The sequence below is a fragment of the Mustela lutreola genome, chromosome 14 (genome assembly GCF_030435805.1).
Source record: "Mustela lutreola isolate mMusLut2 chromosome 14, mMusLut2.pri, whole genome shotgun sequence".
In the NCBI taxonomy this organism is placed as follows: domain Eukaryota; kingdom Metazoa; phylum Chordata; class Mammalia; order Carnivora; family Mustelidae; genus Mustela; species Mustela lutreola.
Genome location: NC_081303.1, coordinates 63,392,451 through 63,536,629, shown reverse-complemented (window position 1 = coordinate 63,536,629; position 144,179 = coordinate 63,392,451). Strand labels below are relative to the sequence as shown.

Here is a 144,179-nt window from a genome sequence, read left to right as displayed (position 1 = left end):
TTCAAACTCTCACTTCTGGCGGTGTAATAGTGATGCATCTCCTTAACTAGGAGTCAGATCAAATTTATTTAAGCCATTTATCCTTTTTAAAGTCTGTAGGTAGTAAGTATCTACCATGGCTAACTTCTGAGTGAAGGAGGCCAATGGGAAAATTAAAACAGGGTTGATGCCCAGAGTCAAAGGACCTTTTTATATAGCACGAAAGTCAAATGCGTCAACACTAACAGAGATTGGGACTAATATGGTGGGAACAGCAGAAATGGTGACATTGTGCTGAATTTGGGATGTACCAGACTCCTGTTTTCCAGCCAGAATGTTGGAGCCACTGATACATGTTATTCTGGAACAGTAGATTGTTGGTCCCTCATGGATCTACAGATTCTAGTACCAAACAGTTTATGTGTGTTCACATTTGACTATTTTTTTTCAGGTGGTAATGCTACCTCTCACAATTTTTCAAATTTAGAGAATATATTACTGTTTCCACTCCCTCTCTTCCCTTCTCTGACTGACAGAGAAAGATTATGGTTAAGCATGAAAGCCTTGATAACTACACCACGCCCAGGACTAGGGAGGAAGAAACAACTCCTAGATCAGAAAACTAAGAAGGAGCTTTCTCTGCAATAATTTGATCTGACAAATAAGACTGCATAAGACTGTATAAGCCAAAATGATATACAGGTCAAAAGGATCAGAGCTAATGTTGAATCCCTCTCATTGTGTGCCAGGGATTGTGTTAAGTGCTTTATCTTCATCAATGCTTTTCTTATTTCTCAGCGATCTTTAGACATAAGAACTATTATTTTTCCTTTAATGCTAAGAGGTAAGTAACACAGAGAATAGGTGGCAGGACTGAGAGGCTGACTCAGCATTTTCTGACTTCAAAATCCACTCACTTTCCTATGTTGTCCTTATGTTTCCCAATGAGGGCAAGGAATGGCCACTCACGGAAATACAAAAATCATGAAGATGAGTTTTATTTTAGTTCACTTTTTTTTTCAAGATTTTGCCATCGTTTTATTTTTTTCCCTCCACTCCATAATTCATAATTTGGCCTTTGCTTTTAGTCATTTAGTGGATGTGAGTCACAAAATGTGCTTTGAAGTCCAAGCTTGGACGAAGCAAGATAAGCGCAGGCTCCATCACCCTCAAAGCGTTCCTGTTGTGTTTACTTTATTCAGAGGCCTTGGTCTTTTAGTCTCTTTGTTCCTGTTTCCAGGACACATGAGTGCTTGCTTGGGACAAGTCTTCCAGCTCAAATCAGCTATCAGATTCTCAAACAGATTCACAGCCTCTTGGAAATGCTGAGACCACAGGTAGGGAGCAGGAAATGAGTGAGTGAAAACTACTGGATTTACTGTTCAGCACCCCCCAAAAGGAGTTGTATTTGTGTTACCTTGAAAACAGACAAAAATAATTACTCCCTTCCAAAGTGTAGCACTTTGATCTTCTCAACAATTCACCAAGGGGTATCACTATCCCATTTTGACTTACAGATGAGAAAATAGACTTGGAGACTTTACTCTACCAGCAAATGGTAAAGCAAGAACTCAAATTCTGCTGTTTTGACCCCAAATAGTATTTTTCCCATGGAGCACACTTTACTATTTAAAAAAATCAATTTTATTTGAATTAAACTGGCAATGTAATTAATTGGTTTAGTGTTAGCAGGGCAACTTAAGTAGACTGAATCTAAGATTAAGTTTTCATACCAAATTATTTATTACTATTACTATTACTATCATTATTATTATTATTATTATTTGTTGTTGTTGTTTGGCTTCTAATTATTTACTACATGGCACACCACAAATGGAAGTAACTAGATTCTAATAAGCTACAGTACAATTCCTATATTTTGAGAGGGATATTTTTTAAGTTTATTTATTTATTTGAGAGACAGAGAACACTTGAGAGTGGGGGAAAAGACAGAGGGAGAGAATCTTCAAGCAGACTCTTTGCTGAGTGTGGAACCCCACATGGGGCTTGATCTCATGACCTTGAGATCATGATCAAAGCCATAACCGAGAATTGGATGCTCGACCAACTGAGCCAAGTGTTTATCTTAGTGTCTCAAGATGTATATCTTAAACACATACACCAGAAGTTGTAAGTTCACAGACTCTTGTCCTTCAACATTATCATCTCCACCTTATTCCCCAGTGGTGCTGTGTATTATTTACATTATACCAGACACTAGCCAACATTAAAGAACAGCCGTAGTCCTCATAGTCCTGTTGGATCATTATATGGTACACCTGAAACTAATATAATGCTATATATTAACTGTACTGGAATTAATTAAAAAAAAAAAACCCAAACCCTAAGCAAACAAACAAAAACCAGCCACATAAACAAAATAGAAGTTTATTTTTCATTTGTGTAAAATCAAAACCAGATATTCTTGATCAAGTAGGATCCTCCAGTTGGAAGGAGGGACTCAGGTTCCTTCCGTCTCATATTCCACCTTCTTCAATCCATGACCAAAGTCATCACTGAATGGAAAAGAGCATGAGAAATTTAGGAGGGGGCTCTTTATGGACCATACTAGAAGTAGTATCCATTGGAACTCAGTCACAAAGAAAAAGTAGTCACATTGTATGGATTTGGTGGTCGGGTAGTGGTCTCTGCTGCATACTTCCAGTGTTCAAGACCTACTTAGAACTCCTACTTTAAAATTACTTTCAAAGTCACTTTTTGAGCCTATAAGAAAAATAAAAGACCTTGTTATACATATATACACATATATATGTATATATATATTTTTGTTTATATATATAAAACAAAGGCCTTTGTTTCATATATATAAATACATGTATATACATATGTATATACATATATTACATATGTGTCACATATCATATATATATCACATACATATCACACATATAAAACATATATATATGTATGACTAAAATTTCATTCCTAACATATCAACTAGCATATTCCTCCAGCTTGGCTCTATATTAATAGGGGTTCTCTGGAGAAACAGAACCAATAAGACCTATCTATCTCTCTCCTCTATTCCACACATATGAAGAGAAATTATTACATATTTATATCTATAGAAAGACAGAGAGGAAGATTTATTACAAGGAATTGTCTCATACAATTAAGGAGGCTGATAGTTCTTAAGATCTGCATTTGGCAGCTGGAGACCCAGCAGAGTTGATGGTGTAGCTTCAGTCCCAGTCCCAGCCCAGAGGTCAAAGAACTAGAAGAGCCAATGAGCCAATGTTGTAGTTCCAATCCAAGTGCAACAGAGTCAAGATCCAGGAAGAGCTGATGTTTCTATTCAAGTGCAAAGAAATTAAAAAAAAAAACCAAATAAACAAACAAAAACAAAAACAAAAAGAAGCCTTAGCTTGAAGGCAGCCAGGCAAAAGGAATTCTCTTTTGCCCAGATTCCTCGTTCTATTCAGGCCTTCCACTGATTGGATGAAGCCCACCCACATTAGGGAAGGTCATGAAAGAGGTAAAGAAGATGGTCATCTTCTTTACTCAGTCAAATGACTCAAATGTTAATCTCATCCAGAAACACCCTCACTAGCATACACAGAATAATATTTGACCAATAGGTACCTTGTGGCCTAGTCAGGTGGACACATAGAATTATCAATTGCACTCCCTCAAAATTTTATAAGGTTAATTTTTTTTTGGTAAGATAACTATTTTCCAGAGCTAAAGAACCCACAGAATGCAATGCATTTGCTGAAATCAATTTCTAAAGAGATTTTCCAAGAAGTTTTTGGATTTTGGACTCTCAAGATCTACACTGAAGATGGTAACATCATGTGTACGCATCTATGTGTGGGTACTACTGCTATGAATTCAGGTCTGTGTGTAAAGCTCATTGTCTTCTAGAAAGTACCAGTAATAGCTGGGACTGTCCAAAGATTAAGGTATGCTTCCTGTATGAAGACAACCTGACCCAACACAGCATCTCTAATCTGGAAATGGGAGGAAGATACCACCAATAACCTTGGTTTAAGTCAGAAAATAGTATGTAAACAAAGTGGAATTATGATAGTGCAGTAATGGTAGTGGTAGTGGAGTTGAAAGTAAGAGCTTATTACTACCAAGAACATAGAGCAGTTCTCATTTCCACCCCCAATACAGGTTATTCTCAGCTGAGGAACCAGACTATGTTTCTTCTATATTCTGACAGCATCTGTTGCAAAGCCCCACGTAGTGTAAGTGGTCAATGAACTCCTATGTGTAAACTTCAGGTTTTTCAACAACTGTCTAATGAACTGAACACCACATTCTGCATTGTGTCACCGAGCTGTGTGTATCAGTTGAGACAGGCACAGTTATTTTACTGTTTCACAGCAGCAATTATGACCTGCACAATAATTTTGGGAAGTCTCTGCAGGTGCCACCCAATTTCATAGCCAAACATCTTTTCAAGATGAATGGAAGGCGTGGGGGAAGTGTTGTCTTTAACTGTCCTGTTTCATCCATGTGTCTCTTTTCTAACCTCCACATAACTCCCTGCCTCAGGCTAAAGGTTCATGAGAACAGCACTTTATATGGTTTTTTTTATCCCAGTTAGAAATCACCACCCACCTCAAGAGAGAAATCACCACCCACCTCAAGAGAGAGGGACCATATTTGTGTCTAGAGCTCCTGACTGCTTGTTTCATTACCTGTGACACATGTCAAGTGCTATCACTCAGCATTCCTGGTCCTCAAACATTTTTTCTTTTATAATCTCTCCTTACAAGGCATGAGTCTCGCATCTCTACATCAGAAATCCTGCTCCTTCCCCATTCCAAATTTCCTGAGCCAGAGACCGTGTAAGAACAAACTGCGGTCCCCTCGGTGACATGGCACAAGTCAGCCTTGTAGGTTGTGGGATATGCCGAACCAGTGAGTAATGTCTGGGAACTCTTTGGCTGACTTCCTCCTGTTCAAGGACAATTTTGCATTCTTACAAGTGCTCAGAATGTTTCTCCTTTAGGAACAACATCTGACGCTGGAATTTCTGAAATCTGAGGTACTGTGTCAAGCCAAGGCTCTTCCCAATAGGAAAAATGAAAGTCAGTTTTGCTCTTCATTCTTCTGACTGGTTCACTGTGCTGTGAGCTTGTGTGGACTAGCCTTTACTTCCCCCTAGAGGTCTGTGCAGGTGATTTGGCACCTCAGTGCCATGCCTGGTGCATTCATGGCAATCCAGGCGCTGGTCTCTTCCCTATACTCCACAGTCACTGCTGAGTGATGGCGGCTTTGATTCCTGCCTCACTTACTTTCACTACACAATTTGGAATTTAATTATATATGACTTTACATTTTTGGACTCTTGCTTCCCAATCTAAACTGCTAATTTGCTAAAGATATGGGCTGTGTTTTGTGCTTCTTCTAAATTCCATTCAAAGCACCTACTATCCTGTTTGAATAACTTCACAGTCACTCACGAAATTGGTGCCATGATGATGAAGTCACACTAATTGCCTTTGATGATGTACCAGATCTTACACATTCAAATGAATGCTTTCCTTGGCAAGTCTGTCACCTGGGAAGGCTATCCACACATGTCCATGATGTGATCAATTCTCAAAATAATATTTCAATACCTCCCTCTACTTGACTGTGTGTCAGAGTCTGACAATTAGTGTTTGATATTTAGCACCTACTCTAATGCAAGACACAGTTTTCAGTGGGTACCGCAAAGATTAAAACACAATTTCTGCTCACAGAGAGTGTACAGACTTATGTAGAAGAGAAGCTATAAACACTGGTGATACAAGGCAAAATGGGCCAAGGACTATAAGAGAAGGTACAAAGTATTCCTGAGGATCAGAAAAGCAGAGGAGGTAATTTAGAGCTGAGACTATAGGGTCTTGTACAATCCCAATGGCTATGTATCTTTCATCTATTATTGGTTCACTCTTTGAAAAAACTACTTGGAATTAAGTGTGGAGAATAAACTGAGTGAATACACTGGACAATACCATTTTCAAAAACTGAAGCAGGGCAATAAATCCTGTGCATGAGAAATGGTGATAAAGACCACTTTCTTGAGAAGAAAATGATGGCCACATGAGCCAAACAGGTATCAAAAGATGTACACCTTCCTGTTACCTCACTCTTGACCATTTGTCTTTATGCCTCATTGGTACTTCTATTGCCTCATTTGTAAAAGTATATAGCATAGACCAGATCCAAGGTTTCTAATGAATCTATGAAAATATCTTAAGGTTATGGACCTTCCTGTGAGATTTCACTTGAATGAATGCATGACAATTAAATGATATTTGAAGGATGCCTGGGTGGCTCAGTTGCTTAAGCCTGCTTTCAGCTCAGGTCATGATTCTTGCATCCTGAGGTCGGTCCCATATTGGGCTCCTTGCTTAGTGGGGACCCTGCTTTTTTCACTGCTTGCCACTCCGCCTGCTTGTGCTCTCTCTCTGACAAATAAATAAATAGAATCTTTAAAAATTTTTAAAAAATAAGTAAAATGATATTAAAGAATTCCTAGACTTTACAACTTCTGAGTCCCCTTTTGAGCACATGCATTCTATATTCTGCACATGGATGAGGAGAAGCCACCAATGCCACTGGGTGACAGAAGACAACCAGTTGTCAGGTGTGGATCATCTGCCCCCTGACCAAAAAGTCCTGGGGTTTCCAAGAGCCCAGGCAGAGCCCTGTTTCTCTGTCACCGTCTCTCCTGTCACCTTATTTTATTTCCTTCAGAGTATTCGTGACTCTTAAATTATTTATTTGCTTACTTTTGAATTATGTGTTTTTCCCACTAGAATAGAAAAGGTCCATGTAAACAAAGAATTTGTCTTTCTCGTTTATTGCTCTATCTGGGGTAGTAACTAAATCAGTGTCAGGTATGTAGTAAACGTTTAGTATGTATTTGTGGAAAAAAAGGAGTGAGAGAATGAATCAATTGATTAATTAATTCTTTTTATGGATAGGATTTAGGGGACAGGCTTAGGGAAGATGATATAATATAAATTCAGCAAAGATATTGCTGAGTACCTTTGAAGCTTTGGCATTGTGTGAAACAGTGAGACTAGAGAGCAAAAAGACCTATCTTGGGTGAACTTATAGTCTGTTTAGGGACACAAAGCAGGAATGCATGGACACTATGTACAGAAGAAAGAGAATAAAACAGGACAGCATGCCAAAGAAGATCTCAGAGATCTCAACAACAGATGGCGAGTTGTTAAGCAGGAAACCACAAAATGCGCTAGACTGTCAGAGGAAGGGGAGAAATTCTTCTGAGCTAAAGTGACCTAGGAGATCTTCAGAGGAGAAAAACAACAGGTGAGAATACAAGGATGTGAATCAAGGGGAATCCCAGGCCAAGGTTCCTGGTGGGAAAAAGCAAGGGGCAATCTCACTGGAGAGCAGGGGAAACTAACACTTTTTCAAAGATCTTACTCATTTATCTGCCGGCACATGGCTGGAGGAATACTATGTCTATTCTATGGATATAGCAACTTGTCCAGATTCCCAGATGTTCATGATGGAGCCAGGATTTGTACCCAGATCAGTCTTGTTCCTAGGACCATGTTCCTCCTGCCCCTCACCACGGACGGGGAGAAGCCTCTGATCTGGGGAAAGTAGAGCTGTATATAGGGGAACAATAAAAAGTAAAGATGAAGTTAATTTGTTGTTAGAATATACTGAGGATTTCAGATAGTATTCTGTATTATACTATAAGACAAGTGAAGATATTAAAAATTCTTACCCAGGGCAGTCACTCTTTGAAAGTATTTGTTAGAAAAGCTAATCTGAATGGATTGAAAAGAGAGTTAGAAACAAGGAGATTGTGTAACAATTATTGTAATATCTCTGAGCTGAGGTAAATGAAAATGAAGTAAGTAGGAGCAGAAATAGTGGTAACTTTGAGTTTAAAAATGGGAGAATTACTGCATTGTCACAGGGAGGAGTCAGGAGGAAGGCACAGCCCTAATACTGCTAGCCATTGTCCTCTGGTGTGCCCAGGTCCTTTTGTCATGAACAAAAAAATGAAAGAGTTAAACTGCGTACCTAAGAGAGAGATTCTATCAGATAAAAAGGAAAGGGTACAAGAAAACTTTTTGAAGAGTTCTAAAACTTTGAGGAATTCTACTAAACAGGGTTCTGTTCTCTCGCCTGGGAAGTAACTGAAGTTATGATAGACATTCATGTAGGAATTAGAAAGAATATAAGTACCTGCCTTTTTCCACATTCTTGAAATACTCCAAGGTTAAGAGACATAATGCATATAAAACTGTTTGAGATTTTTTTTAAAAGAAATATTTATTGAAGCACCTTTTAAAGGAAAGGAGCTTGGTCCAAATGGAACAAAACCAAACTTGTATTTTTTTCTCACACTCTGTCTTCACAACTTTCCTGCGTATTGTGACATAATCTTCACTCCATATATTTCTCATTTCTGGATAACTGGGGATTTAGAAAGGTCAGCTGTCCTCACTCATGTGTTTATCTACCAGATATAACCCTCACCATTCTGGACCATAATTATGTGTTTTTATACCTGTTTCACAAAGTACTGTGAGTATTGGAGAAAAGGATGTCTTTGTGTCCCAGATGACTTGCATAAATAAGAGGTTCAATCAATGAGGTTAATGAATGGGTTTATGTAATGTAAATTGTGCTGTGAGATTTCATTGTTTAAGAATTAGTAACATTTAATTACTCTTGCAAAGACAATTCATTTTGACTTCTTGTATAACAACTGGTGAAATGTGAATGTTCTTGACAGAAAGAATAAAACATTTACATATCTAAAAGATAATTTCCACCACCAGCTTATTCTCAGGGAAATTAGAACATTTTAGGATAAAGAATCTCATAGGTTCACAAAATTCCTTATTTTCTTTCTTATTTTATAAATCCCTTTCTATCTATTCATGGGCAACAAGTTACCACTTTGTTCTAAAAATGTTAAAACAGGAAAGGGGAATTTTATATTAATAATAACCATTATATTTGTAGGATAATCATACTCCTTCATGTTAAGTGCCCAGAAGGATAAAAGATAATTCTCATTTCCCCTAGGATTATATTCATATATCTACTAAAGGATAAAGGTATATATGTATATAAAATTTTATCTATGTGTTCAGTATTGCATATCTATTTATAGTTTCATATGTATATATTTTTTACTAGATGCTGATTTATCTTGACTCTATATAACAACATTATATGCTATAATAATGATACTTTAAATTGAAGTAAATGAACAATTTCCAGGGAAATTGTGGGTAGGGACATCTTTTTCCCTTTGGCCACTTTGGATCTTTGATAGATTTTGTACATGTGGCTCTGGTCTTCATGTTTTCCCATCCACATTTAGTCCAGCTCAAGAAAGAGCAACACCCTGCTGTGGTAAGGGAGCCAACCTTGCAGTCAGATGTTCCTGGGCTTGGGTAACTCCTGCTCCACTGTTTAGAGGTCATGAGTCCTTGGACAAATCACTTCACCGTTCTGATTCACAGTCTCGCCGTAGGTCCAACGTGGATGATACCCTGCCCATACCTTCACCCAATCTCTTCTTAGGACAGTAGTAAATACCAGTGTGCATACTCTTACTTCTTCACACCTAAACCTCTTTCAACAATATACAGAAGTCTCTTTGAATGCATTACTTCATATTATGCTTTAAAAACAAAAAAATAAACAAACAAACAAACAAAAAATGACCAACCAACCGAACAAAAAAATCCTTCCCTTATAAGTTTCCAAAACTGTAGGTATGCGATAAGGCATAATGCATATTACTGATATGTAATGACCGATCACAGTGTTTGCTCATTCTGGTAGGTTGAATCTCAAGTTGGCTGCCTCCAACTGGCTATCTGTTGAAACACTTTATGCTTTTATAAGGGTGAATCCAGAGTGCACTGAGTAATCCATAATAAAATTAGTTTTGGGAGAAAGGAACCAAGTTTAAAAGAAAAAAAAAAAAAAGAGGGGACAGATAAGCACAGTAAAATAATCTCCAATGACTTCATTGTGAAGTAATGACTTTTACCAAATAACTGCATTGTAGTTTTATCTTTCCAACCAAGATTGTGTTAATGCTCTAAAATTAAATCTCTTGTGAAAGTTATCTGGAATTTCTCAACAAGTTTTTAAAGGGGTTTTATTTTTTCATTGGAGGTCATGCCTCAAGAATTTGTAGGAATTCCGCCTGGAAAGTAATAATCAGTGGAAACTGGCAGTCAAAGCTAATTTATATTACTCTTCCAGATAAAAATTCCTTCCGTCTTAGACCTGCATTTCAAAAAAGATTATTATCACTCTGGAGAGAATACATCAGTGTAGAAAAAAGAAAGAATGACCTCAAAGATGTCTTTGCTGCCTCTGTGCAACTCCAGGTCTGCTTCTTTTTAAAACTCCCTTTTTAATCCTCTCTTTTGAAATGTTTTGAGTCTATTCAATGCAAGAGTATGTCAGAGGCATGCCTGAGGAGAGCTCTAGAAATGATGTTCCCTAATTTGCCTGCCGTGGGAGTTCATGACACATCTTGGGTGGTGGGAAAAAGGAGGACAGAAGCAGGAAATGAGGGGGAGAGAGCCCTTCAGCAACGGGACCAAGAGGAGGAAAGTGCTTTTTATATGGCAGTATATTCTCCTTCCCTTAGTAGCTAAAGGGATTGGTTTTTCCCAAATCAGACTCTTTGCCCTTCCTGTAGTTGTGTTTGTGTATTCATATACATGACACATTCACGAGGGAGCAGCTTAATGGAAAAGCCTTGGCTATTTGTAATGACAGACTTAAATTTAAACCTCGGGCCCTTCCCTTACTACCTTCCCCATGTACAAGTTACTTAAACTCTCTGAGCTTCAGTCTCCATACCTATAAAACTCATAGAATATTTAGGGGTCAACTAGATGTCATATGTAAATCATTCAGCTTGGCATTTGGTCAGTACCAAATAAAAATTTGTTGGAAAAACAATGAGTTAATGTTAGTTCCTTTACTCGTTCTACCTCATCCAAAGAATTTGGGATATTAATCCAATGTGGATAACCTGGAGTCTAGTCAAAGATCTGATCAATGAAGTACAAAAACACTACCACTCTCTTTGGTGATTCTGAAAATTGAAGCCACCAGATATTTTTGAATCAATGCCAACTAAAATCCACAAAAGAGATATGCCAAATCATGATTTATATGGCCAGAGTAAGTATTCAGAAGCCCTAACCATTTCCCAAGATGAGGAGCCTATACCTAGGAGGCTAAAAATAACTTAAAGGTTATTTTTTTTTTTTAATTCATAGGATTTCAATTTGAGATACTGCCAAAAACATAACGTGGTATCAAAACCAAAAGGCCTGCCTTTGCTATCACCCCAGATATGCGTAATGCATGGGTCAGACCCACCAACCTTCCAGCATTCAACAGACCAAAACTGAACAGAGGAAGCATTCCATTTACTAAGAATTCAATCACTCTTATTGAAATATTTCAGCAGTGGAACTGAAATCTGCTAGCATCATAAATACAATTTGTACAATTCCAAAAAGCATATATTTGGGACAAGGCCATTGTTAATCCTATGTGGTTTTTCAGTGGGTAGGTAATTCTTTAACAGTAGAAACAGAAGACAGATTTGCTTCCAATTGTGAGCTCATTCCTAAGGTCACAACTGAAAGCTGAAAGAGAAACGGAGTCCAAAATAAACATCAGTTTGGACTATAAAGCATTTCTCTCTGAGGGTGCCCAGGTTTATATGAAGGAATTCCACCTCAAACAAGGAGAAATTTAACTCATTTTTCCCAGTTATTAGTGGGCACGTCTAGTGTCTGCCTGTTCACCCTGATCCACTCCCCAACCTCAAATCCATTTTCCTAAGATCCTGGCTTAAGAACCACATGAACCCAGAGTTCTTCTAACTCCTTACACTTTAGTTGCTCTAGAGTGGTAAAAAAATAGAGTTATAAACTATCTGTAGGAGCAGTCACTAACATGGCTGGCCAGAAAATCTCAGTAAGAGGCCAAAAAGTTTAATTTGTTGTAACCTATGATTTCTTAGTAAATATTAACTAATGTTAGAAGTATGCATGGATTTACTTCCCTAGGCTGTTTAAACCTTTTAAATCATTATTTTTAAAACAAAAAAATTAAGTAAGACCTTCAAAAGTGACTCATAAAGGAAGGGTGTTTGGTTTGCTTCCCTCACCTCCTCCAAGCTACCCGTCTTCAAAATGATGTTTTTCTTTCATGAGGTTGTCCCCTTCACTTATGTGCCTGGTTGATGGTTAGTTCCCTCTGCAGGTGTCTCTAAGATCCTGGGGACTTAACTCTTTGGTTAAGTAACCAACTACTGTGCACAAAGGCACTTACCTTGCCTACTCTTTACCTAAGTCTTGACTGCCAACTGGGTGCCCAGTCATGGCAAGACTGAAGACTTAACCCACGTACAGACTCCCAAAGGTTCTTCACAGAATCATGACTGGGACATGAGCCAGAAACCTACATGTCCCCTCCCCACAAAAGGCATCTTCTTGGCCCACGTTACAGAAGAAGCTCAGCTGATCTAGAAACAGCTCCTTGTGTGGACTGCATTCTTAGAAGTTATTATTTCTTACTAATTGACTTATTTACTTATTCCTATATTTTCAGAATGCCAGATGCCACTTTCCTTACATCTCAAGCACACAGAACTACTTTAGAATTTAGGAAATGTTCACCATGTATGCATTAATAGGTATTATTTATCAAATATTGACTTCACCAACTCTACACCAATTGGAGAAATGAGGGAAAGGGCACCCTAAAAAAGAGGTGAAAGCAATTTCAAAGGCGAGAAAGGCTACCTGATAGAGTGCAGAAAATGAATAGATCAGTGTGGCTGGGAGTCAGCATCCATTCACTGGGGACTGGAAAACCGGGAAATTGTGGGCGCAGTCCTGAGAAGACCCATTACAAAGATCTTCCAAATGCCACGGGTTTTGGGTTTGATTCTGTAAACTAAAAGAGACCTAAAAGAAGTGCAGGATGAGATTTGTGATGTGAAATGATAGTGTTAGGTGCAATCTTGAGAATAACTAGAGATGAGGGGTAGACTAAGGGCAATGAAGCTAGTAGAATGGCTCTGGCTATGGGGAGGTCCTCAATTCAGGCAGTGAAGATAAGGTGAAGAGAATGGAACTTACAGGAGATAAAATCAACATGACCACATGAGATATCTCTTTGAGGACAGCCATATTTTCTGATAATGAATGTTAATTAAAACAGAAGTTCTCAGAGCTGGGAGCTTGTGAATCTCTTTTAAATCCCAAATTTAGAACTACGGTAGGGGATTTGTATTGTATCTCTCCTTACTAACGCATGACTTCAAAGTTGAATTCAAATGACATCAAATCAAACAAATCAAATCAAACAAAGAACAATGATGTTTTTCTGTGAGAGACGGTGGGTGGTGTAAAGATGAATAGTTACAATCTCTGTTCTTAGAGATTTCAAAAACTAGTTGAATGATTCTCAGTGCTGCGAACAACTGTGAAGTGAGCCATAATTAAAAATTTTTAAAGGACGATGTGAGGCAGTGTATGTAAGTTTTTAGTAGTAGTGATGATAAAGGTTATGATGATAGTTAACATTTTTTGAACTTTCTTTAAGAAAACTTACTATTTTCTTCACTCTTCTGAAATAAGCTATGGGGGGCATGAGTAAGTTAAGAAATTTACCTGTAGTCACACAGCTGTAAGTGTAAGGATGGCTGTGAACTCATAGGTCTGTGGTGGACACTATGGTGTGCTGCCCAGATCTTCTTTTCAGGATCAAGGAAAGCACCCATTCCTCGCCCGCTCCCCACCCCCCCCGCCAAAAAAAAAGCAGGGAAGAAATGTCAACTGCTTGTGATTGCTTGTCTCTCCAGCTGAAAAATCTGCCTCATCTAAGATGTAGCCTGGTTGGGAGGGGGTAATTCACAATTGCCTCAATTGGAAAACTCTGAAAATATCATCCCAGCTTCAGAGCTTCCAAAAAGATTGACTGAAGCCTCAGTAACAATTCAACATCTCCCTTGTACAGTATCATTTTCTCCCTCCTTTAAAGATCTTGATCTGATGAGCAGTCTTCAATAAACCTTTTTGTGCCCTGAGAACCTGAACCATGATAATGTGTCATTGACTCCGATGCCTGTGTGCTTAAGTACCAAGCTATATAGTAGAAGAGACATAACAAAAAATTTCTACCAGATGTGAAGGAAGGGTAGATTTTGAAAGACAAGGATTAGGTGCTTTAGGCCCAAGGAATAATGGGGAAAAAACTATACTTGAGGAACAATGACTAGATGAGTCTGACAAGAGTAGGGGCTTCGTGTAGTTATTAGAAGTAAGTAATGGAGGGTTATGCTCAGGCTGCTTCTCAGATCCCATAGTTGGGAACTCCTGTCTTGTTCTCCTGTTGATGAAGAGCAGGAGACTGATATGATGTAAACACTATTTTAAGGAAATAAGTCAACGATCTGTGGCCAGATGGAATAGAATGGTAGAACCAGATACAAATGACATTTTATGTTAAAAATCCATAAGAGTTCTTGGTTAACTGATATGTGAAGTCAGGGAAAAGTCATGAAGACTTGGAAGATTCAACTCTGGGTGAAAGGGACAAAGGCCAGGTGTCCTTCTAGAGAAATTTTACATGTTTGCCCTCTCTGGGACATCTTCATGGTAGAGGTAATATGGAACTAAGTGGCTGAGTTTGAGAACATCTTCCTCCTATCAAATGGTTCATCAAAATTATTCTCTTTCATGAAATGTTACTTCATTAAACTTCTCCAGTAAATTCTCCATTTAGTGGTGGCCAAGAAAAGAAGACATTGTGAAAATAGCTGAGCTGCTTAGGGGATAATCGACAGTCTGGATACTTTCCCAAGAATCAGTGCCACAGTGCACACTGCTCCATGTCAGGCATGGGATAGATGAAGACTGAATAAGCTCGGAAGACAAGGTAGAAAAGTCATGACTTCTGGAATTGCAAAGCAAGTTTTTATCCTTTTGTTCAAGGGCATCTTTTCTCTGCTTTAAACCTTAGGTTATTATTAACCAGAGATGCCAATTAGGACATGAATGTTCTTCAATAGGTACTAATTTTATTCTGATACGTGGTATATTAAGACACCCAAGCTCCTAGTTTCTATATATGCACACGTCTTATGGCTCAGTCATGAGCAGTTACTAATCACTTGGTGAAATCAAGTAGGACAGATATTATACAAAAACACTGTTTTGTGTTTTGTAATCAGGCTTCCAAAGACAAGTTCTTTCTGGCTGCCAGCCATAGGACACAAGATGTTTTATTTCAATGTGAATTCCTGATTCCATATTTAAATAAAATAACTAAACATGTGACAGATGAGGAAAACAATGACTCCAATGCTGTGATCACAGTAAATTGCAGAATTGGGGGAAGGGAGAGAGATGGGGAGAAAGAGACTCTATTTTCAACTGTGAGCCAGGGTGTAATAATTAAAATTGTTAAGCTTGGATAACAGGATTGTTTTATTACCACCTCTTGTATGTAATATCATAATCAAACTATTGTTTGATGAATCCTATACTTCCTGTTTTTGCTCTCTTCTACCTCCTCTGTATTTTTCTTTTCAACTTTCGTGTGGTTTTCTGAGACCAGAAATGTCAAAACTCTTTGGAGAACAGCTGTTCTCATTTCTGGCTTCTCTACTGAGTAAATGCAAGCTTCTAAAAGCACTGTCTCCTATGAGCTGTTCCACCCCAGATGTAAACTGGGAGACTAATTTTTTTTTTTTAATAGTCTGAGTAAGAAAAGGTCAGAGGCGATAGGCCTAAATACCCCCATCACTGAATTTATGATATAGAATTTGTTTGGATCGAGATCTCCAAAGTGGCAGAGCTCTCAGGACGTCCCTGTGCACTGAGCTCCTGGGATATTAACAAAATATTGACAGCTCAGGCCTTTTGGGTAGAGTCAGAGAAAACTGAGTGACTCTTACTTACCCCAGGGAGCCCCTCTGAAACCCCATTTGCTGCTCTCGATCAAAGGGTGGGTGCCCAGGAAACTTCACTTCTTTCTCTCAGCATGCAACTGAAAAATACATATTTTTATAATAACTTCCTTATGGAATCTCAACCCCCAAGTAGATGAAGAGAGAGGATGTACCTTATTCAGCATTGTAGGCCCTGTGTATAGCACACTTAAAGTGCTCAGTGGGTATCCTGAACGCAGCTTTTAAAGCAAAGCTGGATGCAGCAAGAAGAAAGTTTGATGGCATGAAAGACAAGCTATGCTGGGGACATGAAGAGGGCAGAGGGGCCTAATCTGAATTTCAGGTTTGGGGATATGAGAGAAGAGCACCCTACAGGCTCCCGGGGCACCCGCGGAGGAAGATAGTGTCCAAAGTGGCTGTTTCTCAGACAGGCAGAGAGACTGCTCCCGTTTGGCGCTTCTTAAACTTTACTTTAGTAAAGTTTAAAAGTAAACTTTAAAACTTAACTTTTACTTAAAGCCACTTTACCGGCTTTCTAGCAGTGTGGTGGGACTCAGCGATTCCTACTTGCTCCCAATGGGACACGCGCCATTGTTGAGAGCCGCGGACCGCCAGAAGGGAATACCATGGTTAGTGGAAAAGTATTCAATGGTGGAAGACTTTAAGGCAGACTAGCCGGACTGGGGACCAAAATGAAGAGACCCCAAGACCTCAGGGGGTCAGCAAGGAGGACACTGGACCCTAATTAGCTCAGATTTGGGGATCAAAGAGCTGCAGCTTAAGGTGGTGTCAGGAGAGTCAAGGGCATGGTTATAGTACCAAAGGAGGAGGGGGCCAGCTGGTTCCTGAGTCCATGCAGGCTTTCAGCATACACCCACACACCTGATGCAGAACAAGGAGAATGGAAAGAAATGTGTTCATAAGAATCTGGGATATATAAACTATTTCAGTCATTGCATTAAACTATAACCAGTCCTGGAAAACAAAACAAAACAAAACAAAAAACCAAATTTGTTTTGAGGGAAGACTTTATTCTCCAACACTGCTACCAGCTGATGGAGCCTTTTGATGACAATTAGAGCATTTTGCAAGTAAAGAAAGAAGCTGTATTTTCCCTACACATATAGAAGGAATGTGAGGAAATTTGTAATTGTGCAACAGGTGTGTTTAACTTATAGTTACATAAAAGAAAAAGACTTGGATTAAGTTGGAACCTAAATCGAGAGCTAAGGGGCTAGGGGAGAGTTCTTATCTTTGAGTGGAGGTCCAGTGATAACTTAATATCATCACCTTCAGTCCACCAAGGGTCAGGAGACCTGGGGAAGCCTGAATATTAGGGAATAAGTGGGTTAATGCTTAACCTATGAAACATAATAAGCATTACTATTATTCTCAGAGAAGAATCATTAGGAAGGTCAAATGATAAATGTTCCTGACAGTATGATGTAGAGAAGATGGAGAGCTGGTACTCATTTTCACATATTTGTATGCTGTTTGCTTCTTGCACCTCCAAATAATCCAAACAAATAAACAAAAATAAGCATTTTCCTCCACATTTAATAGAACCCAGGAGACTGAAAGACAAAATGGCAATATCTGGATTGAGATCATTTTGTCTTGTATTATATAAGGTACTGAGAATTTATTAAATATGTAAAGATTATTTGAGTATTTTCCTTTTTCTTATGTTTTTTATGACAGCATACATCATTATATTAAATAACATATTAAGTACAATTATATAGAACTTATTATATGCCAGGACCATTTTGAGCATTTTATACAAGTTTACTTAGTTGGCCTATAACTCTATCAAGTAGGTGCTATTAATTCCCCCAGATAAGATAACAAAGAAAAAGATATTAAGCAGCTTAATTCTATAGCCAGTAAGTATTGTATGTGGAATTTGATGTCATGTTTTCTACCATAGACTATAGGCTTAACTCTTATGCCACACTGCCCCGTGAACAGAGAAAATGCAACAAAACTTTGTTGGTATCTACTATGTGCAAGATGCTTTGGAGAATACAAAAATAACTCGCACAGTTATGGTCACAGGTAAGATGCAAGCTCTAGAAGCAAAGAGTCTAGAAAGAAAAGTACAATACTATGTACAAGTGACATGGTACTACAGAGCCACAGACCTGCTCAATTTCTCTCTTTTCCTCCTCTCCTTCTCCTCCTTCTTCTCATTCTTTTTCTCTCTCTTCTCTTCCCCCCCCCCTCCTGCTTTTCCTCTTCTTCCTTCTTCTTTATTTTTCATTCCATTAAAGAAGAGTTGATGAGTAGACGTATTCCTCTAAAGTAAAGTGGGATGGCCGAGTCACTTTAGTATCAGAGAAACTTGGTTGGCTTTGAACCCAAGTTTGGTCACTTAATTGTGTCATCTTGGGAATGTTTATTTTCTGAACCACAGTGTTTCATTCGGGAAGTGAATATGACACGAGTTAATGTGGGAAGTAAGGAAAACAATGCACTTGAAAGCTTTTGACAACAACTAAGAACTTGAGAGAAAGAGAAACAGTGAAGACAGAATGTGAATGAGACTGAGAGTGCTTCTTCAGTTGAACTGAAGACTCTCCACTCAACACAATACTTCTTGCCAATTATTCCTACATTCTACAGCCTATTGGCTTATAGTTGTTTTTTGTTTGTTTTTTGGATTTTTTTTTTTGCATGTGATACATTATTTTTTGGAACTAGCCTCTTTGCCATATTTTCTCTGCTATTAATATCCAACATTCTTAAGCAGGACTGTACACTCAATTTCTTACATTTTCTCTCACCATCATACCTCATAAAATTGCTCCCCAGAGAGCCTGCATTCTGCGATAAGAATGCAAATACATGGCACCGGTCAATTCACAGCACTAAACTCTGAGATTTACAATTTACAGAATAATTTCACGTGCATCACCATATTTGATCTCACCACATCTCTTGTGGGCTTTCTTGCTTCTCGGATCATTGTGACTGGGCAGGCGGTAGACAGACTAAGTTGGGATCAGGTTTCAGCATTAAGCATGGACTCTGATACTTTCTGATTTTTCTTTGCCACCTCCTTCTTGTCTCTAACCTTGTGCCCTCAGAAATGGATCTCAATTTCACACCCTTGGGTCCTGCACCTCCAAAAGAGGATTCATAAAGCCAAAGAAAATGAAGGGATAGCACACTCCAGCAGTTCTGCTCTCCTTTCCTGGAAGGAAAGCAGCCTAAGTTTATCACCCAGAGCCTTTAAGGCATTAACATTTTCTAACCAACGGAAGCAAAATGATATAAATGAGGCTGTGCTTGATGACATTTTAGGATGAGTGCAATATTTTAAAAGCATACATTGATTTTAAAGCTTAATTCTACTAAAGTTTTCACAAATTAAAGTTATCTGATTTTAAAAATCTTATCTGGGAACCAATTGCACTGGCATCTGCTTACCATGGGGTAGAAATGGAAATAATTCTGAAAAACTATTCTGTACACTGGTTAGCTCAGTTCAAACAGTTAAGTTATTTACATATAGGGGAGACTGGAAGGTCTGGGAAGCAGATGCTTATTATTCTTCCTCATCAAGAGAGGATTACTAGTGTTCTCAGGTACAATAGCCCGTCTATAGAAGTTCCGAAGTCAGACATCCTCGCCTCACGCATCAGAGAGCAAAATGATGAGGGAGCCTCGTCGAGCAAACTCGTGGTATGGGTTTTGCTGTTGCATCCAGCCATTCAACTACAAAGATGAGAAGGTGTGTTTCTGTCCTGTTTTGTGTTCTCCTCCCTTACCTTCTCCTAACATCAATTCTTTTGCTAATTTATTCAGTGAAGCATGTTTTCAAAGCAGGTGAATGGGGACAAGATGGAAGGAAACCCCTACAGAGAAGTGTCCAAGAGCAAAGAGGGGGGTGGGTCATGAAGATCTAGATGAAGAGCCAGAGCTGCTGTCACACAGACGATAGGCAAAGCTTTACGGAGTGAAAGATAATTAGCTGTTTCCTGGAGCTGAATGTTGCCAGGGCAAAGAAGCAACATTAAGCTTTTCTGAAGTCCTGATGGAGTTCTAACTTCCAGAGTGGACGGATGTCACATGGCTTGTTCTGACCATAGCATGCACCAGAGGTGACTGTCCCAGTCTGTGGTATGAAGGACTCACATCTTTGTTTTCACTCCGGGCAGAGAAGAAACTCTTCAGTTAGGTTCAGTACATCTTGCAACAGGAAGCTACAAAGTTCAGAGAGAAGCCATTTGAAGCAAAAACACTTTGGATTTTTTTTTTTTCTAACCACGTTGAGGGACCCTAGCAAGCCAGGGCGATGAAATGGATTGTTTACACATCATTTGAACAAAAAGAGTATGTCCTTGGTTTAAAAGTTTACACTGAGAGATTGGTTGTAATCAGAGCTGAAATTCAGCTGGTGTTAGCTTGTTAAGATATTAAAATATATCCTTGCTAATTGGTATATAGATCCCATCCCTAGCTCCTCCAATGACTTCCAGGCCTGGGATCCCCAGATTGTCACTTCAAGTGAGGCCATTAGCTACAGCTCTCATACACCAGCAGCTCTCCTTCCCTGCTCCCTAGTGCAGGAGACAGCCCCTCTGGCAGCAGTATAGACACCCTAGTGGGCAAATCCCCAGCGGACATCTGGCTCCTTCAGCTTCTGCTACCTGCCTATTTCTGAGAACTTTTGACTTCCACATGCATGCTGGTGGTTGGTTTGTATATGTGTGTATCTATCTTTATCTGTTACCGACTTGTCTATTTTATCCATCTATAACCTACTTATCTACTGCTTATCAAGAGAACGAGATGAAATTCATTCACCATAAAACTGGCCATTTTATTTTTATTTATCTTTTTAAGAGAAGGAGAGAGAGAGAGAGAATCTTTAACAGGCTCCACGCCCAGCATAGAGCTTGACACGGGTCTGGATCATAAGACCCTGAGATCATAACGGGAGCCAAAATCTAGAGTTGGATGCCTAATCAACAGAGAAAATGGCCCCCCAAAATGGCCATTTTCATGTGTATAATTCAGTGATACTTAGTATATTCACTCAATGTTATGCAACCAGCACATCTAACTGCGAAGTATTTCACCCAAGAAAACCTGTATCCAGTAAGTAGACTCTGCCCATTTCACTATCTCACCATTACCACCAATCCATTTTCTGTCCATGTGGACTTGCCTGTTCTAGGTATTTCATATAAATGGAATTATACAATCTGCAGGCTTTTTTATCTGACTCCTTTCACTTAGCATGTTTTCAAGGCTCATCCATGTTGTAGGGTTTAATGAGTATTATAATGGGTATGAATACTTCATCCGTTTCTGTTGCTGAACAAACCAGCAACCAAGCTATCTGGTTTCCAGTCCAGACCAAAGTGTCTGGATTCTAACATCCAGTCCCTTATGTACTAAGTCTGTGCCAAGGTAAGGTCTTTGTTATTTCTTTGATTATCATTTCTCATCTGTAAAATGGAGACAGGAGCAATCCCTACCTTATGGGAATGTTGTGAAACTAAATCAGTTAAAATACAAAAAGCATTAAGAACAGTGCTGAACCGGTATTTAGTACATGCATCATTATTTGTTCTTGTTATTCATTCTTGGGAATAAGATGAAAGAGGCAGCATGGTCCTTTGGCATTGTCTACTTGCCAGTGGCTCTGATAACAAGGCCTCCTGCTCATTAAGCCACAAGAACAACTTTATTCTATGTCTCCATTACCTGACTAGCGCCCAGGCACAGAGCATGTATGTTACCCACTGTATTGTCATTCTTCTGATATTGAGTGAGATACTACATTCTGATAAGATATCTTCTCATATTATGAATGAGATAAAATTGATCTTGATCTTGACTCCTGGTACTCACTGAGTAAGTCACTACCCCCAATTCACAAATGCAGCAATATAAACTTTTAATTGAAAATATACAGGGATGTATGTACAAGGTAATTTGACAGTTGAACTACCCCAACATTCCCAATAAACATTTTCGCCTTTCTTCTTCCCAGAGGCAATAAAAGCAGTTGTCAATCACTACAAAAACCCTTCTTAAAATGTTGTGTTTTGATTTTGAACTAACATATCATTAATTTTATTTATTTTTATTTTTTTGATGATTTTTTAATTATGTTTTTTTCTTTTTTTTAATTAAATTCATTTATTTTCAGCATAACCGTATTCATTATTTTTTCACCACACCCAGTGCTCCATGCAATCCATGCCCTCTATAATACCCACCACCTGGTACTCCAACCTCCCACCCCCCACCACTTCAAACCCCTCAGATTGTTTTGACCAGAGTAATCAGTATAGAATTTAAAATTTAAATAGCACCAGACAGCTAATAATGAAAAATGGATGTTTCCATTATCTCATCCTTTTCTATACCCGAGTTCTGCTCCTAGAGGCAAATACCCTCAACTGCTATGTTTCTTCTTTGCCTTTAACTCCATGTTTTAAAATCCTGTGCACGCTTTGCTGTTTTTCCATTGATAATTTTAGGTATGGATCATGAGGGTTTAGATCTCACTTTTAGCTTTCCTCAACACTGTGTGTGTGTGTGCATGTTTACATTTCCTGCAAGATAAAATTATTTTCAATAGCAAATATTTTATCCTTATGATAGATAGGTCGTTTAGAAGGAAATAAAATTCCAAGTTGAAAAACATTGTCACTCCGAACTTTGCAGGCTTTGTTCCAGTGTCTTCTAAGATTCAGTTGCTGTTACAAGACTAAGATCATTCTTGTGTATTTGACTGTTTTCCTCCTCTCTTGTGGAAGCTTCTAGAATCTCTTCTGGATTTCAGATATCGTGTTTCACAATGACCTTCCTGAGGTTTTGTCTTTTATCACTCATTGCACTAGCTACTTTCTTTTTTTTTTTTTAATTTTTTATTTTTTATAAACATTTATTTTTATCCCCAGGGGTACAGGTCTGTGAATCACCAGGTTTACTAGCTACTTTCATGTACATTTCCAATAGGGAGACACATAAGTTTCAGTTCTGGAAATTTAAAAAGAATTGCTTCTTTGATAATAGCTTCCTTTGATTTTCTCTTTTCTCTTTATGTAACTCTTAATTATTAGCTGTTAAACTCTAACTCTAGTCTTTATTTTTTCCTATCTTTTCTCTCCACCTTTCCTTTTTTTTTTTTTTAAATATTTTTGCTCTACTTGGAGACTATCTTAACCCTTACAACCTTCTATTTAATTTTTTAATTTCAGGTTTTTTTATGTAATAGATAAGAATTCTTTCTTGTTCTTTAATCCTGTTTCATAGTGACTTGTATCTATATTATAGACTGAATTTTTTTGTATTTTTCCAAGGATATATTACACATTCCTTAAAGTTTACTTTGACTTTCTGGATTGACTCTGATCCATCTAGGTCCTCTTTTTCTATTTGAGTTTTATTTGTTTATTTTGTTGGATTTGGTCTCTACGTCTATGGTGCATGTTTTCCCCAAATGTCTCTGATTCTTGTCTGTTCATTTGTACCTAAGAGTGAACTACTCAAACAATGCCGGTACTGAATGCATGAGCAGAGGTGGTGACTGACAGGGACCACGGTAGGTCCTTGGTGGGCGGTTGACCTACCCTTTCCATTGAGGAAACTAGAATGTTTATATAGAGACTTTTTTCCTGTGGCCATCCAGAAAAATACCAACTTCTGCCAGAAATGAAGTGACAGGGTAAGTGTAGAGGGAATAACATGAGTTTGACAACTGAGAAACCCATAAACCCTAGAACTGGGTGGGGAAAGGTGGGGGGGAGGGGCCATTCTCAGGCCTCTGTTTTTCTTTGTGTCCTCCTTCTCCTCCATTCAAAGCCTCTCATGTTTGGTTTCTCAAAAGTAAAATTCTCTGGTCCCATTCATCCATCCATCCATCTCTGTGTGTGTATGTGCGTGCACGTTGTAGGGAGGGCAGTTTAATAGTAGCTGCATCTTGGGGTATGGGCAGAAACTGGGATCCAAACCTTCCCCTGAACTCCATCCATTGCCAAAAGTAGATCCTTTAAGTTCCTGCGCCTTTCTGGAGTTTTGCAGGGTGAATTGGCTCACTTCTTGTCATTTCCCTGGACAAACCGTGCTCAGATTTTTCCGTTATCCTACACTGTTTTCAACTCTCATTTTCCAATTTTTAAAAATGCACCAAAAATTTTAATCTATTGCTGTCTTCTCCCCTCATTCTCTTTATCTTTATAAGCTAATAATTTCTTCTTCTTCCTCCTTCCCTTCTTCTCCTCCTCTTCCTCCTCTTCCTGACACTGGGGACCCATATGGGGAGGAAGGATGGTGTTAAGTGCATGTGTCTATATGCTACATGACAAATAGAAAAGATGCTGGATGTGATTTTCATCCTAAGGAGTCAAACTGCCAGGCCCAACCTGATGAGGGGATCCAGTGGATTATCACCTCAACCACTCTGGGTAGTTCTTGCAAAATTGTGTAATAAACTTCCATTTACTTTGTAACAATTGGACTTTTTTAAACATTGGAGTCGCTCTGCAGAGGGTCTTCAAAATGTGAACTGAGATTTTTGTCAAGTTGGCAAGAAATTGATGGATATGAGAGTAGATTCTGTTCAGCCATTATTTGTGGTTTGATGCTATGGAAACTAACCTATGTGCTGAGATTAAACATATCCACCGTTCAGTATGTGTAATGTAGTAATCAACAATCTCTTAACATGATTCCAATAACTATAAAAAACTAGCCCTTTTCCTTTCACTTCCTTCTGTATACATCTCAGGAAAATAGGCAAAATTATAGTTTCATAGGAAGAATAAAAAGCAGCTTCAAACCTTGGGAAAAAAGATGTCCACTTGTCTAAACAAGCTGTCATAAAGATATTTAGGTATAGTAATATTATGAGAATAGCTTCTGTTTAGAATGACTGGTTCAAGTATTTTGCTGTTTCAAAAATATCTAGTTTAGGCATCGAAAAGCCTTATGTAATAGATATTATCTACATGTTTACATGTGGAAATGAGGCTCACAAAAATTATGAGGCTCGGTGAAGATCCAAAAGGGATTTGGAAGACAGTCGGAACTTCCTGAAATCCTATGTACTCCATATTGCAGTAGGAAGTGATGAAAGGGACATTCATTCATCAACTTTTAAAAAAATTGTTGGTGACTTCGCTTCAGAATCCTCTGTCTCCATAGTATTCATGCTATTCTGCCACCTCACCTCAGGGAGCAAAGGTAAGATATTTGGTGTATTTGTATTAGATTTTCAAATAGCTTGAGCTCTCTTTAAGGTGCAAATTTATCTGCAATTTCTTCTTTTACATTTTTTTTTTTTCTGGTACGATTTTTAGAAATGTCTAGCGAGATTTTGAGTCCTTTCCTACATCTCTGATGAAATTCTGATTTAGAAAGTCTCCATTTGAAGGAGGTATAAATCTCACTGTGAAAAATCCTCTCGACTTCGGTTTTCTCCACAAAGTTGAAAATACTGCTCATGACAGGATGACTATGTTACAAGTCAACCAACATCCTATAAAGAAATTCAACTTGTCAAAACTGGCCTGTTAAATAAGCTTGGAACCGCTATCTGAATAACAAACTAGATCCGAACTTGGATAGCAAACTTCAGTTTTATGGGTCTTTCAATGACCTCATTGTTATAACAAATGAGTACATCAGGTTTCCTTATCCATCAGGAAAGTCCTCCACTCTGTGTGTCAGATGACTCAGAAAACACACAAATGTCTCCCATGCTGAAAGATAAGCAGGTTCTGGATTTTCTCCATCAAGCGTCCCTTACAGCTCTATGTCAAAGTAGTATCATCTCCAAATGAGGTCCTGATGCCCCAGCGTATATCTCTCAGTTCATCTGGGCATCAGACCCCTTACTTCCCAGTGAGCCTCATTCCTTTCTTTTCTTTTCAGAAATAGGCTGCATGTGCCAGCGTGTACTCATATAGGAGCATCAATAACACTATGCAATCCTGTCCCATCAGGGATCCCCGTCTCCCATCACTATCCTCTCCTGACAACATTTGGAATATTGCCCAGGTTCAAGGATGTTATCTCAATGAGCAGTATCTCCCAGCTGCCATGAGGGGAGGCAGAGGCACACAAGGCCTTCATTCCCTTCCCAAGACTATATGGGGGGGTGGGGCAGGGAAAGCAGTCAAGTGAGAACCCTCTTGACATGGGATTTCTGGAAAAGCCCTACCAGCCATACCCCTTTTCAAGACTATATCTCCTTCTCATGCTCCTTCTTTTGGTTCAAACTGACGACTTCCAGTCCCCACAACTTCTTCAGACATTTGGCAATATCTGGAGACACATTCAATAATCATAACTCGGGCAGTGGTCGGGAGAGATACTCCTGGTATTTAGTGGGTAGAGGCTAGGGAGTTTGCTCAACGTCCTATGAACAGTTTCCGCCACAACGAATTATTTGGCCCCAAGCATCAGTAGTTCAGTGGTTGAAAAGCTGTGCTGAAGGTCCAGAGGCAAGAAGACAAAATGTCAATCCACAAATCAATTATTAAGTGCTTTTTATGTGGTAAAGATTGTACTCCAGATCAAAGGAGATAAAAAGGAACTTCACAAGTTAGAGAGGGAATAAAGAATGTGAGGCAAGAGCCCTGACTCAGGTACCAGTCTCTCTGAGTTCAAACCCCAGCTCTGTCACTTAGGAGCTGTGTGGAATTTGGTGAATTCCTCTTCGAGCATCATTTTCTTATCTGTATAATGCCCCAAATAATAGTGCATACATTGTCATCTTGCAGGGATTAAATGAATTATATATAGAAGTACTTTGAATAGGCCTGCCACATAGTAAACTTTCTCTCCTCCTCCACACCTCAACCCTCTTCCTATCACTTAAGCTGTCTGGGACATAGGATGAGTCTCTCGAAGCAAGAGACCTGGTTTCCCTGGTTTCAGCAGCTATGGGGTTAATGGAGAAGACCCTAGGATACTAGGGTTATGTTATGTTCCAGTTCTGACCTTGTCAGGAGCCTTGGAAAAATGACATATACAGTCCTGGTCTCTATTTCCTTATATGCAGAATGGGGATACTGGCACCTGCAAAACCACAAAATTGCCAGAAGGATAAAGTGATATTATAAATGTGAAAACTATTCAAAGATTTATTATCACAGATTTGAACTTTGAGGATAATATTTATTGTTACATATTTTACATCTTCCTGCATTCCCACATCCTTTCCAAAACTTAAAAAAAATTTTTCCCTCTCCCTGAAAACAGTAGACCTGGAGAAGTCTAGCTTATTTGAAGTCCTCAAATTTATTTCTGGACAGAAGCCAATGAACTGAATTAATTTTCAAAGCTTTGCTAGGCTATTTTGAAAAATCATGATGATCATTCTCTGGTTTTAAGAGATGGGGTTAGATATACTGTATCAATTATTTAAGCCAATTAGTTAAATGCCTTCAGGTGAGCAGTCATCTGAACATGAGTCATGGCGTGAGGGACAGTCAAACCAAGTAAAGGATTGCATCAGGCACAGCAGGTGTTTGAAGCCTTAGGCGGGCTCTGTTTTGTTTTCCAGTTTTTGAGCCTATAAAATGGTACTTCCCTAAGTTGCTTAGTTCTAAATGCCACTGGCTGATCTTCATGTGACATCCTGACTTGAACCTGCTCTGCTTCTCATCTCACTTCCTGTTTGTGTCATCTGTATGGAACAAAGCCCAGGTTTAGACAAGCAAAATGATTTCTAAATCTACAGCCTCGTTCTCCCTTTCTCTCTCCCTCTCCAAGCACATGCTGTTTTCTGTGATCTGTGATCAAGGGAACATTTCAGCCAGACTCCATTTACAGCACAAAAATGCACCGACCACAATCAAGGAATATTCTCAACTCCACGTAAAAGGAGCCATCAAAATGCATCGTAATGGACACATGTCCACCTTGTAAAGTTCCCAATAGAAATACCAAAGGAAGAGAGCATGACCCCTTGTGAAATTAGGTGTTCTGACTGGGGATTACAGAGGATTAGGTGGGAGTAAGCTATACTCTGCTGTGCTGTCACTGCTCTGTCAGGACAGAAAGAGCCCCATTTTCAAGCACCAGTGCCCTTCCCACGTGTTAGATTTATTTTCACCAACTGCTTATATCTACTGTTGAAGTCCTCCAGTTTGCTTCTTTGGTCATGAAAGTTCATTTTCCCTTGGATCTGGACAGATACAATTATGGTAGTCATTGGGGTGATTACGCAAATTCTTGGTGCAACTTGGTATTGCCGTGATAAAGGCCATTTGCCCCCAACCACACTGTCCCCATTGGCACAGTACCTGGGGTAAGACCCTTCTATTCCTATCCCTGAACTCCTGCAATTCATAGTGAAGACTGGTGCATCCTGTATGTGTCCTTGGGAGATTTCCTCCTATCCCCCCCTCTTAACTTCTTTTGCAAATTGATGTCCAGGTGTTATGTAGAAGTGAGACTGATTTTTCCCATCCAATATGCAACATGATCTCCCACTCAAAGCAAAATCAATCTTTACTTGTCATTTTCCCCAGAGGCCTTTAAGACCATATTATTACATGTGTGCAAATACAGTAATTTACACATAGTCCCATCCCGAGAGGCAAGACAGGGCTCCATCCCACGGGCAAGAAGCTATGCCACGTGATCTAAGTCCACAGACCACTCAGAGTTTCCATTAGGATATCAGAAGGACTTTGGCTCAATTTACCCTATGGCTGACTCAGGTCTATGTTTTAGACAATGGATGCTTTTTTAAAGAATATGTTATTGCCTTTTTTTTTTCTTTTAGTCCACGGCAAATGTAAAAATTGATTTCCTTCACTGCTTTTTCTTAATTCCAAATAATGTTGTGTGTACTGTTGCTGCCTCAAGAAGCAGGAAGACCATAATTTACCAGATGTGAGGCTATTAGGCCTTCATTTCCTGAAGCAATGAATTAGCAACTCTTTTTCCCTGTCACAGAAAATTGTCACCAAAAATAGTCCAAGACACAATGGCAAGTCCAATTTATGTTTTGTTTCTTCAAGAGGACCCAGCTGAAAAATGAATTGACCAAATGAGAGGAAAATTGGATAGGAAATCACTCAGGTCCAAAGGGAGGGGGGCTGCAGTAGACATTATTTAATTTTATGTATTCTATATCATAAATGTTCCAAACAATTACATAAGGATTATCCTTTTCTACTAGTCAAGATGAAAAATCACAGATGATATCTCCCATATTGCTTGCTCCAATTCTCTGGAAAACAAAACAAAACAACACTTAAATTTCTCTTTTGAGAAAGCAGCAGCAGAAAGATAAAGTTCAAGTGTTCAAATGTCTTTTTTTGTTGGAGTTGTGTTTTGGGAACAAAGAGTAAACCTAGAGTCTGGAAACTTGAGCTTTAAGATGAGTTTAATACTTTTAATTTATATTTCATTTTCTAATGCATTTCATATTATATTTAATTTTCTATGAATAACTTAGTGTTTATGATGGTTAATAACTGGAGAAAAACACACATTTTGTTCATCGAGAGCTCCCTTAATAGGTAGTATTTTCTTGACTTACTCTATGGAAATATCCTTAAGATTTATGTAGGTTTATAATTTGCTTTTAGAAGATAGTGTTCTTTGAAATAGACACTGATATTTTCATTTAATGAAATAATGGAGAATGGACAATGGAAAAATCTACTCAAAATTTAATGACAATAATATGGATTAGAATTAGTGACATGTGACCCATATTTCCAAATACATAGAGTTATGGATTTATATCCCTTGTTTGTGCACTTAGCTGATAATCATTTCTAAATTATCCAAGATCACATTAGAGATGCTTAGGAAGTGAAGTCACCACCTTTGCCCTTGAGAAACTTGGGACACCAGTGGGGAAACTGGATGGGTATTCCCGAAGCTTGTGGAAAAGAATTACCAGGCAGCACACAGGAGAGCAGGGTCAGTACGGTCGAGTTACAGACATTGAAATCAAAGACATCTGAAATGAGAAATTTGCTGTGGGCTAAGAAAAGTTAGGAAAGACTTGAATTTCTTTCCTTAAGGAATTTCCCAAAGTAAGCAAGAGAAGAGTGGGTGGAGGCAGGAAGGGAGAGGAAAATTGAGAATATATGCTGACTGCCATCTTTGAAAATCTCAATATCTTCTTTTCAGTATATGTAACGGTTTTCATGAGATTAAAGGGGTCATGAAAATACTTAGAAGAAATAATTCTTATTGATGAAACAATACAGAAGAAAAAAAGAGTTACCCTTTGAAGAGTAGTATATACAACTCATAGTAATAAAACCATTTCTCAAGCCTGATATAAGAGGAAGGCATGTGAACGTTTTGAGAGTCTTTATGGATCATCTTACATGGTAATGTCAGGAAAACACATCCTTTTGCTGCCTCTTGAAGACTAGGAACCCTTGAAATGAAATATAGGTGATAGAACCCACTTCCTAAAACATGGGGATAAATTCTACTTAGATCCTAAAAGATACAAAACCAAGTCTTCAGTCTTCTATGCTTCCAGTTTCTTCAGGTGAATGGCCAGGGCCACATTTTCTATTTTATAATTTCTGAGTCTCCTCCTGTGTCCCAATCTCACCCCTGGATGAATTAGTCAGGCCGTTGCTCCTCTTTGTAGGCAGTGAGCTTTTTTTAATGTATTCAGGCATGCTGTGTTCAGTACATGAGGTAATGGACTCTACCGCCCAGTTCATTGTATTTTTGTTCAAAGTCCTTCCATTTTCAGGATCTGGCTCAAATTCTATATCCAAGTTCTTCTGGATCACTTTTCAGCCAGTTAGTCAGCAATACTTATAAAACACGTTCAAAAAGCCCCATAAGAGGTAAAGAAGGGGGGGGGAGGGGAAAGTAAAGCTCTTGCTTACAAAGAAACCATTTTGTTTGAAATGAAAAAACTCACAAAGGGAAGAATACTTAGGAACATATGTTCAGTGGTACATCATGAGCCCAGAGGAAAAGCGTAAATACTGAAGGAATTAGCTTACTCGTTTGGAATTGGAAATGTCCCACCTCCTCAGTCATTAGCCACTTAATTCTATCAATCACACCAGCCAATTGAATCTTCTTAAGCTGTTGTCGTCATCAGGTACCTAAGGAAAACACAAATAAATCAAAGTCAACACACTTTTATTTATTTATTCAGAGTTTAGGGAAAAAATGATATCACAATGTAGGTTCTGATTATGAATGAAGTATATTGAAATCAGGTCTTACATCAAAAACTGTGTGTTGGCAGTTTCACATGACATCATATGATAGATAAAAGGATTTTATGTTGACACAAACTACTATTTTATTGCAGTCGTATCAAATAAGTTAAGGCTCCTCTTAAGGACTTTAACAGATGTTTACCTTTTCTCGGCAATTACTTAACTTTCCAATTATCCAGAAAATGAGCTCATATGGACGCCAAAACACACTAAATGATCTGAACACATGGTATTAAGAATCAGAGAACTTTTTTTTGTTTATTTGTTTGCTTGTTAATATTGAATAAGAAGGTATAGAACTGACCTTGAGCATTTTGTTAATTACAAAGCTTCTTCTTTTATTTGAAGCTGTACACCTTGCTCTCAAACTCCAACTACCCATTTAAATGAAGGTTTTCAAATGCCATGGCCATTCAACTCCAGTAACCTGGGAAAAAGCATGGCTAACCTGTTTTCACATATTTAGATTATCCAGAATCGATTTTGTCTGTCTGTTTTCATTCCTGAGAGAATGGGCTCCCTGTGGTCACTGAGGCATTATCCCTAGGATTCTATCATTGCTTTTGGTAGAGTTTCCATTCCTTAGAACATTACTAAAATAATCAGTACTGCTGTTAATGGTCAGATTACTTGATTAAGTTCAAGTTGTATAGACTCATTTATGGATCTTCTTTATTAATCTCTTTTCCAAAAATAATAGAAACTCCTATTCAAAGATATGTGTTGGAGTATCATGCAGGATGAAAAAGGGCTCCAGATCCTCTTTTGTATTTACCCGAAGATCTAGAAATCTGGGTTCATGGAGTGAGATCCATTTCAACCTCCTTGTTCATTACTGCATCTGCTAGGCTCTAAGTTCCTGTTACTAGAGTTTCCTCTTGAATCTTTCAACATATTCTCTTTTCCTTTGGATTTCAATAGTTCAGCTATAGGGCGGGTGGGGGGAATGCCTGGGTGGCTCAGTTTGTTAAGCATCTGACTCTTGGTTTTGGCTCAGATCATGATCTCAGGGTCATGAAGTCAAAACCCGTGTGGGCTCTGAGCTCAGCAGGGAATCAACTTGAGATTCTCTCCTTCTCCCTCTGACACACCCCATCTCTCTCTCTCTCTCTCTCTCTCTCTCTCAAAAAATAAAGAAATAAAATGTTTTAAAAAAGTAATTGAACTATGGTGTGTCTGAATGAGAATCTCTTAGGGATTCATTTAGCTTTTCCAGTCCACTGATAAATGCTTTTCATAAACTTTGGGTTATTTTCAGCCAATTGTTTCTTCAGATATTTGTTCAGTCCCTTTCTTTCTCTCCTCTCCCACTGGGATTCCCCATTACACACAGGACTGATATGATTGGTGGTGACACACAGGTCTCCGAGGATTTGTTTAATGTGTCTGCAATTGTTTTTCTGTTTTTCAGATTGGATAAATTCTATTGATCCATTTTCTAGTTCACTAACTCTTTCTTCATTCATGTTGAATCTGATGTGGAGCACATCTCATGAATAATTCATTTTGGTGGTTATATTTATCAACTCTAGAGTTTTCATTTGGTTTTTTTTTAATCAAATAGATTTGATTTCCTTATCAGTATTCCCTCTGTGCTGGATCATTGTTAGCATATTCTCTAGTGCTAGTTTAAAATGTGCCTTGAGCATTAACCGATAGATGCTTTGAAGTCTTCACTTGCTAAATCCAACTTACAGGACCTCCCAGAGGGTATTTTCATTGATGGCTTCTTTTTCTCCCTGAGTATGGGTCATATTTTTCTGTTTTTTGGTTTCGTTATTTTTTCTTGAGAATTGGACATTTTAGATAATATAACAACTCTTGCTTTCATTTTATTTTTATCCTGAGAGTTTTTTATGCTGCTAGGGTTTTTTTTTTTTTTTTTTTTTTTTTTGGTTGTTGTTTACTTTCTCTCTCACTTTATTTTTAAAAATTAACTAGCTTAGGCTTAATCTGCGGGAAATAAATCACCCCTGTAGTGTATGGCTACTGATGTCTCTGCTCAGAGTTTGAAAAAAAAATCTTATTTTCCTTTTTCAGCTTGCCTTCCCAGAGGTAACCCCCGTGTCTGCACAGTTTAGTGATCTATCGATGATCGGCACACAGTATACTCAAACACCTCATGTCTATCAGCTCCCACTCTCTACTAGTGGATCTGTGTTTGGTTTGGGGAGTACATTCCAGGTCTGGGCACTTTTCAAGTCTGTTTTCATTCTTATTTTTTGCTGGGCCCTCTGAGGTCTCCGCCTCATGAGTACAGGCTTCCAGACAGTCAAGGATGCATGGAATGCTTATCAAGGCCCTCAATGCCTATCTCATTTCCAGAATCTCCCTGTCTAGCCCTCTGGTATTCCACTACATCCCACCAGAAGCTGCAGCCTCAAGCTAGGAGGGCTGAGGCTTTTCTCCCTTGCTTCTGGGTGTGGTTCTCCTGCTTTTCAGTCCAGATAAAGCTGGTCCCCTTCAACAGCAAAGCTGCTGTTTTCAGAAACTGCTTTGGTATCTCTCCAGTTCCCTAGGATGACCATTTTTGTTAGATTTGTCTAGCTTTAAAGTTGTTTTAACAAGACAGAATTTGCTGATCTCCTCATTCCCCTATCTGTGAAGTGCTACATCATTCTTATCCTAGAATCATGTTCTTTTCAAGGGATTTTAAAGGTTTACCTATGGCACTGGGCAGGTGGTCACCTGTACTGCACTGGGAGAAAGAGTCAGCTATCCAGACAGTATGATCTTAATAAGAGTCTAGCAAGGAAATAGATTAGCATTACAGTTTTACAAAATATTAAACACAAACATTAGCTCACCAATTTCATATTCCTAAATTACCTTTATGGTCTTTTAACTGATAATATTTTTCAAATTCTTTTCAGTGCACCACCAGAAAGTCCAAAAGAAAAAGATACAAGTTTTCGCTCTAATGAAGTGAAATTCCACTCCATATATTTCTATATTCCTAGTCAGGAATATAGAAAATGCCTAAAGAAAAATGTCTTTAGAAGAGAAACACTTTAACAAACATGAACTAGTGAATATACATTTAATTCCATTCATGTTGTGAGGATTAGGATAGGTTAGCCTGTACGACAAAACTCCCCTAGTCCCACCATTTTTTGAAAAGGCAACAGAATCTTTATAAAATGTTTAAAAGATTTAAGTGAATAAGTGAAACAGACTGCTTCCGGTATATGCAAGACAGGGTAAGCTTTTCTTTTCTTTTTTGTTTTCCTTGATCACAGTATCACTCAGCTTCTCCAGCAGAGTGAAGCATAAGCTTTCATTTTGCACTTCTCCCCTTCCACCCGGACTCTGCTAGTCACTTGGGAGAGGTCTGAATTTAGCCTTATGTCCCATTTTCCATCAGTAATATCTAAGCTTGAGATTTATGCTCTATCAGACTTGAACTATCAACCTAGCATTATATCTCATGCAAGTAATTTAAAACATTGTGTATACTTTTGCCACTTCAGGGAGATAATAGGTGCCTTTATGATTTCTACTTGCATCTGTATTTTTCTTTACTTTTGAAATTAAAATGGTGAAAACAGATTTAGAAAATGATGTCTTCTGTATCAGAGAGATTTTCTGTTTCTTCATAGCATGATGTGTTTATAATCATGATTTATTATATATTTATAATCAAGATGCCCTGCCAGAAAGTAAAAATTCAGATTATCAGTTTAAATCTTTAGGAATAAAAAATTGGATGGAGAAGGTAGGATGTGGTCTAATCATTTCTTAACTTGATATATTTATGAAACAAAATCATTATGCCATAAAGTTAGCATAGATTTATTGTCCTCAAGGTAAAGCACAAAGAAAAATCTTTTAAATGTGGCCACTAAAATGTCCTTGTATTAAAGCATAATCAAGATATTAATCACGGTTTAGGTCCTTGACTATTTATCCTTGGAGTAAGAAAACTGAGGTGACTGTTATTCTGTTATGTTTTGCATTACTACACTATTTCCACTACCTGTAAAGTCTGCAAATTGAATCATCTTAAAAGAATTAGTCACTGTGTTAAGTTTTTTTTTTTCTTGGCCCAGCTCCATTCCGTGTTTTGCTATTGCTCTGAAGCATTTCCCTATTCAATGGCAATAAAATAAGCTCAAAATATATAAGTAAAAGCAACTAGTTTGACTCATACTTCTCTCTTATTCCCCAAAAAGCAGTAAGCAGCACCTTTTCCCTTTTCTCTGCGCTCAACCCCAGGACACAAGAGAACTTTCCCACTTTCTAGTACCCGCCATTCTAGCACTCCTTCTCTGCCAATAATTTCCAATATTCCTGTTCAGATTAACCTATGCATACAACACCTTTCCCCCCCAATAAACCTTGAGAAGAGACTGCCAGCCATAGCTTGTCACAGACATAAACCTGGTGACCACATGGATGGACTACATCACCTATTGACAATCAGCCAAAGGAAAGGGGTTTTAATTACAATGGAAGTAATTAGATTGGGGATAAACAATTACTTCACAGGGAACCTGGACCATATATACTGCTGCTGAACACTTTAGGGGCTAAGTCATAAATCTTATAAAACCCTCTGCACTTAGCATTGCACCTAACAGAGAGTAGGTTATGGATTTAATAAATATTTGGTTAATGAATAGTTGAATGAAGTAAATGGGTGACTAAAGGATAATTAAGCCCCCTCTCATGTGAGATACCATTTCCCTGGAATAATCTAGAAAAACACCTGCCTTTTCGTAGAAGTCTGGATTAGAACTCTTTCAAAATCTTCTGGCCTTCTTTGTATTTCATATATGAGCTCATCATAACTTTTCAAATCAAAGCCTGACGATAGTTTCTCATTTCATTTGGAGCAAAAGTAAGAGTACTTGCAATAAGCCATAAGACCCCAAATGGGCTCACCTTGTTCTTCTTTCCTTACCTTTCCTATCAACATTGTCTGTTCTCTTCCTCCACCCACATTGGCCCTTTGATATTTCTTGGGTTCATGAAGCACATGCTTGCTTTAGGGCCTCTGTGCTAGCTGTTCCATATGCCTGGTTACTCTTCCCAGAGATGCACATTCCCCACTCCCTTCAAATGTCGCTTTTGCAGGGAAGGCAACAGTGACCACCTGTTTAATATCTACCCTCATGGATCCCCTTACACATCTCTATTTTTTTTCTTAACCCTTAACCCTTTCCTACCGTAACAGATAACTTGCTTGTCTTTCATGTTTTTTTCTGTCTCTTCTGTCCCACCTTCTGTCCCAAAGCTCGAAAGAGGGCAGGAATTTTTGCTCACTGCTGTGCCTATAACAATGACAGGGACATTGTGAGGGCTTAATAAATATTTTTCAAATAAATTATTAGGGTTTTTTTTTAAGATTTTATTTATTCATTGGAGACAGAAAGTGCATAAGCAGGGGGAGGAACAGAGGGAGGGCTGCAGCAGACTCCAGGCTGAACGGGGAGCAGAACATGGGGCTTGATCCCCAGGACCCTGAGATCATGATCTGGGCCAAATACAAATGTTTAACTGACTGAGCCACCCAGGTGCCCCAAATTATTAGTTACTGAGTAAGTGTTTTGGATCAGGAACTGGTTTAAGAGTTAGAAAACTAGTACTTTGTGTTTTAGTTGTTCCTAAACCTGGCTACATATCAAAATCACAAGAAACTCTTGTTAAAATAGATTTCTGGGCCCCACCACAGAAAACTTTGTTCCGATAAACCAGAATCAGGTTCAGAAATACATGTGAGAGCCCGAGATGATTAGGATGGAGCCCCTGTTGCAGGGCTCCCAAATGGAGGAAAGAACATGACTTTGGAGTCCTAGCCATCTCACCTCAATCTCTTCTCTGCAGTTTACTAGCTGACTGGGTGACCTTGAGTAAATTACTTGTTGACATTTATTCCTGAAGAGACTTTCCTCATCTGTGAAATAGGAACAAATATTTAGTGAATCAATGATTGAATGACTGAATAAATCTGAGGTCCTCAAAGGGATAGTCTCTAAATGACAGCCCATAAGTAAAGGAGGTAGCACAAGACTAAGGCATAGGAGGCATTTATTTAAGGGATAGTCAGTTCCCCAGGCATGCCTACATCTCGCAGATAAACAGAGGCATATCCTGTCCACATTTCAGTTTTCTTGGTTTGGCAGAGGCTGCACTTACTGGGGCTCCATCCAGACTTGAGCTATTTAATCTCTGTACTTGAAGTACAGAGTAGATAAGGGTTGGCTAAGGCTGGCAGGTTATTTTGTTGTTGTTATTGACTTTGGCCAGAACTTCCATGTCATTAGCTCTTTGGAAATGTCCCTGGTTAATGTGATGGGTACATTTCGATATAAATACGTAAGTGGTATGTTGCCAGGGGTATTAATGAGTGGTTGTCTTTGAAATGGTCCTATGTTCTCTGGACTCTGATTGAGTCCTTCCAGAAGATTCCTCTTAGGGTCTGGGAAACACAAAAAGAGAATTCATGTACTGTTGAAGAAAGAAATGCCAGGGTTTATGAATGCTCATCCAAAAAGTAGTTTTCCTGCAACTTTGAAGTTTATTTTCAAAGAATAATTGGAGTGGTCTTTTCCAGTATTAACTAATTCATCCATAAGTTTACTTTGATCCTTCTCTGACATAGCTGATCACTGGGACATTTTCACAGAATTATTTATCTTTCACATCCTTTCAGTTTTATTCTGATACTGGCACATGCCATATGTTTAACAATGAGGCAGATCTTTGCAAATTTTTTTGTCTTTATATAGTTGACTATTAAGTATCTATTGTATCATGACTTAAAGTTCATTTCCTTATGATTCATCTCTGTGGAAACCCTTTCATATAGGAACAGGTATCATATCCTTTATTTTAGGACTTTCATAAGACCTGGATCCCTGACTTCAACAAAAGGAGAATGTAATAAGCTTTATTTTATTGTTTCAGTGATTGGCTTGCAGCTTTTAATACATGTAATCAAGGCAAGGAACATTATTTAGAAAATTATAAGAAAAGGTATATGTGCCCCAGGTCCATATGCATGCTGAGTCAGCCCTCTGGGTACCCTCTTTTTTGGTCAACTTATTGTCATTGATGTTCTTCATTCAAGAACAACAACAAAAGAAGAACTAAACAGAAGTAACATTAACAAAAGTGAATTGAAATCTTCAATATTAACTTTTAATGCAAAGACAATTGGTTGCTTGAGAACAAATATTAACATGCCCGCCCAAACCAACAATAAATTATATATTTCTTAAAAGACTGTTGGCAATGTAATGTGTGTAAGGCACTGAAATCATAATTGGCACTACCGTTTTGGCCCTGTGACCAGTTTTACATCAGGGACTTATTTTCCAGTTTTTTCCTACGAGTTGTTATAATTATTTGCTCTAGTAGAATCTAAATTGAGTGGCATGCACAATAAACGTGCTCCCTGCTGGAGCTCACACAGGCATTGTAAAATGCAAAGGAAAACAGTGGGGGACATTGAAGTGGTTCACACACTGACCTTTTAAAAACCAAAAAGGAGAGAAGAACATCTAAAAGGCCAGCTTAGTCCAGAATCCCACCCACACTACTCGACTGCCCACCATCCAGCCCAATCACATGTTCATATCCACCTGTCAAACGGAGACAGACTCCAAGATAATGGGACCAGCCAGGAACCAAAGCTGTAAAGTCATCAGGTGAGGGTAATTTCGACTTTGGGGAGTCCATGACGTTATTTTGCTCAAGTTGATACTTAATGTTTCTCTCTGCATTCTAAGTCTATGTTAAATAAAAAGGCCTAACTAACATAAAGCTTTTTCTGTCTTTTTACAGAAACTTTATAGGAAAGAAATGTATTTTCAATTAATTGGAAATTCTGTCAGATGTGCCCAAGGCGTTTAAAAAAAAAAAAATGTTGTATCTAAATCTCTATCCTCCCAACTTGTGAGGTGAACACCAATTTATCTTTCTTTCTCTGACACCATCACCAATCATTAATATTCAGCTGTTAGAACAGAGAAGACCCTTTTGTCAATAATGTGTGACACAGCCTGGATATAGACTGCCTCCTGAAAGATTCTGATTCTGAGGACATGGATAGCAGTGTTTAAAAGAAAAGAAAAATGCGGGAGACAAGTCAATGAAACAAAGTAGCTATGGGGTGCCTGGGTGGCTCTTTTGCTTAAACATCTGACTCCTGGTTTCAGCTCGGTTTGTGATCTCAGGGTTGTAAGACTGAGCCCCATGTTGGGCTGCACACTGAGTAGGGAGTCTTTCTAGAGTTTCTAGAGTTTCTCCCTCACTCCCTCTCTGCCCCTCCCCACCACAGTCAGTTTCTCTCTCTCTTTCTCTCTCTCTCTCAAATAAATAAATAAACACATCTTTTTTTTTTTAAAATGAGACAAAGTAGCTGATATGCAAAAATGTTTTCACTTAAACATTGAAATATGTAAACATTCACATATGAGTTGTTACATGGACAAGAGTTTTCATTTCTCTTTAGTATACACCTAGGAGCAGAATTGCTGGGCTAGTAATTAACTCTGTTTAATATTTGAGGAACTGCGAAACTATTTTTCAAAGCAGCTGCATGCACTATTTACATTCCCACCAACAGTATATGAAGGTTCTAATTTTTCTACATCTCCTCCAACACTTGCTATTATCTGTGTTTTTGTTATAAACATCCTCATGAGTGTGAAGTGACATCTATTTGTGGTTTTAATTTGCATTCCCTGATGGCTGGTAAGTTCTTTTTGCTTGGAAGATTTTTTCTTTATTAGCCTATGAGTTCAGAAAGTTTGTTCAGGTTATGACAAGATATGCCTTGTGTCCTCTCATCCTGGAACCTGGAGCCTGTTTGAGCTTTAGAGTCAACTCTTCAATAGAGGGAAAAAAAATCATTTTATCCTTGATAAATTTGTCATGGCAAATTATTTTCCCTCTTTCATGGGTTTTATTTCTTACTCTGGAATGTATTCTCATGTTAGCTTCCTTGGTCTATTCTTCAGATCCTGCCTATTTTACCTCATGATATTATTCTTTTTATATTTTTGCTATTTACTTGGAAGCATCTCACTAATTCCCTCAAATTTAAAAATTCAGCAATAGCTTCAGATTAGTTTATGGCAACACAACCAACCAACTGAGAAGAGCTAAAAAACACTGGACAAATTTAAACACCAGTTCTAAAATACTAGAGAACTAGCAAGGCAGCATGAACTTGAGGGAACAAAAGATGACATAGAGGGCAAAAACAAGACAGGAGGCAAGAAGAGGGTGCGAGTGCAACATTCATCTCCACTTTTTTCCTCAAGAAGTTTGCTAATTTGCAAGCCATAAATGGAGAAGCCACTAAGGGTAACAAATCTTTCAGTCTTTCTGGGTTAGGAAATAAAAATTTTAGTTGGAAAACCAAGGGGGCAGGCTCGGTTAAATATATAAATTTTCACTTAGATCCTTGAATGGATTCACTCTTGTATTAGCAATCAACTATAAATAGACAAAATCTCACAAAGGCTGAAAACTAATTAAATCTACTTAATGTATGATTGGATTATGATAATCTTTCCTAGGCTCACTGCCTAATAAAATAGAGTTAACCCTCTGGAGGAAGATAACATCATCCAAAGCATCAAATTATTTTTCATGTTTTCATATGAAATATCAGGCATTCCAAGGGACAAGACCAAACAAAAATCAAGAGAAAAGGGGCATCTGGGTAGTTCAGTCATTTAAGCATCTGCCTTCAGCTCAGGCCATGATCTCAGGGTCCTGGGATTGAGTCCCACACTGGGCTCCCTGCTGAGAAGAAAGCCTACTTCTCCATCTCCCTCTGCCTTTCACCCCTGCTTGTGCTCACTCTCTCTCATGCTCCCTGTTTCTCTCTCTCTCTAAACTAACTAACTAACTAACTAACTAAATAAATAAATCTTTTTTAAGAAAATGAAAAGAAAAAATAGACAATTTAATAAAATGCTGGGGCATCTGGCTGGCTCGGCTGGTAGAGTGTGCAACTCTCAATATTGGGGCATGAGTTGGAGCCTCCTATTGAGTGTAAAGACAATTAAAAATTTTTTAAAATCTTAAAAATAAAGAAATAGGTGCAACTCAGGGAGATTGAAAAATTGGTTTTCAAATGTGGATATCGAAATAGTTATAATTACAAGGTCAAGTATACTAGGAGAAAATTGAAATCTATAGGGGCATCTGGGTGGCTCGGTCAGTTAAGAGGTTAGCTCTTGATTTCAGCTCAGGTCATGATCTCAGGGTCATCAGATGGAACCTGGAACTAGGAGTAGGGCTCGGTACTCTGTAGGGAGTTGGCCTGAGGCTCACACAGGTACTGTCTCAAAAATAAATTTAAAAACCTTTAAAAAAGGAAAACTGGATTGCATGGAGCATTGGGTGTGGTGCAAAAACAATGAATTCTGTTATGCTGAAAAGAAAAAAAAAAAGAACATTGGAATCTATCTATCAAGCAAATTTAAACTCCAAAAGTAAAAACTCTAGAACCCAAATGAAGAACTTAATAAATGGGTTTAATATCAGACAGCATGAAGCTGAAGAAGGCTTGCAAACTGGAAGATAGTCGAAAATATCCACAGTGAAGCAGAGATGGAAAAATAAAAAAATAACAAGCACAGAAAAAAGGGTGGGAAAAAAATATATATATATTCATATTCACAGTGAAAAGGATTAATCTGTGTAGAACTTCAGTTCCAGAAGAAAAAATAAGAAAATGGTACAGAAATAATACTAAAATAGGTAAGAGTTAAGAAGAACATCAATCAAACTTCAAGAATTACTGTGAAAACCAAGTAAAATAAGAGAAATTCATAACCAGGCACATCATATTTAAAACTGCTAAGAATCAGATACAAAGAGAAAAATATTAGAGGTAAATGGAGAAAGTACATGTCATTTGTAAAGAAGCAAAGGTAAGAATGAAGCCTGAATTCTCATCAGAAATAACTGACAGTGGAATGACATCTTCAAAGTGCTGACATACATGCCAATGTAGAATTCATTATGCAGATATAGAGTCTTCTATTCAATTTAAATTCGAGGTATTTAACATATAGTGTAGTATTGGTTTCTAGTGCAGAATTCAGTGTTTCATCACATCCACACCCAGTGCTCATCACAAGTGCCCTCCTTAATCCCCATCAACCATTTAGCCCATCCCCCCTACCCTACCCACCTCCCCTCCAACGACCCTCAGTTTGTTCTCTATAGTTAAGAGTTGTTTATGGTTTGTCTTCCAGTTTTTATCTCATTTTAGTTTTCCTACCCTTCCCCTATGCAAATATATATGGTCTTAAAGATAAAGGCAAAATAAGGACATTTTCAGACTACCCACTACACTCCCCTCCCCAAAAAGAAACTGTTACCCATTGACTAACTTGAACTCTTCCTAACTCATTTTATGATGCAATTAAACTTTGATAGAAAAACCTGATAAGAACATTACAAAAAGGAAAATGACAGGCAAATTTATCTTATGAAATAGATGAAAAAAATTCTACATAAAATAGCAGTGAACCAAATCTAGTAATACATTAAAGGAATAAAAATACATCATGACCAAATGGGGTTTAAAAAGAATAACCGTGATGGAAGTTGAAAAACCATTTAAATTAAATGGTAATTAAAACATGACAACTTATAGAATCTAACTAAAACCATAGGTAGAGAGAAGCATATAGTCTTAAATACATATATTGGAAAGAAAGCTGAAAGGAACAATCAAAAAATTACAGAAAATTAAATTAAAAAAGCAGGGGCTGAAAAATAATAAAGGTTAGGCAACAATTAGTAAACTAGGAAAACAAACATGTCAGAAGGATCAACAAAGTCAAACCAATATAGTTTTTTTTAAAGGGAAATTAGCAAGACTAATAAGACCGATTACTGAAGTGGGGTAATTCAAATTAGCTGTCTGATAAGTGGCCATTACCACATTTTGTATAGATATTAAAAATATCATAAGAGAAAATTATAAATAATTATAATACCAATAAATCTGAAATTTTAGATAAAAGTACACAGATAGAAAAACCTGTATTTCTTGCTAAATACACCTATCAACACAAACATTGTAAATAATTATATTTATTTGTATATATATAATTGTAAATAATTATATTATATTATATTATACAAAATTATACAAATATAATACAAATATTATACAAAAATTGTAAATAATTATAATACCAATAAATCTGAAATTTTAGATAAAAGTACACAGATAGAGAAACCTGTATTTCTTGATAAATACACCTATCAACACAAACACAAGAATAAATAGGAAATCAAAATTGTTCTTTACCTATTAGCGATTTGGATCAGTTATTAAATAACCTCTCCACAAAGAAAACTCTAAGCCCACATGGTTTCACTTGTGAATTCTCTCAAACATTTAAGGAAGTAATAAAGCCAATATTATAAAAACTTTTCTAGAGAATAGAAAAAAGGGAACATTTCCTAACTCATTTTATGATGCAATTAAACTTTGATAGAAAAACCTGATAACAGCATCACAAAAAATAAAATTATAGGCACATTTATCATATGAAAATGGGTGAAAATATATGAAATAAAATATTAGCAAACCAAATCTAGCAATACATAAAAAGAATAGCACATCATGACCAAATGGGTTTCAGTTTAAAACTCAATGTTATTTGTCACATTAAGAGAAAAGGGAAGGCATGAAAAAAAAATAAAGAAAGAAAAGGGAAGGGAAATCATGTGGATTTTCTTTCATTTTTATCACCTTTATAGATAGAAAAATAATATTTAACATCCATTAATGATAAGCACTCTTAGAATCTAGGAATAAATTCTAAGGATCTTTAATTTGATGAAGGGTATCTATAAAATATCTATATCATATTTACTTGTTATTTATTGAAAAACTTCCCCCTTGATATTGGGAATAGAGACAAGTTATCTACTCTTGTCAATTCTACTTGACATTGAACTAGCATTCTTCCTTGGGGCAATAGGCAAGAAAAGAAATGAAAGGCATAAGAATTAAAGAAGAAGGAATAAAATTGCAATTTTTGGAGACAAAATTATTTTAAACAAGAGAATTCAAATGATGTACCACCAAATTATTAGAATTAATGAGTGAGATTTGCAAGTTTGCTTTATAACAGATCAATAAAAAATTATATTTCTATAATACTATATATATTTCTATAATACTATAATATTCTATAATACTATATAAAATGCTATATATATATATATATAGCAACAAATACAAAATTAAACTTAAAAACTATGTTTACATAAAGAACCAGCATACATCTTTTTTATTTTATTTTATTTTATTTTATTTTATTTTATTTATTTGACACAGAGGTCACAAGTAGGCAGAGAGGCAGGCAGAAAGAAAGAGAGGAAATAGGCTCCCCGCTGAGCAGAGAGGCAGATGTGGGGCTCGATCCCAGGACCCTGGGATCATGACCTAAGCTGAAGGCAGAGGCTTAACCCACTGAGCCACCCACGTGCCCCCCAGCATACATCTCTTAATAAATATAACAAAAATATACATGACCTCTACATTAAAAATAAAAAATTAAACAAATCCAAAGCATTATCAAGATAAACTAACCTTAAATAAGTGGAAGAACATATACAGTGTTCATTGAAACCAAAAGTCATTGTAATGATATCTATTCTCCCCAAACTGAACTATAACTTCAAATACAATTCCAGTCAGAATGTCAGCTTCTTTTGTGGATACTGACATGGTGATTCTAAAACTTATAAGGAAATTCAAAGGGCCTGCAATAGTCAAGTCTCATGATAAGAATAAATACAAAGTTGAAAGACAACTACTACCACCAGACCTCAAGCTCTATTATAAAATAACATTAGTATTTTGAGTCACTGATGTGAGAATAGACCAATAGAAGAGAAGGAAACAGACTCACATACATATGGTCACCAGATTATGACAAGGGTAGTAGGGGATTGCTACGAAAGCCTAATTATTTCACTCATTGATGCTATGTAAATCAAATATTTATACAGAAAAAATGTGAATCTTGAATCCTGCACCATACACAAAAATCAGTTTTAGATAAAATGTAGATCTAACTATAAAGGGTGATACAGGTAAACTTTCAGAAGTGAACATAGGAAGATATCTTTGTGAGCAGGGAAATCTATTTCTTAAGCACAATTGGTGCTACACAAAACATGCTATCCAGAACAGGAACATGTAACAGATTGGACTAAATTTAAATTAAGAGTTTTTGTTCATCAAAAGATATCATAATGGAACTAGAGCGTATCATGCTTAGCGAAATAAGTCAAGCAGAGAAAGACAACTATCATATGATCTCCCTGATATGAGGAAGTGGTGATGCAACATGGAGGCTTAAGTGGGTAGAAGAATAAATGAAACAAGATGGGATTGGGAGGGAGACAAACCATAAGTGACTCTTAATCTCACAAAACAAACTGAGGGTTGCCGGGGGGAGGGGGTTGGGGAGAAGGGGGTGGGATTATGGACATTGGGGAGGGTATGTGATTTGGTGAGTGCTGTGAAGTGTGTAAACCTGGTGATTCACAGACCTGGGGATAAAAATATATGTATATAAAAAATATATGTTTATAAAAAATAAAAAAAAAAAAAAAAAAAAAAAAAAAAAAAAAAAAAAAAAAAAGATATCATAAAATGAATGGGATGGTAAATCAGAGGATGAGAGAAAAATACTGGCTACCAATTCATTCAACAGCAAACCCAGAATGTGTTATTACATTCCTATAGTTAAAGAAACAGAGTATGAAGCCAGTAGAAAATGGGTAAAAGATATGAGCAGATATTTTACAAAAGTAAATATCCAAATGTCTAATAAGCATATGAATAGGGGCTCAGCTTCACTGGTCATGAGAGAAATACTAGTTAAAGCTGGACACCCTACCACTAGACCCCCATAAGAATAGCTAAAATGAAAAAAAGCCAAAAAAAAAAAAAAAAAAAACAAAAAATCCAGTGTGGGTAAGAATATGCAGCAACCAAACCATGGAAAGAACCTGCATGCCCATCAACAGATGAATGGATAAAGAAGATGTGGTATATATACACAATGGAATACTATGCAGCCATCAAAAGAAACGAAATCTTGCCATTTGTGCAATGTGGATGGAACTAGAGGGTATCATGCTTAGTGAAATAAGTCAGTCGGAGAAAGACAACTATCATATGATCTCCCTGATATGAGGAAGTGGAGAGGCAACATGGGGAGTTTGGGGAGTAGGAAAAGAATAAATGAAACAAGATGGGATCAGGAGGGAGACAAACCGTAAGTGATGAGGTTATGGACATTGGGGAGGGTATGTGCTATGCTGAGTGCTGTGAAGTGTGTAAACCTGGCGATTCACAAACCTGTACCCCTGGGGATAAAAATATATTATATGTTTATAAAAAAATAAAATAAAATAAAAGAGCAAGGGTTTACATAGTATTGGTACACTTTCTCAATAATGGATAGAAATTTGTTTTAGGGACAGTATGTGGGGAATTTTTTGTGGGCAACTTTTGAAACCTATTCCTATGGGAAGAAATAAGTGGAATAAAGTTACCTTCTAATAATAATTTTAAAAAAAGAATATGCAGCAACCACACCTTTCATGCACTTGTTTGTACTTTGGATGGGAATAGAAATGGGTACAAATCACTTCAGAAAAAAAATTGACATTTTATTGGATAGCCAAATGTTAGCATAATTTATGATCTGGTAGTTTTTGGATCATGATAGAAATTTTTGAGTATGTATCAGGAGACATGCACAAGAGTATTCATGTCGCTAGTGTTCATAAGAGCAACACACACACACACACACACACACACACACAAATCCCTTAACTCAAATGTCTATCAACAGCAGAATGCATATAAATAGAGGTATTTTTAACACATGGAATATATTACATAGGAATGAATTTCGCTCAATCATATGGACGAATCTTAAAAACATTCGTAATGTTAGGTGTTACAAGAAAGACCACAAGTAAGATGATCCCATTTTTATAAAGGCCAGATACCAGAAGAAATAAGCCACATGTTGAACCTACTCACAGTGTGTGTGTGTGTGTGTGTGTGTGAGTGTGTGTAGTTTTGTTTTTTTTTTAACACAAGAAAATGAGATAGATATAAACTCAGAAACCTCATGCTAGTGGTTTATTTTGGTGGAAGAGAAAGGGAATAAAATTGTAAGAAAATTGATGGTATACATAAGTTATTGGTGATCATCTACTTATTTTGCCTGGGTGATGGTTTCATTGTGACTATCCATATAATGGAATATTATTCAACCATTAAAATCAACATCTGTGTGTAAATACACACATACCACCCACTGGGAAACTGAAAGATGTTCCTGACAATATCTGACAAAACTACTACCTTGAACCATATGTGAAGGAGTCTATGTTATTGTTTTTAAAGTCAACCATATAAATGTGTGTGTGTGTGTGTGTGTGTGTGTGTGTGTAAGAGAAATCAGTATATGCCAACGTGGTTATTTCTAGTGAGGGATTCACTTCCTTTGTGCTTCTCTGTGTTATCTAAAGGTTCTAGAACGATCACGTAGTAGTTTTCCTAAAGAAGTGTGTTCCTTTTGGCACACCTGGGTGGCTCAGTTGGTTACTCAGTCCAAGTCTTGACTTCTGGTCAGGTCATGATCTCAGTGTTTGTGGGATCAAGCCTTGCATCAGGCTCACACTGAGTGGGAAATCTGCTTGGGATTCTTTCTCTCCTCCTGCTTCTCCTCCCATTCATGTGCATGCATTTCCTCTCTCTCTCTCTCAAATAGGTAAATAAAACATTAAAAAAAAAAGAAGTATGTTACTTTAATTTATTTAATTCACAATCACAATACTCTTCAATGTTGAGTAAAATACCCATTTTTACTGTGGCCTTCATGCCCCGAAGCAACCACAAAATTGATTATTTCACATTGAATTCCTTCTCCGTGCAAAATCAACCAGCCCCCACACTGGCTGAAATAATCCCGGGAATAATGTCCAAATCCACGTGCCATAATGACGTGGCCTCGTTAACTTACCTTTTAACATTTCAGCCATTTGAATTCCTTGCATCTTTTAAAATTTGGTGTCTTTTTTTTTTTTTCTAGAAATGGAGAAGAAACATGAAACTGGAAAGGCCAGGGTCTTTCACTCTTGTGAAAATGTGTGCTCTGAAGGTAAAGACAATAGATACCTAGGTCAGCACCTAAACGTGAAGCCGTCTGTTCATTTAGATTTCAAATCTGCCACTCTCATCTCATGGAGAGCCAGGGGCAGCGAACAGATCCTCTTGCATGAGTCTATAAAACAAACCTCATCACTGAGTGTGTCAGAGCCCAGAGATTTATTATAAAGTGATATATTTTCAAAGAACAGCACAAAGAGTCTTTTAACACTGAATTTGTCGGAGACCTTGCCGACATCAAACAGATGCTTTTCACTTGGAGCATTTGACTCTTAAACTTCAATGTTTCATATGGTAAGTGATTGGAAACTTGGGAACCATGAAGTAATACTTTTCTCTGATTTGGAAAATTTGACTCTTTAACAATGAAACTTTAGATGCATATTAAGAATTACTTTGAGAAGTGGTATAGTGTTTTCTTTAGGGAGAGACTATCAGTCAGGCCCATAATATCACTCTTACAAAGATTGAAAAAAATCTCTACAATTGATTTCATGTTAACAAGAGGTTTTTTCTTTTTTTTTTTTTAACCCTCTCTACCCTTTCTCCCCTTTCCTCACCTACATGTCTCCTTGATTTCTTCTAAAAATCAAATAAGAACTACATGCCTGAGGCTTCAATAAAAGACTTCTAACGTGGGTCATTTGATTTTTGGCCTTAAAAAATAAATTATATGCCAGAAGTTGGATTACTATCGTGCCATATTCTTGAATAAACATGGTGCCTCTCCTGAGCTGAGGCTATTGCCAGTGTTTATAATTTTGCATACATCTTAACCCAGATGCAATGAGCTGGTTATATGGAGCTTTCCTCGTTACCAATCACACTATAAACCACAGAAAACATGCAAACTAGAAGAAGCAAAACCCGGCTTTGGTTTATGGTCCTCCTCAACTTTTTGTCCAACCAACTGTAACTCCATCTTGAGCTGGCTCATAAGGGAAGGAGCTATTGCTTTTGGATTTAAGAGTATGCAGTGCCCAACATTCCTAATGCACAGGAAGAACTGCTGGGCCACCCAACATGACCTTAAACCTGTACCATAAATAATGCAGCACAAACTAGAACTTTCCCTAGTAAAGACCATATGACTTTCACTTGACAGATGTTCCTTTATGAGATTTTTATACTGTACTTTTTTATTTAACAAATAAAGAAGAGCCTCTTTAGTTTGGATTCTATTACTCAGTCTTCAGGGGCAAAGACTGACCTGAAAGAAATTAATATTTACCAAGTATGATGTCCTAGAAACTGTGACACATTATCTCAAAAATTTGCTTTGCTTAAGAAGTTATCATGAATACTAAAAAGAATAATCTATTGTTGAACATCTAGTGTACTGGGCCTGCTACTAGCTGCTTTTTAAAATAGGTCTCATTTAAGAATCCATATAGTCCTGTTAGAGAGACAACAAGTTCAGGGAAGATGGTTTCCTATGCCCATGATCCATTGTGAAGGACCTAAAGTTCTGACCTGGGTGTGCCTCACTTTATGGAAAATGTAACTTAGGGTTAAGCTAAAGTTGTAAGTTAGGCATTTGCTTGCATAAAGGAAGGCAGTTTTGGTGTCAGTCATCCCAAGTTAAGGCAGTAACACAGGGTTCACAGGAAGGAAGGTTGATGTTCAGAGAAGCAGTAAATAATATCCTTTTCTTCCCCTCTCACATTCAGAGACATTTAAGAAATCAGACCCAGATGGAGATGAAAATATCAGCTTTATTCCAGATAGGGCCAATTGGATAACATGACTCTAGATTGCTTGATGAAAGGGACTTGTTCCTCCATTTCAGCTCAAGACCTTGGGCAGGACTGCCTATGGAAACATCAAAATCTAAAGTAGAATTCCTGCCTCAAATTGATTTGGGGCCCACTGCTGTTAGTGGATCGGTTCCATTCAGTTGACAAATACTGACCATGGATGTCATCCACCAATCAGATCACTCAAGCTCCTTCAGGAGCAAATAAGAGATAGGCAAGCTGCCCAAAGTGCTACACTAAGAGAAGTGTTTTATGGATGCAGAGAAAAAGGTGGTTCCTTCTTAACAGTCTCCAGCACCTTCCTTTCTTAACCATTAAATCGAAAATAAACAAGAGGTATGACTAGCCATCACTCCACCACACACACATACACACACAACACACACACACATGCATGGACCCATGCACACACACACACTCACACACTTTGTAGAGATAGTCCCCCTTCCTGTCCTCATGAAGCCCTAACCTCTTTTGTTTATGGACCTCATTTTACAGTGTGCAGTTAGGATTTTGTTACCGGAGAGAGCTAACATGGGTCAAAATTCGTGCTAATCAAACTAACTCCAAACCTGGTTCTATCCTAGGGAGCACACTCTACCTTTATTCCCTATTTCCAACTATGTTGAGATATGTAGTTCCATATAGCTCACCATAGTCAATGCATAAAACAAGGTGATGTAATAATGGATTCTGTGGTTTTACATAGTCAATCAATGTGGAGATGCCTCCAATTTGAGTATAAAGCTTATTTTGTTATCACATCTGCAGGGAATAATTAAAGTAAAAAATGTCCTTGCTTTAAGCTAAAATGCAGTGAAATGTAAGCTCATAATCACTAAATCTGAAAACCAATGAGCCCCCTCTCCCATTGATCACTGCCATTCCAATACCTGGGTAGAACTGGGCTTCCCTCAACAACTAGAGCTGAGCAGGGATGAAGTTCCTTTAGGACTCCAGAAGTTGCTCAACCTGAAACATCCTGAGATGTTAATCCTCTCTACCCAGTGAACTCAAATGCTTCCAAGTTGTAACTGGATTGCCCCTTTTCACCCTATAAATCTGAAACTGTAATGTGATACTGAAGAGCTTTCTCAAGATCTAAGCCTAAATGAAGGAATGAATGATATATTTATGGCAAATAAACCTTTGAAGACCTGGATCATGGTTGTTTTAGTGACCTCTGTATCGAATTGTGGAACAGTAAAATAAGACTCTCGGGGACATTTTTTCCACAAAAAATATATCAGCTAGAGAATTCCCTTCCCCACATTCCTCAGTGGAAGAACTTTTGATGCTTTTGAGGTCTCACCTATCAGGACCTAACCCTCCACCACGTGCTCCACAGGTAGAATTCCTTCTCCAATTTGTAATTTTCCAGGGCTTAAATAATGTAAGCTACATTAATGGCAGAAGTTGGGTAATTCTACTCAGGAAGTATCCTCCCACTAGACACACTTCTAACCTAGACCCACTCTGTTAATCATTGCCCTGCCTGGCCTCCCTCATGGTGTTTTATTTCCCCGTGCCTTCCTTTATGTTTCTTATTGCCCATGTTTCTTTGGAGGCATAAGCAATAACTGCTTCCCCCTTATACTCACCATGTCACCACAAAGGTCCCTAAATAATGCTTAATCTTCATGGGCTGGTTTTCCAATTGCACTTATTGATTCTACCATTAACCTAAAAGGGATCTGTATCAGTAGCTTCCTGGTTATGGTTCCTCTAGGAGAGTTCTTTTCGGTCTGGTCTCTGAGATCTTGTCATTCTTCCTCTGGTAGAATTCTTTGAGCCTTGATTCATTCTTTTTTTTTTTTTTTTTAAGATTTTATTTATTTATTTGACACAGAGAGAGAGATCACAAATAGGCAGAGAGGCAGGCAGAGAGAGAGGGGGAAGCAGGATCCCCACTGAGCAAAGAGCTTGATGTAGGGCTTGATCCCAGGACCCTGAGATCATGACCCGAGCCAAAGGCAGAGATTTAAACCACTGAGCCACCCACGTGCCCCAATGATTCATTCTTTCTGATAGATGAGTAACTAAAATCTGTCTTCTCTCTCCCCACATTATTATTTTTTTAAGTAGCTATACCTGGGAATGTTTTCCCTTTCCAGAATTCTAGCCCATACTATCAGATCTCATTTTCTTTGTCGTATCTGCTTCATTGGTCTAAAATTTCAACACTCATCCTAAGGGAATCTTCTTCTAGCTTAATAAAGCTTTTCTTCCTTTATTGTGCTTTCATTCTACTGCTCCTTTGCAACTTTCTGATAGTAAGATGGAAGTGTAAGTCTTTTTAAAAATCATTTATTTATTTATTTATTTATCTGGAGTTGGGCATTGGGAGGGGGGGCAGAAGAGGGAGAGAAAGAAACTCAAGCAGACTCCATGCTGAGCCCAGACCGGGTCTTGGGGCTCCATCTTACAACCCTGAGCTCATAACCTGAGCTGAAGCCAAGAATCAGGTGCACCACCAGGCACCATGGAAGTAAAAAAGTCTTGACACTCTGTGCCTCATTCATTTTATGATCAAAATTGATTCCTAGAGAAAAGTGTTCCAGACATCAGGCTTTTCAATCTTCTTTGCTTCTGGGTTTGCAAAAATTTTATTGTTGTTTCTTTGCTCCAATCCTTAAAAAACAAACATTTCCATTCATTTTAATTTGTTTGTAAATAAAATACACCAGCCTTCCGTGGGTGTTTGGTTACCTTGGGCTGTCAAAACAAATTCTATAGTTTAAGTCATGGATGGCTTAAATAACAAAAATTTATTCCTTACAGTACCAGGGGTTAGAAGTCCAAGGTCAGGATGCCAGCATGGGCAGATTCTGTTGAAAACCCTCTTCCTGGCTTACGGCTGACTGGCTGCTTTCTTGGTTCACACTCACATAGGAAAGACAGAGAAACAGACAGAGATGGACAGAGGTACAGAGAAACAGAGAGGCAGACACAGAGAGAGGTCTGATCTTTTTCTTTTCTTATGAGGACACTAATGCCATTGTGGGACTCCACCTTCATAACCACATCAAAACATAATTAGCCCCACTCCCCACCCCCGCCATAGGCCTCACTTCCAAATCCCATCACATGTTGGATTAGTACTCCACCATATGAACTAGGGGGGGGTGGTGGATTATAAACATTTGGTTCACAGCAGTGGATGAAACCAATCTTTACCTGTCTAAAATCTAAAGCTGTGATCAGAACACATGGAATTAATAAATATAGATCTGTTTTGGGACCACATGTTTAAGAAGCACAAAGCCTGTAGTCAAAGGATGTGAATCCAAGAGGCCAGCACTCCATCTCATCAATGTTCTTCTCTGTCCCTGATTGCTTTTGTAAAGAGGACTGAAATGTGGCACAGCTAGTCTAGCACCTGCAAATGTCTGGTCTGAAACACACTAGTGTTCTTTGGTCCACGTGGGACTAGATGCTTGCACAGTATAAAGTCCCAAATTGCAGCCTTGTTGGAGAAAAACTGTAAATGCAACAAAAAACTGTTCTGTCAAATTTCCTTTTAATTTCCACTGCCACTTGTCCATACCTAAATAATGTGAAAATCACAAGATTTTAGTTTGAGAACTATATTAATTAGTTTTTACATCAATATTTAGTTTAAACAATAAATCCTTGCTGATTTATTTCCTTAAAGTATTGTTATATCCCTCTTCTTCCTTATGAATGTATTCATATTTTTTACAGTATTATTTTCCCTAATAGTTTTTAGAGATAGACTCATTTGGTATCAATTTTATGGGGACTCCATGCCCTCAACCAGTATACAGTGATGGAACAGGGACTGGCAAACCATAATTAAAATCTCCCATTCAGGAAAAGAAAGAGAGGAAGGACCATGACAATTACTATTCCATAGCAGTGATGAAATCCAGCAAGGCAGGCACTGTCAAAGTTCCACTGAAAGTTCTCTGAATAGACCCTGTGTCCATTCTCTGGAAGAGGGTTCTTTGTCTCTTGCTCTCCAGTATGTTCTTCATGGTCTATTTCTTTCCCTTGGACCTCCAGTAAGTGGACATTGAGGGAGACCTAGGATTGATGTAAGTCCATGTTCATGGTTCTGTGGTGATCTAGTTCCTTCAAAAACTTAGTAGGCTTCTCTTTGCAGAGTCAGAGCAAACACGGCTATGCAGTAATCTCCAGCCCAGAGCTGGGTGTTTTACGCAACTAATGAATTGTTGAACACTACACCAAAAACTAATGATGTGTTATATGCTGGCTAATTGAACATAATAATAATAAAATTAATTTAATTTAAGTTAATTAAAAAAAAAAAAAAGCTTTGTAGGCTTTTTGATCTATTTGACCTATATCCAGTCGGTCCTAGTTCAGTGGAACTTGTCAATAGCCACACGTAATATTCTTGTCCAGATAGAACCCTTAGATTGCTTTACTTCACTTCCTCTTTCTGATGCCTTTTTCTCTCAACTTACTAGTGATTATTTTAGGACTATGGAAAACCATGAGTGAGAAAAACACATTTTAAAAATTTCTTCTTATCCCCAAAATTAAAAGCTCCTAATCCCCTAAGAAAAGATGAATTGTTTTCTGGCCATAGCAAGGAGCGACAACTTGAACTGGTTTTAAATCCAAACTCCTTAATCAGTGACAACTTTGCATCTGTAATCATACTTTGAAAGCCAATCAACAGCACCCTCGCTCCAGTGCACAGCCTTCTGAAAGCCAGTCAACAACAGTCTTACTCATTTTTATTATTTATTTATTTATTTGTTTTTTTTTTTTTTTTTTTTTAGTCTTACTCATTTTTTAACTGAAGATCAATCTCTACCTTCTGTTTCTGAAATCCTGCCCGTTCCTGTCTTCCCCAAATCCTGTGTGTCTGAGGGCAGTCTCTCCTCGAGGACTATATATATCTAGCTCTCCTCTTCTCAATTAGCAATAAATTCAGGGCTTTGTCCACTTATTTGTTTCAAGTAGTAAGCGATGATCTCTTCCATTGACAGTTACCAGTCACCCTGTGAAATGGGAAAGTTCTACTGAACCAACATGGGTCAAAAGTCCCATCTTTAATCCTTTGGGCTCTAAGTGTAACTGGACTTCATAGCTCAAGAAAGCTATAAATTTCTAGCCATCCACTCTGTTTTATTTCTGCAAAGCTAATGTCCAGTTGCTCTACTGATGCCCTATAATTTCGGTTTTTGTTTCACCATCAACTCCACCCAATACAAACTTTTCCATCTATGTTTTTAATTAGAACTAGGTTGTTATAATCAACCATCTCCAAACCTCAATGGATAATACAATAAAATCATACGTATCACTCGTGTCATAGTCTTATACAGGCTCGATGAGTTCTCTTTGGTGGTTTTCCTCTAAGTGGAAACTCAGGGATCCAGGATTCTCCTGTCTTTTTTTACCATCATGGATATCTTCACTTCCAGTCATGTCAACAGGGAACAACACATCATGAAAGATCTTAAGGCACATTCTAAGGATCAGGCTTAGAAAGGATGAACATCAGCGGTGCCCACATTTCATTGTGGGAAGTTTATGTAATCTCTTATGAACAGGAAGGGAGAACAGAATTTGAAACATCTAGGCAGTTTTACCACAAAAGACTACCCACTTTTCTTTTTTAAGTTCTTTGGGGTCAACTCAGTTTTCTCTCTGTATCCAATAAATATGACTTGAACTTTTGAATATAATTCATTGGAAAATAATAAAATTTATAAGAACTTACTTCTGAAATATTCAGTTTCAGGAATTTGGCTTCTATAATTTAAAATCATAGGGAGCAAAAAGTTATTTTCACTTCACTTCCATCTTGGTATTATAGTTCTGTTTATATTTTAACAATGTTTTCAAATAACCCTTAATGAAAACAATAATTAGTCTATATGCAAATGCACTTAAGAATCTGAACATGTCCCAGCTTAAGCATCTGGGTCATAGTTGTGCCACTATACAATGACTTTTCACTCTGATACATTTCACAGAAAATCTTTTAAAATAGTATAAACCCCTAGGTCTACCATGATGTCATAAACAGTTTCATTTTAAAGTTACGCCTTGATAGTTCTAAAGGTTTTTCTATGCTTATTTAAAAACCCATAGCTTTAATAAGCACACATTTATAAAATCTATTTCCTCTAGGCTGTTTCCATGGCACCTTTCACTAATATACTAACATTGCCAAATCTTAGGTCCGGAAAGATATACAAAGAAACTAGTAATATCAGAGTTTTCCAGCAATGATTCTTTTCAACTGCATTATGAAAACCACACAAATACACAACTAGAATGCCGTCTGCTACAGAATCCAGTTTATATTTTTCCAAACCCAGGACCTAAAGATTTCACTGTACATCAAATTGTTTTTTTCCCATTTGGAGTCATTGTTTGACAAGTGTTTAATGATAGTGGAAGATTGTGACCCTTTTCTTTGCCCCAGTTAAAAATATTTTATCTCAATGAATCTTTTGCAATCCATTCATTACTGTCTGATGAGTAAGGAAAAGCTCAATGACCATCTCAAAATAAACAACTGAACAGATTTAATTATAATTATTGATTTAAATGCCTGTGAGGAAAATGCTGTAATTTAACTTTATTCCAGGCCTAAGTATGAAGAGTTAAAATATTACAATGTATTCTAGAAGCATACTTGAAGAATTGCCAGAATTTCCATTATAATCCAGGAGTTTATATTCTGTCACATTTAGTTTGGCTATAAATTGGAATATAATACATAAATCTCACTTTTAAGTTTAGGCTTTATCATTTTAAGATTATTACATATCCTAGCATAAGAAAACACACACACACACACAGGCTCCATAGTGCAAGTCGCAAATGCACTTCTGTGACAAAATCCTTTTTGTATACTGAAAAATAGTGTTTCTCTAATTTTCTGGAGGAAGGGAAGTCTTAGCTGAAATCTGGGGGTGGAGGGGTGGGTGGAGAAGACAGAGAAACCAAAGGGAAGAGAGAAGGCAGAGGAAAGAGGAGTAGAAAGTTTATGGTCAAACTGGACCCAGCAGTAAGATAACTAATTTAACTCTATATAAAAGGGAGACATCACCACTGCTCTGAGATAAAGCCATATGTTGTAATTACTAATACTGCCAATGTTGTGAAGCACAGTATCCCATTATCTAATAAAAGTTGTTGACAAAATCTTTGGTAATTGTAGTAAGATTCTCCCTACCACTTTTTTCTCCTACACGTAAGATCTGAGTCTATGTTAAGAGCTACAGCTTGGAAAAAAAAAGAGAGAGAGAGAGAGAGAGAGAGACTGTGAGTGAGTGCTACAGTGTGGTCAATAAAATCCCCAAAATAAAATTACTTGGGGGAAAAAAAAAACTTTTCTGTTGTACTGGAAAGAAAATACAAAATAAGGAAATATGAAGCTTATAAAATATGTATTTTTATTCCACTGATAATTTATGCAGCATAATACCTCACTCAAAAAATTTTTAACTTCAATTGTAGTATAAATTTCCAATGGGTGTACATATGCATTTGTGCTGACCTGACTTTTTTTTTTTTTTTTTTTTAAAGATTTTATTTATTTATTTGACAGAGAGAAATCACAAGTAGATGGAGAGGCAGGCAGAGAGAGAGAGAGGGAAGCAGGCTCTCTGACGAGCAGAGAGCCCGATGCGGGACTCGATCCCAGGACGCTGAGATCATGACCTGAGCCGAAGGCAGCGGCTTAACCCACTGAGCCACCCAGGCGCCCCTGACCTGACTTTTTATGTTGCTCCTGTGACTAATTTCCTATATGTTCAAAATACTAAGTTGCCACAGCATTACTTTCCATAGAGCATTTTCTGTGAACCCATGTAGTTTTAGGTGTTAAAAGAAAGAAACTGAAAAGTGCTTTATCCTATATTCAAGTGACATTTCACTGATTTTAAAGTTCATAGAAAGTGCCAGTGGATTATTCAACTATAATTCAGTTCATTATTTTCGTACTTTATGCTATTAGAGAAGACTAGGGAAGCTTGGAGGTATATGTTACTAGCTATTATTACTAGGGTTTTATGAATGAATGGGCTATTTGGGTGGAGATATATAAAGTGATTTTTTTTTATTTATTAAGAGATTGTCTTAATGGTAGGTATTCGATAAAGGTTTTGAATGAATGAATGAGTGTCTATAAGTGAATGCATGAAATTAAGAGGAGGCCTGGTGCAGACAACTAAAACCATGCAGGTATTTGTAGGATAACCCTTCATACAAAACAGAGGCATCATTACTTGCTCTGAGGTGACAACGAATGCTGTTTAATTGTTAATACTGCCTATGTCTTGAATCTTTGTATCCTATTATCCAATAAAATGTGTTGAGCACAACCGTGGTAACTGTTGAAAACTTTGCCTCACCCTTTTTCCTTCCCCACAGGAAACCACATCTTCTCACATCCAACACCCCTAGACCGTAAGGGCAGTCCCCTGCCTGAAAGGATCGTGTGCTCCGAAATGGATAGAATCCAGACACACGTTAGTGGATGACTTCAATCATCCCACATGGGACCCACAGAGCACGCATTTTCCTTTTTTTAATTTTTAATGTCCGTATGTTTGTTTGGCTGGAAGTCAAGTTTCATTATATGCCCCTATTACTCCACTGTATAACAATTTTATTTATAGGCCATTCGCATAAGAACTAATTTCTTTGATAGGAAGGTCTCTGATGCTGATTTAAGCTCACTATAATGAAAACAATATTGTTGGAAGTCCAACCAAATGCTGAACCCTAGAGCCGTGCCTGGGTCTTTTCCCTGATTATGGGACTTCCCAATGTCAACCTATTCTCTTGGCTTCCTGCATAAATGTGCAGAAGGTAGGCAGGAACTTTATTAAATGCTGGCAATTCGTATATAAAACAAGCATGGTGTACTTAATCTCCATGTTGGCTTTGAGAAGTCTTCCTGATGCCAAGACTCTACTTGAATTCAGAGGCCCCCACACATAATGAATATGTCTTAGAAAACTATGTAGGAAGTAGGTAATTTTATTTGTGAATGTGCTATGTGTACACATAGAGAGTAGTGAGGGCAAACTTGATTTCTGTACTACTCAGCAAAAATATTTTTGGTCAAGTCACACACTCCAAGGCTGAACGTAAAATAGATTGTCTGAAATATTATAAGTGTATTGATAGCAAGTGAAACCCTGGCCTGTTTTCCACCCTGACCCTCAGGTAATTAGATCACGCTCTGTAAACAAAGGCTGGGCTTAACAACTTCACTTTCTCCTTCAGTGTGGTCTGGTAGTAATCAAAGATGCCTCAGTATTAACTTTAGAAAGTGTATATTCTCAGTGAAAGAAGTTTTGTGTTTCAAGAATGTCACCTTTATGTTTTCAGATGTTTACATTTTTGCTTACAGATGTAGCCATGAGCAAATACATCCACGTGTGATTTAATGGTGTGGTTAATTCAACCTCTGCAAAGTGTCTTGTCAGCCATCTAAAGCCATATGTTTAGCAGCCGTGCCCTGATAGCATTTCAATTAAATTAATCTTTTCCTCAGGACGTCTTAGTCAAAGCGAATTATGATGTATACAAATGAGAGACCTTGTGTTATGTTATGTAAGAACTACAGAGAAAGCCAGTGTGCAAAAGTAATACTTTTAAAAAATCCTTTTGAGTGACTTTGATCTCTATCATATTCTTATTTTTATCAAGTACAAGTATAAAGAAATGAGTAATCTTAAACATGTCCAGAAAAGATGCAACTCTCTTTTCCCCTCCCAACTAGAGGCTGGATATTATAGTAACCAGTGAGATCTATCTGCAAATACACCTTGTCTTAGAGACTCCACAATATGCACTCAACCAATGTCTCTACATGATATAAATACAGGTTCAGTAATCAAATATTATGTTTTACAAAGGAACCTAACAAAAAAAATTCAATAATTAATAAGAATTCTATAAGAGGAGGATAACGGGTGTCTCTGGCTCTTCCATGCTGTGTGCAGGAAAGAAAGACCATGGAGTTGAGTTATGAACAATTGTTCACAAAGGAGAAATCACTTTTTTCTAGTTTAATGTGCAGATTTTCATTACCATCATTTTATAACTTTCAATATTCCCTGATTTAAACTTATAACATCTCTGATTATCTTCAGTTTATCTATTGTATGTAAGTAAATGTAGGAATCTTCTGTGACTATTGTTTATTTGATTAGGGAAAGAAACTATTATTTAAGGAAGTTATCTAATAGAGATGGATTTATATATTTTTAAATGCATTGCTAATTTACTGATTCAATAACATAGGCATAAAATTCTATCTACTAAATACAAGTTCTGGTATATTATTATTTTCTTTTCCAAAGTTCAGAACAATGTTTTAAAAGATTTATGTATTTTTCTCATAGAGAGAGTGCATGCATGCCAGTGAAGTAAGGGCAGAGGGAGAGGAAGAGGGAGAGAAGCAGACTCCCCGCTGAGCAGGGACCCTGACATAGGGCTCCATCTCATGACCCTGAGATCATGACCTGAGCTGAAATCAAGAGTCGAATGCTTAACTGAGCCACCCAGACACTCCAAATTTCAAAACAATTTTGATTTGAATCAAAAACATTTTGATTTGAAGGAAGTAATAATTATAGTAATGGCAATGCTATATTAGTATTTTTTTGTTCTAGGCTGTGTATTGGGAACTCAGTAAACTCACACCAATTCATCTTCAAAACAATGGTAAAGGGTTTACATTTTTACCTCTCCTTAACATAGAGGACCAGAAACCAGAAGGTTCAGTAATCTTGGTTCAACATGGTAATGCTTAGTATGGTCAAAGCCTAGTTTAACTGACCCTGGAAGTGACAGGTTTTTGGCCACTGTGTTCTTTTTTGCTTTCCCTTCAAACATGTCATGTCTCTTCTTTGGAATGCTTATCACAGCCTCTGTCCCCCTATAGATAGCAGGAATTATAGGCAGAGATTATCACTCCCTTGGAAAACATTTTTTCATTGTATTTGATTGCACTTTGTTGCTGGTTTAAAAATGCAGATAATGTAACATTTACCATCTTAACCATTTTTAGGGTTTAATAGTGTTAAGTATATTCACATTGTTGTGAAACAGTCTCCAGAACTTTTTCACCTTGCAAAATTGAACCTATCCATCCATTAAACAATTCCCCATTACCCTCTCTCCCACCCTCAAAGAAAACTACCATTCTATTTTGTTTTGTGAGTGCAATTATCCCAGATGCCTCACTGAAGAGGAGTCATACAGTACATGATATATACACACACACACATACATATATATATATGTATGTATATATAGTTGTTTTATGACTGACTTATTTTACTTATTTTACATCTAACTTATATGTTAGAATTTTCTTCCTTTTAATATTCCATTTCACATATACCCCACATTTTGTTTCTCTATCCATCCACCAACAGATGTTTGAGTTGCCTCATCTTTTGGCTACTGTTAACGATGTTACTATGAATGAAGGCATATAAATATCTGATACCCTGTTCTCCAGTTCTTCTTGGTGTATGTGCTCATAGGAAAACTGCTGGATCATAAAGTACTTCTATTTTTAATTTTCTGAAGAACTGTCATACTGTTTTCCACAGCAGCTGCACCATTTTACATTTACACTAGCAATGCACAAAGGGTCCAGTTTCTTCACATCCTTGACAACACTTGCTTTCCTTTTCGATAGTAGTCATCTAAATGGGTATAAGGTTATTGCTCACTTTCGATCTGCATTTCCCAAATGGCTAGTGATATTAAGTATCTTTACAGTGTTTATTGACCCTTTGTATATCTTCTCTGAGAAAAGTCTACTTTAAGTCCTTTGTCCAATTTTTATTCTTTGTTGTTGTTGAGTTGTAACTCTTTATATATTGATATTTACTGCTTCTGAGATATGTACTTTGCACATATTTTCTCCTATTCCACAGGTTGCCTTTTCACTTTGTTGATTGTGTTCTTTGATGCACAGAAGTTTTTAATTTTTATGTAGTCCTATTTATCTATATATGGATTTATTGCCTATGTTTTTCATGTTATGTGAAAGAATCCATTGTCAAATGAAATGTAATGAAATTTCCCTTACATTTTCTTCTAGGATCTTATAGTTCAGCTATTATGTTTAGGTCTTTGATCTATTTTCAGTTAATTTTGTCTATGATGTAACATAAGGCTCCAACTTCATGCTACACTATTTTTTTTAAAAAAGTGCTTAAATGAACTGTAGTGAGGCTATTTGACCTAGGGCATCACTATTGGGTTACAGAATCGCTAAGTCATCTGACATAAAGGATACCACCTCATTCCAAATCTATGTAGTAAATATCTCCCTAAAACCTCACAGACCTAAGATGATCTAGGTAATACTTGTTTAAAAGGAACAAATACATGATGCCAGCTAAGAAATTAAAATTAAAATTTTCAAGATAGAACTTATCTCTTGAAAACTTATGTCCAGTTTTATAGTAAGAAACACATATAATTTCAATGATATATATATATATATTTTCAGCTAATTTTGTCTATGATGTAACATAAGGGTCCAACTTCATGCTACACTATTTTTTTTAAGTGCTTAAATGAACTGTAGTGAGTGTACACACACAGACACACACACACACACCCCTATATGTATGTACATATAATGTGATGAAACAGCATCATGAAAATTCTGTACTATTTTCTATGTGTGTATTATGGGGAACATAAGAAAAACCTCTATTTCTGAAAGAACTTTATATTTAGGGAAAATAGGCGGCTGGTATATGCCTCATAGAAAAAATTACACATACAAATTTGTAGATGTTTGACATAGCCTTTACTGTTGTGTGAACATATATGTAGTTGCCCCTAGATATTGATGCTGAACATGTAAGGGAAGCAAGCCAAGCTTGTCAAGGAATGCCAGATATTCTGTAAAAAAAATTGATGCAGACAAAACATCAGTCTGGTTGGATCTCCCCAGAGAGTGTTTTTCCCATCTGTTTAAAAAATGATGATCCTTTTTATTTTTATATTTTGTAGCTTTGGTGGTGACATTAAAAAAATTAGGGAAGTTTACTAATGAACATTTTCTATCATTTACTAGTGATATTTGTCTTCTAAAAAACCTGTCTACATATAAATACACATAAACATATATATATACACATATATACAATGTATGTAATATACATTATTATTTTAATAATATAAATGTGTAACATATACTATATATGTAATATATACATTACTTATATATGTATGTTTTTATGAATATACTTATATATTCAAACAAGTCTCCTCTTGACAGAAAATACTAATATTTTCAGTCCAGAGAACCTAAATGAAGATACCATGGGTTTTTTAATGTCTTTATAACTTTGCATTGTTTGAGAGTTTAGGACAGTTATTTCCATTGCTTACAATGAGAGTGTTTGATGTTTCAGTGCTCTCCTCTAACGCGTTTCAAACAACCCTTTCCACATTCTCACCATCTGGATCTCATCCTCATGCATGCAAGATATTTACCCACGTGGCCTTCCATCTGTACAAAATTGTTAAGGGATCCTAAGGATGATTTACTTAAAATTCCAAGCATTGCAATACACTGGCAAGAGGGACTAATTTAAAAGTAGAATTATATTTCTTTAGAAATGCCCTATATAAGTTAGCTGTCATTGTTTGTGGTTTTATTAGCTATTTTCAAGGATTTATATAACTAAATTTTGACAAGCAATTTCTTAAAAGGGCCTCTAAAATGAGTTCTGGATCAAAACGGTGTCCACTTGGGTGGGTAGCCAAGTGGAACCGTGTGGGTATGGCATAAATATTGGATTGAAATTTGTGCTGGCACGATTCTCCAGCAGAATTCATCTCTTCATCTAGAACTGCCCTTAGTGACAACAACTTCCCACCGGCACCCTACAAAGTTTCTTTTCACCAATCCAGGGGAACTGAAATTGAACAAGGTGGATCCCTGCTGAGCTCTTAGATAACATTTCAGGCATCAAAAGCCCACTGAGGTAACGGAATGAAGTTAAAGGAGACACAGAGGCAGATTATTACAGTTGAGGACGGGAGCTCTTCTGCTCCACCGTAGTTGTAATCATATATAGCCTTTTTAATGACATGAAATTCATTTTGTACCTATTTTACTTAAGTTTTTCTTTTAGACACTATTGAAAATACATGGTTAAGACAAAACCATTCTGACTAACCTAATTTTCTTTTGACCGATGTGTTGACGTTGCTAAATCAAAAGGCAGCAAGAACTTACTTGGCAGTTATTAAGCAGCTGAATGGTGAAAGTAATTCAGGTCTTCTGTTCTTGCTTTCAAAATGTCCCCCATACACAGTGGTTCGTGGGTAGTTCATAAGAACAAAGTTAGAAAAGTTAGCCGTAACACAGATTCAGATATTAGCCGAAAGGAAAAACAACAGACTATTTTCTTGGACAGTGAAGCATGAATTCTCCATAACATTCTGATGACTTAAAATCCTGGTGTGACTCAAATATCTTAGCAGCTAGAGAATACGGTCACATACTGTTTGCTTGAAGCTCATTTTTATTTTTATTAACATTTCACGTTTAGTTTACAAGGCTTGTTACACAAATAGTGGCTCCTGCTTGGCTCTTTTGCTTATTTTGGTACTTACTGACACATCTCTAAATAGCATGTTTTTAACTATTTTTTAAAAATTTTCATTTGTAGATTTTATCATCTTCTCAATAGGGAAGAGTGGATTTATTCTTTTCTTTTACCTGTGATTTCTCCCGTAACTGTCCCCACCACACACAATACACTTCCCCTCTGTCCATCTGCCTATTATCCATCTACTACCGATTTATCTCTCTCTTTCCTCCTCTGATCTGTTTGTTTGTTGTTGTTGTTCTCTTTGTCATTCCGTGTCTCCCCTCGCTGGGTCTCACTCTCTTTCTCTATGTATGTGTGTATTTTTGAGTACTTGTATTTTCTCAATGATTACTGCTTATATTATTATAATTATGTAAACTCTATTCAGAGCCCAGATATATAATATTCCATGATTACTTTCCTTTCCTTACATAACTTGTACTCCTGGAATGAATAATTACCTTATTTATTTGTTTCTCTTGAGATCTACTCACCACTCATTCAAACTCCTGTCTCTCCTGTCTGAAAAAGAAACTAAACCCTTTTTGTCGAATGTGTGATTTCTCAGGCTTGGAACTTCTGGCGAAATACCTAGATAGTAGGAAAGTCTCATCTAACATATTGTTAACATTTAGTTCATCTTCTGTCTCTCACACTAGGCTGTAAGTTTCACGAGGGCAAGAACCATATCTTGGCTGTTCAGCTCTGTATGTCTAGCATGTGGCCTGGCCCAGAGGACTCTCTCAGCAGATATTTATGCATGGAGTATAATAGTTACATAATACTCCTTGGATCTTAAAAAAGCCTCTATTTCAGGGAAAAATCTTTCACATTTTATTTACACAGCTAAAAAGCCATTGGGGTGGCAGTCTTCATAATAACATCAATTTGTCCTAAAAATAAATTTCAATTTCACCTTTTGAAAAACTTCCAACGGGTCCACTTGGGTGGCTCAGTCATTAAGTGTCTGCCTTCAGCTTGGGTCTAGATCCCAGGTCCTGGAATTGAGCCTAGCTTTGGGCTCCCTGCTCAGCAGGGGAAACCTGTCTCTCCCTCTCCCATTCCCACTGCTTGTGTTTCCTCTCTCTCCCTCTCTCTCTGTCAAATAAATAAATAAAATCTTAAAAATCTATATATTTCCAACCTTCAAAGGGGGATTTTGCACTCTTCAAAAATTTCAGTTTGTGTAGATAGAAGGCTTTGATCATATTGGTTTCAGGGCAAAGGATCCGACCAGTATCCAGATACCTCTCTGCTTTCCATTATTCCAAATAGTTAAAAATGCATTTACTAGCCGGGTGGTCTGGGACAAATTACTTATTCATTTTGTGCCTTAGTTCACACACATATAAAATGGGGATAATAATGTTACTTATCTAAAAAGACTGTTGGGAAGTTTAAAAGAGCATAAGTGACTCTTAATCTCACAAAACAAACTGAGGGTTGCTTGGGGGGGGCGGTTGGGAGAAGGGGGGTGGGGCTATGGACATTGGGGAGGATATGTGCTTTGGTGAGTGCTGTGTGGTGAAGTGTGTAAACCCGGCAATTCACAGACCTGTACCCCTGGGGATAAAAATATATGTTTATAAAAAACAAAAAATTATTAAAAAACAAAAAGGCAAAAAAAAAAAAAAGAGCTAAAAGTGCTTAGAAGTGTACTTGAAAAAAAAAATACTGCCAGATAACTACTTAACACAGAGATACATTGTGGTATGTGTCCTATTCTTGAAGCTTGGGGAACATTCATATAACTATAGTAAACAAAATAGCAAATTAAATGATATCATGTGAAGAAAGCAATCCTAGGTATCTCAGATGATGATATGTAGCCATACTCCTTAAGAAGAAAGTTTTCTAATATTGTGGGCATGCCAGGACTTTTTGTTGCCTACAGGGCATCCATTTTCTTTCCAACTTCCTCCTTCTTGGCAGAACCCAGTTTCATTCAGGTCTCTCCTCTCCATAGAGCCACGTGCATCACGAGAAGGTGATCCTGTCCCCAAGGAGTGGACCTTGATTTGACAAAGCCAATCATGACATCCCCACTTCTTTTCTCTTGCCAGCAACTGGTTTAGAAATGGGCATGTGAACAAAGTCTGGCCAATAACACATGAGAGGGAGGTCTTCTGGGAACCTTTAGGGAAGGTTTCTCACTCATAAGAAAGAGCCAGAAAAACAGATAGTTTTTCCTTTTCCTCTTGATGATGTATCTGATGATGTATTCAGATGTATCTGAATGCGATGCCTAGAACTGCCGAGGCCATCAGAGGCCATGAGGACTGACATACAGCCAGCTCTTAGAATGGCAGTGCCAACGAATGGAAGAAACTTGGGTCCACAGCAGCCTGGTTGCACAGTGGAGAACACTTTGCTTAGAGCCTACTCAATCTGTACACTTTTTATGTGAGAGAATACATTTTTTTCTTAACTCAGTTTGGGTCTGCTATAGGCTACATGTTTGTGTCCCCCCACCCCATCAAACGCCTATGTGAAAATTCTAATGAATAATGTGATAATATCAGGAGATGGGATCAATAGGAGGTGAATAGATCATGAGGGAGGAACCTTCATGAACAGGATTTGTGTTCTTCCAAAAGAAGCTCTAGAGAGATCCCTCGCCCCTCCCACTATGTGAGGACACAAGAAGTCATCAGTTTGCAACCTGGAAGAGGATCTTCACCAGAACCTGAGCTTGTGGCATATTGATCTTGAACTTCAGTCTCCAGATCTGTGAGAAATAAATTCATGTTGTTTATAAGCCACCCAGTCTGTGGTATTTTGTTATTACAGCCCTAATGGACTAAGACAGAGTCTGTGTTTTCTATTACATGCTCTTCCAATGCAACATCTAAACTGATAAAATGTGCTTTTAAAATAGACATTAAGGAGCAAGTTATCATTTAGTTAAACATATACTGCTCTCCTTTAAGAAAACCATATCATGGAGAAAGAGTGACACAATAACATTTTCCCTTTTCTTCTATGAGGTGTCAAAATCCAAAGATTATTTTTTAATGTCTTTCTTAAACCAATTATTTTCATTGCCAAGTCCTATACAATCTAAAAACATTCTTGTGGCACTTTTCCAAAGCCATGTTGTACAGCAAAAGTTTCCATTTAGAGTATAAGTTTCTTCTCAAATAGGACACACTAAATTTAAGGAAGAGTGGCTGTTCAAAGTGCAAGACTACAAAATCTCAACACTATAATCGACCAAAATGAACCAAAAAATGCAAAAATAGCATTGCAAATGTTAGTACTTAAAAGTAGGAAAAAACCCAAGTTAATTTCACAAGCTAAGAAATATTAGCCAGGAAAAATATAATTTAGGTCAGAACCAAACACACCAGAATCAACACCCAGCTCCTGTTTTTGAAAGAGTAAAGCATAGTGGCAGGAAGTAAGTTAAGGTAATTCTGGAAGGTCTTCTGAACTCCTCTGATTCAGATTTAGATTTCCTCTAATGGACAACAGATGTGCCACTAGAATGTAAGTTCCTTCAGGGCAGGAATTTCTGTCTGTGTGGTCAACCATCCTATCCTAACACTTAAAATAATATTCAATGAACACTCATTGAATTAATAAATACATATTTTGTAATCTTGGTAGAGTTGGGCCTCCGTTAAAGACTATGTTGCTCGAAAAAAGATGGACAAATGAGGATACTTTCTTGTGCTGTGGTTTCTCTGTGGTGTGAGGATGCACGTGTTCGGGCAGCCATTTTGTGACCACAGAATGAAAATGTCAGGAAAAAGGGCAATACTCTGGGCAATACTCTGGGCATGACAAAAAAGGCTGGGTCTTTAATGATAGCATTGGACAGCTATACCAAACCTGAGAATACTTCTCCTCCAACTCTCCTCTGTGAGGTTAGCAACTGTTCTTACCCTTTAAGTCATAGTTGCTCAGGTTTCCTGCAAACGTATCACTCTGTCCTGACAACTTCTACTTTGAATATGTTTCCGACAAGTGAGAAGCTATTTCATTATCATACCTATTTCTCCTTCAAGGTAAGAAACTAATGAAAGATAAACATTCCATTGAGCAGACAAGCAAAAACAAAAGCTAAATGAATAATGGGATTATAAAAGAAGGGGCCATAAGAAACAGGTCAGAGATGCACTCAACAGAACCTGGGGGCTAGATTTAGGAAGATTAAGGTGAAGGGGAAATAAAAAAATGATTCTATTATTCCTTGGTTGTGGGACTGGGAGGAAAGCTGCCCTCTTAGCTGTAGGAAGATGAACATTAGGAATAAGAGCAGAGTTAGGGGAAATGAGGATCAGGTTATCTGGCCTGGAGTTGGTGTTCATAGGATCATATCAACAGTATCAGTGAGAAGACTTCCAGCAAGTCACTGGAAGATTTGGTCTGGTTTTCAAAAATAAGATTGGGTGTCACAGTTGTAAATATGTGAATCAGACACATAGATGGGAGAGTTTGACAATTTCCATGGTGTAAAGAGTCCCACCATGGCCATTTCAAGCTAGTGGTTTAACAACTAATTTGCAAAATTTCTGAAAAATGTTACAGTTGGGAGTCAGTAAAAGCTGGCTCTAAGACAACTCAGGAGTAGAACAATCACTATTATTAGAATTGGAGGTACAAGTATAAACTCATTATGTATATATGTATGTATATATTCTCTATTATATATTTATATATTCCATATATATTCCAAAATTTATGTATGTATATATGGATTCAAACAATATAAATATATAAATATATGGACACAATATAGACAATATAGGGATAATATATAACAGCATATATGTGTAATAATATGTAATAGTATACATAAATATACATATACATAAGTATGCTTGTAAAGTCATGTATATGAATATTCACACATTTATCTTCATTTTTTTTCCACTGATGGCCTGGGAGCTATTACCTACCTAGTGCTTCCTTAATTGGGGTCAGAAGTCCTTGGAGAAATGATTGATTTAGGGATTGGGCAACAAAAGATAAGCCTGATAATTTTTTTGAGCTATAAAACAATGCAATTTTCAAAGAATGAAAAGGACATGTAAAAATGACACCAAAGCCAACTCAAAGAGGCTCTAAATAGTCAATTCTGGGATCATGTCAGTATCAAAAAAATTTACAACATATTTCTGTGATATATTACAACCCACTGAATAAAATATGAAGCCATGAGTTGATTCTGATATAAGTAAATAAAATAAACTTTCATGAAGAATTAGAACCATAAGAGACTCTTAATCATAGGAAAAAAAAAAACCTGAGGATTCCTGGAGGGGGAATTGGGGGATGGGTTAACTGGGTGATGGACATTAAGGAGGGCATATGATATAATGAGCACTGGGTGTTACGTAAGACTGATGAATCACTGACCTCTACCTCTGAAACCAACAATACATTATATTTTAATTTAATATACATCACATTTAAAAAGATGATGCATATTAACTTTATAAAATAATGCTGACATTGTTCTTCAAAAAATATTAAAAAAAGAATCAGATACTTCCATAGGCATCACAAAATACTCATTAATTGCAATAAGGAAAAGGATAACTTTATAATGAATAACCCTTTATAGTGAAGTCACCATACTGATAAAATGGTCAAAGTGAATATTTTTAGCGATGAGATAAATTGAAACCATGACTCACTTGGTAAGACACAATAAAAAGTAAAGATCATCACTTCTATATTTCTGCATGAGAGGAATTTAATATAATCATAAGGAAATATCAGAAAAATCCAGTTTACAAAAATAACTGGCCTGTGAGTGTTAAGGTAATACAACTCCAAGAAAGACTGAAGAATTGCTCCAGACCAAGGGCAACTAAAGAAACAACAACGTAATACAGTGTACAATCTGGCATGGACTCTTTGCTGTAAAGGATATAATCAAACATTTGGTGAAAGTTGAATGGGGATCTAATCTAATAGGATTAGATAGCAGTAATGCATTATTTTGAATTTCTTGATTATTATAGTTGTACCACAGAACTTTAGAATGTTCTTGTTTGTAGGAAATGCACACCAAAGTATTATAGCATGATGAGGCATTTTGTTAGCAATTTTTTTGCAAATTGTTCAGAAAAGAAAGTTCTTAAGACTATGCTTACGACTTTAATATATATTTGGAACTTTAAAAAGTATATACCAGTATATCCTACCTTCCTAGTCAGTATAACTCACCAGTAAGTCCTAAATTAGTTTTACACGTTAACTACTTCATTGTACATATTACTTCAACTCAATGAAACTATTATTTCTATATGATTCTAAACTTTCTCCTAGTTAATTCACATCCCTTATTAGATTTATTCTTATGCCAACCATCAAAAGTAGCTTGGAAATTACCTTCCCTAATGTTTGGGTAGAGAAAATGAGGCAAAGAGCTCGGTAATCATCATTCACTAATAGATAATTAATTGCTGAGTATTTATGTCAAGGAAGACACCACATAAAGTGCCATCACATGTATCTCAGAGCTGTCAACAATAAAGCTGGACCAGAATTTCAGGTCATCTGAGATCCACCCTGTCTTTTCTAATGACCTGTTATCCTAGTGGGATTCCGCATTGGCCACCAACTTCATTCAGTCGATAGTGGCTCTTGGAGTCCTGCATTGAGAAGGAAGACTAGCTGACTTCTCAGAGAAGAATGCCTTGCTTGATACATCTGCCGGAGGCTGGGTGGGAAGCAGAATGCATACTGTTGGGTTTTGTTGTTGTTTGTTTGCTACCTTTTCCCCACATTTTGCTGCAAAATGTTGTCTTCCTAAGCATTAAATGTAACCTCAAGGGAAGCTAACATAGAAGACAGGGCCACATTCCTAAGTCTTATAAAATAAATCGCAAAGAACACCGAAGAAATCTTAGTTAAGAAGTCATCAGGAAGTGATAATTATGTTGTCTAATTTATTACATGTCTATTGCATACCAATCACGGTACTAGGTATTGAAGAGGAAAACAAATATATAGCCCTTGCCTTTGAGATCAAAATTTGGAATGGGTAGAGGACCAACATGTAAAGGATCCATACAGAAACATGGGAACAGAGAAACTTCTTCTGCCGAAGATAATTCGATAAGGCATTGAGTTGCCCAAAACCTGTGTCTTAAATGTTAGGAGCTTGTCAGTTGAGGGAGGAGAGAGCTTTCCAAATGGTGGGAATAACATACTGAAGGCAAAGTCTTGACAAAGGGCATGTCAAGGGAATTTGGGTGCAGCAGAAGCATTGGGAGTTTGTGTGTGTGTGTGTGTGTGTGTGAGCATGCGTGTGTGTGTGTGTGTGTGTGTGTGTGTCTATTTATGTGCACTGTGACATGAGAGAAAAGATGGGCAAAAGATGAAGCTGAAATAGGAGGTAGGGACCAGACTATGAAGGGGTTAACTGCATAGTTAGAAAATTATAATCATTTAATTCTGAAGACTCTGGGAAGCCAGCAGGATGTTGTGAGGTAGTGGGGCAGACCAATAACTCTGATGCCATGCTGGAGAAAAACAGAAGAAACCAGAGGCAAGGAGACCCATCCAAAGGCATGGTAGGAGCAGAACTAAGACAGAGACATTGAGGATGGTTTAAGGCCAAAGTGGAAAGATGCTTCTTCGATAGAACATGAGAGCATTTGTGAATTGACACGATGGATAGTTGAGAGGTGGGGACCATTGAAGTACAACCGAGGACATTATTACATAGAGGAAAGTCCTTTAAAAGAGATCACAACAGGAGAAGCGGTTCAGGAATGGGCAACAAAGCAATACTTCTCAACGGCTGTGTTGGGTTCTTTACATTAAATTTTATAACAACCCCATTTTACAGCTGGGAGAACAGAAATTGGAGAGATGATGTTTCTTTTTTAACCCAAATCATACATTTGATCAATGTGAACATTTTGCATAGTTTTGAATATATTCAAGATATAGTCCTATGAAGATATCAAGTAAGATAAGGACTGAACCAGGCTATAAGATTCAGAAATTAGAACTCTGATAAAAACAGTTAATAATCTGAAAAAAAAAACCACCTGTTAAATCTATACAATGGCTTAAAAATTAGGTTGGACTTGCTATTACATTGGGGCAGAGGGAGAGACTGTTGCATTCTTCTAGCAAAACGGGAAAACTGGAACCCAAAGCAGCAGGCGTATGAAATATCTACAAAGGAAAGGAAATGGCTCTGGATCTAAGACATTTGAAATTTATGTGTATTTGTAGCTATACTTTCTGAACGCCAAGGCTGTAGCGTCGTGGCGTGGTGAACAGGGCATCAGAAAGAGGAATCACATTTGAGCCGTCTCAGTTCCTGTAAGTGTAAAATGATAATCTCTGAATCCCCTCCAGCAGTAAGGACTTTTTGATTCTATCAGAGAACTAAGACCATGTTCAGCAGCTGCCCTCAAGCACACTTCACGTTTCACAGGATAATTAAGAAACCTTAAAATGAAACAAAACAAAACAAAAACACATTTCATCTACTATTTGAAATCGCTATATTTTTCATTTGCCATTTTAAAACCCTGTTTTTAGACTTAACTAGAGATTTATTGCTATTGAAATGAAATTTTTAAAGGGAAGCATTTATTTGCTTCTGCCAGTCGCATGCTGTGAACTTTGGTTTTAACACTTCTCTGTTGTTACGCGATAGAGAAACTGGCTTCATGCTTAATGCCCAGGGGAAGGACTTCCGTCTCTCATAGATACCCCCACCCAATTTTTCAATTTCAATAATTTCATTGGCAAAAGAAAGCATATCAGAAATGGCCAAAATTACTATGTCAAGTAACTAATATGCCAAGTGTATCTCTAGCTACAATTGGACAAGCCAACAACTCACTGGAAGAAATCAGGGTGGGAAGAAAAGAGGGAAATAGGAAATGAAAACGGAGTGATTGTTAACTCAGGTAACACTACGCCCGTCAGAGTAGGTAGTGAAACACCAAACCAAACCCAACCAAAACCCCAGTTATGAATTAGTTAGAACAAAAAATGAAGTCACAAGCTACGTTGATATCACCGTTCAAATGAATTTAAAATAAAATGCGAAGGCTTTGAAATTTGCTCATCACTTTAAGACAGAAGAAAGAAAGAAAGAAGGAAAGGAAGGAAGGAAAGAAGAGGGAAGGAAAAAATATTCCAGATGCTGGGAACTAAATTATTGGCAAAAACATGTCTCTTATGGGCATTTTTCCCAAAATATTTCTTCAAAACAGGATGTGCACTATTTATCATAGAACCTAGTCAATTCTAGTCTCCATATAAAAATCTTACATGGCTTTCACAACCAATCCAAAACAAAGGTCTATATAAACTCACAAAGGTGACGCATGTAACAGCGTGAGGGCGTCACAAAGAAAATAGACTCTAAAATGATATTTTACATTTTTGTAAAAGTCCACTCAATATTTCCAATGAAATTTCACTCATTTTCTGAAATACTGGAGGGGTAGAAAGGAATGAAGGCTTTGCAAGGTGGTTAAACGGAACTTGAAGGAAGTCCATGGAAAGTGGTTGCAAACATATTGGCCAAATCCTGTGGTCAGTTGGGCAATAAATGGTCTTCCATCTCTTTTCCTCTTAAAGAGGAGAATTTAGGGAAGGGCTTATAGGCTAAAGAGAGGGGTCAACAACAACCCAAATGCTGCCCTCTTTGTTGCTAATTCTCCTCCAAGTGGGAGGACAGCCTTGGGCCTACCCCTTCAGAATAACAAGTGCTAACAAGTGTTCTGAAGGGGCGGAAGGTTCTGTCCTTTTTCAGAAACAAAGAGACAGACACTTGCATTGAGTATGAAAGCAGGGAAATTCACCATCCCTACCTGCAGAGACCAGGCCAATCTTTAGAACTATGGCCGATTCGCCTGGAACATGGAGGGCATTGGACAGGATGGTCATTAAGGAGGAACAGAACAATGGCTCAGCCTCTCCTTCAGTCTCTCATGCCAACCTAGATCCATTTGAAGATGGTGGTAAAAGGTCTCAGAGTTTTGTTTTGTTTTTTTTCTGCACCAGGTTCTACCTGCTTTAAGGAAGCTTTGGGCCTCTCGGAAAATTTTCCTGAAATAATTTCCCATGGGAAACCACAGAGAGGGCATTGACTGGTATTAAAGCTCTTATTGTCCTGGATTTGGCTCACCATGATGATGAGGTTGATTCCATGAAGAGTGAGAACCTGAAAACGAAATAATTTTTTGCAAGCAACTGTCATGCCTCTCAAAATGGAGACGTGATTTGCTGTGTGGCGTCCTCTTCCTCTCTGCACCCCAGGGATCCATCCTGTCTCCTTTCACTGACCTCAGCTGGTTTAAGGAGAAAGGAGGCTAAGGAGACATCTCCTTGTTCCCCAAAGGGATGAGAGGCTACATTCTACCGAGTGTGTTGGGGAATGTTGGGAAGGAAAGGGATTCACACTAATGAGGCTCTGGTGGGTACCAACCTCTGAATTACCATTTTACTGGGTCCCCTGTGGTGATGAGATGCCCAAATTCAACTGATGGGATTGGGGCAAGCTCACAGGGGGGAAGGAAGTTAGTATGAACTTGCGGGTGGAGACTCCATGTTAATGCATTGCTGTTCTGGGCTCCAGTGCTGAACGTAGAATTGGTATTGGTGTTTTACATGCTTATATGCAATACTCCTAAGTACAAAAGGGTCTTCTCCAGATTGGGAAGAGCCAGGTATAGAGAATACTAATACTTCTGGGGCCCTCCATCTTCAGCGATTGCTTTGAGCCACAAGTCTCCATGACTGACTATGTTGCCAACTGAAGCTTCTGGCAAAGGGGAGTAACCTCCCACTCGGTGATGCCCCTGGGGGTTTGGACCCATTGCCTCCTCAACATAGCTACCAGTTTTGCCCCTTTTGAGAAGCAGGTCTTAGTTTGAGAAGGGGCTTTTGTTGAAGCTGAGTGCCTGACCCCTGAAAGAACTGTGACTATAACCTGACATTTCTATTTTGGGGTGGACTGACTCAACCTCAATGACTAACAGAGTCAAAAGGATCCAGTAATGGAAATGGTACATTCGAGAACGCAGCCGGCCTGGCCTCCGAGGCATCTTGGCTCCACATGAGCAAATGGCAGTTGGTCCGCTCCACCACCTGAAGCAAAATCACTGTCTCAGTGAGGCCCTGGGTTCCCAGCGTCTCCCTACAGTGCTGGGGCTTGCTTCACCGATAGTTTGGCTAAGCTGAAATCGGAGGGCAGCTCCAACCGTTCAGCCTCAGGGCCAACAGTTCAGACCTGAAAATGGCCACAGTCATTCCATTCAGTGGGCAGAACTCAAGTCTGTTCTTACAGCTCTGACAAATCCGACCCTTGGTAAACCTCATTATATTTTTACTGACTCTGAGGTTGTTGCCATGGCCTATTTGGACTATCACTTGGAAAAGTATAGACTGGAAGATTAATGACACCCTCTTTGGCACTGCTCACTGAGGAAACACATAGAGACTGCTGATTGAATGCTCTGGGTCGCTCGTGTAGATGGACCTGTTGACACCGACTGGAATCGAACTGCTGGTTGAGTCTGCCCTACCCGGACTGCCACTGTTGCTTACCCGAAACATCATCATACCAGACATGGTAACCCATCAACCATTCTACTGGGTACAGAGTGAAAGTTTCTGTTTGAAAAGCAGAGGCTACCATTACGTGCCCAATTCTGAGTCCTAACAAAATTTGATCCGGTTGCCTCTCAGGGCACGTAAACCACACAGCAGGGAGCATTGCCTGAACTTGCTCCCAACACACAATTACAACTGATCTTTGACCTGTTCTTGGGGTAAGTGGGCTTTACTGCTATCAAGCCTTTTTCAGGTTGTGTTCCTGTTGCAGTCTGATAAGCCTATACTGGCTGTACTACTGTGGCTTGTGAAAGTAATCTGATATTTTTGGTTTAGATTTCTGGACCACTTCCAACCTGACAATGGTGTGCCTTTTATCACAAAACAAGTCAACAATGGGCTGAAAGGTAAGTAGTTGATGGACTTTTCACATTCCCTGCAATTCACTGGGATCTGGTCTTCCTGAGCATTGGGACCTTCTCAAGAACTGACTCAAAAATGTCTGGCTCTACTTCTGTCACTTTCTTCCAGTCCACACACCTTAGTAAGGCAGTTTGGTCGATGAATGCAACAGTCCTCAAAAAGGGATAATCTCTTCTCTGCTGTCTTCTGAATTAGAGTAAAATGAAAGTGTTGGGAGATTGTATAGAACAGTTTTGAAAATTCAGGATTCCTCCTGATCATTCCCGAGTATGATTCATTCTTCTTTTCCCTAAAGACAACCTGAGGTTGACTTGTTTGGTCCAGTCTCTGGGAGGCTGCTTAAACAAAAGGAGGCAAGGGATTCAAATGGATTTTGGCTCACAGGAATTTATTTGTTGCATTGATATGGTCTTAGATCAAAAAGATAATCACTAACTCTTTGAGTACAAGGGCTGACCAAGCCTTGCTACAGTGGTCCATGTGGGGCCAAATTGGGGGTCTCTGTAAGTTTTATAAAAACGCCCTTGTCCTTTTTGTACCCAGCTCTTCCAGATGAAAGATCTGGGTATAAGGAGGGAACAACTGGCAAGTAGTGGAATTACAGCTACTGGAATAGGACATAGTTACATGTAAATGGAGGGAAAACAGCAATTCTGGAAACTGATAATACCTGACCCCAGAAGCTTCTGGGGCAAAAAAGATTTTGAGCACTGTCCTTCAGAACGGCTGGAGCTTTCCTGAAGATGGAGAACAAACTGTTACAAGCACCTTAAGCACTGCTGGGCCTGCCATTTCTCAACAGAGGACTCAAAATTTGATTGCCATTCTTCTTAACATTACTAAGACGACTCTGGAAACAGTAAAGGATGGCCTGGGTTCTAAATCTTTCCCTTACAAAAAATAAGAAACATCTATCAACACACCTTTCTTATTTCCCACACCCATTCCCATAGCTGTCTATGGTGTGGACAAATGCCACCAAGCTGGTGAGGTGCACAAACAGCACAGAGTGACTGCCCCCTGGGCATGCTCTATAAAGGCAAAAACTAGACTCAGTTATTGAACAGAACTTGAAACTGTAAGGCTAGACAGCTAGACAGGAATTCACATTGGAGACACTGTCGCCTGTGCCCTTGACTGATGGAGGTCCCATTTTAGGAGGGCTAACAATTGTAAAGGAGGTGTTAACTCTTCTCTCTGGAACACATAAGTGACTTTCATCCATGTAAGACATTTTCAAGTGTTTTCATGAGTAGCTCATACAGATCCCACATGACTGTAGAGATTGCTCCAAAATGAAGTTACCCCTGTTATTTGTGAAAGCTTTCTAGAGAGGATAACCAATTTTCTATTTATGTATAGCCTAAGGGATCTAATCTCTACAATGGGATCTACTCATCTAATTAAAAAATTTGGCAAGAAATTTGTTCCTGTCTTTAGCTACAATGGTCAAAGATTACTCCTCTTGTTTCGGGAAACATTCAGCGCCAATTCAAATCATGGCTATAGGGTTGTAGAGGACACGCTGTCCTAGATGATCTCCTTGTAGACCAAGATGGAGTCCGTGTAATTTTGCTCATATATCCTGTGACGCCTGGATTAATGCTAATGACAAGTGGGAAGGGCAATATAGAAACTTAAGGAGAAGGACAGCTGGCCTCCCAAGGAAAACTCTAAATGGTCATGAGATTTGTTCAATTGGATGAGACCAGAACCTGGTGGGCACAGCTGAGGTCAGTGCTACAGGAGGGCCTCATTCAAGTTTGTAGAGTCCTGTTCATAGCAGTCTTAATTCAGTGTTGTACGGAACAAATTTGGTTACAGCCAAATGGCAGAATTTAACAAATATGACAAGAGACAGCTCATGCATGTTACCCTCGGTGTAGGAATATGCTAAGCTTACTTCAGAAGAGTTTATACACGTACACCCACAGAAACCTATTTTAAAGGAGCAAACTGGGACGGAAAATTAAAATATGTATGACAGCACATTTCTTCGCTGTAAATACAGTTCTAACTTTTCATGTGTTGAAATTACTCCAAGTCAGTCTTAGGAACTAACTGACTTTATGTACCATATAATCTGAATTTTCTTGAAATATCTGCATGCTTTTGGTATTGAAATGTTTGCATGGCTTTGGTAATTCAGTCCTCCTATCAAGAAATCCCTTTTATATGATAAAGACTTTTTGCCTAAATACATTCTGGCTAAACGATATCTGGACATTCTTTTTTACGTATCAAAGTACCACACATTATCCACAGCCAAACTGTCATTCTGCTTTATATTTTGCTCTCAGTTCATTTTTTTATACTTCAATTGAAATACTCAACTTCCTATAAAAAATACATTTAAGCTCCTTACCCCTGATGATGATCTTTCTTATTCCAATTTCAGTTGAGAAAAAATACTACCAATAAACATTCGGCTTCACTTACAGATCATAAAAGTAATAAAGCACACTACAAAAATTCAAACAGAAGAAAGAGTAAAAAGTGCACGCTTCCCTTCACTCGTATCCTAGCTTTCTCTCTCCTTCCTTGCAAAATTCCAGTCTCCCCAACATGAAGGTCTATGATTTAGTGTGACGCTGATTTACATTTTCTTCTTCTGGCCATTTTTCTTCTCCCATCTAAGAAAGGACCACAGCTATTTCAATTCCTTTGCCTTCAAAATGTTTCTGTGGGTAACGCAACAGCAAGGTTTGGGAGGGGACAGGAAAGGAATGACTGAGTGGTTTCTTTAGGAGGACACCGTAAACCCTGGTGTTTCCAGCCTTAGCGTATTTTTCTCAGGCTCAAAAACCGGGCTTTAAGAGACCACTTGGATATGGACAACAGGGATCTCAAGATTAGTGAGTGAGAACTGGAGCCTGGAGGACCTCCCCTGAACATACTGCTCAGGATAACACAATGGGTATCTTACTGGCCCAATGGGGAGGGGGCCAGAATTGGACTGAAAGTTATAGCCACATAAAATTTTAGGTATATCCTCCATGCATGGATCTATTTGTGGAGCTGCATTTATAACCATACTAACCAGTACTAGTAATGCCTTGAATTTAATATATATTATATTTAATATATATTTAATATAATTTATATAACATATAAATTATATATATATATATGTGTGTGTGTGTGTGTATATATATATATATATATATATATATAAAATATCATTTAGCCAGAATGTGTTTAGGCAAAAAGTCTTTATCATATAAAAGGGATTTCTTGATATGAGGACAGAATTACCAAAGCCATGTAAACATTTCAATTCCAAAAGCATGCAGGTATTTCAATAAAAAAAAATAAAGCATAAAATATATTATATTTAATATAATATAATTTAATATATATGTACATAATATATATATAATTTTATTTATTTATTTTAATCTTATTTAATTTATTATAATTTTATTTATTTGACAGAAAGAGACCCAGCAAGAGAGAGTACACAAACAGTGGGAGAGGGAGGGGGGAAAAGCAGGCTTTCCAATGAGCAGGACCCTGCGATCATGACCTGAGCTGAAGGCACACACTTAACCGACTGAGCCACCCAGGCACCTCTGTTTAACTTATATTAAAGACTTTTACATAGACTATATAGCTTGATCTTCAGGCAATAATCTCAAAGAAGAGTATATTGTGGCAGAGGCTGAGGTTTATGCCAGAGTACATGATTAGTAAGTAACAGTCTAAGTATTTTTAAAAAAAAAAGAAAATCTGGATTTCTTTCCTTGCACTCTATCTGGGATGTATACACTTGACACCTTTCTTTATGCCAGGTATATGTGGTACTCCCATGGTAAACGCAGCCATAAGGGGTTTATGTGTGAGTTATACTGTGTATATTCAAGCTGAGGCATTTAGAAGTTCAAGGAGTGAAGGTCATTAAAAGCATGGGATAATTAAAAGCCTGCACAGTCTTCTGTAAAGGGAGTTTGGATTTTATTAAATTTTATCAGTCTCTTTCTCTCGCCCACCCTCCCTCTTCACATTTAGAGTTGATAACTTTAACACAAGAGGAGTAAAGGGACTTTCTGCTTATGACCAAGCTGGAGATATACAAGGACCAGATTATTCTTCAACCTGAAACAGCTCAACAGCTAAACCACGTGTAGGCTTCCAGATCCCGGACACTGGCAGCACAGGACGGTTCTCAGGAAGCACAGGTGAGGTGAGGTCTACAGATGCTCAGCTTACTGTGCGCAGGGAGCTTCTGGGCTGCAGTGGGAGGAGGGAGACCCGGAGGGAGCCAGGAGAGCCCGGAGCTTAGAGTTCACAGAGCAGAGTGTGAGAGAGCCACAGATCTGCAGAGGTTCAGCCCAACTCCAGCACTAACCATCAGAGAGAGGTGTGGGAGGGGAGGGCGACCCACTGGGAACACAGGAAACAAGCCCTGGGGCTCAGGAGGCCTGGGACATGTGTGTTCTACGAACCACGCTGTGAAACCTCACAGTCCAGCAAGGGTCAGCTGGAGTACCCAGAATGCACTGCTTGAAGAGTGGGGCAAAGTGGGTCCTGGAAAAACAGGGCTCTGGAACCTTCTAAGAAAGCTTGAAGCCTGAAAGGATAAAACTGTTTCTAAGTACTTCCCAGGTAATTTAATTGCACTCAGTGACAAAGCTCCTATTTATAGAAATGCAAATAGCCCACTGCTTAATGAGGCAGAACTTACAATGCTTGGGATCTAATAAAAAATCATGAGGCCTAGGAAGGAGGCAAGAAAATATCATCCTTAGTGGAAAAAGACATCAATCAATAGAAACAAACTAACAAATGACTGAGATGACAGACTCAATAAAGAATAGAACCATTGCTATTTATATCCCATATATTCTAGGAGAATAAAGATATTAAATAGAAAATGCAACAAATTAAACACAGAACTTCTCTTTTTTTTAAATCTCAGATGCACAGCACCTTGGATAAAAAATAAAGTAGGTAGCATTAATGATAAATTAAACATTGCAGAAGATCAATGAACTTGCTACACAGTGATAGAAACTATCCAAAATGAAATGCAGAGTGGAAGACCAAAAAAAAAAAAAAAAACCCAAGGAAAAAGGGGGGGGGGGAGGAATAAGTACCAAAGCCTGAAGTCCCCTAAAAAAAAAGAGAAGAGGAAGAGGCAGACAAATATTAGAAAATGCAGTGGCCAAAATGTCTCTAAATTTGATGAAAACTATAAATCCAAATTTCAAAAGCAGAAACTCAACAAACACCTGGCACAAAAAAAAAAAAAAAGGAGAAAACAAGACCAAAGCATATCATAACCAAATTGCTTAAAATTAAAGACAGAAAAAATTGTAAATAGTCATAGAAGGAAAAAAAAAAACCAGAAAAATTGCAAACTAGAAGATGATAATGTAAGATCTTTATAGTAATGAAAGGAAAAAATACCCTGTGAACCTAGAATTCTATATATCGTTAAAAAATGAAGGCAAAATAAGACTTTTTCAGACATACAAAAGTTGAAAGAATTTAATAGCTGCGGACCTGCATTATCATAAATGTTAAAGTATTTCAGGCAGAAGGAAAATGGTATCATATGGAAATCTGGCACTACCTTAAGGAATGAAGAGCCCTGGAAAAAGCAGATATAAAATAATGTTAAAATATTAAACTTTAAAGGATAATTTAGTGTCGCTTCCAGCCATTGATGTAACATAGGAAATGAATCTATTCTTTCATCCGAAAGAACAACAACAAAAAAAGGCAAAATACTGAAAACAAAGTTTTTCAAAGTCCTGGACATCGGCCAGTGAAGGACAGTGGTCTCTGATGGAAGGAGCAGGGAACAAGGCGAGGCCTCTGCCCCAGCTTACTGCCTTCAGAGACCTCCTAGGCCACAGAGCGGAGAGAAAACACTTCATGCAGAGCTCGGAGGACCATATTTATTACTCAGAAGGTCTCCAATCGGAGGGGGAGATGGACCTGGAGAGACTGTGGACTCTGAGGAACTAACTGAGGGTTTTGGAGAGGTGGCCGTGGGGCATGGAGCACTGGGTGTGGTGCATAAACAATGAACTCTGGAACACTGAAAAGAAATCAAAAAAATAAATAAAATTTTTTTTAAAAGTCTCCAATTATTTACAAATGTATCTGAAAAACAATCCACAGATGTTTGTCTAAATTAATGTTTGCCATTGATAAGATGATGCTACTCTCTGTAGCTAAGCATTTCAGTGACTAGTAAATAAATCAGTACACGTGATATTTATTAATACTTTAATTATCATTTATCAAACTGTAATTTGGCAGTAAAAACCACTCTTCATGGAGACATGACATGTAGATGAGCAGATCTCTCCTGACTCATTCACTTTGCCTTTCCACTTCTCCCGGAAGCTTTGTAAGAATCCATGACTTCAGTTTCTCGAGCTCAGCTCTGCTTAGCTCATGGTAAACACCCGGGAAACTGTGAAACTTCGCGTTCACTCCGAGGGACCTTAACATCGAGTTTGTCTCCTCACCCCAAGAATGAAGAACTAACTCGTCTGCGGCCCCGTGGCACTGAAATAATTCAGGGGGCACACCGTCGCTGTCCCGAAGAGCCTGAGAGCAGATACGGAAACGGAAATGTTGAAGAAATTCCCTAAAGGACATGATTCTGCGAAATCAGACGAGCAGACAAAGGGCCGCTCTACCCAAGCTTCACTATTCCAAGGGAGAAAAGAGGCGGGCGTGGTGCCGTCTGGGGCATCCAGCTGGCCGCAGGTACCACGGGAGCTACCGGTAGTCTTATGTGACCAGCGGTGACCCCACAGAGGACTGTCTCAAACGTGGGCAGAGTATTTCCTGAAGAAACCGTGGGACTCGAGCAGACACACAGGGTGGCAGGACGGAGGAAGACAGGGACAATTAAGGGAAAAACTATATTGTAGGTTTCATTCCTGTATCCTACCTGTTTCTATAGTAGGTATGAAGTTACAGCGCTATGTACTGCATTCCTGCATTAGCCTGTTGCTATGAAATCGGCATCGGGAATGTGAGAGATTCTGTTTTGATTACATTCATGACCTAAACAAACCTCGCTATAATCACCCATATTTTTATCATGGTGTAAGGGATACATAGGTATCATACCTATGTACAGATTCTTTTTATTCTTTCGCCTTTGACGCTGAGCTTAACAATAGTCTTTCTATGGCATTTCCTGAACATTAATGACCAGCTGGAATTACTATTTAATATAACTATATTAAATAATATAATCGGGGATGGAGTCCCAACAGTGCTTTGTGCACTGATGGTTACTGCCTAATTATCAATTTCGTTTTAGTTTCAACATGTGAATATTTCATGCTTGTTTGTTTTTTTTTTGTTTGTTTGTTTTTAAAATCTGGAACTTACCTGGTAAACAGCAGATGTTTTATTCAGAAAACTAGAAAGAGCAAATACTCCTGCCACATCTTGATGATTTCTATATGCTAAGTGCATTGCCATGCACCCTCCCATAGAAAATCCTCCTAAAGGAAGCAAAAAATTCACTTATCAGAAGAAGTTGAATAAATGCGACAATAATTTAAAACAAGATACATCTGTGTCAGGCTTCCATGCATATTGTAAAATATTTGGAGACCTTTACAGAGATACAGTGCTAAAAAGAAGTATAGTCTACTTTCGAGCTCATTAAAAAAATACTTATAATGAGTAACACTGGTTCATCTAGGTCATCACTGGTAAAGAGACTTGTTAAAAGAGTTGGGGGGCACCTGGATGGCTCAGTGAGTTAAAGCCTCTGCCTTTGGCTCAGATCATGATCTCAGGGTCCTGGGATCGAGCCCCGCATAGGGCTCTCTGCTCAGCGGGGAGCCTGCTTCCTTTCCTCTCTCTCTACCCACCTCTCTGCCTACTTGTGATCTCTGTCTGTCAAATAAATAAATAAAATCTTAAAAAAGAAAGAGTTGGAATTAAACAAAGAAATCATGCTCATTGACTGAACAATTTATCATAATTCAAAATACGAGTCAGCACAAGTGTTAAACTTCTAATGTCCACTTACGTTTTGCTTATACTTGTATTATAGGAGTCCTCCCACTGCCACCAGAATTAATAACATGCACCTCTCTTACTTGCCAAGCTCCAAGCACCATGAAGAGTTACATTTCTCGTGCCTGCCTTATAAGAGATGTTTAGGTATCTTTTAGGGAAGATAATCAAAAATTTGGTGAGGGGTGCCTCACATATTATTTTGGACCCAGGATACAACGTATGAATGAAGATTACTAAGGCTTGTGAAGTTTGGATTTTTAAGAAGTATATAATATGTAAATAATGACAATGTACGATAAATATTACATCTGTGGTTTTCAACATACCAGAAAGAAAGAATAGGGCCTCAACAGCGGGAAGTTCACCATGGATGAGAACCACCTGAAAGGCTCAGTGTGTTAAAGCCTCTGCCTTTGGCTTGGGTCATGATCCCAGGGTCCTGGGATCAAGCTATGCCTTGGGCTCTCTGCTCAGCACAGAGCCTGCCTCCCCCTCTCTCTCTGCCTTATGATCTCTGTCTAAAAAATAAATAAAGTCTTAAAAAAAAATTCGGTGAGCTAGTTAAAACATCTCTGATTTACAATATTGTTTTGGAAACTGATTTATGATGGTATAATTAAAACATATACCTATACAAACTTTTTCAAAAGATTAAAAAAAAATTATTCATTTAACAAACTGTTATTGTCTTTCATGTGTCTGAACACTGTGCTAGCCACCGAAGATAGGCAGACTAAAATACACAGTCCCGTGCTTCCCTCGGCAGCACACGTACTAAATACACAGACCCTTGTCCTCGCTGAGGCACCAGGGACATCACAGAATACGGAGGTAAGTGTAAGATGTGGGGGCCCAACTTCAGGCTCGAGACCTGGAATGCTACTCCCCTGCTTGAGTGAGAGCTAAAAGATGTCTTATTTACATTTTGTGAGAAATAAATATAGTAAGTAAATCACACAGCCACACACTTACGGAAATATAAAAATATACACTGGTGTGGAATCCAGATCTCCTCATTTCCAGCCTCCTGCTTTCACTTAACAAAGGGTAAAGCTGAATGCTTAGAGAGACTATAAATTTAAATTTACTACAATCTCTTTTTACGGACGAAGTGAACCAAGGCCCAAGATTGGGCGACATGTTTAAGGATGGCGTCCCTAATTCTGGCTGTTAAGCTAGGACTTTTGGAATCCAGATTGTTTGTAAGAGACCTTAATGTACTCTCCACTGTCCTCTAGTATTTACTCAAATAGAACTGCTTTTAAATTTTGTTTTTATATTTTATTTATTTAATAACGTCTAATAATATTATCGGGCAGGGCAATAATATTATTTTGGACCCAGGATACAACGTATGAGTGAAGATTACTAAGGCTTGTGAAGTTTGGATTTTTAAGAAGTATATAATATGTAAATAATGACAATTACGATAAATATTACATCTGTGGTTTTCAACATACCAGAAAGAAATAATAGGGCCTCAACAGCAGAAGTTCACCATGATGAGAACCACCTGAAAGGCTCTTTCAAAATAACCCCCCACACCAGCCACAGATGCAGATACGTCTGAGAGATCATGAATGGGCTTGGCAGGGGACAAGGCAGCACACACACCTTAGAATTGAGTGTGAAAGTTGCATATATGCATCAGATTCCCAAAAAGGTTAAAAACCACCGGACTGCATTACCTGTGCGTGTATTTATTTGAGAGAGAGAGAGAGAGAATGAAAGAACAAGAGAGAGCAACAGCGAGCACAATTTGGGGGGGAGGGAGAGGCAGAGGGAGAAGCAGACACCCCACTGCGCAGAGAGCCTGATGCGGGGCTCAATCCAAGTACCCTGGGATCATGACCTGAGCCGAAGGCAGAGGCTTAACCCACTGAGCCACCCAGGGGCCCCAGGGTTTCCACAAAGTTTTTTAAACCTATTATATACAAATGCTTAACAATCACTTGTCAACGTCAAACAGCAAGGACTTTCAAAGTTTAGAGCTATTGCAAAGATAGAAGTCTACTTTCAGTTTAAGGTGAAGAATCCGTATCTCCCAGGATATGGCCGCCGACTGCCCTCAAGCTCACAGAACCAATCCTAGCAAACGATTACCTCCTTCATCGCTTCAGATCTCCCCTCTTTTTCCAAGTTACTTACACAATGAATTCCAGGTTGCTTATAAGCAAACACACTGTTCACAATAAAACTACAGCTTTAACACGAGGGGGAAAATGGGAGGGAGGGAGAGATGGGGTTCCTGGTAGAATGAGAGGTAAAGACCGAAGGAGAGAGAGACATAACATGGAGAGGCAGCAGCGATGATGGGTGCTTCTGGTCTTCCAACTGCTTCCTTGGAGCAAGGCCACATGCTTTAACAGAAGGAATCATGCCAAATCCTACTAGAAACTTCTACTGGCACTGAATTCCTGGGTGGAATTTATCAAGGAGATCTTTATTAAACATCAAACTCAAAATCAGACATCGTACAGACCGCATCTTCTGCTCCGGACTTTTATGTAAGTCTGGGACATAAAGCCTTAGCATTTAGTAGTCTACAAGGTTCATGGGAAGAGGGATTTTTGTCTTAGTCACTGATGTCCCCTCCCTATGCTTAGAACAAGTGCCTGGCACATAGCAGGCATCTAGTAAGTATCTCATCAAATAAATGAATAAATATAAGTTGTGGTTCTATAAAATTATATCTAAAAGGGGGCAAATTTGTATCATCAGGGAATGTGGCTCTTTGGCGATCTGACTGGCAAAAAAGTAAAGCTTAGAAAAAAGCAGGAGTGAATGGTTATTGTCCCCCAGCCCGATTTCTAAATCTGGCTCCTTAAAATTAAAGGTTCTTAGACTCAGCGCCAGACCCTCTAACACAATCTCAAAGTACAAAAGCTCTTCTACCTACACATCAAACGTAGGAGAATCAGAGTCTTAGAAAAATGCCAATGGCTGCAAGGCAGACGATTCAGGATTAGGTATAATGGGGAAGAACAGAAAGTGAAAATATGGTCAAGATTTAAAAGAAACCGTATGTTATAGATTCTAAGGCTATAGGAACCAAGTTTTTATTTTTTGGAGAAATTCAAGAGCTTGAATTATATTTTTGCCAAATGTACCTAAGGAATATATTAACTATGACCAGTGTGACTAAGGAACTACATGTTTAATTTTATTTAATTTCAGTGAGTTCAAATTTAAGCCTAAATAGTCACATGTGCTAAGGACTATCATAGCGGACGATGAAGTTTCAGGTAATCTAAGCTGCATCAATGATTGAAAAAAACTTCACAAATCATAATTGGAGCAAAAAGAAAACATTTCATAAAGAGATGTTGAGAGTAGGATCATTAAATGTGATCTTTTAATATGACAGATATTTAAAAATCATAAGATAAAAGGTGTATGAAACAGATGAGTAAGCAAAAACAACTTACAGTTATTTTAAAATCATCCATACTGGGAAAATTTTACAGATTAAATTTCCCCCTCCACCATTTCATTCTTACTGACCAGGGTAACCTAATCACTTTGTGTGGTTTCAGAGTCCCTTGAATGAAACCAGTCTAACAAGAACAAGACCAAAGGTAAGAAAACATTTCCCACATTTGAGACGTCATTATGAACAGATATGAGTGCGTCCTGCAGATACTGAACCTCAGGTTCGATACTCATAATTCACAGTGAAAATAAATGTACTCACTAAATCTTATTATTTAAAGATTTACTCTAAGCCCCTTACCCAATTATAATCTTGTGAGGTAATCTGCTATTTCTCACCAGTCATCTTTGACAATTCAATCACCTTTAGCATCACAACTTATTATGAAAAGGGACTTTGTGTATTTTTTTCTAATAGAAGGAAATTTAACACAAAAGACTAGTTATTTGAATTCAATTTCCATCTAAATGTCTAAAATGCAATATAAAATATACTGTTCAATAAGTAAATACCAAATAGTAAACTCATTGTAGGTAATGGTTACAATGTACATTTATAGTTGCTGGCAAAGTATTAAAACGTCAAGAGTTAACATTTCAACATACATTTAAGATTAACAAGCTGAATAAAACATGTTAAAAAATAATAAACCTAGCTTTTATGAACTCTTTAAATAAAATAAAACAGAAACAATGTATTTAAAAAAAAAAAAACTATCCTGGGAAAACTAATCTATCTGAAAACAAAATCCAGAGGAAAAAAAATACTTACAAATTCAAGTTTACCATCAATTAAACAGAACTTTTAGCATGTAATAAAATCTACCCTCCCTTCAAATTTCAACAATTCTTCCATTTAACTTATATATTATAGTTATTCAGACTAAACTGTGTGAAAGTCTCAAAAGGTTTGGGAATATCTATTTGTCTATTTTCTCTGATATTTACAGGGTAAACAAAATACTTATCATCTTCCAAAAAAAGCTGTTGAAACAGGACTTCCAAGACTTTAAAGTTCTAATTGTTGTTGAAGAAACACAAGTTGTTTAATGAAGATATATATACATATATATATATGAAAAGAAAGTAGGAGTCTGCTATCATTTCTCAAGTTTTAGCTCAAGAAAGAGCTAAAAGTTTCAAAAGAAACTTGTGTAAGGTCAGGACGAAGGGAGACGGGAAATTTCGGTGCTCATCTTCATCTTGGTCATTGCAATTGTCCCTTCATCTTTATTTTAAATATTATAAAATTAATACACTGATATATATCCAGTGTATAAAGTGTTTACACCATACAGGTAGAAATAAATGAGTTATCCCAAATTGCACTACTCATACATAATTCTGACATATTTTTAAAGTTAATTTTAATAAACACTCAATATATAATTTTTATACCTTACTTTTTCTTTCATATTATACTGACTTAAGTCTTTCAACAGAATTAAAAAAAAAACATAACTTTATTCCTTGAAAACACACTCATAATGTTCATTCTATGTGTACATAAGGTATTTAATAATTACATAATATTCAATTGTATTAATAGACCATAATTCCCTTAACCATTTCTCTCATGATGGGTATTTAGAACATCCACATAAATTACTCAGGTGTTAATTCCAGGATTACTTGATTCTCCCTGCTTCAAAATTCTGACAGTATGTTCATATTATCAAAATTCTTGTAATCTGGTTATTTCATTAGTCAGATTCCAGATGTCCTAGATCAAAGTTAAACCCTAAATTTTATCAGCTTTGTCTTAACAAATTGTCACCACCTAGTGGCCGAAAAGGGAATCCCATCCTGGTACAAGGGTGATGAAGTCAAAGGATCTGGGTTCTAGTCCCAACTAGATTTTATGTTAGCTAGAATCTCTTTGGATTTTAGGGTTTTTTGTTGTTGTTGTTTTGTTTTGTTTTTAAATATCAGAAATGAGAATAATAATTTCCTGTTTTACCTGTCACAAGGCTCAAAAGAGATACTGTGCATGAAAACAACCTTATAATTTAAACACTATCTGAAAATAAAACAATGTGTATAATAATGGCAAATTAAAAACTGTCAAGTGTAAAATAAATGTGAACTATTTTAGTACTATTACTACTATATGTACTTTTAAAGCACAGCAGTACACATGGGAAAAATTATACACCTTTCTTCATTTTGATTTCTCACATTATACAGAAACATCCAAGAAGGAAATGAGTTTCAGCGCTGATATTAACGGAGAGGCAGAATGTAGTACCATGAATTTGCTTACATTCTGCACAATGGACACTCCCCATGTTAATAAAACAAGAAGACAGAATAAAATAACATTATTAATAATTTTCTCAGGCTACAAGATTTGAACCAACTGATTTATTATAATAACTATATTAGCAACAATCAGAAACCGATTTAAAGTCACTATTTTACTGCTCATTTCCCCTAACTTTTATCACATCCTCTGTAGAATCATGAGTGGTACAAATACATAAAATTAAATAAATGAGCTTTCTTATGCCCGATAGTCTTAATGTAGAGAGTGAGGATTCACTAATGTCTCCAAGAACACACTGGTGTTCCTTGACCATCTCCTCTCTCTGACCCCAGCACTAGGACAGTTAGTAAACTTTTTGTCTAGTTCTTCCTATTTAACCAAAGTTAATTTATTTTTTCCATTAAGAAAGCAATAGAGTTCCACTGATGACTAGATAATCAATATTTGTTCTCACAGGTAATGCCTGCAGTGGACTATCCTGTCCTTCAGTAAAAACCTTATTCTTCTTTGTGTTCCCTAAATCTGCAAACAGTGGGTGTGTTAATCACTGTCATTCTCTTGGACCTACTGCATTTGCCTCCTAGCTATGCTCCAGGCTTCAGACTGGCCTGCCCACCACCACACCACCACGTTGCCAGCATAAGCTTTCTGAAATGCACATTCCATCACGTCATTCTCTGCATCTAATTCAATAATCCTTGGGGACTGGAGTGCATACTAAACTAGTATATCCTGAGAGATTCTAACGTGCCTGTGCCCTTCCTTTCTTCCATGAATGTGCTTCCCTCTTTGTTTACCAGTCGTATTCTTATGCATTCTTTAAAACTCAGCTCGTGAGTCCTCTCTTCTAAGAAACAGTCCCTAACTCTCCCAAAGATCATCTGTTTTTCCTGACTGCTCACAATGCACCTGTAACACACTTTTACAATACATCGTATTAGAACACTTTACTTCTGCATCTCCCTCATTAGGGCTGTACAATTTTTGAAGTTTTCTTGGTATTCTAAGACTTAACATTTTTATTAACAATTTGGAGAACAAATTTAGTATGAGAAGTACCATCTTTGACCTGATCAAGCCAGGTACACTATCCAAAAGCAGTTTGGCAAACATAAATTATTAAAACAATTGTTTTTAAAACTAAGTTTTAAAATAATAATAAAAAAAAAACAGACTCATCAAAATAAAACCACAGACAACGGATAGGCTCCCACCTACTCAAATATAGAGAATAGTGTTGCTTTACAAAGCTACATCAGTTGCAGATATAATCTTAAAGTTAAGGGTTCCATGAGCATATACTGTATGATATTAAACCAGAAATTTTATCCCATAGTAAACAAAATCAATAAGGATAACAATTTTTGTACCTATTATCTCCATGTTTTTCCTTTCTGATCCTAAAATTCTCTAGTTTTTCCTTTTACAATTTTTTTAAATTTTTATTTATATATTTGACAAAGATCACAAGTAGGCAGAGAGGCAGGCAGAGAGAGAGGAGGAAGTAGGGTCCTTGCTGAGCAGAGAGCCCGATGCGGGACTTGATCCCAAGACCCCGGGATCATGACCTGAGCTGAAGGCAGAGGCTTTAACCCACTGAGCCACCAGGCACCCCTCCTTTTACAATTTTTTTAAAAACCCAACATTACTGTGGTGCATATGTGTGTGTGTAATAAAAATTGTTCAGAATCTCAAGCGCATTTTTCTTTGACTTCCCATTGAATCCCTCCTTCATTAACATGTCATGAATAGCACTTAAATCTTACTTCACTTAAAATGTACCATAATAGACACATAAAAGTATAAAAACCAGTAGAAAAATATTGAGCAGTAACTTCTGTTTAAGTAATCTATGAAAAAGAAAGGGAAACACAGCATGTCCACCACTGAGCAAAATGAAGACAGCTGGTGGGGAAGGAGCAGTGAGCTCCCTGAGTCTCCCGGGGGCAGGCCTAACCCAGTAGGGCCTTTCCGCTGTTTGGAGTGACCCTGGCATAAGGGTAAAAAGATTATTTAATTACAGCAAGAAACGTGTCTCAACATTATGTGCCAGACACGTTTCTAAGATGGTAGGAGTTGACTAGTTCAATCATCACAACTCTGTAAGAGAACTACTATTATTGTCATCCAAGCACAGAGGCTAAGGGGATTCTGTACCTACAAAGTCCTGAGTCTAGGGTTGCAAACCTGCAGGCCGAGTCCAGAGCCCAAGCTCTTGCTCGTGGTATACCGCCATCAGCGGCAATTATGATTCACACAACGCAGGGATGCACGTACACACACTCGGACACAGCAGTGACACCGCTTCTTGTGCCCCATTTTCAAATAGATGGGTAGTTCGGTTAGGTCCATAAGACAAGCAAATAACAACCACAGCAAAAAGATCTCCATAGGATTAGAATGGTACTTCCTCTCTGCATTAAGAATTAACCCACGTGGGGCGCCTGGGTGGCTCAGTGGTTTAAAGCCTCTGCCTTCGGCTCAGGTCAGGATCCCAGGGTCCTGGGATCAAGCCCCGCATCGGGCTCTCTGCTCAGCAGGGAGCCTGCTTCCCCCCCACCCAATCCCTGCCTCTCTGCCTACTTGTGATCTCTGTCTGTCAAATAAGTAAATAAAATCTTAAAAAAAAAAAGAGTTAACACACATAAAGAATCCTAGACACAAAAAATGAGTTAATAACCAATATAAACATGTTATATATATATATATATAGTTATGATAATATACCATAAGTTTTATATAGATAACTATATGTGATATATAGTTATATTAATAACTAATATAAACATAACTAATGTTTTATCATAGTGTAAGAGGTCAAGGATCATGTGAATTTGGGGGACGTGTTTAATGCTATGCAACCATTCCTGAAGATTTATGTTGACTAGTGAAATGACGAACAATACAGGGAACAAGAACAAACTGTCTTGCATCTGCACATTTGTGTCTCTTTCACATCTCAAAGTAGGAAAGAGGCTTTTTTATAAAAGGTAATCAGCTCAACTCACAAATTAAAAAAAAATAAAATATCTTTTTTTCTTTCCCAGCTTTTTATAAAATAAAAATAAAATGTGTAATATTCACAAAATAATGTGTAAATATTTCAATATGGCTTTACCATAAATTTCAAGTTTTATCATTTTATAATGTAATCATCTAAAAAGCTTTCAAAAATAAATATTGTTGTTATAAAGTCAATGGAGTTCTGAGAAAATACTGACTATATTACTGATCGCTTTATAAACAAGACTATTTTCTAATAAAGTTCTCTTGGTACTTCAGAAAATAACTAATAGTTCCATGACATGGTAAAAAGAAAGCAAAATAAATTCCAGATGAATCAAAGAATTACATGTACAAAAAAATCACATTATAGAAAACCAGGAGAAAATTTGAGTATTTACCAAGTTCTAGAGATTTTCTTAAACTGAGACCTTACTTGGAAAAGAAAAATCTTAAGAGCAAAGAATAACAGACAACTAAGAAAAACTTTCCTGTGTAAAAATATAACAAACAAAATTAGAAGGAAAATAACAAAGTAATCACAAATTAATTGCCTTATTTTTAGCAAATTTTTTTTCAAGACAATATTATCAATGAGGATATAATAAGACGGACATTCTAATAGGGGTGGGAGAAGTATCAATACGTACAATTTTTTCGTGAAAGGAATTTGACAACATGTATTAGAAGTCTTATACTGCCTCTCAACTCAATGACTAGTTTAGTACTTCAGTAATTTACAAAGGAAGTTTAATAATTTACCCAAATCTTGTCTATACAGGATCCCAATGTGCTTTTAATGTTATTTAGAATATGACAGAGATAGCTAATTTGCTTTATATTTTCATCACTAAATACAACTTGCTATAAATTGAATAGTTATATTTGAAAATAAAACTCCTTCATCAAAATATGTCCTGTACCATCTACATCCTATCCAACTAATCTCATTTTCCTATGTATTACAGAAATAGAGATTTAAATAGCTTAAGTATTTAGTATTTTATTTTATATTTGTATTTATCATAAAATATTTGTATTTTAATATTTCTTTTACCGAAAAAGTAAAGGGCATTAAGTAGAATAAACAATTTATGTAAAGGTACTTTATATCTCCTTGGAAACAGAAATTGCTGAAGGTATTGTTTTGTTTTGTTTTGTTTTTAAAGATTTTATTATTTATTTGACAGACAGAGATCACAAGTAGGCAGAGAGGCAGGCAGAGAGAGAGGAAGGGAAGCAGGCTCCCTGCTGAGCAGAGAGCCCGATGCGATGCCAGGCTGGATCCCAGGACCCTGGGATCATGACCAGAGCGGAAGGCAGAGGCTTTAACCCACTGAGCCACCCAGGTGCCCCTGCAGGTATGTTTAACAGGAATTTACAAACACCCTACTCCTCTGATAGTAACCCTGAAGAGTTTACTTTTCATGAATTTGATATATATTTTTTTTTAAAGATTTTATTTATTTATTTGTCAGAGAGAGAGTGAGTGAGAGCGAGCACAGGTAGACAGAGTGGAAGGAAGAGTCAGAGGGAGAAGCAGGCTCCCTGTGGAGCAAGGAGCCCGATGTGGGACTCGATCCCAGGACGCTGGGATCATGACCTGAGCCGAAGGCAGCTGCTTAACCAACTGAGCCACCCAGGCGTCCCATGAATTTGATATTTTGACGGCATATGCTACCTTAATCATGGCAATAGTTTAAACATATTTATAAAACTTAAGCTAACTAAAATATTTTGAAAACCAAAATGAATAATCTCTTAATTGAAAATTAAGCATGGAATTCTCAAATTATGTTATTATCAGAAAGAAAACAAAGTTTCATGAGCTGTCGTTTAATATTTTTGAAACCCTTACTATGTAAACTCTATTTGAAACTATAAACAGGTCAAATGATATACAAGTGTCTCTAAATAATATCTCAAGGAAAGTTTAATGTATAAGAATAGAGCAAATTGAAAGAAATTTAAATCTCCAACATTTAGCGGTCTTACCTACTAATATTCTACTCTTCTCGATGCCACTTTTTACTTCATCATCGATCAAATCTGTAAGCACTTGACACATTACATTGATTGACTCAAGGTGTTCTGGGCAGTCATTAGATATTTTAAATCTGTCAAACCATACATTGGAGATTCCTCCTTTCATAGGAGTATATGGCCTGTTTAAAACCAAAACGAACAAAATAAAAAAAGAAGAAAATGAAGGGAAAGGGGATGTTATTAAAATGAATGTTTCAATTTCTAAAACACTGATGCGTTGAATAATTTCAATCTCCTCCAAGTTCTATCAGTTAAAGAGTTCATACTGAAAGCAGCCTCTTGCACACTGAATTAACTTGCCTGTACTTACACAGATCCCATTACCATTTCCTACTGCCGACTCAGAATCCTTCCCTATTCACCCCATCTTTTCGGATTCATAAATTCTCCAGAGAATTTCCACGAAAAAAGGAATTATAGATGTAACATATAATTATAATTATATAATTAATATATATAGGGTGCATGTGTTTTATTTATTTTTTTTTTCCTGCTCGATTTGATCAGGTCTACCTTTTTTTTTTTTAAATTTGTTTTGATTTTTTTAGCCCCTTCACCCTCTTTAATGTAAGATCAATATTTTAGTATTCATAACTAACTGAATAATGTTTAATATCTCAAGAGTGGGAAAAATGATTCACCACGATGTTTTTAAAAGGTGGTTAATTTGTAGCACTTAAGTATGGAAATATGAGTTGATAATTTAAGAGCTTTCTTAATCACATCCAGATCATCCTTAGAATGAGGCCTCAATTTTTTTTCTTAAGAACTTTTTTTTTTTTTTTTTTTTGGTCTTCTTAGGAACCTTCCAATTTTAGCATATGTGCTGCCGAAGCGAGCACTCTTCTTAGGAACCTTCAAATGAGAATTTAATGGGGTACAAATAATCTTTGGAAGCACTCATCAAACAGCTCTTCCATACTGTTTGCATCACTGGGGTCTCAAACTGGGTGCCTTATTAGACTTAGATTTTATGTGATCAGATGCTCTGAACTGGGTGCTCTGTTGAACAAGACTGATCTTACAAGATGCTTTATATCTACGTATGAGGTGAAATGGTTATAGTATCAGTGACTCTTAACCCATTCGTTGTCTGTTCCTACTCTGGAAAGCTCTGATAGTAAGTGTGTGTCTGTGGCAAGGTATTCAAAATGTTCTGTTTTAACCAATTACAATGGGCTTAAGCGTTCCTGTGTTTATACCCTATGTCAGTAAAGGTAAATGAAGGGGAACAAAAACAATCTTAGACTTTCCCATAAGCAAACACAGAAGTACAGCAAGACACAGAAGATAAACATGGAGAACGAAGGTTTTCCAAAGATGAGGGAGAGGAGGGTTCAATCAAAGAAACTGTTTTCCACGTGGCAAAGTGTGTTTTCCCCTTATGTGACAGTGAAAACAGGGTTACGTCCAATGCAAAAAAGACCTAGAAAACACAACCAGTGCTAAAAGCACCTATCATAATTTCAAAGAAATCTAAACCAATGATGACCACAGATGCAGAATACCTCCTGTATTTCCTACTCTGACCAAATCAGAGCTGGATGTATTCTCTCACCATCCAAAGTCAGTGAAATAGGAGTACGAAATGTACAGATAGAAGGGGGAAAAAAGGGCTGAAAAACATCAAGTGAGATCTCAGAGTGCCTCCCTATACATGCTCTAGTGAGAAACATGTTTCCTGGGGAAAGACTAAGTGGAACTTCTGCAAACCCAAAGAGCTAGAAGTAGTCAATTCCTACTTTCTCAACCACTGTTATCAAAGGGGACTCCACAGTCTGTGCAGATCTGCCCTTGAGCAGCATCCACTCTAGGTGACCAAATGGGTGGTACAGGAGAGAGCGGAACTAATTTTTCCATATTGATCATACCACTCCAAAATAAATGGACTTTGTGTGCCTGGAAATCAACAGGATTATATTTGGACAGTTTCTCAGAAAAACTGAAAGCAGAGCTCATCTACAGAGGATCTTGTTTATTTACTAAAATAGAAGAATGTTATCAATATTACTTTGCAGCACCTTTCTAAAATTGGAATGCATATTTGAATATCCCCTATAAAATAGCACATAAAAACAAATTTTCTTCTGGCTTATGAAGATCTACGGTATTTCGCAAAGACGGGACATTCTATGTGTGTGCTGTCGTGATGTTTTCCGGGGAATGTGATTCTGCGCACCACTCCTCTCCATTGCTCCTCTCTTCTCCTACTGCTCCCCCATCCTGCCTTTCACACTAGGGAAGCCATGTTTACCATCTGGAATATATCCTTGCATTTTTTTTTTTTTTTTGCATATACATTAGAACATGCATCTTTATAGGATTTTTTTTTTAGAGCACTATTTCCTTTTCAAAAATGAGATCGCCTATTTGCTTTCCCTTTGTGCATCATGCTTTTCCCCCTTCATGCTAACTTATGGGTGCCCTTCCTGATAGTTTGAACCCATCCTTTTAAATGACTATATAATACCATAAGATAAATATGTTCCACAGTTTCATCAGCCATTCCCCAAATAATGGGCATTTATTTGGTACACAGGTTTGAACCACTAAGAACAGTTATGCGTTAAACATATTTGCATACATGTTTTTATGTACTGGGACTTTGAGTCCTATGAACAGTCCAAGAAACAGGACTACGGGATTGAAAGATATTAATTTTTATCTTAGCAGATGTTTTAAAGTTGTTACCATTAAGACTATAAAAAAATCACTTTTGTGCAAGAAAAGAGAACTCCTTTTGTCCACAGCCCTTAGAGCAATAGGTGCTAACATCCCTTAAAATACTAGCATTTAGGGGTAGCTGGGTGGCTCAGTGGGTTAAAGCCTCTGCCTTTGGCTCGGGTCATGATCCCAGGGTCCTGGGATCGAGCCCCACATCGGGTTCTATGCTCAATGGGGAGCCTGCTTCCTCCTCTCTCTGCCGGCCTCTTTGCCTACTTGTGATCTCTGTCAAATAAATAAATAAAATCTTAAAAAAAAAATACTAGCATTTCAGGGTATCAACTATAGTTTTAAGTCAACTTTCTGGAAGTATAATTTACATACATAAAAGTAAACACTTAACTATATTGGTCCAAGATCTGCCAATATAATCATCTCCACAATGATACGGAATATTACCTTTACTTCACAAAATTCTATCCTGCCCCTTTGCCAGCAATTCCCATGTACTGCCCCAGGCAACCATGGAGTGATTCCTATCACTCCAGATGAGTGTTTCCTGTTCTAGAACTCTACATAAATGGAATTACCTATTTGTATCATTTGTTATTTTTGTCTATTGTGGTTTTGCTTTTCCTATTAGTTTAGGAGAGCACTTGGTCTATAACTGACACTTAAATAGTTGTCATTTGTATTTCAAGTATTTTTTAGCACCATTTTTACATACTGACATTACATATTTACGGTGTCTTTTGAAAAAAAAATCAGATAAAAGACACTGCATTTGATAGAATCTTTCCTTAAAAAGCAATAAAATTTCTAGGTCTCCTGATTTAAGAGGCTCTTCCTAATCCATTCATTTTCACACATGGAGCTCAAAAATTTCTAAGATTTTTGTTTTCATTTTTAGATTAAAGTTGTGAAATTCCCTGGAATTTATTCCATACATGAAGTGTCATAGGGTTCAACTTTTTTCTCCCATATGGATATTCAATTGTGTCCATATTATTACTACTAAAAGGAAAAAAAAAATTCCACATAGGTGAAATTCCATCTTTGCTGTATATTTAATTTCATAGTTCTGAATTATCTAGTTTCTCTCAACCTAGATTCTGTGAAATAATGAAGCCCTGATGCCCAACACATACACTACTTACAATAAATGCACTTCTTTCCAGTGCCTCCAGAATGGTACTCGTTCTATGTTATCCTTGTGGAAATCAAGAAAACAGTAAGTGAAATCACATCCTGAGCTGTGCTTCAGGTGAAGAACTCTGGTTGAGAAAGGTTCTATTTTGTTCTACTGAAGTATTTCTCTATCCTTGTGTTAGGATCATACAGACTGTATTGAAGTAGCTTCAGAGTGTACTGTTAGGTTGAGTAATGTTAGTTTCTTTCTCCCGACCGTCATCAAGACCACTGTCTTTTTTTCAGACTCGTCCTGCCTATTCTTAGGCATTCACTCATTTTTATCTAAGAAATTAACTGCATATTTAAAAATAATTTCGAAAAATTCTCCTTATAAGTCCTTGTGGAGTTTTAACTAATATTGACTAATTTAACTAATAAATAATTAATAAATTAAATAAATAATAATTTAACTAATAATTAACTAATAAATAATTGTCTGGAAATTAACATTTTATGACAAAAAATTGTAAGGAGGAGAGATTTTTGCAGACTGAGCTCTTCCTAAGATCTGCCACATTCTCTTTTGGGGCTTCTCTTGTATTATTTTCCAGGCTTTCAAGGAGTGCAGAGATGATAAAATTCTGCATCAGATTTCTACCAGGACTCCACAGAACCCACTTTCTCCCTCATTCCTGCAGGCCTTCTGACCTCAGAAGCTGCTTGGCTCAAGAGAGGTAAATAAATTGGAATCAGAAGGGGAGAGAACACAGAGAGCATTCAAGCCACCCATCTCCCAGAATCCCTTTCTCAGGATTAACTTTCTTAAAGTACTCTGAAAATGAAAGCAGGTGCTTTCCACTAGTATTAATGTCAGTGTCAGACAAAATGAAATCCGAAAGTACATTCAATTGGTCATTGGAATCACAATGTTCTGAATGAAAACTGAATATATAACACTCACTTTAAAGCCTGAATTAGACTGTTACTCTTTTTAATTATTTCTACTTTCCTCTTGATTTTATTTTGCTATTTCTCTAAGTATTTATTTGTCTGTCTAAACACTTAAGTAAGGATGATATCATAGGCTAAAATCTGAATCATTCTGGGAACTCAGCCATTAATAGAAAAAAATGACACTCACTTAACTTTTTGTCTTTGACAGTGCCTTACTTAATCAGACACTTACGCTCCACAGAGGTGCACTCCCGATGTAAATTTCACGAATATAGGAGTTTTTTGTTCTCTCAATCCTCTAAGAGAATTACATTTTGTTCAAAAGAGATAGTTGGGAAAATTTAATAAGACAAAGAAAATTAGAACTTTTGTGTTAAGAAAATATAATCAAGAATGCAGAATTCTCTTAATACGTTAGAATAACCTTTAAAGAAGGCATAAAAATAAGGCTGTTTTTTAAAACAGCTAAACAAACTGGCCCATATGTTATACTCATTCACCTTTTCCCTCAAATAAATCACTTTATTAGCTAGTATAAAACAGCTCAGACATTACCACAATAAATAAATATGCTTGGCAAAGAACATCTGTGTGGCTCCTAAGTCAATCAATCAATCAAACACACTGGTAAAATATTAAGCTGGAATAAAATGTCCGAAGCTAAAAAACAAAAAAAGAGTTGACATTCAGTTTGATACCAAGTTCTGTTTTGATCTGTGTTCTTTAAAAGTTGTAAAATCAAAAGGTCATTCATAACCTTTACGATAGCATCACATGGCTTCAGTCTTCCTCTGTGTCACTTCATAGAACTTCCCCAGCAATCACCAGGTCCAGGCACATTTCCCTCTTGTTTTCCTTCAAACAGGACGGTCTCGTTATTGATCTAGGGGGTTTGCATCTGATATCCTCTCTATCTGGAATGCTCTGTGCCACACTTCTGCATGGTAGGGCTTGCACGGATTATTTAGGTCTCAGCTCAAATAGGGTAACGGAATATCCTATTTAAGTGTGTGTGTGTGTGTGTGTGTGTGTAGGGGAAATACACTTTAAATTGTTGGTTCAAAGAAGTGTATTCCGTTATCCTATTTACCTGCTGTAACAGAATTTATTACTATTTGAAATGAATATATTAGTTGCTCTTATATTTTCCACTTATCTTTTCCACAGCAATACACTCAGTGCCAAGAAAAAGTATTTGTTGAATGATCAATGTCAATAATCATTTGTGTCACTGGGAGTAATTTGGGACAGCTGGAAATTAGAGAATATCTAATATTGGTCTATTTTGCTCTGATTATCTTTTGACTTTGTATAAAATCCATATTGTGATTTCTAGGAAAAGGTCAAATTTTTCTTTTGTTGCTTAAAAAAATATATTTATAAGTTCTTACACACTAATAGGCATTTAAGTGTGCTCTTTAAAATAAGTACCAAAGAAGTAAAACTATTTCTTCAAAAGAGCTGTTTCTAATAGATTCCTTACCAGTGAAGTGTACTTAAAATACAGATCTACTGGTATCAGGAAAGCGATCTCCCAATATTGTGCTTCAGATAGAACTCAAATTTCAAGTGATAGAGCAAAAATGAATCCATTATTATCTGCACCTAAATCAAAAATACCTAACCCTGTTCTGGAATACATTTAATAAAAAATATAAACATACACTTCACTGGAAAAATAGTAATAAAAAAGTAGAGGAACTATGCAAATCTTATTACTGTTAAATCTTTCAAAACACCAAGAGCAATTTATATCATCATATAAGTTATTAATTGGCTTGTTAAAAAATTGCTATTATTTTTAAAATGGAAATTCTAATAGTAAGTCCAAACCAAGAAAACCTCTAATTACAAATACAACTAAAGTATGCTTTAGAAACAGAAATTTTTATTGAGCACTTCAATTAAATAGTCCAAATTAACAATGAAAAAAATGAGGCAATATTTTCCATTTAAATCAACACGGCAAGTTTATTGCTGACTTTTACTTAATATGCCCCAACTTAGCTGATTAAAAACATCTATTAAATAGGGTTGAGGAAAAGGAATACCTTATAGTCAAATGGCAATTTACAATTTAATCAAAACATACTGACATGCTGTAATAGACTACAACTTGGTAAATATAATAGACTACTGTTCTCCTTTTAAGTTCTTTAAAATATGTATGACTACTGAAAACAAAAATCATAACTGTGTCTTGATAGAGTTTTCAATGTATGTAAATGAAATACATATGACAAGCATAATGGATTGGGGAGGAGATAAAGGAACCTATATGGTTGTATGTTTCCTACATTTCATGTCAAGTAAAAATCTAACTAGGTGAAACGTTTGATATGGATCTTGTAATCCCTAGAACTAGAAGAAAAAAAAATAGATAGGTGAATGGAATATTAACAAAATCCAAATTATCCATAAAGAAGATGGCACAGGGAGAAAGAGGAACAAAAAGCTGTAGACTTCAAACAACATCACTAATTACATTAAATGTAAATGGTCTAAACAAAACACTTAAAAGAAACTAACACATCAGTTAAAGTGAAAAAAACAAAGCTCAGATACATGATGTCTCTAAGAAACCCACTTTAAATATGACATAGATTGGCTAAAAGTAAAAAGATAAAAAAAAAAAAGACATACTATACTACTATTTGTTGTATGTAAGAATGCATTTAATTTTAGTATCTTGTTCTTGCATTCTGCTATCTTCCTAAAGTCACTTATTTCTAGTAGTTATTTAGTAGATTCCTTATTTTCTTTGTGTAAACAGTCATATCATCTGGGAATAATGGCACTGTTACTTTCTCCTCTTCAACGTTATTCTCTTTATTTCATTGTCTAGCCTTATTGCACTTGTCTGAACTTCCATACATTGTTGAACAGAATCAAGGACCTCTTTCTGCCCCAGGATATGGGCTCCCTGCTCAGCAGGGAGTCTGGTTCTCTCTTTGACCCTCACCCCACTTGAGCTGTCTCTCAAATTAAAAAAAAACAAAAAACAAAAAAAACTTTTTTTTTATTTTTTAAAAGATCTCCTTCTGTGTAATCTTTGAGGGGAAGCATTCAATATTTCACCATTAAATATGGTGTTAGTTACAAGTTTCTAGCTATGCACCTTTTATTATGTTGAAGAAATATCACACTTTACCTAATTAGCTGAGTTTGATGAACTAGTTAAATGCTTTTTCTGTATCCTTTGAAATAAACATATTTTTTTAATCTTTTGTTTTGTTAACACAGTGATTACACTGATGGACTTTCAAATGTTAAGCTAACTTTTCATTCCTGGAATAAACCCATCTGGTCATAATGTATTATCCATTTTATATGTAGCTGGATTTGATTTGCTAGTGTTTTGTTAAGGAATTTTACATATATGGTCATGAGGGTATTGATTTGTAATTTTCTTGAATGTATTCGAAATTTGTCATTATCAGGGTTATACTGGTCTCTTAATATGTGTTAGAAAATGCTCCTGTTTCCAGAATTGTGTTAATCCTTACTTCCATGTTCAGTAAAATTTACTAGTGGAATTGGCTGGACATGAAAGTTTCTCATGTGAAGGTTCTGATAATGAATTCAATTTCTTTCATAATAATGTAGGTATTCTGATTTTTATTTTACTTTTATGTCAGTTTTGTCATTTGTGTTTCTCACGGAATTTGTATCTTTTCTCTAATTGTTCAACTTTATTAGCATAGGCTGTTCATGCGAGTTCCCTTTATTGCCTTTAGGATTTGTGTTGATATCCTTTATTTAATTTCGTATTTAGAAATATGTTGTTAATTTCCAAATATTTGGGAGCATTCCAGATATCTTATTGCTGTTGATTTCCAATTTCATTCCATTCTTGTCACAGAAAATATTCTGTACAATATCAGTCTTCTGCTACTCATTGGTACTTATATTACGGTCTTCCTTCGATATACTCTCTTGGTGACTGTCCTACAAGCTTTTTCAGTAGAGTTCTATAAATGTTAATGTTCAAGGTAGTTTTAGTACAATTACTTATCAAATTTTATATCTGCCTAGCTATTCTTTTTCTAAATTGTTCTATTAGATCCTGAAGAATGAGTATTAAAAGCTTCAATTATGATTGTATATTAGTCCACTTCTCTCTTTAGTTCTGACAGTTTTCTTTGCATGTGTTTATAAGCAATATAATTAAGTACATGCCTATGAAGGATTATTGTCTTCCTCCTTACTATTTACTTTTAGCTTACAAATGTTCACTTTTATCTCTGGTAAGACCTTGAAGTATACCTTATTTAATAAAAATACAGTAGGTCAGCTATCCTATGTTTACTGTTTATACAGCATATCTTTTCCTTTCCTTTTGCTTTGTTTTGATTAGTCTTTTTCCAAACTTAAAATTAGTATCTCAAATAATCTCAAGAATTTAATAATAAAGACATTTAGAAAGTTGTTTCCAATAATACATTATATATTAACTGAATTTAAATAAAAGCAAATTTATTTTTTTTTATTTATTTTATTTTTTTTTATTTTTTTTTTAAGATTTTATTTATTTATTTGACAGAGAGAAATCACAAGTAGATGGAGAGGCAGGCAGAGAGAGAGAGAGGGAAGCAGGCTCTCCGCTGAGCAGAGAGCCCGATGCGGGACTCGATCCCAGGACTCTGAGATCATGACCTGAGCCGAAGGCAGCGGCTTAACCCACTGAGCCACCCAGGAGCCCCAAAAGCAAATTTAAAAAATAAAAAGTTTCTCTCGCAAAAATGTTTTTTAAAATTCTACTTTAAATTAACCTTAATTTTCCAAAGTAAGAGCTCTCAAATTTTGATGCAGAGTAACTACACAGGTAGGCAGATGACATCCAAACCTGCTTCAGTTTTCAGAGGTAGGAAGGAAATTCTGTAATTTTTAAAATATAACTATGCTGGTATACTTGAGTACAAAAGATTGGTAGACACTATAATCTACTTACATTAGAAGTGGTGCTCCTTAAATTGCAAATTATGAGCTCCATCTCATACCTGGTCAGTCAGAATCTAGGAGATTGTAACCTAAAAAATCCAGATTTTAATAATATCCCAGATAATTCTTTCTGGGAACAGTATATTTTAAAAACAATTATCTTCCAGTTTAAAATTTCAATTTCCCATTAACTGTAAAGCTTAAAAAAAAAAAAAAATCCTTCCAATTGGATACTGACTCATGAACATTGGGGCCAGTATGCTAAGTTTAAAATGCCCCAAATAAAACACATAGCATGTTCAATATTCTCATAGATTCCTACCTTAACATCACACCGCCTTCTCCTTTTCCCAGATTTTTTTTTTTTATTTTTTTTAATTTTTTTTTTTTAAAGATTTTATTTATTTATTTGACAGAGAGAAATCACAAGTAGACGGAGAGGCAGGCAGAGAGAGAGGAAGGGAAGCAGACTCCCTGCTGAGCAGAGAGCCCGATGCGGGACTCGATCCCAGGACCCTGAGATCATGACCTGAGCCGAAGGCAGCGGCTTAACCCACTGAGCCACCCAGGCGCCCATTTTTCCCAGATTTTCAATTTTTCCCAGCCTATGCTGTGTGAATCTCTCTTGAATTGAATGCTTGTGTTACATTTCCACCACAGTGACCTAGTTCAGACTTTTATGATTGCTACAGCAGTGGATCTCACCTCTGGCTGCATACAAGAATCAGAAATGAAGCTTTTAAAAATCTTTCTGCCTTGGCTACATCTCAAGCCAATTAAATCAAACTCTCTGGGGGTAACAACCAGATGGAATCGCAGATAAAAAACAGGACACCAGTTAAATTTTAATTTCAGATAAACAATAAATACTTTTTATTTTATAAAAAATATACTATTTTTTATATTTATATTTTATATTTATATTTATACTATTATAGTAAGTATGTCCAGATATTATTTCTTTATTTGCTAAATAAAGCTGGCAACCCTATACTCTAGCATCTGTAATACTTCAATCACTGAAATGTATGTACATGATCAGCAACCCATATATATATAACCCATTGTGAGTCGGAGTTTAACAATTCTGAAAGCTACTGCCTTAGAAGGGTCAGCAAACTTTTCCTGGAAAAACCAGAGTAAATATTTTAGGCTCTGTGAACCATACAGTCTCTTTGGTGACTACTGAAATCCCTTTTGTAGCACAAAAGCAACCACAGATAATATGCAAATGAGAGAGTGTGGTTGTATTCCAGTAAAACTTTATTTATAAGAATAGGTGATTGGCCATATTTAACCCACAGGCTGTAGTTTGCTGACCCTATTCTAGACTATCAGATCATTTCAGATTTCCATTTTGTTATTTAATATATTCATTATTTTTCTCAGCTTTACAACTGCTAGCCCAAATATTCCTTGAAAATACAACCCACACACATAGGCTTGGAAAATTTCTTCAAGGATTATCAGCAATTAATTCTTTGGATAATATTTCTACATCCTGTCCACAAGGATATCACAGATTACTATTAATAACTAACATTTATTTGATACTTATTTTATGTCAGACATCATGCTAAGGATTTACACATATATTCAGTAACATCACATATTCTCAGGACAACTCTTTGAGGTGGATACAATTATTAGTTCCATTTTGCACTTCAAGAAAATGGGACACCAGTAAGGGTAAAATACCTTGCTCTCAGGATCTTATAGCACTTGAGAGAAATCCAGATGGAAGCCAGAGCCTGCTTAATCCAATCATATTTTTAACCACTGTACCATGATAATTCTATGTATCTTCAACAGTCTACTGAATGATATTATATCTCGAATATTTCCCTTACCTATTGGTCTAACACTGTGGCAAAAATGAGGAGTATTACAGTACTGGTTCTTACTTACAGTGCATAAAATCTGAAGGGACCTAAAATTCAAAAAGTTAATGACTAAAGGATTTTGGATATCTAGTCCGAATTGTTCATTTTAGACATGTGAAAATTAAGATCCAGAACTGATAAATTTTTCATTAACAGCCTTCACAATTTTATTTAAAGTAAGAATTAGATGACATATTTCTAAAAGTCTTCACTTTTCCTCCTTAACTGAAGTACTCTCCAAGACTCGACATTGTATAGCATGTATCAGATTGCTGATTCAAAGTAATCAGAAGAATCACAAGTGATTCATTGCTCGTATCAACTATATTGTCACTCTGGATATGTATCACATAACTTTTGCTAATATATAAAAAATATATATTTTATATATATAATATATTATATATAAATATATTTATATATCTATATATAAATATATAAAATATATTTATATATTTTATATATTTATCTATATATAAATATATAAAATACTTAAATATAAATGGATATAAATATATAAAATACTTAAATATAAATGGAATGAAATGAATAAAATATAAATGTAACTATACATATTTATAAACCTTATATCCATTCACTAAGCTTAGAAATAATCAACAAATTAGTACTCTGTTCCTGTTTTAATACTTCTATGTATTTTTCTTCTCAGTCTGTTATATCTTAGAGGTTGTCAAATTATAAAGTAGATATCATTGTAAAAGCAGCAATTTTGTGATTAAGAAAAAATACTTAAAGAATTTTGAGTGTACAAAGAAAAAAATCACATATCTATCTATATATATTTTTACCTAAATACATCAGTAAACTGCTAAGCTGAATTAGTGATACTGAAAGCAGTTTATTTGATAACTGATAGATAACCCTTAGAAAGCCTCAGCAATAAAATTAGAAACTGTTTTTAAAATAAATTAATGCTACTAAGTGTTTGGTGAAATGGGTATCCTGATACACTACTGGTAATAATGCAAACTATCCATTCTTGGAAAACAATTTAGAAGAGTTAATCCCCTAGAAAAAAAGAAACTGACTGTAAGTCCTCTGAGTACTTTCTAGGAATTTTTCCTGAAGGAAAATCAGAAATAGGATAAACAGACATACATAGTGGTAAACTGAGGATAAAAACTAAAACAGTCTACGACAGAATAAATTTTAAAGAATATTCTGTAGCTATTAAACAGTTTTCTGTATTTCAATACAAAATCATCATAGGAAGAAATCATCAAATACAGCATTAGGTGAAAAAAAGGAAGAATTTATAATTGTATGTTTAGTATGAACTCACATTTGCAAAACTAAATAAGCCAGACATTACAGATATTAAAGAGAGGATGAGAGTCTTAACAGTAGCCATGTACTTTTTATAATACTTGTGGTTTACTCAAGTTTTTACTTTTAGTTAGGAAAATGTAAAAGGTTTCCAAAATGTTGTTCCTCTAGGATAAATTTTTATTAACTATATTTATATAAAATCACCACTAACAGTTCTAAAACCTGAGGGCATTAGGGCTGGACTGATTGAATAGCCTGGAAAAGGAATACCGAAAAGAGGCCAGATGGTGAACAGGAGTCATAATACCTACCCACCAACATAATTTAATGGGAAAAAAAAAACTAAGAAACGACCATCTGTGGGACAGAAAATTAGGCCTAAAAATATGAAAACCCTTAAAATGTATTACATTTAATTCACAATGAAATTAAGGAAACATCGTCACCAATTTCAATAGGACAAGAGAATAAAATATTATTGAACGGTAAACACTATCTAGTGTCTTTACTCCTTCAATGCTGCTAACGCTCCTGTATTTAAGTAAAAAATAATCTGGAAATACATTAAAACAGCAAGGAAATAGCATATGCCAAAAGTACAATGAGATGTAAGATGAACTAAAACTGAAAAATCCTCAGTCACCAAAGATATGGTTCAAATTTGAAAATGAAAATAGTTTAAATCTTGTAATTTTAAATTACATATTAAATACAGTTTCTAATTGCTCTGAGAGTCTGAAACATCTGGAAGCAAGACTTGCTGATTTCTGCACTATTCATAGGACAAAAGAAAAATGATTTCACAGTAATGTTGAATTAGATTTTCTAATATAATAAAATACTGAACCAGTTCTTGCTTGTTATACTTGCCTGTTGTAAGATCCCTCCTGACATTTGGAAGATCATAAAATCGAAAGGTCTAGAGCCATTGGTAATCCTTGATCAGTACCATTTGATTTCCAATGTGTGAAAGGACCAAAGAAATACAGCAGAGCTACAGAATGTACAACTTACTAAATATCTGACACAAAATAACTTTGCTAGGTCGATTGAGGGTTCTGGTATTTACGTTTGAAAACAATAAACATTTACAAACTCACTTGATTTGTATATTGACAGCAAATTAACTGGCATTACTATCCTTATTCATATGTGTTTCATTAGGGGCGCCTGGGTGGCTCAGTGGGTTAAATCTCTGCCTTCGGCTCAGGCCCTGATCTCAGGGTCCTGGGATCGAGCCCCGCATCGGGCTCTCTGCTCAGCTGGGAGCCTGCTTCCCCCTCTCTCTCTGCCTGCCTCTCTGCCTACTTGTGATCTCTGTCAAATAAATAAATAAAAATCTTTAAAATTAAAAAAAAAAAAAAGTCATATGTGTTCCATTTCACTCTCTTATTTGATGCCTCTAATCAAGGATAGAGGTCTGAGATGTAATATTCCATGATGCAGATCTATAGATCTTACTTATAGTAAAAACATATATATACACTCTTTCTGAAAATTTTTGAAAAGTTCTTGAATTCCTGAATGGGAAACTGCAAAGTTTATTCAATTGTGAGGTTTTTATTTCTTCATTTTAGGAATCTTAGAGCCAGTGAAAACAGGGAAGCAAAGCTTCACAATCCCATGCTCTCAAGAGTAAATTCTGAAGGCAAGTGGAATTTTGTATTTAATGTTTCTGACCTCAAGTAATTAAATCTAAAAATAAAGAAAGCCTAGTACATAAAGACCTGTTCTTTGGTGCAATCTCAACTTCTTTTTGTATTGATTCGAAGACAATGATGCCATTCATACTTTAATTACCTCAGATATTTGTTTTTCTAAAATATAAACAGCTGACCACACTGCAACCTCCCCCCCACATCCGCCCCTAATGGAGAACCAAGATACTAATCACCTGGTACGTGCAGGAATAGATGTGTAATTTATTTATTTTTTATTTTTTAAGGTTTACTTATTTATTTGACAGACAGAGATTACAAGTAGGCAGAGAGAGAGGGGGAAGCAGGCTCCCTGCTGAGCAGAGAACCTGATGCAGGGCTCGATCCCAGGACCCTGGGATCATGACCGGAGCTGAAGGCAGAGGCTTCAACCCACTGAGCCACCCAGGCGCCCCTAGATGTGTAATTTAAAGCAGGGTTTCTCAGCCTGGGCACCACTGTGATTTGGGGCTGGAGAACTGTCTGTTGTGGGGGCTGTCCCATGCGGTATAGGACATTTAGCGTCATTTAGCCGGTAGATGCCCGGAGCCTGTCAGGCTGCCTCTCCTGCCAGCCGTGACAACCAAAATGTCTCTGAAACACAGCAGATGTGCAAATGTTCTGAGGGAGAATCATCCTTGCTTGAGAACTACAATTTAAATCATCTCATCATTTAAAAAAAAGGAAATCTTACAAGTTCAAGCACTATTTGATCTAGGAGAATCTCCCTCACACATTATAAATGTATGGGACCTCCTTTTTTTAAAAGTCTGAAATTACATTGCCCAAAATGGTAACTCCTAGTCACATGGAGCTATAAAGCATTGCAACCTGTAGCTAGTTTAACCAGTTACTGAACTTTTACTTTTATATTATGTGATTTTTTAATTGAAGTATAAGTAACATACAGTGTTCTATTAGTTTCAGGTATACAACATGCTTCAACAATTCAGAGCTCACCCGATATATGTAGTCGCCACCTGTCAAATGTTATCACATTACTGACTATATTCCCTATTCATCTCTGTGACTTATTTATTTTATAATTGGAAATTTGTACCTCTTAATCCCATTTACCTGCTTCACCTATCCCCCACCCACTTCCCCTCTGGCAACCATCAGTTTGTTCTCTGTATTTAATAATCTGTTTTGGGGGGTGCCTGGGTGGCTCAGTCATTTGGGTGTCTGCCTTTGGCTTAGGCCATGATCCTGGGATGGAGCCCTGCTGCGGGCTCCCTGCTCAGCGGGGAGCCTGCTTCTCCCTTCCTCCCCACTTGTGCTCTCTCTCGCTATCTCTGTCTCTCTCTCTCAAATAAGTTAAAAAAATCTTAAAAAAAAAAAAAAAAAAGAATGTTTTTTGGTTTGTTTCTTTGTTTGCTGGTTTTATTATATTCCATATATAAGTGAGATCACGTGGTATTTGTCTTTCTCTGACTTATTTCACTTAGCATAATACCTCTAGTTCCATCCATCTTGTTGCAAATGGCAAGATTTCATTCTTTTTTATGGCCGAGTAATATTCCAGTGTGTGCGAGTATACACACATACACGCACCACATCTTTATCTGTTCATTTATTGATGGCACGTGGGTTGCTTCCATATCTTGGCTACTGTAAATAATGCTGCAATAATAAACACAGGAGTGCATCTATCTTTTCAAATTAAGAGTTTCTGCTTTCTTTAAGAAGTAATTATTTATTTAATATAAATTTAATTGCTCGACCAGCATCCAAATGGAGAAGTGTTGCAAAGGTAAAATATATACCAGATTTCAAAGATTTAGAATGAATAAAAGAATGTAATTTATCACTTTAATAATTTTATATTGACTACATGTTGAAATGAAAATATTTGGGATATAATTGGTTAAGTAACACATATTTTAAAATGAATTTACTTGTTAGTTTTTCCTTTTTTTAATGCAGTGTCAGAACACTTAACTTTACATGTTAGCTCATATTACATTGCATTGGTACGCATGGTCCAAAATGTTTCATGGTCTGTTCAAATACATACTGATGATGAAAATATATAATACCCCAAAGTTACCATGAATTCAGTAAAATATTTCAGTGTTTTTATATTTTACTTAAACACAACAGCACCCATAGATGATACTGAGTATCCATGGAGATTTTTGGATTCTCAGAAATATTTTGGACCTAAAGTTTGAAATCCACTGGTCTGGAACACATATCAATACTGCTGATAATATAAAATTCATAAGCTGAAAGCATTAATTCTAGAATCTGTTTCCAATGATCTTCCATTCAATTTAGACAATTATGTTTATATTCAGGCTGAAATGAACTTCTCTCTCCCATCTCCATAGGAATACCACTGTCCTTCTCCTTCCAAACTTCACTAAAATGAATAGCGAATGACAAGCTCTTTTGACATTTCAAAGGCATTCAACTGAAACAATACCCCTTGGTCAGTAGGTCTTTTATTTGCACCACCAAACTACTAAACTCCTTTAAAATTATATTAACTTTTTTTAAAATCTTAAATTTTATGACATTATTTTATTTATTGTTCTACCTCTTTCAATTCTATCAACTAAGTAAGTAAAATCTTAATTGCACATTAAAAAGGTCCTTGAAGGGGCGCCTGGGTGGCTCAGTGGGTTAAAGCCTCTGCCTTTGGCTCAGGTCATGATCCCAGGGTCCTGGGATTGATCCCCGCATCGGGCTCTCTGCTCAGCAGGGAGCCTGCTTCCTCCTTTCTCTCTGCTTACTTGTGATCTCTGTCTGTCAAATAAATAAATAAAATCTTTAAAAAAAAAAAAAAAAAAAAGGTCCTTGAAGTTCTGGTTCTGATTCTCCTTAACACTAAGTTAACAGAAAAATAAGAACAAAATGCTTGTGTATAAGCACACAGAATAATTAATAAGGATAAATCAAGAACAGATAATGGGAAATCAGAGGGGGATGCAGAACTCAGTATATAATTTTGGTTACCCAAAAAAGGATTTGCAAACCCCAGTTTAAAGTATGTGCTCAGGATAAAAGCCTATGCAGATGCTAACTTAATAACTATAAAAAGCAGTATGACTTCAAAACTATACCAATCTCATGACTGTGCATTTTATTAAACACATTTATGGGTTATATAATCTAAATATTTATTAAGCAGTCAATTCCATATTCCTATTATGGCTTACAGATTCAAAAAACTTAACATTGTTTTTAAATCTTTTTAAGTGTAGAAAGAATGCCCCAAAACCCTTTGCCTGAAATTATGAACTCTAGCATAACTAAATTATTAGAAAGCTTATACTTGTTGGGAGCTATTAGTTTCTTTTTGGGGTAAACAAAGGGAAAAAAAGAGAATTTGAAAGATGAGCAATGTGCAGGGCCAGAGTGCTTAGGACAAAGTTTCAGAGCTTCAGGGAATGTTTTACAAAGAGGAAAGAAATGACTTGTCTCACAAAACTTGGCCCCACTGTGGAACTGGGGAGAAAAAAAAAAGTTCTAGAAAAAAAGGTACCGCAATTCAAAATACTTTAAATACAGAATGAAGTCTCAAGAACATTTAGCTGTTGTATCTGTTTATATACATTCTATGCCACAGTTATGCTGAGCAGTGAGAGAAATTACTACATACCTGGGAGGGGCTGTTGGATAAATAATTTTTATGTGTTGGAATGTTAACTCTTGATTTAAAACCTGCTGGATCCATTTTCTCAATCTTTGTCCAGAATCACCTGATGGATCACAAAATATCGATTAAGAAAAAACATTTTGACAACACAGTGTATTTAAAAGCATTCTATAACTTTCATATCACACAGAGGCTGGAACACGGAATACAAAAAAATCTCCATATGTAAAAATAACTCCACAGAAGCCAGTTTATCAACATGAATTAATTGATCAGGCATTAATAACTAAAAATTATTTAGAAAGTTTTACTCCTAACTTCACCACTGATCACTTTAAAGACCTTGTTCAAGTTTGAGTTTCAAGTTTCCTTGTTTGTTTAAATGGTAAAACAGGCACAAATAGAGGAAGTAAATTATTTTCCTAAAAAAATTCTGTGTCTGATTTTAAACACTGTCATTTCTTATCTTACCTGTAAAAATAGTAAATTTCTGAAGCAAATATAAACTTTTGTAGATGGAAAGATCTAAAACAATTTTCCTGGTTAAAATAACAAGATCTTTCAAAAGGGGTATTTAGCAAACTTTATTTTTAACTTGAAGAAATCTAAATTTAATTTTGATAACACATTTATGTGATGTAAAATAACAATTATACATCCCAAGGCTAAAAAATAACCAAAATCCATGCAAGAATTAATGTCTGGATATTTCCATTAAAAAATGGAAGGAAATTAGGTCCATGTTATATAGTCCTGAAGAGAAAATTTTAAAGGTAATAACTTTTCATTTTTTTGGATCAGCTCATTAGACATCAACTCAGAGTCTATCTACTGAATACCTGTCACTGAGTCAGGCACTGTGCTCACTGTTAGAGAGGCGGTGATGGCAAGGAAGAAAGAGTCCCTCCTCTCACGGAGGACACAGTTTACTGTGAGAAACACACACAAGTCAACCAATCACACATGAACATGAGAGACAAACAGAACCACTGCGAAGATGAGACACTGGGTGCTGCCATGTTTTACTACATTCAGAACTGACCCAGCTAAGGAGTTCGGGGATAACATCAGAAGATCAGCTCTGCAAAGCAAAGTTCAGTTTGTATTTTAGCCACTGAGTTAGTTGTTTATTTAATGCGTAGATCACACATGACACAAACTGACCCAGTTTTCAAGACCTACCGGATGGTGAAAAGTTGAGGCAAACGAGAAAAGACCATTTTGGACAGAATATGGCAAACGCTAAGATCCTTTCCAGGATGGAGGAGGAGGACATCTAAGACTGAGGGCAAGAGCAGTGAGCACAAGACGAGGCTGGAGAAACAGTAGGGAAGTGGCAAATCCTAACAGCAGGAAGTTACTTTTTGGCAGAAAGGTGGCTGTCTTCTAAGGGTCACTCTGGCAACTGTGTGATGACAGAAGGGACAAAAGTAGGTGTGGGGAGATCAGTTAGGAGGTGACTGTCCAGAGGACATGCTTCAGTTAGGGGTCTAGCAATGGCATGCACGGGAATAGGTGCAAGGATCCTTAGGGGAGAAAATAAATGGGTATTGGTAATAGATTGGTTATAAGGGCAATAGTGGATGACAGCGAGGTGTCTGGCCAGGATAACTGAATGAACAATGCAACTACACACGGAGACAGGAAACACATGGATCAGCAGGTCTACACTCGCTACCCTGCCTACAAGGTCCTCTACCTGGGGTTGAGCAAACTATAGCCAGCTGGAAGGCAAAAGCCCAAAGCCGTACGCTATGAATGGTGTTTACATTTTTAAACAGTTGCTAAAAAAATAAAGAAAAAGGAAAAAAAGGAAGGGAGGCAGAAAAGAAAAATGTGGAAGAAACCATATCTGGTTCGCAAAATCTGAAACGGTTGCTACCTGACCCTTTACAGGAAGTTTGCTGACCCCTGCCTCCTATCACCTGCGCCAGGATCCTCTGGATATCCTGGCCTACTCCTCTCCCACCAGGGAAAACGCCTGAATTGTTGTTCCCGTGAATGTCAGGGAACCTGCCTCAGGGCCTCCGTCCTGCCTTCTCCCTTGTCTGCAACAGTCTAACCCAACACCCACATGATTCACTCACTCAGGTCTAGCTGCTGAAGTACCACCTTCAGAGTGAGGCCTACTCTGACCACCTTAGCTAAACTATCACCCCCAATACCTCCCCTCCTCCATCCCCCTTGTCTTGCTTTCTCTTTTTTCCACAGAACTCACAACTATCCACTATACAGTATTTCCTCCAATGGAATGTAAGGTCCACAAGAGCCAGAACTTTTCGTTTGTTTCGTTCATTAATATATGCCTGGAGCCTGGAACAATGCACTGCACAGGGGCCATATAATAGATATTTCCTGAATGAATGGATTAATAAATGAACGACTATGAGGCAGTTGGATAAACATGTCCAGAACTCAAAGGAAAATTAAAATAGAGACACAAATGTATGTTACTATATAGAGGAAAACATAGAATCCTAGGCCATACGTGCACATTAGCCTGCAGAGAAAAATGCAAAATGAAAAGAGACCACAGAACCAAATTCTGAGAAGCCCCAACATTAACAGACAGAACAGGATGAGACTGGAAAATCAATTATATGGAGAAAACAGGTTAGTAAGTACCAAGAAAGTCTTTCAAGAACATCGAATGTTGCAGATGGTTCAAATAAGAAGATGACTGAAAAATGTTCCCCACATTTAGCAACACAGTGGATACTAGTAAAGTTACTAGTAACTTCACTAAGCGCCAACTCAGTTCGCTTTGATTTACTGCATGAGGAAAAAGCAAGATATGCATAATTTGGGTCTGTGTGAACCTTATAGCGCAGTTTGGGAATTACGAATTAATTCTGGGAATTACAAATAATGGATACCATTAAAAGAAGTGCCGTAATGTTCCAAAGGAACATACAACAGAGTGAATTAATCTAAGCTGGGAAGCTGAACGAAGCTAATTAAACTATTACTTGCTTTTATCATTCTGAAAGAAGGTACCTGTTTGGTATTTTAGGTGTAGGAATGGCTCAAATTAAGTTGGCTATGCATTACTCACATTCCCATACCTTCTTCTATGACTATCATAGCCTAGGAGAGAACTTCAGCCTTTTAGGATGAAAAAACAACAAAAAAAGCAACAAAAAAAAAACTGCCTCTGAATATACTTTTCCAACCTTGAAAAGCAAAACTTAATGCTACAAAGTAACACCCACTCATCCATTCATAAGGCCCACTTTTTAAAAAAGCCTGCACTTTATTCTAAGAGCATGTAACAACTATTAAAACGGGTTGCCTGTATTTAGATTAAGCAGAACCCAAACACCTATAATATAACCACATATAGTAAGTCTAACGTAAAATTATACTCCTCGTATAGATTTTAATTTACTACAATGGAGCTCTAACTATGTAGAAATTGCATTTCATTTGCATAATTAGCAGAAGAATTCTTTGGATAAACTCTGTTCCAAAGTATAAAAGGAAAAATATATATTTAGGGTTTACAATTTATAAAAATGTAAGTAATTTGAAATTGAAGAGTAAAGATGGTACTTTAAGCAAAGTGGCCCACGGGAAAAAAGAAAAGTCTAGGAGTATTTCCTAACAATATTACAAAACACTTATTTATTACAAAGGCTACAGTATCTGGGAATTTCTGGATGCTTATAAATGAACCCCCATGGAGCCCCAAATAGTACCAGGAACAGTCTCTTAGTTATAAGGCTTTGGTGTCCTCCTAGACACCTTACTTCACCATTCTAAATATATTTCATTAGCGAAGTCCTTCCCGTTAAACATCTTTGACCCATTTCTTGCCTATTTCCAAAATGAAACAGCCTAGCTCAGAGTTTTTCCACCTTACCCTTCCGGAGTCAGGGAGATCTGGGTGCGAATCCTAACTCCACTACCACTCACGGCAACAGCCAAGTGACCTTGAGCAAGCTGTTCAACTTATCAGGGCTAACTGCCCATTTCCAGGTCTCCACCTTGTACCTTTCCAATCTCCTCCACTATCCAACTACAAGTCTCAGCTCAAAGTCCATGTTCTTAAGTCAAATCGGTAAAATCTCAGCTCTTCATCTTCCAAATGCCTTAATATGCCTAACCACAGTTTTTTTCCTTACAATTCTCTTGGCAGTAAATCATGTACCATCTTGTGATCTCCCATCCACTGCTGACTCAAACTAATTGAATTGTTTTTGTTTTTAACTTTAGGTAGGCGCTCTGAGGACACCGGCTGCATCTCATTTCTTTAAAAAAATATTTCCCAAGAACTTACCCTAGGCCAAGCACTAGGGATGCAGAGATTAAAATAAGGGTCCTTCCTCTTGAGGAAGGGAAAGTGAAGGGGGAAAGACAGGCTTAAGTCATTACAGAGGAGTGTAAGGAAAGCTATACAGAATGCAGCACACACACCACTAAGGGCGGGCAGGGGAAGGAAGGTGTCTGCCCTGGGGACTGAGAGTGGACTCTGTGCTAGTATCTCGGGGGCTTCAGGACAGGAACGGGAAAGAGAAAGAAGAAGGAAGGAGTAGCAAGAAAGAGAGGAAAGGGAGACAGTACTCCAGGCCTGGCACAGCGCCTCGCGGAAAGGACATAAATATTAAGTTAACTGTCTCAACTGTCCACAGTGGTACGAGAGACTGGAAAAATAAAGTGGCAAATTATCTAAGGCGGTTGAAAATCCCGATCACTAACAGCTGACGCTGGAAAGTACTAAATCCTTGGTGTCTAGTAGACAACTTACCTTACTAACTTGCTTCTTAAACTCGAGGGAGAACAGGGAGGGGGAGGGGCGGTAGCAAGGGTTGCAAATGGAGAGAGTGTTGCGGATGGAGGGATGGCCCAGTGGTGGGACGCAAGGGCCATCAGGGAGCACGATGGGCCCATGATCGAAAAAGGGAATACACGGTGAAGGCCCGGTGTCCGCAGCCGCGGGGTGAGCGAGGCGAGGGTCGCCCTCCCCGAGTCCACGGAGCCCTATCGAGGCCCAGCGACTCCTCCATTAGGGCAACACTAGGGGACCCCAGGGGAGGACGATTCCCAAGCAGAAAACTAGGATGTAAAACTGTAATCCACCTGAGCCGTGCAGGAAGATCAGAGAGGCGCTGTGCCTCCCAGCCGGCGACACGATGCAACGCTGCAACCGCACTGAGCCCGACACAGACGCCATCGCGGGGGCCCGAGGAGTTTCGTGGGCCCCGCCCCTCCGCCGCCCCGCGGGCCCCGCCCCTCCGCCGCCCCGCGGGCCCCCCCCCTCCGCCGCCCCGCGGGCCCCGCCCCTCCGCCGCCCCGCGGGCCCCGCCCCTCCGCCGTCCCGCGGGCCCGCGCACGTCGGCACGCAGGGGGCGCGCCTGGAGACGCGCATGCGCGACGGGGCTGGTACGGTCCTGCCTTTGGGTCAGGTCTGAGCTATTTCTTGCTTCCCTGAGAGTCTGGTTTTGCAGAGGGTTGTTTTGTGCAGGTGACAGCTTCGATAAGGCTAGTGGGTACATTTATTTGCTGCAGGATTTTTAACTGCCACCGTGAAATTCAGGATTGCCTTTTTATTTGGAGAAATATTGGTGTTATGTTCACAGTTTAACAGATAAAATCCTTCCACTTCGGACCTTGAACAGGATGTTTGTAGCTTTTTATATGCAAAATAAGACTATATAATATAACTATATTATGTGACTATATAGTAACTGTAGTTTTAAAAAATAGTTTTAGAAAATAGTTTACACAGCAAATCTAAGGAGGTACCGTTTCACACCCATTAAGTTGATTGTTATTAGAAAAACAAAATAAATGTTGGTGATGATGTGGAGAAATTGGAACCCCTGTGCATTGCTGATGGGAATGAAAAATAGGGCAGCAGCTGTGGAAACAGCTTAGTTGTTCCTCAGAAAGTCAGATGATTACCATATGATTTAGCAGTTCTACTTTCAGTTATGTATGAAGAAATGAAAGCAGGAACTCGGACAGACATTTGTAACGGCAGTGTTCACTATTCACAAGAGCCAAAAGGTAGAAGCAGCCCAACCAGCCACCAATGGGTGGATGGAAAACAAATGTAAACACGTACAATGGAGTATTATTCAGCCTCAAAAAGGAATGAAATGCTGATACATTTCATACACAGATGAACCTTGAAAACAGTATGCCAAGTGGAATAAACCAGACACAGAAGGATAGATATTGTATGATTCCACTTACATGAGATACGTAGGATAGACATATTCCTAAAGACGGAGAGTAAAGTTAGCAATTATCAAAAGTAAACGAAGGGGAAATGAGATGTTTCGCGGGCATAGGGTTTCTGTTTGGGGTAACAAAAAATTTCTGGAAATAGTGATGTTGATTGTACAACATTGCGAATGTACTTAGTGTTACTGAACTCTACACTAGAAACTCGTTAAAATGGTACATTTTATGTTATGCAAAATTTATCACAATTTTTAAACTACCAAAAATGAATGGAATTACCTTCTACATAAAGACCTCACCATAGACATCTTTTAATGGGAAGGACTGTAGACCCAGGAGATGGCTCTTTCCTCATGTAAAATTTATCAGACAACCAAGGAGAAGTTTAAGTGCCATTAAACACCAGTCTTCTGTTCATTGTAGTATGCATCATGTTTAAGCAATTCCAACTTATCTTTTCTTTGTTGATGGTACTCACCCTACTCCCAAGTGACTAAGTTGCTTAACATCATGGCTCAGTTGCCAAGATAAGGTCTATTCTATCACAGTGTTGGACCAATGCTGTCTATGGGAATGGTCCTACACCCTGTTAGTTCACCAGATCCAAAAAGAGCTCTGAGTCATTTCACTAAAGCCTCTAGATCTTCAGCTGAGAGTGCTGACAATGAAGTCATTCTAGAGGACAGACTGGGGAGGACTGACCTCTGATAAGCAATTCTTTAAAAATACTTCTATCTGTAGGCCTGTCTTCCACACATGAATTCTGGATCACTTATAAGAGCCAGGTGAGAAGAGGGCAGTGTCATACTAGGAGAAACCACTTGGAGCTATGCCAGGTAAGGCTTGAAGTTCTGCTCTTAGAACTCCATTACTGCCAGAGAACCTGGCAACGCATCATCTCATGCTTTGAAAAACAGCAGAAAATCAGATACATAACTATTTGCTAATATACTATACCTAATACATACTGTTAATACTGATACTACATAGCTGAAAATCATTGGGACTTAATAAGTGCCAAGTGTTGTCATAAGTAAGTTTCCATAAAATTCTGTACTATCGGTTTCTGTTCTTGCCAGGGAAGCTCAAAAGGGTAAGGAACTTGGCCCAAGAGCATCCTGCCAGTCATTTGTGGAACCTGGGCTCACATATTAGGCCTGACTCCGAAGTCCAGGTCCCTAACTGTGATACATTTACATGTGAGCTCACAAAAATAAGACAGGGCGTGCCCCAACTATTTCATTTCAAAAGCAAAACAACAACAACAATAAAACCCAAACCCCCAAATACTTCTGGGATTTGGACTGTAGCCCTTTAGAGTCTCTACTGATTAGGAGTTCTTACGTTACTTGAGATATCCCCCAAGTCTCCTGGTATTAGTTCCTGGTTTATTTCTCTACCTGAATGAAAACCGTTTTGGGCAGACAGAAGAGCAGTCCTGGAAGTCTGGGATTCTGAGTTTCACCTAGAACTTGAGTCTTCCCAGATTCAGGATCCTTATTAGTATAAACCAGATTTTCCCAAACCTAATCAAAGTGCTCTTTTATTTCCAGTGATTTAAATGCTTAGCTATTATTGCTGTTCCTTTCATCTTTATTTATAGAACAAACAGAAGGTTTTAGATTACTATATTTAGAAGTGCCATCTGGTAGGCAAACTATTGAACAAAAATGTTTTGTTCCTTTCATGTAACTACATTACTTTGAAATGTAATTAAGTTTCAGAATGGTTGTTTGCTTCTTTTATAGTGGATCTTTTGCCCTATTGAAATGGGGGAAATTCTTCCTGGTAGATTTTTATTCATGCATTCTTTTACTCTTTGTGTATCTCTTAATATTTTTGTTGTTACTCATTTGCTTTTTAGACAGTCATTTGCCCATCATTGATGTACTCCACTTTTGGTAACTTCAGTGCCTAAGAAAAGCTAGCAAACAAAAGAAAAGTTTAAAAAAACCTCCCATTTTGTAGGGTTTTAATATCTACTGGAATCTAAAGATACAAAGACAAGATCAGAATCTAGTTTGCTCTTCCACTCTGTGTTTAGAAACTCTTTAGGGCACACTTGTTGACTTAAAAAAAAAAAAAAGATTGAAAGACCAGTCATTGACAATAGTAGTATGTTTGGTACTTTCAAATGATTTCAGTTAAGTGAAGTTTCATTTATCATACAGACAATGCACAGTTACGCATCTTGTTTTCCTGGTTCTTGAGCGTCAAACAGTATCCTTTCCATTGGTTGGTTTTTATCTGTTGAATTACTTAAAAATACAGAGAAACACATGGATGGAAATAACAGTTGCTCATTAGACACAATGTCTCAGCATTAGGTAATTTAAAAAATTTTATAAATTAACAAAGAAAGGTCCTTTGTATCTTCCCTTTACCCATTTATAAAAGAAAAACTAGGAAAAAACTGAAAGGTCCTGAATTCTTACAAAACAGTAAAACTCAACTCTTTAGAAAGGAACAGTTGTATGAGTTTATAAACTTTAATATAGCCATTGCTTCAGTTCTAGGGAGCTTAAACTTGTATTTGTTATTCTAGGCACAGCCCTTCTAGGTACAGATAAGAGGAATCCCCCTACTTCTACTAGATATGCAAGGCATAGTTGGGGTCTTTTTAGAGCAGATAGGTTACCTGGGACATTGTGAGCTGGACTAAGGCAGCACTGGGGAGGTGGGCACTCGAGACTCAGATAATGACCACATATAGTTTTGGAGCCTGGGTATTTATCACTCCTGCTGCACTGTTAACAAAGGGATTCACACCAGTACAGTGTGCAGGCCCTGGATGAAGACTGCAGAAGTTCCTTCTTTGAGCATAGGCTGGGTGGTCAGCATCAATACGGGGACGCCTGCCCGTGCTCTCCACATTGTCACATGACTTTTCTATAGGAAAAGGATTGTCTCCCTATTGAGCATTTCCCATGACCAGTTCTTATATCCCCAAGCTACTCTTTTATTCTCTTTTCTCTAAGTCCTTGTAGTCGTCTTGGGGTCCATCTAGAGACCTTAATATTGCCTGGGTACTCTACAATCCATTCCTTGCTCTTCTACCATAGGCCTTGTTGGAGTGCTCTTCAAAGTCACACAGCAACTATTGGCAACTCTTACCCAGATCCTGTTTCCTTGAGGGCAGTGAAGGTGACATCTTCAAATCCTCCCATTTGCTGAGGGGACTCTGTTGCATTCCATACATCTGTTACAAAGAAAAGGAAGAAAAGCAAAAAGAGTAATTTCCCTATAAATATGGTCTGAGCATCTATATCTTGCTACGTGCAGTGAAGAGGAGATGAAATATATACTTTATCATAATAGTATGTAATAAGAATTTTGAAATGATACTAGGGAGTTCCTGTTCCAACTTCAGGAATTAGAGGCTGGCGTTAGACCGGCCATTGGTCTCTTGAATGTGTTTCTTCAACTGTGAAATAAAGGGGGTAGGGCTTGATAAGCTTACAGGTTCCAGGTCTGATGATTCTAGGATCCACGAAAGTCTAAATATGGAAACTTGGTATTTTTGTAAATGTACCTCTGATATTTAACTCTCCTCATAAAATTATGGCTCAGCACTGTTAATTGTTCTTCACAAACTCCATTTGGTAGTCCAGCAAGAGCAGCCGGTGTGACTGTGCTCCTTCCTTGTGTGACCGCCTCCAGCATGCTCACTCTCTCTTCTCACTCTTTCCCGGTCGGTGAGTCAAAGCCAGTGGCTGCAAAAGAGTTGAAAAGGCTCTTTAAAAAGATAACTAGGTAATAGAAATCAGTCTCTGCAATTTAAAAAGTAAGTGTAATTTATTCCAAAGTGGATTCTTTGTACGTGTAAACACAAGTGTGTATATCTGTCTGTCTCTTTATCTATATCATTGACCAACAGTGGATTTTCTATTGTCATATCTGTACTTTATTAAGAAAATAAAAGAGCTTTGTAAAATTCTCCTTAATTTACATTCTAAAAGCAAATAGCATTCCTTTGTATTATTATACTTTCTGAGAATTTACTTTCTTATAAAATGCTGGCAAAATGTCAGATTTTAAGAGCAAATTTTCATTATATAGGTTAAAAATAGATGCAAGTGTATATATACAAAATAATTGAAAGCAGGGTCTTGAAGAGAGATTTGTACATCCCTGTTTATAGTAGTGTTATTTACAATAGCCAAGTGATAGAAGCAACCCAAATTCCATCAAGAGATGAGTGGACAGATAGACAAAGTATGGTATATACATACAATGGAATATTATCCAGCTTTAAAAAGCGGGGAGGGGCACCTGGGTGGCTCAATGGGCTAAAGCCTCTGCCTTCCACTCAGGTCATGATCCCAGGGTCCTGGGATCAAGAGCCCTGCATTGAGTTCTCTGCTCAGCAGGGAGCCTGCCTCCCCACCCCCCCCCCTCCTGCTTCTCTGCCTACTTGTGATCTCTGTCAAATAAATAAAATCTTAAAAAAAAAAAAAAGGCAGGGAAATTTAGTCACATGCTAAAACATGAATGAACCTTGAGACCATTATGCCAAGTAAAATAAGCCAGTCATAAAAGGACAGATACTGTATGTTTCTGCTTGTATGATATATCTACAGTAGTCAAGTTTATAGAAAGAGAAAGCAGAAGAGTGGTTACCAGGGGAAAGGGGAGGAGTTATTTAATGGGTGCAGGGTTTCAGATAGAGTTTCATCTTTAAGAGATGAAAAGGTTCTGTTTTACAACAATCAGACTATACTTAACCCTGGAATGGTACACTCATGAAGGATGGTAAATTCTGTTGTTAAATGCTTTCTATCCCAGCAGATAAATGGATGAAAGTGACAAAATAAGAGTTTCAAACAGTCGATTACTCAGAACGTTAATTTAGTGTTCTTTGTACATTTTCATTTGTATACATTTGTTTCATTTGCCTTTACAGAGGTAAAAGAGTAAAGGAATGTGAGTGAGAATAAGGATCTTTATTAAACTGTGTTGAAAGCCTGAAATCCCACAAACAATACTGAACTAATTATAGACAAAATGGTCAGTGTTCTGGGAGGACAGGTGCAGTGGATTGGAGACAGGGAACCTAAGTGTGAATCCTTATTCTGCTGGTCCTGTGATCTCATAAGTTGCACTTTCTTAAGGGCAAGAACTACTTTATCTCTGTAATCTCTTGAAATACCTACAACAGAATTATAACCATTACTTGTTGGAAATTAAAGTATATTTTTAATTGAGTTATATCTTGAAGAAAGAGAGTGTATGAAGAGTGAAACTCTGCACTCTTTCAGGCACCTGCTTGTTATTGGCTATATTGGCAGGAGCTAGAGGTAGGCAGGCCGAGACTCGGAGAAAACCAGACAGGGCCAGGGTCAGGATCACAGTATTGGGACTAGATGCCATCTTTATTTGGGAAGCAGAATTCTTTGTAAAACACAGAGCCCATTATCAAGAAATCTTGTGGTGGGAATCAGACAAAACTAGGACATGATGCTGAGTGAAAAGAACTAGGTCAAAAAGGACAAGGAAAAGAAAGAGCCTTAATCCAGGAAGATCAGTTGCTTAAAATGTGACGTGTGTGATGGGAGCACTGAAGTCAAGCAGCCCATGAGGAGAGGCTGTTGTTCTATAGCAAGTCTATTGATTTGACGGTAGTGAGGGTGGTGAGGGCATGTTTGTGGTGCGCTTTAAGACAGCTTAAAGTTATGGACCACCTTAAAAGAAAGGAACAGATATCAGCACATAGACACACACACACACACACACACACACACACACACACACAAGCGCACTTTAAAGGTATCCTGAACCCACCAAAGGACTCTCTGGAAATGTGTAAATCTCAGGCATGACCCTGATTCAGGCTTCTATATTTTTGAAACCAACAACACATACAGTTACTGGCACAGGTTCATTCCAATTCCCAACAAGCAAGGCTTTTAAAGGCCCCTTGTCTTAAACCCTCAACCAAACCAAAGCAAGGCCATTTAGCTGGTTTAGCTACCATGTGTCATCCCATTTAGCTGCTAGAAGAAAAATAATTAACTTCTGTAGCGATTGTCTCCAAAATTTTTCCACTAGATGCCTCATCTGTCAAACATTTCTACCAGATTTCTTATATGTGCCTATTTATTTGTTTGTAAGTTTTATGAATGTCCTATTTAGTGATATATTCTGTACATACAAAACAAATAAAAGTAGAAGTTTAAAAGCATGGGATAAAAATAAGATAACAACAAGTTTTAATATTTTCTTTCCACATTCCAGAGGATTGTCTTATCTTACACACTCTTGAGGTAAAGTTAACCTATTTAGAAAACACTGTTCTTTAGTTTTAGTTCTTTAGTTTTGTTCTTGCAAATCCACACATGGAAACAAGGAGCAAATGGGATTATTTTTATAGTAGTGCCTCATTTTAAGAAAGTATGATATACATGTCAAAATCTAAATTTACAAGATCAACTAAATATGATATAATTTCTATTTCACCGAGTGTCTATTTCTTTGAACTTCTTGAAGGCTAACTGGATTTTTTTCATCTTTATATTCCCTGTACCTAGACTATATAAAAGGATTCTTCACAGAGCTGGTTTTTTTTAAAAGATTTTTTTGTAATAAAAGGCTTGATCTTACAAAACTAGTTTAAAAAAAAAAAAAAAAAAACTCTTAAGTTTCCTATTTCCATAGACAGCCAGTCTCCTATTCTGTTCTCTTTTTGGGGGCGGAAGGGGGCTTTAAAAACATTTTTTTTTATTGAAGTATAATAAACATATAGTGTTATATTAGTTTTAGGTATATGATATAATGATTCAACAATTCTAGACTTTTTCAGTGTTCATCAAGACAGGGCATTCTCAATCCCCTGTCTCTCTTTCACCCATTGCCCCCTGGCAACCACGAGCCTGTTTTTCTGTATTTAAGAGTCTGGTTTTTAAGGTTTGTTTCTGTGTTTGTTTGTTTGCTAGTCCTATTCTATTCTTTCATCATGTTGAACTTGAAGGATTCTTCAGATCAGTGGTGCTGCCTCTTGCCCCTGTGCCTTTGGCCATTCTGATCTCTTGGCAAGGAGCAGCTCTCCCGTGTGCTTTTTCTTGGCTACTTGTCTTTCAAAACTGAAGGCCAAGTAGCCAAGTCACCACTATCTTCACTTCCTTTGACTGTCTTCATTGAGCGCAAGTGCCCTTTATCCCAGCTCCTAGAGTAAGCTCAGCCACCACTAACCCAGCATTTGCACATATGACCCTTTTCTTTTCTATTTTGCCAACTTCCCACTCCTAAACTGTGGCCCTAAAAAATAGTATTAACAAAAATAAAGAGCTTCCATTTAACGTTGCCACTAGGCTACTTTCCTTGCCCTGATTCTCTCACTTGAAGGCTGGCTGTAGTGATGCGTGTGTGTGTGTGTGTGTGTGTGTGTGTGTGTGTAGAAAGAGTTTTCACTTAATTTTCCCCCATATTCTCTACAAGTTTATATTTATGTGGTTATTATAAAATGCATAGTAGAGGATGTTCACAAATCTCATTAACTACAGCTGTGTTAATAGGGAACCTACGGGATGAATGAGCAATCTACTCAATTTATATTAAAAAAAAAACATTAAATTAAACATCAGCTTTCAAAACTTTTAAAATGACAATCTCAACTTTTGCTTCAGTTTGCACCAGTGATGTTCTTTGAAAAACTGTTTATCAGGGTAGTTTACTTCTCTCTTCTAACAATTTGTATATTCTTCTTACTAGCATTGAAGTCTAAATGGAAAAACATTAATAATATTTTGTTTATGAAGACAAGTGGGTTGACTCTAATAAAAATATTGATTCATGTCTTGCTTCTCAGTGAGAAATGCCACCCATGAAGCCTGCTGGCATTTGCTTCTAATAACAATATAATTTCAAGAAAGCCAGAAAAAGTACATACTTCACATGCAAAAGTGTGAATTATTTATTTTTCTTCAGCCAAAAGAAATGTAAAGTGCATCAGTGTTCAAATTTAGCTGAGAACAATTTAACAGCAAATTTTTACTTAGAAGTTTATAAAACATGAAAAGGGCTTGCTGTAGCTTAACGGACTGTAAGAATGTATATCCCTTTCTATAAAGCATGAAAATCTAAAACAAAAAAAGAGTAAAGCGTTAAAAAATAATAATTAGCTTTCATTTAGTCAGCTATTTTTTCTTTTAAAAAATGAATAGATATACGTGTGCTATACAGATTTAAATCTTCCTCTTCCCCACAAAAATAGTATCCTATTTATGTAGGTTTTTTACATCATGCAGGTGAAGCTTATAGACAAAAAAACAAAAGTGTTTCATTGTTAGTAAAATCATTGCATAGACCAAGGTTCCCTGTCTTGCCAGTCTCCACAGAAAGGAACTCTGTCTAGTCACATGCTTAACATCTGGAAGCCAATCAGGGTAACAGCTACCTCCAATCTGTTGCCTATTCAGAGAAGGCATACGAGCAATGCAGGCAGAGAAGGCAAATCCCATGTTTCCTTTGACACACACAACGTAGACTCTAATCTCGTTGTCTGAAGCCATTCAGTAAACCAAGGTGAAGACAGAAGTATCAATAAATCTGTTTTTTTGTCTTAAAGCAAACTTCCAGAAAACATAAAAATGCACAGCAAGGGGCACCTGGGTGGCTCAGTGGGTTAAAGCCTCTGACTTTGGCTTGGGTCATGATCCCAGGGTCCTGGGATCGAACCCCACATCAGGCTCTCTGCTCTGTGAGGAGCCTGCTTCCTCCCCTTGCCTGCCTCTCTGCCTACTTGTGATCTCTCTGTCAAATAAATAAATAAAATCTTTAAAAAAAATGCACAGCAGATGAAATCTCTTGATTATTTCAATTCATGCAGGACGCGATTTTGATTTTGACCTGACGTCCCAGCCGTAAACACAGGATACACGAGATTTTTCAATTGTATTTTTGGATAGCAGCAAGTTTCTCTCATTAAAGGGACTTATTTAGGGACACCTGGATGGCTCAGTCAGTTAAGTGTCACCCTTTGGCTCAGGCCATGATCCCAGAGTCCTGCTCCATGAGGAGTCTGCTTCCCCCTCTTTCCCTCTCTCTCTATTCCTGCTCATGCGCTCTCTCTCTTCCTTTCATTTGCTCGTTCTCTCTCAAATAAATAAGTAAAATCTTCAAAAGGGAGGAGATTTATTCATTTTTGAGTAAGGAGAATGTAGAATGTGATAGTAGAAGTTCAACCAGACTCTTTGTACTCAACAACAACCATTTATTAACTGTGTTCTGCAGATCTCTGGGATATTTCCAGTAGGGTCAATCGAAGAAACTTCTCCAAGGACTTCATTTAAAAGATTCATATGAGCTCCAAAAAAACCTCCCAAAACACAAGGTAAAACCCAAAAAACAGGACAGAAATACTGTAGAGAACAAAATACTTTTTTCTTTTAAATTATATCACAAGTTAGAAAAAAAGAACATTCTTTACTTTCAAAGTTATGCTAATCATGGCAATTATTTGGGGATCTGAAGCTTAAAATGAAGCCCTTTGAAGAAAGAACTTTAATTTGTGGCTATGGCTGTTGTTCTCAGAGGTTGTCATTGTTTATAATTATTGTCTTTTTGGACCTTTGGTTGACTAAATTTTTTCCTCGAAAGATGTCCCCACGTTCCACATTACTACATTCCAACTTGTTCTGCGGACGTTTCCCACCTCCACATTATTTGAAGAAGTGCTTTATTGCCTCTCTCAGAGTGTTTCTCTCAGGACCTGCTATTTGTGGTTGACTCACTTTACCCTCACGTAAGCCTTTTGGGTATTTTGTGCCTAGCCCAGTAACATTGTATCGTGATGACCATCATTTGAATTCAAGTGGATGAAAAAAATATCATTGTAAGTGATACAAAATGGGTGATTACTCACATATCCACGTATCTCAGATTAATGTAAAATTGTCCAAAATTCACCACTTTCCAAATTTGAACAGTCTGAATCTTTAAAAAAAATAAAAATAAAAAGCAAACCAAAGTGTAATAATCCTCTCTTCCAGAATGAAATGAGAAATCAGTGCCACCTTCCTAGATATGTGATATGGTGATATGGTGAAGTGTCTTCTCATTTTTAGTCATCCTGAAAGTTTGACCGGATACCAAAACTTTAGTAACTATTACCCAAGGATTGGTAGTAGAAACTTTCCTTAAACTTAACCAGATTAGGTAAAATGTTAATAGTACTGATAGATTGACAAATCCGTATTCTTAAAGACCATATATTTTCCTTTTTGTATCTCAGATTATATAGCAGCAAGATAATGAGAAAAAAAAAAGATACATATTATGGCCATTTGCTTAATTGTTAGAACCTATTATAATCAACAAAAATCCTTCTTGTTCTTACCATTTTGGGGTATGTAATTGTAAACCGAGCAGTAGCTCAGTAGTAATAATGACAGGGTAATAGATTCATTCTTGAAAACCATCTGCCATTTGCAGAATTTGCCTTTGTTTGTGAGGAAAATACTCCAGTGATGCCTTTTACTGAATTATGGAACATAAAAATGGTAAAATGACTCAGCTCATGTAATTGTAGGTTTTGATTTACCCTATAAAATATACTCAAATATTTTGGGGAGTTTGAAGGTCACTTTTCAGTGCCTTCTTCATGTAATTACACATTTTAAAAGCTGTAATCAGAATTTTCTCATTTCATCCTATTATTTATTAATCAGCATATGATTTAGACTATTCAAATGGTACTTTTCCAAATGTTAGGTATGCTTTTTAGTTTTCTCCATTAGCACTTTTCATCTTTACCTGGGACCACAGTAAGTATTATCTGATGCTATGAGTATTTGATTATATAGAATATCCATAATGCACTATACTAAATGCTGTTGATGAGCGACAGATACGTAAGATGTCCTACCCTTCAGAAGTTTACATTTAGTAGAGAGACAGAAGGTGAATATATTTATAAGATAAATACTAATAACTACTATAAAAAAGTTGAGGGTAAAATTTTAGCAAGATCAGAGGGGAAGAATATGTTTCTAGGTGTGGAAAATCAGGAAGGCTTAGGTGGAATAGGCAACCACAGTTCTCTAAATATTATAATCAGAAATTCCCAGGCACTGGACTCTTAGCAACATGTAGGAGCCTGAGCATAGGGCCTGGAGCTACCTTCTCCTCCCTTTTTCACTGAAGTTCAGTCTACGTCTTTATAAGGAAGGAATGTTCCTGACAAGGTACCCTCTTGCCTCTCTTTTTTTTTGCTTACTTTGTTCCAATTCTATCAGGGGGATTTCTAGTCCTCGAATAAAGGAATTTCTTCTCATGATAAATTTGGGATATCTGTTGTAATGGCAGAGTTCTCGTGATTTAGTGGGCCTATATGACTTGGAAACGGTAAATGTACAATAGGTATTTGCTGACTAAGTACCACATGGATGGCTAATGAGTGACAAGTGAGTAGGTGAATGGCCATCAGCTAGGAAACAAACCAGCCCAAGAAAAACAACTTGATCCTGGTAAATTTATTTAATGTAAATGACACAAGAGCAGTTAGCCTCACTCTCTGAACTTTATTATAGTTACTCAATAAATATTTGTTGAATGTGATGGTCTACAAAATGCTCATTTTGTGCATTCATATTATGGTATTTATACTGTTGGGGAGAGCTGAGTCTCCATGTAGGAGGGATAATCCTGTTTCACTACTGGGTAAATAGATCATTATGCAGTGTTTCCAACAGCTTTCCTAGAAATGACCCCTTTGAGGTTCAAAAAGGAACAAAAAGTGATTAGGTTTTATAAATGTTATGCCACTTCTTATTACATATAGTATTCAATAAAAAGAAAATCCCGCAAGACAACTCTGTTTGTCCCATGGGTCTAATACCATAAACTCTCATTCTTACAGCATCTACATTTTGGCATTTGTTTGTCGAAAATGGGGTGGAGGTAAAAGTAATCTTTTTGCCAGTTTATGTGATGCCATAAAGCAGCATTTTTCATTTTTCAACACTTATTAGCTCAGCTCCCCAGCTGTGTAGCACCACGCCCTGGTGTGAAATTGAGAGAGAGAACTCTGACAAGTTTATATTGGCCTAAATTTATAGCTTTTCTTTAACTTGGGGGAAGGGTGTCTTTTTTTTTTTTTTTTTTTTAAGAGGACATTATAGTTGTAAGATTTTGTATCCCAAAACTTCTATAACATGGAAAAATGTCTTATGAAAATGATTATCAGTATAAAATTTGGCTTTCTTAAACAAATGTTGACAGCTATGTAGTTAGAGGACAAGTGAAACAGAAAGGTAATTAAAAGTTAACCAATTAGTTAATGAATTGATTGCTTTTATAGCCTGCAAAATATAGATAGCTCAGGGCCTTCCTTGACAAATATGCTTGAAATTTTGAGTCAATAGAGAAATATACAAGCCCAGACTCTACTTAAATAGTGGGATTTTGATGTAATTATTAATATAAGCACTTCAAATCTTTATTTCTCTTGTTTTCTAGAAAAGTTTCAAAAAGACAAAGTAAGTTGATTTCACAGAAAGTCTGCAATGACTGGGACAAATGGGTTAAAATAATTATTGTGGTATGATGTAGCACATTAAAACGAAATGATTGACTACAAGCTAAAAATTTGAAGATAAACAACCTTAATCCTTGGCTGCTTCTTTCCTGCTCTCACACACACCCTAACACATGACAAACCAGGGGGAGATTCTTAAAGCATTTTTAAGATCCATCTTGAGTTAGACAGTACAAGTAAACTCAGATAAAATTCTCGGTATTTATGTTGTGTCAAAGGCTTAGACGTCAACACAAAATCAGGCTTTCAGTCTGCTATGAAGTAGGGCTTTACATTAAGAAGGTAGAGTGGAAGAACAGCCTTTACACATCTTAAACAAGGTTTGAAAAAAGATCCTCAAGGTCTCCCAGCTATGGTGGGAGGGGAGAGCCATGTGTTAAGACTTGCAGGATGCCCAGACTGGCAGGGACAGTGAATAAGCACCTTCATGTGCTGTCATTGTAAACTGGAAGCAGCTTTAATTGGCTTGATGGTTTTGTTTGCACATGTAAAATGCAAAGTAACAATTGTAAATCTTTGAAAGTAAGCCTGAAAATCCAGGCTCATCTTCAGTTAGGTGAGTTCCTTTAATCCTTCTCATCTTATTATTCCAGTTGGAAAGCCAGGACACTAGACACTGCAGCAGACATTGTAAAAGTGACATTAATTTTATAGACAAGTGAAAATACTTTTGCCGTAGATGTAAACATGACATCTTTAAGAGAGCTCACTGAAGCCCAAATGCCATCTTTTAACCATGACCATGAGATACAACTGAACTGCCACATTAGGCAAATGAAGCAGGTATGTAACCACTGATGAGGAGAGACCTTTTTGGAGTAGAGGGAATTGCATCTGGAAAGAGGAAGAAATGGTTTCAAGATGGCACCTGGTACTTTGCACCTGGCAAAAAATAGGAACCAGCTCTCAAATAAAAACCACATGGGCAAACGTTATACACTGGTCTTCTCAACAAACCTTTACGTATAAACCTTATTTTACCTTGGGAAGATAAAAGACAGGGTAGCCTTTAGAAATGTATTTCAGATCAGAGTTGATTTTCTTAAATAAAAAAATGACATGGCCATGTATGTAACAAGGTAGCTCTAGCAACATGAAAAACTTTAGGGCTGCTATATTGGGTAGATTGAAAAAGGGAGGCATGCTTTTGAAGGAGGGACTCATTAGATGTCTTTTTCAGTAGACTGGGGAGAAGCAAGAATTACCTGAATTTAGGTTTTCAGGATGGGAGTGAGGGATGATTGGAAAGGTAGAGTGGGTTAAGACTTGGTTACCTACTGGACTTGGAGGTGTGGGATAGGAAATAGTCTCAAATGACTATCTCTAAATATTCTGGAGAAGCTATTAACAAACATAAAGAATACAGAGGACCAAGCAAGTGTCAAGTGAAAACAATGAGTTCAACTTCCTGTAAGCTATGTGAGATGTCAGCAGAAATTCTTTCACTTAGCATAATGCCCTCAGGGTCCATCCATTTTGTTGCAAATAGCAGAATTTCTTTCCTTTTTTATGGCTTAATAGCATTCCTCTGTGTATATATGCATGTTTTTGAGAGTAGTTTCAGTAAAACAGTAGGGTAGGAGTCAGATTGCTGTGGCTCAGATTGGGAATCAAGAGTAAAAAACTGAACATGGTTATTCCTTCAACAAGCTTACTTGTAAAGCCAAGAAGGCCATGGGGACATTTTAAAATAAGGGAATGCTAGGGTGCCTGGGTGGCTCAGCCAGTTAAGTGTTGGATTCTTGATTTCAGCTTAAGTCATGATCTAATGGGTCATGAGATTGAACTCCACATAAGGCTCCATGCTCAGCGAGGAATCTGCTTGAGATTCTCTCTCTCCCCCTACCCCTCTCCCCACTCATGCTTGTGTGTGCTCTCTCTCTCTAAAATAAATAAATAAATACATCTTTAAAAAACATAAAATATGGGTTGTTTTGAACATGTAATAAATTGACAAAAGAAGCCAAAGGAGAGAGTGAAGTAGAACAGTGGAACCTGAAGAAGATGGAAGGGGAACGGAGTGATAGCCGTGGGGAGTAGGGGTGCTTGTCCTTGAAGACTAGGAAGAAATATAGGCAAATCTGAATGTAATGATAGTGACACTGAACAAGATTATACCTTCTGATGGCCATTTGTTAAGAATGAAAGGAAAAGGGAACAGGTTAGGCTCTTAAGAATCCCTATAAAGGCTTAAAAGAAACGGAAGATGAGTAAGAGTAGAGAAGATTTGCTAAGATTAGCTAAATAGGAATGCATATGGAAAAACTAAAGGAGCTAAACTACATTGTCATCAAACTTGTACTAGTAGCTACTGAAAAGAAACAGAAGAAATAAACAATTTATTAATCAGTATTGGAGATAGCAAGGCTGAAGGTCAAGGTGAGGTGAGATTATAGATTAGATTGATGAGAATGGGATACTGTATAGGCTGAACAAGGAAAGAATTAAGCCAAGAAAGGGCAGATAAACTGGGAAAATAATAAAAGGATCAAGCCTACAAGTCTCCACCTGGGTGTCTGAGCCAATTTAGTTGAGCGTGAGGGAATGTGAGAGATAGAAGGCCAGGAAGATATATATATTATAAATACTTATAATGTATATAATATAAATATAATATATAATATATAATGTAATATATAAAATATAAAATATAATATATAATGTAATATATAATATATAAATATATATAATATATTTATAAAATACATGTATATAAAGGGTAGGGGTTAATTATTTCAGAGGTGGAAAATGATTGTGTAGAGTAGTGTGAGAAGACTCCCTGAGGAAGCAGGACTGAGCAGGGTCTTTAAGAGTAAGAGGACGTTAAGAGGTAAGAGGAAGGACATTCTCTGCCCAAAGTCGAGGAGGAACCTGGGATTGAATGAAAAAGTAATCATGAGGCCTGGAGAAGGAAGAGGTACAGCTAGAAAGGAAGTCGTGTGGACACTGATCTGTCTGGAGCAGTATCTGTGTTGGAGTTTACAAGAAAAAGAGAGATGAGCACATAAATTGAGTAGCATTGTAGCAGGATCTGAAAACCCATTGTGGGATTAGTGCTTTCATCTAGTGGAGAATGGGGAACCAGAACAAAATATTAAGCAGGGGAATGCCACAAAGAAGGTAATGTTTTAGGCATATTTGCCTGTGGGAGGGATTCCAGTGGGGAGGAGTCTGCCTGCCCCAGGGTGTCATGGAGAAGATTCAGGTGACAGGAAATAGGAGATCTGAGACCTGGAGCTGTGACCCAAATGGGCACTGCTTCAGTTAAGGGACGTTTTGACGACAAATTAGATACAGGGAACACACTGAAGGAAGCACAAAAATGGTTTTGAAGTTTTCAGGCCAGGACACCCGTTCCTAGTCCTACTACTGAGGGACGTGGAGAGATGGGAAAGGAGGGACAGAGTGGGGAAGGGAGAGGTGTGTGTGCAGAGGAGAAAGCTCTGCCCCAGTGCTTCCTGTTGGTGCTGTGAAAATGAAATTTCTTATGGAGCCACAGGATGTCAAAAACTTATAAACAGGGTTATTTTTATGTTATTTCCTTTATTAAAACTGACATGGGTACACTATTGAGAGATGTCAGTAGCAGGCACCAGCCTGGCAAGAAGAAATCAGAAGTTGGGTGGCTCCTTTCGTCACTTGGAGCAAAGACTTCTGGTGAACAGACTCTGTTAATGATGGCTGTGTTCCAATTAAAAAACCTTTAAGGGAGAATAATATGAAAAAGACCGTTTAATCACACCTTGATTTTTTTTCATTCACAGCTGCACACGGGTAGCAGGCACCATGCTGGGAGTACTACCTTTGATTGCAAAGCATAAATTTTTACAGGCTTTTTTTTTCCCTAATAAGTGAAAATTTGGGGTCTCGTCTATGTTTCATTTGGGTAATAATCCAGGACAAAATACTCCAAAATGCATAAATGGACTCAGTCAAAATATGTTTAAAAAAATCATCTTTGATGGTTCTTAGTTGTTTAGGTTGTGGGAAAATGTGGATTAGTGAATATTTTAAATGAATTTTACTGTGTAATAGATTTAAAACTGGGCTAGATAGATCGGTAGTAACAAAAAGTAATGAAAATATGTCTTGAAATTGCTGTTTGATGGCAGAAATATGAGTGTTTTATTATATTCTTGGAATTAACTTTTTTCTAAAGTATTTCCTTTAAGTTTATTTTTGTAGGACATGTTTTTAAAGCTCATGCTATATTATAATTATGTAGAAGTATGCTACACAAGGGAAAAAAGTCTCTTGAATGTAAATAGATTTTGTTCTCATTATTGGACCATCAAAAGTGGAAATAAATGTTGCCAGTAATGGCTTGTGTTTTCTGTATGTGAAATATGATTAACATAATTTTTTCCCCAGGCAGAGTATGATTTACAGAATTTTAAACTGAGTCCAGTATTTAGAATCTCTGATTCTTTTGTGAACTCTAAAGTCTTTGACATACCTTGTGTAATTCTTTATAGAAAAAGCAGTTGGGGGTCGCCTGGGTGGCTCAGTGGGGTTAAAGCCTCTGCCTTCGGCTCAGGTCATGATCCCAGGATCCTGGGATCGAGCCCCATATAAGGCTCTCTTCTCTGCAGGGAGCCTGCTTCCTCCTCTCTCTCTCTCTGCCTGCCTCTCTACCTACTTGTGATCTCTGTCTGTCAAATAAATAAATAAAATCTTAAAAAAAAAAAAAGCAGTAGGAAGGGTACATTAATTCCTCAGGACTGCTGTACAAATTACCACAAACTGCGTTGCTTAAAAAGACAGTTTATTCTTCACAGATTTGAAGGCCAGAAGTCTGAAACCCAAGTGGGTGCCATCTTCCCTCCCAAGGCCCTAGGGAAGCATTCTTCCCAGATTCTTCCAGCTCCTGGCAATCCTTAGTGTTTCTTGGTTTGTTCTGCAACACTCCAACCTCTGCCTCCATCTTCCCATGGCATTCTTCCCTACATCTCCATCTCCTCTGTGCCTGGGTATCTCTGTGCCCAAATCTCCCTGTCCTTTCTTTGATAAGGACCCCTGTCTTCAGGTTTCATATTAAGCCTAAATCCAGGATAACTTTATCTCAAAATTTTTAATAAATTGCATCTGTACAGGTACTATTTCCACATAAGGTAACATACCGAGAGGACAATATTCAACCTACTACAAGTGGTCATGATAATGTCTCAGGCTTGCATTATTCATGCCTTAAAAGTTGTCAGCCAGACAAGTGGTAGAGGAGAGGTCCTACGTAGGTCCTATCTAGGGTGATTGGCTAAAAATGTGGAGACCTCAGAATCTGAAACAGGAAGTGATTTGGCAGTGGAGCCATTCCTTGGACTTTGTATGACATGGCAGAATCATTGGATGGACCCATAACAGTCTTATGGCCTTGCATATCTTGCAGCATCTCCTGACTCTCATAGGCATGGGAACAGAATCAGCAAATTCTACCTTGATATCAAAACCAAATCACCACCTGCTAGACTAGACCACAGAAGGGGTAAAGCAAGAGTGGGAAGACCAGTCTAGTTGTTACTTTGAGGCATTTGTTTCTTAACAGATACCATTAATAGCCCATTGCACCTGTACAAAATGGGTTTTCTTTTTTTTTTTAAGATTTTTTTATGTATTTATTTGACAGAGAGAAATCACAAGCAGATGGAGAGGCAGGCAGAGAGAGAGAGAGGGAAGCAGGCTCCCCGCTGAGCAGAGAGCCCGATGTGGGACTCGATCCCAGGACCCCGAGATCACGACCCGAGCCGAAGGCAGCGGTCCAACCCACTGAGCCACCCAGGCACCCCAAAATGGGTTTTCTGACTGACCCTCACACACATCATTGAGGTCGGTGGATGAAGTGGGATTCAGAGACATGTGAAAGAACATGCTGCTCATCATTGAGTTTGACTATGAGTCATGAATTCATGTTTGGTGTTCTTGGCTCTGGCTAGGAGGTCCCTGAAACCAGAAACAGAGTGAAGGTTTGCTCACTACTGGTCCAGTTCTAGTAACTATATCATACGCCTTATGAAATAGTGACCCTGTCCCTCTATTGGCCTCTCTGAGCTTCAGACATTTGTAATAGAATGGGAATAATAATAACAACTCTTTCATAGGTTTATGATAAAGAATAAATCAGGTTACACAAGTTTAGAACAGTGCCTGATATTTCAGTTGATAAGTATGTAAATAATCTTTAACCTCAGGAAGATGATTATTATTATTATTATTAATACTAACATACTTGTGTGGTACTTGTAACTTTTGAGAATCTTCATACAATCCTTTCAAAACCCCTTCAATCTAATCAATACAGTTAGGCTAGGAAAAAATGGATGTAAGAGAACTTAGGGGACTTACTTGGGTACACAAAAGTAATGGCAGAGTCGTGCACTGAAATCTAGTTTACTTGGCCTATAGGCTACACCTTATATGTTAAAAGAGTGGGGGGAAGTTGGTAGATAATAGCTTTATACCAGGCTTTAGTGATGTGAGAAACTGAGCTGAGAAGCATCCTGTGTAATAGAAAATAGACTGATTTAAAAGTCAAAAACCTGTGTTTTAGCCTCTTCTCTGCCATTTGAGCTGGAAAATGTCCATGCTTTTGCGAAGTGTACTGACTCTTAATGACATGAATCCTAACTCCTCAAATCCATGTGATGTATTTCAAGTGGTAAAGTGCTGAGTTGTAACATGCAAATCCCTTCTTCATTTGCTGAGTTTGCACTACAGTCTGGCTGGCGGAGCAAATGTGTTTGTATAATGCATTGGTTGCCATGTGTCCAGGAGATGTTCCCATGTGCTGTTGTTGATGTAGTGGGAATGGGGCTTTTAAATGTTGATACTATGAAAATGGGACTGGACTTGGACAGGTGCCTGAACCAGACCACCCATCATATTTATTTTGTTACCAAACAGGTCAAACACATTCAGTTGGAGGGCTTTGAACTTTCTTGATAGTGAAAAATTCACATTTCATTTTGAATGCATTGCTGAGTTATATTGAAATATTTATGCTGACAGCATATCTTTTCAAAGACCTTTCCCCTGTGTCAAGTTTGTGTTTAGTATTTGCTTTTAAAAAAAATCATCCCACCTTGTTGAGGGAAAGAGAATACAACTTTTCTTCTCTCTCTATCTCTTTAAAATCTTACCATGGGAATTTAATCTGGGCAACGGCAACCCTCAGAAGAGTGATCTACTTTATGTGCTTTCCTGTGTTTGTTCACCAGAACTAGTGACCAGAATCTGGGTTATTCCCATTACTTCTCGTCCTATTAGATACTTTTTTATGTGATTTGCAGGAAACTCTCCCACTGGAAAATTTCATTATTTGCCATAGAGCAGGCATTCAGAAAACTTGATGACAGAAGTATGTGTCCATCTCAATGCCACACGTAATTCTGGGTCTTAGTTGTCTTCTAAACCTGTTCCCCTTGACTACTGAGGTCAAGATTCCTCATATATTATTGAAAGTAAGCAAAACAGCAAGAAGCTGCCTCAGAAGGACATACTTGACATTATATCCCTCTTGTTGATGACAGTTGGGTATCACAACTAGACAGAGAAGAAAGTGAATGGATCTCAACCCTTCATATTCAGAGAGGACTGATGTGTGTAGTGCCTATCAGCGCCACCTCTTGCTGTACAACTACCCTAAGCCAAGTCAGTGACTTTTCCCAACCCCAGGAAACTGCATTCTGTCTAAGCTGGTGAGAATGACTTGGTCTGGAGTCAAATTTTCCATACTCCTTTCATTTTGATAAATCTCTATAATGTGGACCAGCATCAAGGCTTGTAATAAGTTCTTTTCTCCCACTTTGTAATGTGTCCATAGTGAAGAATATATTGTGTTTTTCTAAAATTACATTTTTATTTATGCTCTATAAGAATCTTTAATTCCACTTAGATATCTCGTCTTTTGTCTAAACTTCCTGTAACTCCTGAACTTTCTCCCACACTATGAACCCACATCCCTTGGGTGACAGCTCATACTAATATCAGCCAGAACCATCAACTCCAAGAATGACATATGTTGACAGGGGTGTAGTGGCTGTATGAGGAGCTAAACAACTGCTGTTCAGGCAAAGGCTATCAAATCATATCTGCACAATAGCATTTAATAGCTCACAGTCACCAAAGAACATCACTAGTTTTTTCTCAATGAGAAGGCTTTTTTTTTTTTTTTTTTTTTAATGGCAGAACAGTGATCTCTTTCTCCCTTAAACTCCTTAGAACTTTTTTCTTTCCCCACCTTCTCCTGTCAGGCAGTTAAACCTAGTGGTTAAGTGTGTGGACCTTAGAACCACATTGCCTGGGTTTGAAGCTGGACTTTATCATTTATTATGTGACCATGGGCAAATTACTTACCATTTTTTGTGCCTCTGTTTTCTTAAAATGGACCTACTAACAGTACTTTATAAATAGGGGTCAATATGAAGATTAAATAAATTAATCTATATAAAACATGCTTACAACAAAGCCTGGCATGTCATAAATAATCATTGCAACCGTTATTACAATTTACTTTTAATTGGCTCCATACCCCTGCACCATTAGAATAAGATCCCTACTCTTAGATTACCACATTAACATTGCTTTTGGTCAGTGGTTTCCAAATGTTTCATGCCCAGAATCTTTTGGTGAGCTTATTACTGAGAGACTCAATAGGTTTGACGTGGAGCCCAGTCAAGTACATTTGCACAAGGTCTCAAAAGGGGGAATGATTCAGATGGTCCATAGAGTACATTTTTGGGAAAGCTCTTCTAGATTTTGGAAAGATACTGCTCTCATCTTACACATTCATTCACTTATTCAATATATGTGTTGAGTGCCTGCTCTGTGAAAAATCTCATGCTTGGTACTCCCTTGATGAGCAGGCTCCCAGGGCACTCAGGGCACTACCTAGGCCTGCAGAAACAAACACAGCTGACGGGGTGTCATCTAGTCCTGAGCTCAGACACATTTTGCACCATCAAAGGCTTATAGTCTCTAAAATAAAAGTGACAAGAAATAGAGTAAATTATCAAAATAATTCCTCCCAGCTGCAAGATTTGGAGTGAGGCGCCGTCAAAGGCAAAGTGTGCCTGATCCAGTTAAGTACTCCGTCATTCTTTATGGAATTTGAGTATTACACGAAGCCCCAAGATTTCTGGGTTCAGATTCCAGTTGTTTACTAACGAAAATAAAAGAGCCCACAGAAACTGTTCGTGGGGCTTTGTGCTTCAAATCATTTTTACCAAACATGTTGATGAGTTAAGTATAAATGAATCAGAAACATACGGTTCACATTTCTGTGGAAATCCACAGGGTATATTAAGGGAATTAAAGGGAAATGTGTTAGGCCAAACATATTTAAGAATTTAACAAAACCCAAATCCACCAAAAAAGTTTAACATTTTCTAGTGCGTCTGTTCCAGGTTATTCTCCTTTAGTCATGTATTTTCTCTGTTGTTTTAATCTTACCTTTTCATGGGATGTGATAGATCCACAAGGAAATGCATTACAATGAATTTACCAATCTTGCTCATTATATTAATACCAAGATATGATAGTTAGACATAATTCAAATGTATTCCCAAATAAAGGGCATTTGGCCCGATTACAAAGCAGCTTACATTGTGAAGCAGTGAAGTTGAAGTTATGTTGAATTGAGATGCTTTCAAGTAGATGAGCTCTCTTAGTTTATTCACCAATATTTAGTATTGTTTAAAGTAGTGTCCCTAGGTGTTTGGGGGAAGGCAAATGTAAAAAATAAATAAAATGGACACGGATCATGCTATCATGGAGTACACAAGACTTCGACTTAGCCTATGTTAAATTGTCATAAACTTAGAGGTTTGGTATTCCTTACCACACAGCTTAAAGCGATTTTATAGGATTTCTTCATAAAGTGACTCTTTTAAAGTGGAGAAGAGTCTATGACCCCTTCCCCCCAAAAGCATGTGCAGAAGTGACTTAATTTCTTAATCCTCTCTCCTTTTGCCCTCAAACCATGCTTTTCATGCAGTTTGGTCCATCTCCAAACTGATTGTCCACTTCTGTCTTTTTGGGACATCAGTTACACACTAGAACATTAAACATTTACTCTTTCTTTTTAGAAGAAATTCTAAGGCATTTCAAGAAACTGATTCCATTGAAAATACGATTCATTTTCTAAGAAGTCAAGAAAAAGAACTTCAGTGATTTTAAGTAAGGGAAGGCTAATAGAAAGATTTAAAAGTTAACAGTCTAATCCTTTTAGTAATACTTAGTTACTTCATTGTACTGTGGTCTGTATTTGTATTCATATTTATTTCGTTAAATATTCTGTTAGAAAATAGATAATAATATGGTATATTTTAAATGTTCAGATAACTTAAAAATAGAGATTATAAGAGCATAAAAGCTGATGGAGTCAGAGAACTGTGTTCACTAGGAAGATAGAAGATAGAATAGTCCTAAGGCTGAATCACACAGAGAGAATATAGAGGAAACCTAAGTTTTTAAAATTCTCTCTGTGCAGTTTAGACTGGTCAAACATTTTGTATTTTTGCTTTTTGGTAAAATCAAAATATTTGGAGTTTGAAGTGATCAGCCATCCTGAACAAGTTTAATCTACCTCCAGCACACCAATCAATTATAATCACTTAGAGTTAACATAGAAGCCTGCTTCACTTGAAGGGAAAACATTTTTGGCTTCAGGTTGAGGAGGACACATTTTGCATATGAAAACTCATTTTGGAAAACATTTGCAAAAAAAAATGGTGAATATACATGCTTTTATGTATACTAGTGACATTTTACTATTTGTAATCTCCCTTTCCCTAAATTACATGCTCGCTCAGGCCATGTTTTTTATGTTTGCAAGAAATGCCATTCTCCAACATACTACCTAAGTGATTTCCTACTTAACTTTCAAAGACTTGCCTAACCCTGCCTCCCTCCTGCCAGACAGTAAGCTATGCCTTCCTTTGCCCTTATACCAAGTTTTCGTACTTTCAACAGAGAGATTTTATAAGTATATGTATCTCCGTATTTATTTGATGCCTGCAAAACAGTGGGTAGGAGACCATGAATACCAGCCAACCTAGATTCAAATCAAAGCTACAGGCTCTGTGATTTGGGGTAATTCACTCTAATCTTGGAACCTTTGTGTTCGCACTTACAAGATGGGGATAATAAGAGAATTTACCTTAGAGGATTTTCATATGAAATAAATAAGATATATGAAAGGGGTTTAGATTTGTAAGTATTTTCCCTTATTTATTATAGCCACAGAATTTTATATATAATATTTGTATAATATATATTTATTTCATAATTTATTGATACAAATATTACTGAAAAATCCTGTATTATATTTATAAGGCACAAAGTGGAAACTTGGCAATACATAGTTAATATTATAGAAAGATAATTCTTAATAGTACAAGTTAAAAAAAATTTGGAGGCTATCCACTTTAAACAAATTAACCAGAAAACTGCCAGATCTTTAGAACATGGTGCCTGGGCTCCTCCTTTGATTTTAAATTCTAAATTTTTAGAAAAATAATATTTACTTCTGTTTTGAATTTTTACTAATCTAACCTGGCAAAAGAGACCTAAACAGGCTTAAATCTTAACTAATTTTTTTTCTTCATTTCCTCTAAAACATATGGAATATGTTTGCTTTATTGTTTTAAAGAGTTGTTTTATTGATCCTTTTATATCATCCCTTTACTACAAAAATTTTTGATATAGTGGAAGAATATGCTATCAATCTAATAATAATAATGATATATTATTAAGACCTGGTATATATTTTGCCTTATCAGTTTCCTGCCTTTTCACTGTGGTTTGGATTTCTACCATCTCACTATCGAACATTTTCCCAGTAATTCCAGGAAATGGGTTCCCAGTGTTGGCCAGTTCCCCTTCTC

At 37.3% G+C, this 144,179-nt stretch overlaps 1 protein-coding gene and 1 long non-coding RNA gene across 3 annotated transcripts; both read right to left on the bottom strand.

Moving 5' to 3' along the window:
• Positions 1 to 28,886: 28,886 nt before the first annotated feature.
• LOC131815040 (uncharacterized) lies at positions 28,887 to 69,325 on the bottom strand. The gene is made up of 4 exons (XR_009347541.1): positions 64,337 to 69,325; positions 36,312 to 36,416; positions 30,919 to 31,023; positions 28,887 to 29,159 (listed from the first exon to the last, which is right to left on the bottom strand). It is a non-coding gene; the product is annotated as an uncharacterized LOC131815040 (long non-coding RNA).
• A 13,051-nt stretch (positions 69,326 to 82,376) lies between these two features.
• LYPLAL1 (lysophospholipase like 1) lies at positions 82,377 to 118,816 on the bottom strand. 2 transcript variants are annotated; one of them, XM_059146153.1, is made up of 5 exons: positions 118,659 to 118,816; positions 113,583 to 113,682; positions 95,365 to 95,534; positions 84,027 to 84,142; positions 82,377 to 82,710 (listed from the first exon to the last, which is right to left on the bottom strand). In XM_059146153.1, the coding sequence occupies exons 1-5, from the start codon at positions 118,750 to 118,752 to the stop codon at positions 82,543 to 82,545; spliced, it is 648 nt and encodes a 215-aa protein (XP_059002136.1). In that variant the 5' UTR covers positions 118,753 to 118,816; the 3' UTR covers positions 82,377 to 82,542. The 2 variants fall into 2 exon arrangements, with proteins under 2 accessions (XP_059002136.1, XP_059002135.1); XM_059146152.1 differs by lacking the exon at positions 82,377 to 82,710 and adding an exon at positions 82,888 to 83,228.
• Between the last annotated feature and the right edge of the window lie 25,363 nt (positions 118,817 to 144,179).

Excerpts from the sequence above, each read along its gene's own strand:
- LYPLAL1 (XM_059146152.1), bottom strand. The coding sequence starts at position 118,752 with ATGGCGTCTGTGTCGGGCTCAGTGCGGTTGCAGCGTTGCATCGTGTCG. Across the intron at positions 113,683-118,658 it reads GATCTTCCTGCACGGCTCAG|GTGATTCTGGACAAAGATTG; the intron begins GTGGATTACAGT and ends GTGATCCATCAG. Across the intron at positions 95,535-113,582 it reads TATCCAACAGCCCCTCCCAG|GCCATATACTCCTATGAAAG; the intron begins GTATGTAGTAAT and ends GGTTTTAAACAG.